The sequence below is a fragment of the Somniosus microcephalus genome, chromosome 3 (genome assembly GCF_052327205.1).
Source record: "Somniosus microcephalus isolate GS21.2 chromosome 3, FLI_Smic_1.0, whole genome shotgun sequence".
NCBI lineage: Eukaryota > Metazoa > Chordata > Chondrichthyes > Squaliformes > Somniosidae > Somniosus > Somniosus microcephalus.
Genome location: NC_140989.1, coordinates 357,283,514 through 357,427,692, shown reverse-complemented (window position 1 = coordinate 357,427,692; position 144,179 = coordinate 357,283,514). Strand labels below are relative to the sequence as shown.

The 144,179-nt window shown below is 48.9% G+C and overlaps 2 protein-coding genes across 7 annotated transcripts in view; both read right to left on the bottom strand.

The window, feature by feature from the left end:
- LOC147122378 (interferon-induced protein 44-like) overlaps window positions 1-18,535 on the bottom strand; it is a 48,446-nt gene extending 29,911 nt beyond the window's left edge. Inside the window, exons 1-5 of one of the 3 annotated variants that reach the window (XM_085983500.1) lie at window positions 18,085-18,535; window positions 15,783-16,270; window positions 15,648-15,687; window positions 11,053-11,248; window positions 6,218-6,370 (exon numbers count right to left, since the gene is read on the bottom strand). In XM_085983500.1, coding sequence (XP_085839626.1) covers window positions 6,218-6,370; window positions 11,053-11,248; window positions 15,648-15,687; window positions 15,783-16,269 — 876 coding nt within the window. In that variant the 5' untranslated portion in view covers window position 16,270; window positions 18,085-18,535. The remainder of the gene's footprint in view (window positions 1-6,217; window positions 6,371-11,052; window positions 11,249-15,647; window positions 15,688-15,782; window positions 16,271-18,084) is intronic. The other 2 variants (XM_085983499.1, XM_085983498.1) reach the window with 2 other exon arrangements.
- A 34,812-nt stretch (window positions 18,536-53,347) lies between these two features.
- LOC147122377 (interferon-induced protein 44-like) lies at window positions 53,348-126,961 on the bottom strand. Of its 4 annotated transcripts, none has more exons than XM_085983491.1 (8): window positions 126,643-126,961; window positions 114,750-115,234; window positions 114,613-114,652; window positions 99,360-99,555; window positions 80,224-80,376; window positions 74,458-74,629; window positions 60,177-60,277; window positions 53,348-54,417 (listed from the first exon to the last, which is right to left on the bottom strand). In XM_085983491.1, exons 2-8 carry the CDS (start codon window positions 115,231-115,233, stop codon window positions 54,235-54,237), a joined length of 1,329 nt encoding a protein of 442 aa, XP_085839617.1. In that variant the 5' UTR covers window position 115,234; window positions 126,643-126,961; the 3' UTR covers window positions 53,348-54,234. The 4 variants fall into 4 exon arrangements, with proteins under 4 accessions (XP_085839617.1, XP_085839616.1, XP_085839618.1 ...); XM_085983490.1 differs by having other exon boundaries at window positions 114,750-115,241; window positions 126,643-126,960; XM_085983492.1 differs by having other exon boundaries at window positions 114,750-115,241; window positions 126,816-126,960.
- Window positions 126,962-144,179: the final 17,218 nt, after the last annotated feature.

Genomic DNA, 144,179 nt, shown 5'->3' with positions numbered 1-144,179 from the left:
ATTCCTCCGCACCGCCCAACTCCTGAACCTGACATATAACAAGGAGAAGTGCATATTCCGCACAAACCGCCTCGCCATCCTTGGCTGTGTTGTGGAACACGGAGTCATCGGCCCCAACCCCGACCGGATGCGTCCCCTTATGGAACTCCCACTGCCCCACTGCCTCAAGGCCCTGAAGAGGTGCCTAGGGTTTTTCTCCTATTACGCCCAGTGGGTCCCCTACTATGCGGACAAGGCCCGTCCGCTGATCAAGTCCACCTCTTTTCCCTTGACGGCAGAGGCCCGCTTAGCCTTCCACCGTATCAAGGAGGACATTGCCAAAGCCACCATGCACGCAGTGGACGAATCCATCCCCTTCCAGGTGGAAAGCGACGCGTCCGACTTTGCCCTGGCCGCTACCCTCAATCAGGCGGGGAGACCCGTGGCCTTCTTCTCACGAACCCTCCAAGGCCCGGAGACCAGACACTCCGCTGTTGAGAAGGAGGCCCAGGCGATTGTGGAGGCTGTGCGTCATTGGAGGCACTACCTGGCCGGAAAACGATTTACCCTGCTCACTGACCAGCGTTCAGTTGCTTTCATGTTTAACAACAGGCAGAGGGGCAAAATCAAGAATGACAAGATCTTGAGGTGGAGAATCGAACTTTCCACCTACAATTACGAGATCTTGTACCGGCCCGGGAAGCTCAATGAACCCCCGGATGCGCTATCGCGTGGCACCTGCGCCAGCGCGCAGATCGATAGACTGCGGGCTCTCCACAATGACCTCTGCCACCCGGGGGTCACCAGGTTCTCCCACTTCATCAAGGCCCGCAACCTGCCTTACTCTATTGAGGAGGTCAGGACCATGACCAGGAACTGCCAAGTCTGCGCTGAGTGCAAACCGCACTTTTATAGACCAGACAGGGCCCACCTGATAAAAGCCACTCGCCCCTTCGAGCGCCTGAGCGTTGATTTTAAAGGGCCTCTCCTCTCCTCCGACCGCAATGTGTACTTCCTCAATATTATTGATGAGTACTCCCGTTTCCCGTTCGCCATCCCCTGCCCGGACATGACCAGTGCCACGGTCATTAAATGTCTGAACGACCTCTTCACCCTGTTCGGTTTTCCCAGCTATATCCATAGCGACCGGGGCTCATCGTTTATGCGCGACGAACTCCGTCAGTACCTGCTAACTGATGCGCTATCAATTACTCATAAAAGACTGAGAGTTAAGAGAGTAACTAAAGGCTTTTATTAACAAAAAAATTAAGGTCTGCCTCGAGTGGTCGACCGGTCCAGAAATAAAAAGGGCTGGGGAGCTGTCCTCCCGCCCGTCTGGGATTGCAATGTAAGCATACTGGCGGTTGGCGTGGAGGAGGTCGACCCTCTCGACCAGGGGGTCCGTTTTATGGGTCCTCACGTGCCTTCTCAGTAGGACCGGCCCTGGGGACGTCAGCCATGGCGGTAGCGATGTCCCCGATGTGGACTTCCTTGGGAAGACAAACATTTTCTCATGAGGGGTGGCGTTAGTGGCAGTGCAGAGCAGTGACCGAATAGAGTGGAGCGCATCGGGGAGCACATCCTGCCAGCGGGAGGTTGGAAGGCCCCTAGACTTTAAGGCTAGCAGGGCGGCCTTCCAAACTGTCGCATTTTCTCTTTCCACCTGTCCGTTCCCCCGGGGGTTGTAACTGGTGGTCCTGCTTGTGGCAATACCCCTACTTAGCAGGTACTGACGGAGTTCGTCGCTCATAAACGATGAGCCCCGGTCGCTATGGATATAGCTGGGGAAACCGAACAGGGTGAAGAGGTCGTTCAGACATTTAATGACCGTGGCACTGGTCATGTCCGGGCAGGGGATGGCGAACGGGAAACGGGAGTACTCATCAATAATATTGAGGAAGTACACATTGGGGTCGGAGGAGAGGAGAGGCCCTTTAAAATCAACGCTCAGGCGCTCGAAGGGGCGAGTGGCTTTTATCAGGTGGGCCCTGTCTGGTCTATAAAAGTGCGGTTTGCACTCAGCGCAGACTTGGCAGTTCCTGGTCATGGTCCTGACCTCCTCAATAGAGTAAGGCAGGTTGCGGGCCTTGATGAAGTGGAAGAACCTGGTGACCCCCGGGTGGCAGAGGTCATTGTGGAGGGCCCGCAGTCTATCGATCTGCGCGCTGGCGCAGGTGCCACGCGATAGCGCATCCAGGGGTTCATTGAGCTTCCCGGGCCGGTACAAGATCTCGTAATTGTAGGTGGAAAGTTCGATTCTCCACCTCAAGATCTTGTCATTTTTGATTTTGCCCCTCTGCTTGTTGTTAAACATGAAAGCAACTGAACGCTGGTCAGTGAGCAGGGTAAATCGTTTTCCGGCCAGGTAGTGCCTCCAATGACGCACAGCCTCCACAATCGCCTGGGCCTCCTTCTCAACAGCGGAGTGTCTGGTCTCCGGGCCTTGGAGGGTTCGTGAGAAGAAGGCCACGGGTCTCCCCGCCTGATTGAGGGTAGCGGCCAGGGCAAAGTCGGACGCGTCGCTTTCCACCTGGAAGGGGATGGATTCGTCCACTGCGTGCATGGTGGCTTTGGCAATGTCCTCCTTGATACGGTGGAAGGCTAAGCGGGCCTCTGCCGTCAAGGGAAAAGAGGTGGACTTGATCAGCGGACGGGCCTTGTCCGCATAGTAGGGGACCCACTGGGCGTAATAGGAGAAAAACCCTAGGCACCTCTTCAGGGCCTTGAGGCAGTGGGGCAGTGGGAGTTCCATAAGGGGACGCATCCGGTCGGGGTCGGGGCCGATGACTCCGTGTTCCACAACACAGCCAAGGATGGCGAGGCGGTTTGTGCGGAATATGCACTTCTCCTTGTTATATGTCAGGTTCAGGAGTTGGGCGGTGCGGAGGAATTTTGAGAGGTTTGCGTCATGGTCCTGCAAGTCACGGCCGCAGATGGTCACATTGTCCAGATATGGGAAAGTGGCCTGCAACGCATTTTGATCTACCATCCGGTCCATCTCCCTTTGGAAGACGGAGACCTCGTTGGTGACGCCAAAGGGAACCCTAAGGAAGTGATAGAGGCGGCCGTTTGCCTCAAAGGCAGTATACTGGCGGTCCTCAGGGCGGATAGGGAGCTGGTGGTACGCTGATTTCAGGTCAATGGTCGAGAAGACGCGGTACTGCGCGATCTGGTTGACCATATCAGCTATGCGGGGGAGTGGGTAGGCGTCCAGCAGGGTGTAGCGATTTATTGTCTGGCTGTAGTCGATGACCAGGCGCTGCTTCTCGCCGGTCTTAACGACCACAACCTGGGCTCGCCAGGGGCTGGTGCTGCCCTCAATAATCCCTTCCTTCAGGAGCCGCTCCACTTCGGTTTTAATGAAAACCCTGTCCCCGGCACTGTATCGCCTGCTCTTTGTGGCGATGGGCTTACAGTCGGGGGTGAGGTTAGCAAACAGTGGGGGGGGGGGTGACTCTGAGTGTGGAGAGGTTGCACCTGGTGCGCGGCAGGCAATTTGGAAGCTGCTGGCTGTGGACTGTGAGTGGGGGTAGGGGTCCACCGTACGCCATCGTAACACTTTTAAGGTGGCACTGAAAATCTAACCCCAGCAGGACGGCAGCGCAGAGGTCGGGCAGGACCAGAAGTTTAAAATGATCGTACACAGTCCCGTCTACTACGAGTGTCACCACGCAGTAGCCGCCGATGTCCGCCGACTGGGACTCGGAGGCCATAGAAATCCGCTGGTGCGCAGGCAGGACTGGGAGAGAGCAACGCCGCACAGTGTCGGGGTGGATGAAGCTCTCCGTGCTCCCAGAGTCAAAAAGGCAGATTGTATCGTGACCATTTACCTTAATGTCCATTGTGGAACTGGCCAGCTGGTGCGGTCTCGCTTGGTCCAGTGTAACGGATGCCAGCGTAGGGGTCGGTGTGTCGCTGCGGGTATCAGATGAGGCGGTGTTGGGGGCCTGCTGCGTTCCGGCTGTCGTCCAAGATGGCGGCGTCCATGATCCCCATGTGGCTGGAGGCGTCCAAAATGGCTGCTGTACCGGTGGTTCGCACGTGGCCGGGGAGGCCCAAGATGGCGGCCCGCATGGCCCACACGCGGCGCTGCTGGGGTTCGGGGTGGCTTTGGCCCTGCAGACGCTAGCGTAGTGTCCCTTCTTCCCGCAGCCCGAGCAGATCGCGTTTTTCGCCGGGCAGCGCGCTCTGGGGTGTTTTGCCTGGCCACAGAAGTAGCATTTCTGGCCTTGGGGCACTGCTGTCTGGCCTTGGGACACTGCTGCGGTAGTTGGGCCGTTGCTGGGGTGTGGCTGGGGTGGCACGGCGCTATGAGGCGGTCCTACCGTGTCCCAGGCTGTCATTCCCCGCGGCGTCCACGGTGCAGAGGAGTAGGCATCCATGCCCCGGTAGGCTGCATCCAATGATAGTGCGAGTTCAGAGGCCTTGTTGAGGTCGAGGTCACTCTGCTCCAACAGTCGCTGTCGGGTGTAATTGGATCTGTGGCCCGCTACAAAAGCGTCCCGGATAAGTTCCTCTGTGTACACGGCGGCCTTTACATCCTTACAACCACAGGCCCGGCCAAGCACAGACAGTGCCTGAAGGTATTCCACGGTCGATTCCCCAGGTTGTTGTTTACGACTCCCCAGAAGGTGCCTGGCGTACACTTCGTTCACTGGGCGCGTGTACTGGTCCTTGAGGAGCTTGATAGCGTCCGCGTACGAGGTCGCGTCTTGGATGACCGAGTACACTCGGTGGTTCGCTTTGGAGGTCAGGACATCCAGTTTGTCCTCGTCCGATTTGATTGCTGCGGAGGCGGTCAGGAATTTTTCGAAACACTTAAGCCAGTGAGTAAACTTGGTGGATGAGTCCGCCTCCCGATGATCTAAGTCCAGGCATGCTGGTGTGAGGATCTTCTCCATTATAAAAATTTTGTTAATAAAATTGATGCGCTATCAATTACTCATAAAAGACTGAGAGTTAAGAGAGTAACTAAAGGCTTTTATTAACAAAAGAATGAAGGTCTGCCTCGAGTGGTCGACCGGTCCAGAAATACAAAGGGCTGGGGAGCAGTCACCTTTATACTAGGACTTGTGGGAGGAGTCAGCCGAGGCATGTCCAGGCATGTACACAGTGGAATACAAACAGTGGTTTACCACACTAACTAGGGGTATTGCCACAAGCAGGACCACCAGTTACAACCCCCGGGGGAACGGACAGGTGGAAAGAGAAAATGCGACAGTTTGGAAGGCCGCCCTGCTAGCCTTAAAGTCTAGGGGCCTTCCAACCTCCCGCTGGCAGGATGTGCTCCCCGATGCGCTCCACTCTATTCGGTCACTGCTCTGCACTGCCACTAACGCCACCCCCCATGAGAAAATGTTTGTCTTCCCAAGGAAGTCCACATCGGGGACATCGCTACCGCCATGGCTGATGTCCCCAGGGCCGGTCCTACTGAGAAGACACGTGAGGACCCATAAAACGGACCCCCTGGTCGAGAGGGTCGACCTCCTCCACGCCAACCCCCAGTATGCTTACATTGCATACCCGGACGGGTGGGAGGGCACAGTCTCCATAAGAGACCTTGCACCCTCGGGGGCCGCAGTAACCCACTACTCACTACCACCCCCCCCCACGATCCGATATCCAGCCCCAGCAGACGGCAGGCCTGGGCCCCGCGACCCGCTCGACATCTACGAGGACGACACGCCTGTGCCACAGCCTACGCAGGACTCGACGCCGGAAGCTCCACTACCCCTGCCGTCGCCACGCCGATCACAGCGGCAGACAAGACCTCCGGAGAGACTCCAATACACTAACTTTTAATACACTTCACCCCACCGGACTCAATATTAAACAAGGGGTGAATGTGGTAAACCACAGTTTGTATTCCACTGTGTACATGCCTGGACATGCCTCAGCTGACTCCTCCCACAAGTCCTAGTATAAAGGTGACTGCTCCCCAGCCCTTTGTATTTCTGGACCGGTCGACCACTCGAGGCAGACCTTCATTCTTTTGTTAATAAAAGCCTTTAGTTACTCTCTTAACTCTCAGTCTTTTATGAGTAATTGATAGCGCATCAAACAGTAGGGGCAATACTGTACAGATACCAAGCCCAGCCTTCTCTCACACCTCTCGGGGCAACTAGTCATAGAGCAGCAATGCAGAATGCTGAGATCAGACTGTTTACTGGTTTAGCCAGGGACGGTGCATGGGAAAGAAAAGAGCAGAGGAAATATGATATTGTTAATAACAGATTACCTGATATTTGTTAGGAACATGTCCTTTGACGATGCTGATAATATCATCACTAGATATCCCCGATTCTGTGTCCTCTGCAAGTCCCATTGTATCACAAAGAATAAGAGGGGGAGGTGTGCCATCCTTTTCTCCTCTGAAGGAGTATGTTGAGTACTATAATTAACAAAGATACCAGGTTATTTAGGAGCACTGTCAAAATGAAATCATTTCCAATGATAAAATCACTTAAAAACATACGGGGAAAATATGCAAACGTGGAACATAGGAATTGCTTAGACAACAAATGACCACGGTCTATCTAGTTCACCTTCTACCACCCTGGTAGTCACATGATACAACGATAATGGAGTTGTTGACTAATCATAGCAATCAATCTCTATTAATGACACTACAACAGATCTAAACATACAAACAGATGAAAATGACAGGAAGGAAAAGACCAGCTGGTCCATCAAGCCTGCCCCACACTCATTACATTTCCTACATTACAACAGTGACTACACTTAAAAAGTACTTCATTGGCTGTAAAGCGCTTTGGAACGTCCAGTGGTTGTGAAAGGCGCTATAGAAATGGAAGTCTTTCTTTTTTCATGATGGCTGGTGCAACATGACCAGACACTTTCAACCACCCCACGTCCACCACCCTCCCCCCACCCACCCCCACCGCCCCCAGGAGCCATGTAATCTCCTGGGAGAGGCAAAACAACAGAAAAAAAAGTAAGGCCATTAATGGAAACAATACTCCCTTGTAAATTCCTCTCCAACCCCCTCAGGCACTCAAAACCAGTCCAGGAGATCACATGAACCACTTATTATCTATAAAAGCACTTACCTGCTGTATGATGTGATCTCTGCCCCAGTCAAGAACTGGTCCAGCTCCCTCTTGAGGGCGTGCAGAGAGTCAGCACCCACCGCACCAGCCGGCAACGCATTTCAGAGGCTCACTACTCTCTGGGAAAAGAAGAACCGCCCAACATCCAGTCTATTCCTACTCTTTTGTCGTGTAAACGCAAGAGGTGAGGAAAACCCCAGTGGTGGAGAGCTTTGGGAACAATGAGTCCAAAGTCACCTGTTCCTCTCAAGCATGCTATACTTACCACATGTCAAGTCTCAGATTACTCCTATACTGCATCCCAAAATATTATTTTCTTAAAGAAATCTATCTCATTTTCATTTGAACTGCTTCCACCATCTCACTGGGGAGCTTGTTCCATAGATTGACCACTCGCTCACTGAAATATTGTTTCCACAGATTAGTTTTAAATTTATCCCCTTCAAGCGTTTATGCTGCGTTTCTGTTGCCGCAGACGTGACTCCAGGATGGTATGTTGCCTCCCTGGTGCCAGGGTCAAGGATGTCACTGAATGGCTGCAGGACATTCTGAAGGGGGAGGGCAAACAGTCAGAGGTCGTGATTCACATTGGTACCAACAACATGGGTAGGAAGAGGGACGAGGTCCTGCAACAAGAATTTAGGGAGCTAGGTAGCAGATTAAAAAGCAGGACCTCAAAGGTTGTAATCTCTGGATTACTCCCAGTGCCACGTGCTAGTGAGTATAGGAATAGAAGGATAGAGCAGATGAATGCGTGGCTAAAGATTTGGTGCAGTAGGGAGGGCTTTCCTGGATCACTGGGTCTGCTTTTGGGGAAGGTGGGAGCTGTACAAGTCGGACGGGTTGCACATGAACCGGAACAGGATCAACATCCTTGCGGGGAGGTTTGCTAGTGCTGTTGCGGGGGGTTTAAACTAACTTGGCAGGGGGATGGGATACAGAGTGGAGCTATAGTAGGGGGTGATGCACAGCCAAATATAGAAAAAAACCAAGTCAGCCTGGAAGGCAGAGCAAATATGTAATGGCACAAGGGAGTATGGCAAGGCTGGATGGCATTTATTTTAATGCAAGGAGTCTTACGAGTAAGGCAGATGAATTGAAGGTGTTGATGAACACATAGGAGTATGATATTGTTGCTATCACAGAGACATGGTTGAGGGAGGGACAGGACTGGCAGCTCAATATTCCGGGGTATAGAATCTTCAGGCAAGACAGAGGGGGGTGTAAAAGAGGGGGTGTCGCAATATTAATCAAGGAGACAATTACTGCTGTAAGGAGTGATGATATCTTAGCAGGTTCCTCTAATGAGGCCATATGGGTGGAACTTAAAAACAAAAAGGGGGCAAGCACTTTGCTGGGAGTGTACTATAGGCCCACAAACAGTCAGGGGGAGATAGAGGAACAGATATGTAGGCAAATCTCAGAGAAGAGTAGAAATAATAGGGTAATAATAGTAGGGGATTTCAACTTCCCCAATATTAACTGGGATAGTCAGAGTGTGCAAGGCTTAGAGGGTGTGGAATTCTTAAAGTGAACCAGGAGAGTTTTTTGAGCCAGCATGTAGAAAGTCCTGCAAGAGAGGGGGCAGTACTGGACCTAATTCTAGGGAATGTAGCCGGGCAAGTGGTAGAAGTGTCAGTAGGAGAGCATTTTGGTGACAGGGACCATAATTTGGTGAGATTTAAGGTAGTCATGGAAAGGACAAAGATGGACCGGAAATAAAGGTTCTAAATTGGGGGAAGGACGATTTTAATATGATCAGGCAGGATCTGGCCAAAGTGGACTGGGATCAGCTACTTGTAGGAAAATCCACATCAGAGCAGTGGGAGTCATTCAGAAAGTAAATAGAGAGAGTACAGCGCCAACATGTTCCCGTAAAGGTCAAGGGTGGGACCAACAAGTCGAAGTAACCCTGGATGTCAAGGGATATACAAGAATGGATCAAGAAAAAAAGGGAGGCTTTTGGTAGATACAAAGGACTAAAAACAGTGGAAGCCCTAGAGGAGTATAGAAAGTGCAGGGAGGTACTTAAAAAAGAAATTAGGAGAGTAAAGAGGGGGCATGAAAAAACACTGGCGGGCAAAATAAAGGAAAATCCCAAGGTGTTTTATAAGTATATTAAAGGCAAGAGGCTAACCAGGGAAGGAGTAGGGCCCATTAGGGACCAAAGTGGCAATCTGTGTGTAGAGCCGGAAGATGTAGGTGAGGTTTTAAATGAATATTTTGCATCTGTGTTCACTATGGAGAAGGATGATTTAGGCATAGAAATCAGGCAGGGGGATTGTGATATACTTGAACAAATTAGCATTGAGAGGGAGGAGGTACTTGCGGTTTTAGCAGGCTTAAAAATGGATAAATCCCCAGGCCCAGACGATGGGCCGAAGGGCCTCTTTCTGTGCTGTATAACTCTATGGGGGAAAAATTCAGTTGTTTGTGCCTCCCGTTAGCGCCTTAAGAGGGCGCAAAGCAACTAGCGCCCAGGCGCGGCGATATTTGCGCCACTCGCAAAATTAACTAGACATTTTGTGGCGGCGCTAAACACTACCGCCACGATCTCCTGCGCCGGCAGATCGTGATGTCAGTCGAGTGCGCAACGTCCCGGTAGCGCCCCGGACTGGATATTGAGTGGCGCCCCCTGCCGTACCGCCTGCCGCTAGCAACGACAGGTTGAGGGGAGCATTTTGCAGTCATAAAGGGACTGGGGGAGCGCTAGTTAAAGGTGACCGCTTCCTGCCTTTTTTTGTTGGTGACATTTTTGCACCACGCATTCTGAGAGAGAGAGAGAGACTGACTTCTGGAGAGATTCAACGCTGTGTGAAGGGGTCTTGAGTACTGAGCAGCACTTTGCAGGTTCATTTTGATTTGCCCTTTCTTGCTTCGCCAGTGCTCTGAGGTAGCGCCTCGCTCCTCAGCCTTTGCGCCTTAAGACAGGTGTGAAGCGCCTGATTTAGCGCTCCAATCACCTCCAGGGGCGATAAAAACCAAGTTTGCTGTCGGAGGCGATAATAGCGCCAGGCACTAAACTTCGCGCACGGCCGATAATGGCGTCCCAAATGGATTTTTCCCCCTGTGACTCTAAGCATAGGCCATGTACTCTGGTTCTGCTGTTCTAGACAAGGTGAAATGCTTTATCATGTTCTAAACCTAAAAACAGCAATCACATCAGCTCTCAACCTTCTCTTTACCAGTGAGAACATGCACAACTTACATAATCACTCATCATAATGCAATCCCTCCATCCCCTCAATCATTCAAGGGAGAAGTTAGGAAACACCTCTTCACGCAAAGGGCGGTAGAAATGTGGAACACTCTCCCACAAAGAGCAGTAGATGCTCGCTCAATTAATCATTTCAAATCTGAGAGCGATAGATTTTTGCTAAACAAGGGTATAAAATGATATGGAGCCAAAGGATGTGGATGTAGTTATGATACAGATCAGCCATGATCTCATTGAATGTTGGAAAAGGCTCGAGGGGCTGCATGGCCTACTCCTGTTCCTGTGTTCCTACGTGGTTGCTCTCTTCCGCATCCTTTCAATAGCTGCAATATCTGTGATAACCAGAACTGCACACAATATTCTAAGTGTGGTCGCACCAATGCTCATTCTATAAAACAACTTAAACTCCCTTAGTGACTCAAGTGGGTTCATCTTATGAGCAGCTGAGCCATACAGACCAGGAACAGTCAGATTTGATCACCAGTCTGTGCAATAGGGAGACTATAATGGGCCACAATGTCCATCTGTTGGGCAGGGTAAAAACTCCAGGATTCCCACTCTTGACCACCATCCAGCAACCCCTCCTGGAAATGGATGTTGTGTGCGGGCATTGTTGGACTCAGCCTCCCAACACACACTGTCAATGCTGACACATAATGGACAGTGTATCAGAGGATGCACGTGCCCACAGAACCATATCTCAGCAAGGAGTCTACGCCTTCAGGGATGGAAATACATTGGCAAGAAAAAAAAACAAAGCCCTTCTGACTGCACTTGTAGGCTTACCTTTTTTGTGGCATTTGTTGCTCCACTTCCAGTCAAAGCTCGACTGGTGACATGACCACGGAAAATAGAATTTGATGAGTTGACAAAGTTAGACTTTCCTCCTCCGATTGGTCCAATTAGTAAAATCCGTGCCTTAGACACAGAGCTTACATATGGCTTATAGCTCTTGATGAAGTCAATCAGTTCTTGTCTTCTCCTGTTAACAAGAACATTTATATTAAAGAAGATCAGCATTTTTATAGTCCAACTAACAGACCTCCCTTAGTGTTGCTCACAGTGAGTTGAATGATACACTGGTTGATAATGACAGGAGCACTACACTATAGGGCAGTTTTTAATTACCGGCCGAGAACGGGCCAGCAGTGGGCATGAAGCCCCAGCTATTTTGAGCCTGGGCCTCATTTACATTCCGCCGACAGGCTGCAGGTGTCGAGCAGACATAATCAAAGGTAATGATCTCTGGATTGTTACCTGAGCCACGTGCAGGTTGGCATAGGGAAAAGCAGATCAGAGAGTTAAATGTGCGGCTCAGAGTGGTGTGGGAGGAAGGGGTTACAATTCATGGGGCACTGGCACCAGTACTGGGGAATGAGGGAGCTGTTCCGTTGGAATGGGCGCTACTTGAACCGGACTGGGACCAGTGTCCTGGCGAATTGAATAACTAGGGCTGTAGATAGGGCTTGAAACTAAAAACGGGGGCGGAGTCAGGTGAGGGGAAATTTAGAAGTCTAAAGAGAAAAGTCAAGGCAATGGAGCAGTGTAGCAATTTGAGTAAAGATAAGAAAAGTGTGACAGGAAGGGACACAGATTTTAACGGTAATAGAGCATCAGCGAAAAGGGTGGAAACAATAATGGTAAAAAGTTAAAATTACAGGCTTTTTATCTGAATGCACAAAGCATTCATAACAAGATAGATGAATTAGTAGAACAAATAGAGATAAATGGCTTTGATCTAATAGTCATTACAGAGACAGGTGACCAAGGTTGAGAACTAAATATTCCAGGGTGCTTGACATTTTGAAAAGACAGGCAGAATGGAAAAAGGGGAAGGGGGCGGTAGCCCTGATAATAAAGGATGACATAAGGACAGTAATGAGAAAGGATCTTGGCTCGGAAGATCAGGAAGTAGAATCAGTATGGTTGGAGATAAGAAATAACATGGGGCAGAAAACATTGGTGGGAGTAGTTTATAGGACCCTAACAGTAGCTATACCATTGGACAGAGTATTAATCAACAAATAATAGGAGCTTGTAACAAAGGTAATACAATAATCGTGGGGGTCTTTAATCTTCATATAGACTGGACAAGTCAAATTGGCAAAGGTAGTCTGGAGGATGAGTTCATGGAATGCATTCAAGACAGTTTCCTAGAACAATACATTGTGGAACCAACCAGGGAACAGGCTTTTTTGGATCTTGTATTGTGTAATGAGACAGGGTTAATTAGTAATCTCACAGTAAATGATCCTCTGGGGAAGAGTGATCATAATATATTTCACATTGTGTTTGAGAGTGAAATACTTAAGTCTGAAACTGGAGTTTTAAACTTAAATAAAGCCAATTACATAGGTATATGGGACAAGTTGGCTAAAATAGATTGGGAAATTAGATTAAAAGGTATGACGGTAGATAAGCAATGGCAAACAGTTAAAGAAATATTCCAAAATTCTCAACGAATATACATTCCATTGGGAAAAGTGACTCAGCCGTGGCTAACTAAAGAAGTTCAGGACAGTATTAGATTAAAAGAAGAGGGTTATAATGTTGTGAAGAATAGTAGCAAGCCTAAGGACTGGGAGAGCTTTAGAAACCAGTAAAGGATGACTAAACAATTGATAAAAAGTGAGAAAATAGAATGAGGGTAAACTAGCAAGAAATTTAAAAAAACAGATTGTAAGAGCTTCTACAAGTATGTAAAAAGGAAGAGGGTGGCAAAAGTAAGCGTTGGTCCCTTAGAGGCTGAGACAGGAGAAATTATAATGGGGAATAAGGAAATGACAGTAGAAGACACAAAAAGCGTACCAAAAATAGTGGGGAACCAAGGGGTTAATAAGAGTAAGGAACTTAACGTAATTAATATCAGTAGGGAAAAAGTACTTGAGAAACTAATGGGACTAAAAGACGACAAATCCCCTGGACCTGATGGCCTACACCCTAGGGTTCTAAAAGAGGTGGCTGCTGAGATAGTGGATGCATTGGTTGTGATCTTTCAAAATTCCCTAGATTCTGGAATGGTCCCAGCCAATTGGAAGGCAGCAAATGTAACCCCACTATTCAAGAAAGGAGGGCGAGAGAAAACAGGGAACTACAGGCCGGTTAGCCTGACATCAGTCATCAGGAAAATGCTGGAATCCATTGTTAAGGAAGTGGTAACAGGGCACTTAGAAAATCATAATATGATTAGGCAGCGTCAACATGGTTTTATGAAAAGCAAATCATGTTTAACAAATAGAGTTTTTTGAGGATGTAACTAGTCGGGCAGAAGAGCAGCGGAGTCCTCCCTGGTCAACATTTATCCCTCAAGCAACATCACTAAAAACAGATTATCTGGTTATTTATCTCACTGCTGTTTGTGGGAGCTTGCTGTGCGCAAATTGGCTGCCGTGCTTCCTACATTACAGCAGTGACTACACTTCAAAAGTTCTTCATTGGCTGTAAAGCACTTTGGGAGATCCTGAGAGCCGCTATATAAAGTGCAAGTTCTTTCTTTCTTACAGCTATGTTTTCTGAGCGGTGCTGCTGGCATTGATCCTTCCTGCCACTTCCTCCAATGCGCTCTTGCCCACAACATTTGAGACATTGCGAGGGGGAGCGAGCGGTAGCATGTCCCCCACCACCCACCCCCACCCCCACACTCTCCTGCCTTTCCAGCAGAAAGAGCATTATCAATGCAGGGCACCCTGCTCCTTCAATCAGGGTGTCAGAAATTAAACAAGATTTTTTTTCATGCAGATGGTTGTCAGCGCATTCAATACTCGACCAGAAACAGAATCCATAACAGCTCTTAAACAGGAAGTGGATGCGTATTTCAAAAATACATTTTTTTAAAGACAATGGGGAGATGGCAAGGGCCTGGGACTAAATTAACAGTTCTTTCAGAGAGCCAGCATAGCCTTGATTGCCTAATGGCCTCCTTCGTTGCTATAAAATCCTTATAATTCCACAGGAATAAAACAATCACTAAAAAAATTACAGGCAGTGAAAACAGGAAAAAATACAGGAGCAAATCCATCCAAAAGGAAAATAAAGAGAGAGAAACTAATGCAGCCAGTCAATAAAAGACATTTTAGCTTTAAGCTGCTACAGGCCTCTCAGGATTGGGCGCATGCTCACCCAAAGGAACTGTGTGGGCTGGATTTTCATTCAGGTGTCGGGTAGGAGGTGGGGCTACAACTTTCGGGGTTGTAGTCACGCCTCCATCGAGATGTGGCCAATCCACGTGATTTTAACTTGATTGACCTTGTTGAGCCTGCCCAGCGGGCTCAGCAGGCCAATTAAGGGCCACCCGGCAACAGGTGATGTCACAGACTGAAATTTCATCTGTCAAGAGGTTTTGACAGATGAAATATCAGCGTTTCCTGTTTGAAGCTGCCAAACACTGACAGTCTTACTTCTAACCTGAGTCCTTCTCCACAGACTCAGTTAGAAATCTCTCCTGCACAGAAAGCTGAAGGCTGTCACTTTTGACAGTTCGCAGCCATTCTGTTTTCTGTGCCGGTGAGCTGAGGGTCTCCCGAGACCTAAAGGAAGGAAGGCTGAAAAGGTAAGAAAAGGTCATTTAAACTTCTTTAATCACTTTAGACACACCAAACACACTTACCTTTGCACTCATGCACACATCACTCACCTGAACACCGACATCTCGACCGCTCCAAGTCCTTCAACCCGACGGCCCGCCTCCTCTAACTTGGCGTCGTTTGGAGCCGTCGGGAATCCCACACTTCAACCTTAAAAATAGGGATTAGGCTAAAATTGGCACTAATGCCTTCCCACCTCGGGTAGGCGGGTCCCAGTGCGGGGCGGGTACCCGCCTCCTTTGAAACTGGCATGGAGGCGGGTTTGGGTGCAGGATGGGGTCGGGACCCCTGATTTTGGGATTTTAACCCCCCCCACCCCACGCCTCCAATCCCACCTCCACGGCCCAATGAAAATCCTGCCCTGTGTACAGTTCACACCCACACCACATAAATTACTTGAAACCGAAAATATGGGAGGCACTTCTGGTTGGAATGCACTCCGAGTGTGCTGCGCATCACTTGCGGTCAGGCGGGGAGCAGTGGGGGGGGTGTGGGTTGGGGAAAGTTGGGCCTACTGTCTGTTCTCGCAGATAAAGGACGGGCACTTGGGCGAGGTGGCTGAACACCGCTGGCACACGTGGCATTGTACCTTCGTGAGAGAACGGGAGAAAGTGACATCTATCACATTTATCACAGCTGCATCGAAATGGGTTCTGAGCCCAAGCACAGCCACAGAAACAAAAGAATTAATAGTTAAGGTTGTAGAAAGAAAATTGAAAAGATTTCATTTTTTTATCTCACTTTTTAAAATTTACTTTTGCACATTATTTAAGCAGGAATGCCCATTAAGAAGCTTACGTTGTCGTCCACGTTAGATTTCTCCAGGGAGCTTTTAACTCTGGAAAACATGTGTAAATATAAATCAGATTTAGTATCAGTTGCGTAACTGCAGTCATTCCATAGCAATTCCTGGCAAAATGAAAGAGTTCTTACCTTCCACACGGTAAACTTCACATTCTACAAGATCTCCATCGTCGCCAAACAGTTCATCTTTATCGAAATTGTAGTACTGATTTGGCTTAGCTGTGATTTTTTGGTGAGTAATCTGAAACACAAGACTCTTTCCGAAATTGGGGCCGTCATTCAAACAATTAGAAACAGCTGCAGCATTTGGGTTCACAGCAAACTTTAGAGGCATTCTTCTTGCCTCATTGGTAGTTAATCGAAAGAGAAAAGCCTTTTTATCTGTTTTACGTCCAAAAGTTTCAAAATCTTTACTTATGTAACCTCCAAAAATAAAACCAGACTCATTGTACCCAACAGTTAAAGTTGGTCCTTGTACATCACATTTGTCATGGAAAGACTTGCCATCGAAACCATGGACACTCGCTTTGTAAAGTAAATGTAAGTTTACTTTTCCGAGAAGTTGGGACAGTTGTTTCTGATCTTCTGTTGAGAGCCGTGACGTTACCTCAGACATGCTGAAACCGAGAAAACATTTAATCAATACGATGGATTGATTTTAGTTTGCCAAAAAAACACTCAATGGAAGGAAAATCCGGTAGGTTCTGTAAGGGGCGTGTGACCCTACCCGCCAGATCTTCCTTTCTGCCCTCCACACAGTCCATCCTTAATGTCCAGACGGGTAGGATGAAAAACTATCCCAGTGACTCTTAATGGTGTCAACCTTGACTCAGTGGTAGCACTGTCACCAGGGTCAGAAGCTCGTGGGTTCAAGTTCCACTCCAGAGGCTTCAACACATAATCTAAGCTGACACTAAAGTGCAGTACTGAGGGAGTGCTGCACTGTCAGAGGTGCCTTTTTTCAGATAACACATTAAACCAAGGCCCCTTCTGCCCTCTCAGGTGGATGTAAAAGATCTCATGGCACTATTTTGAAGAAGAGCAGGGGAGTTCTCCTTGTTATTCTGGCCAACATTTATCCTTCAGCCAACATCAGTAAACAGATTATCCAGTCAGATTCTCATTCCTGGTCATGAGATCCTTCTGTGCATAGTTTTCTGCTGAGTTTCCTACATTACAACAGTGACTACACTTCAAAAAAAAGGTACTTCATTGGCTGTGAAGTGCTTTGGGCTGTTCTGAGGTCGTGAAAGGCGATAGATAAATGCAAGAAGTCCTTTCTTTAATTTGGTACCTCAGTGCTGCTGATACTGAAATTACCTTTAAATTCCCAAATGATAGGCTATTTAAGTGTAGATCACTTGAGAAAAATTCTTCAAATGAAGTCGGTTCATTATTGGCTATCTGCCACCACAGCCGTCATAGATAATCCTCAGTCCCACATGGAGGTTCCCAGTGTCTTGAAGTCACTGCTGAACCTTTTTTATTATTTCAAAACCACACCCCCTCCCTCCCAACCCCACCCCCTTCCCCAACTCCCCCTCCCTCCCAACTCCCCCTCCCTCCCAACTCCCCTGCCACATTCCCGGTCTCGCTTTAATAATCACTGTATCCTGATTTCCTCATCCTTCTGTAGTCTGTGCATCCTTGCTGGTGTCCAGCACTCTGGTCCGCAGGCCTGACTTGAACATAGATCCCGGTTCCTTCATCGTCCCTGGGTCAATGTCCTTGAATTCACTACCATGCTCGGTACAAGGACTGCACTGGTTCAAGAAGATGGCCCACCACCAGCACAACCTTAGGGCAACTAGCGTTGGGCAATCAATGCGACCTTGCCAGCGTCACCCACATCCCAAGAACAAAGACATAATTTAATTTAAATCACCCCCACCACTCGGTCAACCCCTAAGGTGTTTGGGTATCAGCAGCGACTGGTACATCGGTGGCGAAAACTATGCAAAATCACGTTAATGTCACGATAACTTAAGCTTCAATCTAATATAATAATGAAGTTTCAGATGGAAGGTTTCGGGGCCTCCCCAATGCCTGGCACAAAATTGGAGCAGGCACACAATGGGCAAAAATCAGGCAAAACCGGTTTCTGCCTCGCTGGACACCTTAGCACCCCATTTGTAGGGTGCAACAGAGAGAAAAATCAACCTTATTGCATATCTACCCTTTCAATTCATTTCAGTACTTTACACACCACAATCAGATCACCTCGAAACCTCCTTATCTCCAGGGACCACAGGAGTCGGCCATTCAACCCCTCCAGCCTCTTCCACCCTTCTATTAGATCAAGGCTGATCGGTACCTCAACTCCATTTACCTGCCTTTGCTCCACGCCCCTTGATAGCCTTACGGAGCAAAACTCTATCATAACCTGACTTTGTCCAGTCTCTTATCACAGAAAGGATCTCAGAATACTCACCCCTTAAACTGTCTGGCGAGATGTCTTTACAAGACTCACTCTGCTACTTGCTACAATGACGAAAGACACTGAGGCCCAAACTGCTCTCAACAACAGGAATATATCTGAGGCGGTCTCCCAGGAGCAGCCTGCAGTCGGAGGTCCACAACCCCAGAAAAATCTCCACTACTAACCAAAACCGCCAGACTGTGTAGGATGTGAAGAGACTCGGAGCCGGAACCCTCAGCTGCTTGTGATTTCAAAACCCTTGGTTCCGATTTTAGTGGAAATGAAAGTGAAACTGATTCTGAATCTCAGTCTGGCCGGACCTGGTTTTCAAAAAAAAGTTTAAAGGTTAAAAATCCGTGGTTAAAAAGTATTCGGTGTAGTGTTTCTGAGGTCGAGTTTTCATTAGTTACATTTAAGTCAAAGCTTCATGGATCGTAAATCTAACCCAGCCGATAGAGCTACCGATCCAGCCTCTTATTCAGCATTTTTTAAACAAATCTTCAATGAAAAAGAAAAACATTTTTTTTAATGCCCCTATCTATGATTGTTCTCCCGGGTTTTTACTCGGAGCAGTGTCCTGGAGGTTATCTTTCATTCCTGGAGACTCCAGGGCAATCCTGGGGGGTTGGCGACCCTGCTCAAAGGGGGCGAAATTTGCCTCCTCTGCGCCCACCCTTAGTGCCTCCGGGGGCGCTAATGGGGCACAAAGGGCTTAGCGCCTGGTCGGGGCACTAATAGCACCTGCTGAGAAATTCGGCGGGGCGCTACTGGGGCGCAAGCTGGTAGCATCGTGCCCTCGCCGGTAGCCGCCCCAGTCTGTTGCGCCGCCGGCAATGACATCATCGCCGAGCAACGCGAGCCCTTAGCGCCCCACAGCCAAAAAATCGTCTGTGCCCCGCGAGGCCGCCGTGGGCGATATCAACGACAGCCTCGCAGGTCGCGAGCTGGGCCGCACACCGCTGGTGGGCCGTTAATTAAAGGGGTGGTCCGGCTACGCACCGGGCCGACATTTTTTTATTTTGGCCAACCTCCAGGTCGGCCCCTCTTGGCGGCCCTTGGCGTGGTCCATGGCCGGCGTCAACCGTCCGGCACCGCATCTCGGTAATGCCGTTGAATTACTTGGTTTTCAAAAATATTTATAGGTTAAAAATCCGTGGTTAAAAAGTATTCGGTGTAAAATTGTGTTTCTGAGGTCGAGTTTTCATTAGTTACATTTAAGTCAAAGCTCCGTGGATCGTAAATCTAACCCAGCCGATAGAGCTACCGACCAGCCTCTTATTCAGCATTTGTTCAAGCAGGACTTTTTGAAAATAATGAATATGTTCACAGGCCCCCTGTAAATATTAACAAATTTCAAGAGTTGTCCAGCATATATCAACACACTCCTGCCCCTGTAAGTATTAACACATTCCACAGCACCCTGCAAATTCTTACACATTCCACATCCCCTGTAAATAGTAACACATTCCACACCCCCTGTAAATAGTAACACATTCCACACCCCCTGTAAATAGTAACACATTCCACACCCCCTGTAAATAGTGACACATTCCACACCCCCTGTAAATAGTGACACATTCCACACCCCCTGTAAATAGTGACACATTCCACACCCCCTGTAAATAGTGACACATTCCACACTCCCTGTAAATAGTGACACATTCCACACCCCCTGTAAATAGTAACACATTCCACCCCCCCCAAATAGTAACACATTCCACACACCCCCAAATAGTAACACATTCCACACCCCCTGTAAATAGTGACACATTCCACACCCCCTGTAAATAGTGACACATTCCACACCCCCTGTAAATAGTGACACACTCCACACCCCCTGCCAATAGTGACACACTCCACACCCCCTGTAAATAGTGACACATTCCACACCCCCTGTAAATAGTGACACATTCCACACCACCTGTAAATAGTGACACATTCCACACCCCCTGTAAATAGTGACACATTCCACACCACCTGTAAATAGTGACACATTCCACACCCCCTGTAAATAGTGACACACTCCACACCCCCTGTAAATAGTGACACATTCCACACCCCCTGTAAATAGTGACACATTCCACACCCCCTGTAAATAGTAACACATTCCACAGCACCCTGCAAATTCTAACACATTCCACACCCCCTGTAAACAGTAACACATTCCACACCCCCTGTAAATAGTGACACATTCCACAGCACCGCCTGTAAATAGTAACACATTCCACACCCCCTGTAAATAGTGACACACTCCACACCCCCTGTAAATAGTAACACATTCCACACTCCCTGTAAATAGTAACACATTCCACACCCCCTGTAAATAGTGACACACTCCACACCCCATGTAAATAGTAACACATTCCACAGCACCCTGTAAATTCTAACACACTCCTAGAACTCCCTGCAGACTTCCAAAACCTCCTTAAACGATTGACATTTTCGATTTCCTCTTTCACATCTCTACATTTCTCACAGAAAAAAACATCAGGGACTTTGGAATTTTGACACAGGAACAGGTGGATCCAGGTGTTGCACTGGTCATATCCAATCATTGGCCTGCCTGAATAGGGCTACTGGCAATGTAGCATGTCACAGGTCCCACCAGTCGCCATGTGATTCTATCGTCACATCTTCACCCATCACCCGCCTTTTGCCTTCACTAGTGCTGGTTTCGCCCCCATGACCATTCCCCATAGAATCACAGACATAGAAATTTACAGCATAGAAGGAGGCCATTCGGCCCATCTTGTCCGCGCCGGCTGAGCGGTGGCTAGTGAGCTGGGGAAGTGATAATACAGATAGAGAGGTATGGGTGGAGGTGCAAGGTAAGTTGTGAGTAAGGATGTGTTGTATCTATGCTTTAATGCGTTCAATCAAGCATGTAGATACGTCGAATTAAATCAGAGTCAGGCAGACAGGCTTATAACTGTGATCTTTACTTTATTCCTAAAATGGCCAACTGCTGCTTTCCCGGGTAATTCCCATAATGCAATGCACATTACATTACCGTATTAACTGGTGTTAAACTCGCACATTACATTACCGTATTGACTGGTGTCAAACTCGCAATCAATACACGACATCCCCCTTTTCCTTGGAAACAAACTTGCAGTTTACAAACAGTTGTTTACAATAACACTGCATAACTTATTTGGTTTACAAACTTTTTACAAACTTGTGCCTTACCACACAACTAAATAATTCCCAGGTTTAAACATTTAACATCACCCATGCAGTTCTCTCACAGTTTATGTTGTGACATAATCAGACAGTCTTTGGGGTTTTCTTTTAACCCTTTGAGGTCTGGCTGTATTGGGTATGTCTGACATGTTGGTGTCAGTGGGTATTGCCTGTGTCACAGTGGTATGTGTGTCAGGGTCTATTATACTGTCCTCAGTCCCTTGTGTTTCCTCCTGCTCATGGAGTGTCTCCTTTGGTCCATTGGTTCTGTATTTCTTCACAAACGTAGTGTTTCTCGAGTAGCGTGCTCCTTCTGGAGATTCTACTACTACTTGACTCCCTGTTTTACTCAAAACTTTGTGGGGTGTGGAATTAAAAGGAGTGGTGAACTTGTCCACTTTGTCCTGCCGTACCAGCACCGTGTCGCCAACTTCCACCTCTGAGTATTGTGTTCTCCGCTGTTCATCCGTGTACAGTTTGGACTTGCCTTTTTGTTCTGCGTCCCGGTCACGTACTTCCATGTCTGCGCACGACTCTGTGATGTCTGGCAGCTTTCTTCTCATTTTCCGTTTAAAGAGCAGCTCTGCCGGGCTCTTTCCTGTCGTGGCATGGTCAATGCTCCTGTACACAGTCACATATTTTCTAAGTTCACGTTTCCAATCTAGTCCTTCTGACTGAGCAATTCTGATTCTCTTCATCAGCGATGCATTCTGGCGCTCGACTTCTCCGTTAGCCTGAGCCCATTTTGCTGTCGTTTTCAGGTGTTTGATCCCGTTGTTTTCACAGTATTCTTTGAATAATTCAGATCTGAATTGGGGACCATTATCAGATTTGCAGGTGATTGGCAAACCATGACGGCTGAAGATTGACTCTAAACTATCAATAACCTTCTCTGTTGTTGTGGAGGTCATGATGTCGTATTCATAGTAGCGACTATAATAATCAATTACCACAAGAATGGAGTGGTTGGATGGCAAGGTTCCCAGTAAATCTATAGCTACATCCTGCCAGGGGCCCTCCGGTAATGGTGTTGGTCTCAACGGTTCAGGTGGGTCGGGTCTGGCTACTATCTGACAGCCGTGGCATGCTTTATAGTGTTTTTCAGCTGCCTTGTCCATGCCAGGCCACCAAACCTTGGTTCTGAGATGTTGCTTTGTTCCAACTATTCCCAAGTGTCCTTCATGTGCTAACACCAGGGCTCGTGCGTGTAACACTGTGGGTAGCACGATGTGTGTTCCCCGAAGAACTAGGTACCCCACTATGCACAGCTCGTTTACAATTGCTGCATAAGCTTTACAGTTCTCAAAATGTCCGTTTGTGATTGCCTTCCGTACCTCAATCAGCTCTGGGTCGGTAACAGAAGCTTCCTCCACCTCTCTAGTAGTGAGTGCTTTTGGTGTCGCACTCACAGCTACAAATCTCACGTATTCATCTGAGCCATGAGAATGTCTCTCCTGTTTTGCTGTCTCCCCCAGCAATCGTGACAGTGGGTCTGCAATGTTTTGCTTGCCTGGAATGTGTATCACCTTAAAATCGTACGGCTGTAATCTAAGTACCCATCTTTCTATACGGGCACAGGGTTTAGAGTGTGAGCCATATATCACTTGTAATGGCTTATGGTCAGTTACCAAGTTAAATTTTCGGCCATACACATATGGATGCAGCCTCTCACAAGCCCATACAAGAGCTAAGGCCTCTCTCTCTGTTTGAGAGTATTTCCTCTCACAGTCTGTTAAACTACGACTTACATAGCATATTGGCACCTCTTGTCCCTGTTGGTCCTGAACTAGTACTGCACCTAAACCTACAGGACTGGCATCTGCTATCACCTTGGTTGGTGCGTCCTTATCAAAATATGCTAAAGTGCCGGCTCTGGCCAACTCTTCCTTGAGTGCACTGAATGACTGTCTCTGTTGTGATCCAAATTTAAATGGTGTGTCTTTTCTTGTCAGGCATCGCAGTGGCTCTGATAGCGTTGCAAACTGCGGGATGAATCTGCTACTGTACCCAACGAGTCCCAAGAAACTCCTCACCTCTGTAGCATTCTCTGGTTCCCGAGTTTCTGCCACCGCTCGATGCCCTTTTCAGACAACAGGATTCCCATGAAAATCAATCGGTCCATGTTGAATTGGCACTTCTCTGAGTTTAGTGTCAGGCCACTTTCCATTAGTCATAGAGTCATAGAGTCATAGAGTTTTACAGCACAGAAAGAGGCCCTTCGGCCCATCGTGTCTGCGCCGCCCATCCATCCCTGTCCAGTCTAATCCCATTTTCCAGCATTTGGTCCATAGCCTTGTATGCAATGGCATTTCAAGTGCTCATCCAAATGCTTCTTGAATGTTGTGAGGGTTCCTGCCTCTACCACCCTTTTAGGCATTGAGTTCCACATTCCAACCACCCTCTGGGTGAAAAAGTTCCTCCTCAAATCCCCTCTAAATCTCCTGCCCCTTACCCTGAATCTATGCCCCCTTGTTATTGACCCCCCTACTAAGGGGAAAAGTTCCTCTTTGTCTACCCTATCTATGCCCCTCATCATTTTGTACACCTCAATCAGGTCCCCCCTCAGCCTTCTTTGCTCCAAGGAAAACAACCCCAGCCTGTTTAGTCTTTCTTCATAGCTGAGGCGCTCCATCCCAGGTAACATCCTGGTGAATCTTCTCTGCACCCTCTCCAAAGCAATCACATCCTTCCTATAGTGAGGTGACCAGAACTGCACACAGTACTCCAGCTGTGGCCTCACCAGCGTTTTGTACAGCTCCATCATAACCTCCCTGCTCTTATATTGTATGCCTCGGCTAATGAAGGCAAGTATCCCATATGCCTTTTTAACCACCTTATCTACCTGTTCCGCTGCCTTCAGGGATCTATGTACATGTACACCAAGGTCCCTCTGACCCTCTGTACTTCCTAGGGTCCTACCACTCATTGTGTATTCCCTTGCCTTATTTGCCCGTCCAAAATGCATCACCTCGCACTTTTCAGGGTTAAATTCCATTTGCCACTTTTCCGCCCATCTGACCAACCCGTTTATATCGTCCTGTAGCCTGAGGCTTTCCTCCTCGCAATTTACCACCCCACCAATTTTCGTGTCATCTGCGAACTTACTGATCATACCTTTTACATTCTCATCCAAATCATTTATGTAGATCACAAACAACAAGGGACCCAGCACCGATCCCTGAGGTACCCCACTGGACACAGGCTTCCAGTCACAAAAGCAACCTTCGACCATCACCCTCTGCCTCCTGCCACTCAGCCAGTTTAGGATCCAACGCGCCAAGGCACCCTGGATCCCATGGGCTCTTACCTTCTTGACCAGTCTCCTATGCGGGACTTTGTCAAAAGCTTTACTGAAGTCCATGTAAACCACATCCACAGCATTTCCCTCATCCACCTCCCTAGTCACCCCCTCGAAAAATTCAATCAGATTTGTCAGACATGATTTACCCTTGACAAAGCCATGCTGACTATCCCCAATTAATCCTTGCCTCTCCAAGTGGAGACTAATTTTGTCCCTCAGAATTTTTTCCAATAATTTCCCTACCACAGATGTTAGGCTCACTGGCCTGTAATTCCCTGGTTTATCCCTGCTACCCTTCTTGTATAATGGTACTACATTAGCTGTTCTCCAGTCCTCTGGTACATCCCCTGTGGCCAGAGAGGTTCTGAAAATTTGTGTCAGAGCCCCTGCAATCTCCTCCTTTGCCCCCCACAGCAGCCTGGGATACATCTCGTCCGGGCCTGGGGATTTATCCACTTTTTGGCCTGCTAAAACCACTAGCACCTCCTCCCTCTCGATGCTAATATGTTCAAGTATGTCACAGTCCCCTTGCCCGATTTCTATGTCCGCATCGTCTTTCTCCATAGTCTGGTCATGACAGCGTGCAGGCATCTGTCGTGCGTTTCCTGGTCGTGTGCATGCACGATAATGTCGTCTGAGATGTTTTCAACACCCTCTATTCCAGCCAAGGCATTAGCTATCTCGTGCTGATATTGCTCACTAGAAATTGGATAAACAGTTGAAAAGGAAAAATTTGTAAGGCTGTGGGGAATGAGTGGGAGGAGTGGGACCAATTGGATAGTTCTTTCAAAGAGCCGGCACATGCACAATGGGCCAAATGGCCTCCTTCTGTGCTGCAAGATTCCCTGAAAATTTCTTCTGTTCAGTATCCCCAGTGAAATCTTTTAGATTGTGTTTGCGATTTCACAGCAAGGGCCCTCCAATATTATGCCAAGCAGAGGAAATCTTCACCGATGCATTTGCAATTCCACTACGCATAGTGAACAGGGCAACCCTTACCCCAGGGAATAATGGTGACAGAAACAGAGCCACGATCAGTCAATCTGACTTACCCCTCTTCACTTCCAGCCACAATTCAAGTGCTTTCAATGGGAATTAGCTTACATTCTGAGCCTTTTGTAATTTCTTGCACCATAAATTAGTGACCGGTGCAGGTGCAGCAGTAATAGTGCTGTACCAGCAGCGTATGCTTATGTCACGCCCTTTAATGTAGCAACATGTTCCCAAAGCGCTTCACAAATGAAAGACTTGCATTTATATAAGCACCTTTCTCAGGACGTCCAAAAGCGCTTCAGCTGCCGAGGCCCTAAGCTCTAGAATTCCCTCCCTAAAGCTCTCCGCCTCTCTACCTCTTTCTCCTCCTTTAAGACGCTCCTTAAAACCTACCTCTTTGACCAAGCTTTCACTTAATCTAGATCAGGTAAGTAGTCAAGAAACTACACTGTAAACTAAGTTACCTAAAAACAAATTGAATTAAATTTAATTCAATAAAACAAGGTCATATATGGAAGGCAGTGCAGGTGGTGTGCCCCAACTGCAGCATGTGGGAGATTGTGGAGAGCATTGTGATCCTGGACAAACACGTTTCCAGTAAGTGCCTGCATTGTGAGGAACTTCAGATCAGAGTTTTTGAGCTGGAGTCTGAGGTGCAGACATTGCAGGGCATCAGGGATGGGGAGAGTTACCTGAACACTTAGATCCAGGAGGCAGTCACATCCTTTAGGTTAGGTGGTGGTACAGGGCTGGTTAGTGGTCAGGGACAGGAGGGTGTGACTGCAACTCAGGCAGGTTAGGGGATCCCAGATGCAGTGCTGGAGGAGCCTCAGCCTTTGCCCTTGTCCAACAGGCATGAGGTTCTTGCTGCCTGTGTGGATGAGGGAAAAGCCTGCAGGATGGATGAGCAAGCTGACCATGGCACCATGGTGCAGGAGGCCATTCAAGTGGGGGGAGTGAAAGGGAATGTAGTTGTGGTAGGGCACAAGAACTTGGAATGGGAGGGGGAGATCCAGTTGTCATGGTCCACATAGGAACCAACGACATAGGTAGAACTAGGAATGAGGTTCTGCTGAGGGAGTTTGAGAAGCTAGGATCCAAATTAAAAAGCAGCACCTCAAAGGTAATAATCTCTGGATTATTACCTGAGCCATGCATAAATTGGCATAGGGACAAACAGATTAAAGGATTAAATATGTGGCTCAAAGAGTAGTGTGGTAGGAAGGGGCTTAGTTCATGGGAGGGAGCTGTTCCGTTGGGACGGGCTCCACTTAAACTGGGCTGGGACCAGTGTCCTGGTGAACCAAATAACTAGGGCAGTAGACAGGGTTTTAAACTAATGAAGAGGGGTGGGAAGATTCAGGAAAGAGTTCATTTAAAAGCAGTAAGGGAAATGTCAAGGCTCTAGAGCAGAGTAGAGTTTTGAATTAAAGTAAGTAGAGTGGGTCAGGAAGGGACAGAGCGAGTAACAAAGGTAGTAAGGCATCAGTGACTAAGGTGACATCAGGGAAAAATAGAAAAAAGTCAAAGCTAAAGGTACTATATCTGAATGCGCGAAGCATTCGCAACAAATTAGATGAATTAATAGCGCAGATAGAAATGAACAGGTTTGATCTAATAGCCATAATGGAGATGTGGCTGCATAGTGGCCAAGGTTGGGAACTAAATATTCCAGGATACTTAACTTTTAGAAGAGATAGGTGAAATGGAAAAGGAGGAGGGGTAGCCCTGATAATAAAGGATGGGATAAAGACAGTAGAGAGAAAGGACTTTGAATTATGTATTAGACCGAATTGGAGACAGATCTAAATTCAGTGAGGCCTATAGTTAAAGCCATCAAACAGTCTGCATACATAATCGGAAACAGATTAAACACAGCCATCGAGGCTGGACAAGCCAATCAAAGAACTTTCAGGACAATACAAGTCAATTATCAGGCTGGTAGATGCGATTACCAGCCATCTAAAAACCGTCAGTATAGATTGCTACCATTGTTTAAACTAGCCCGCCAAGTTTAAGACAAAGAACTAACCTGATTTGACGCGAAGATAAGGGTTTTCAAAATGGTATAACTGAAAACTGAAATTGGCCCCTGCTGCGACTGCTGACTTGCTTGCTCCCTGTTTCCCCCCCCCCCCCCGTTCTCCTACGCTTGGCCCTCGCTCTTGGGAGGGGAACGAAACCCGAGTCAGTAGCCATCCAGGATGCCCAGGCCGCAGGAGGGGGCAAGGCGAGGTTGAGCAGGTAGTTCAGGACTTGTATAGTAGTCTTGTAAGACGAGGAAGACGACGATAATAATTCGATACGGGCAGAGCAGGGCAGTGAAAAACGTATCAATTAATTAAACCAAGCGCCTAGTTATAAGCTGATGCTTGGGGAAGAAAGTCCTTAAGGACGGTGAAGACAAGCATCTTGTTGAACACTGCAAATAAAGGCAGGTGTCCACGCCATGATGAATATGCTGGCGTTCAATGCCTGGCTAGTAAAATCTGAGCAGTAAAAACTGCTAATCCTACCTGCTGTCAATCTTTCCTATTTTGACAGCAGACCCTCCTCCAAACACACCCTCTGAGCACCGGCAAAATCCATCCTTTGTGTCTGTCTTCACGGAACAAGACGCAAAAAACCTCCCGGAAATAGTGGAGAACCAAGGGTCTAGCAAGAATGAGGACCTGAAAGAAATTAATAGTAGTAAAAAAAATAGTACTGGACAAATTAATGGGACGGAAAGCCAATAAATCCCCTGGACCTGATGGCCGACATTCTAGGGTTTTGAAAGAGGTGGCTATTGTAAGATTCGCGAAATTTTCATAAATAATCACGCAAGAAGTCAGGGTTAATAAGACAGCTTTATTGACCAAAGAAGCTTCTACAGAGAAAACCTTTGATAAAAGGGCACATAAAATGGCCACCAGACCTCGTGACTAGCTTCTGGGACCATTTGAATTTCTGTTACTGCAAGCCAGACAGGCTTGTGGATTGAGGACATTAAAGCCCGCGAAAACCAGTTTCGGGAAACCGAAACTCATGGAACTGAGTATACATATTGAGTAGATTATAAGCACAGGACAGATCTGGGTAGCAGGATGAGGCCCATCAAGAAATGGGCGGACAATTGAATGAACATTTTAACCCATTTACTGTACAAAGAAAAGCCGGTGGCATAGTGGTTAGCACTGTTGCCTCACAGCGCCAGGGACCCGGGTTCGAATCCGGCCTCGGGTGACTGTCTGTGTGGAGTTTGCACATTCTCCCCGTGTTTGCGTGGGTTTCCTCCGGGTGCTCCGGTTTCCTCCCACAGTCCAAAGATGTGCGGGTTAGGTTGATTGGCTATGATAAATTGACCCTTAGTGTTAGGGGGATTAAATACGTGGGGTTACGGGGATCGGGTGGGATATGTGTCGGTGCAGGCTCGATGGGCCGAAATGGCCTCTATCTGCATTGTGGGGTTTCTGTGATTCTGTGATCTGTGGAACAGCCATCAAAGGCCATCTCCAGATCGATCAATATACAAGCCGAGTTACGGTGACAAAGCAAAGACATTATCGGCCCAGGAAGGCCAGTTAAGCTATCACCGACTCCCGTTATGAAGACAAAACACCCCTGCAGAGAGTTCTGCCCGCCAAAATTATTACAAAGACAGGACTATGATTTGGCGGGAGATAAGAATGTTCCAAAAGGGTATAACTGTGGATTGAAAAGGTCCATCAGTACGCTTCGTAGTTCCACTTCGGATTCACTTCTTGGACGCTTCAGAAACGCTTCAGGACAGACTCTTCGTTCAGACAGCACTTCGATTGCGGAACGTGTTCGGTGTTCGGGCAGGCAAGGCCCGGCCACGACGGGAAGACGACGAGGGTGGCCCGGGTACTTTTGTCGGGAGATCATCGACGACCCAGGCCGAAGAAGAAGACACCCTGTACTCCAGCTCTGTTTCAAATCAGAAGGACAATTATGACTGTATAAAGAAAGCTTTTTGGGACCAGCGTCCCGCCCCGGGGAAGACCATCGGGAGATCAACGACTCAGGCCGGAGAAGAGGACACTCAGGGCCCGGCACTCCAGTGTCTCAACATCACATCGGTAATGGATTCACCCATGCGCATCCAGTTCTTAAAGTCACGTCGGTAACGGATTCATCCGTGGCGAGCGCTCACCAAGGCTGTATCGACTGCCTACATCGCAGGAGAACCAAGAGGAAAACAAGCTGCGCCAGAACTTTCCAAACCCACGTGACGACGGAAAGCTGTGTCGAAAGGCTGCAAACCCCTTTTCGCAATTCTTAAAGTGGTGAGCATGATCCCGAGTTCCTCAAATCAAAACTTAGTTAGGTCTAGGGGAGGGGGTTAAGGGTAGTTGTAATGTGTTACCCCTTTTTCGATGTGCCGTGTGTTCCCCATTTCCATAGAGTTAAGTTTATAGATGTGTGCATGCTTGTAGTTTCTTTAATCTATGCATATGACATGTATTTTATAATGTTGCAAACTGTTCAATAAAGGCATCCATTTCGTGCTATTCGACCTGGTCTATTGAGTTTTTCTGCACTACAGCTCCCTGCATCTAAGTCCAAGGTCGAGAACCGTAGGGGCGAGTGGGTCGAACCACTCACAGGTAATTATTGCAAGAAGCCTGGACGGGAACACAGCAAGCAAGAGAAACCCCCTACAGAGATGGCAACCGCGGCAGGACCTTGGCAGCAGGAATGTAGGCCTAGAAATTAGGTATAGCCCCGCCAGCTCGCTTGCGCCCAGAATTTACCGCTGGGCGCGCAGCCAGTTGCGCCCGTCAGATATTCAGTTTTTGCGTCCCAAGTCGGAACCGGGCGCTTTCCAGGGTGTGCCCGCCCCCGCTTGGGGCGCTGAAACTGAATTTCAGCGCTCTAGGCGCCGCTGCGCCACCCGCTGCGGAGCGGCAGGCTGTGGTACTGCAGGCCTCCTCCTTCTCTTAAGGGGGACGTGCCTGCAACGGGTAGATCGCCGCTGGATAGAGCCGGCAAATGAGCCCGGCACCACGGTGAAGTGCCGGGTTCGCGGAAAGCAGCTGGCAATGACGCGGGGGGGCGGTGGAGGAGGCCGGGGAAGGAGGTGCGGCCAGGCGGCTGCCGAAAAAGCGGCCGGCCGCACCTCCACTTTAAAGCACTCCACTAAGGCTGCAGTACCGACCCGGTCTCCGAATGTTATTAGTGACCGCCACGGAAGAGGCGGCCGCTACTGAAGATGGGGGTCGGGGCGGTAGCGGGGCAGAACCGGGGCACTGCGCACACCGATGACGTCATCGGTGCCGGCGCAGTGCTACCAGCTACCGCCGCCATTACCGCAGCGCTCAATATCAGCGCCACCACCCCTACTGGCGCAAAAGCCCTCTTTGGGCGAAAACTGGGCGCAAAGCCAACTGAATTTCCAGCCCGTAGTGTTTTAGATCAAGGTCTGAATAAACGAAATGTGATGGATGAGAGGATAGCGGATTATGTTTTTGGGAAGGTAAACCTTACAAAACAGTGGATATCTGACCTATTAAGAGATAGGCGCCCGCTAGACGCAGCCATCAAGTGGACAGAAAGCAAAGAGCACAAAAGATCTGTAGAAAAAGCAGTCTGGCTGATGTGCTACAAGAAGCAAGTCCAGCTTTTGGACCAAGTCGTTGTAGCACAGACGGCCCAGATCACAGGGTTACTAGCAGAAGTAGAGGAAAAGGTTGCGGGAGGAAAGAAACTGATTGAGTCGCTCAACGCGCTGAATCAGGAACGCCAATCCGTAACCCATCGCCATGAGACCAAGATAGATTACTTGGAGTGTCAGGTCATTGAGGCCAAGGCCAGTGAAGGTAGAATAAGGGACAGGTGTTTCCGCCTAGCTCAGCAGGTAGAGGCACAGGAGGAAAGTATTCTGGGAGCTAGGGCAGCATACAAGATGGCCATCGAGGATAGCTCTGAGAACGCCGACCATAGCGCTTGCCAAAGGGAGCTAGAGGGCCTGAGAATGGCCCTAGCGAAGGCAAACGGCTTAGTGTGTCTCATAAACCCACCAGCGAGCCAGCTACTGTTAGCCAAGGAATCCAAAAGACCGATTCCGCAAGAGGCAGTTGTGGTACCAACCACCATGCCGTCGGCACCTCCCAGCTATAGTGAGTCTTGGGATGAGGGGAAGAAAACGGTGAAGTTAGTCGAAGAGATTCCGGAGGTAGAGCAGCCCCAGGTAGTAGAGTCGAAGCCGGTACCGCTGTGTCCCGTTCGACACCGGAGGCTCGGTCCGAACGAAGACAATGGCGATGACGGACCCCTCGTGAATCAGATCGTAATGCCCCACAGCGCACAACAGCTAAGGGCAATGATAAGCCACATCCCAAAACTCTCCGAGTCAGGAGATCCCTTCGTCCATTTTAGGGACGTGGAGCAGACCGCAGCAGTTAATGACTGCGACGGGAGAGAACAGTGTAAAATGCTGCTGTTCTCCCTGGACAGCTCAGTACTCCAGTGTCTCTCTGATGAGAGCAAGAGAGGACACGGGGTGTATGAGGACTTACGGGACGAGGTCCTGCAGGTTATGGGGGAAGATGACGGAAATCCGTTCCTCCGATTGGGTAGGACGGTACAGCTAGAGGGAGAGCCCCCACGGGTTTTCGCCGGAAGGTTGTGGCCAGTGTATCGGCGCAGCTGCCCGGGCGGGCCGGCCCGGGACGGGCTGGACGCTGGTCAAAGGGCTCATTGGCTCCGGTGCCTGGTCACCAATTGCTTGCCACAGCTGAGGGAGCAGGCCAAAACATGGTTTGACCCCAATAACCCCCGCTCCACGGAGGAGATAGTACTTGATCAGCTCACGATAGGTTACAGGAACAGCAGGAGTAAGGAAGTGCCTCCCCCGAAGGGAAAGGTGCATGAGGTGAGGCCTGCAGCTCCTGTTAAAAAAGAGTGGCATCAGGAGGGGAATCGCCCTCCCCAAGCCAAGAATAGTTGTTACGGGTGTGGGAAGGAAGGTCACTGGCGCCGGGACTGTAAAAACCCCTGGAAGGATTTAAAGGGAAAAGCTCCCTCAGCCCCGGCCCAAACGCCCATCCTGGAGAAAGGAGCCGATGTGTCGATCCATCCCGCTGCGATCGAGTCAGTTTTAGAGGCAATGCGGTCTCTAATGACCCCGCAGGGGAAGGTGGCAGTCGTCAATGGCCCTGTTGCTCCCCCAGCCCCAACCACTGTGCCCAATTGACTAGAGCCAGCGCAGCCTGTCGACCTGTGTCCCCTAGAAAGACATGCACAGGAAGAGACCTCCTATAAAATGGAGGAATACCTGCGGTGCCAGGTTGCGGAGGCTAAGTTAGTTGAGCAGGTTTTAAGGGAGGAGAACGCCAGGTTAACAGCGAGGGCTGGCAGTTTAGAGGGTCAGCTAAGGGTTTTTAAAATGGTTCATGACCAGTGTAAACTGTTTAAGCCAGGTGCAAAAGAACCAGCAGGGAAAGCCAGGTCTGAGAGTAAAAGCAATAAGCCTGAGGCAAGTAAAGAGTCACAGACCACACAAGCTGGCGTTGCAGCCTGCTTGAGGGGAGGAGCCATCCCGCCCACCTGGGAGGCTTCCCCGATGGCCTGGGACTCGGACGAGGAGGGACCCGAACAGCAAGGTCCCGCCCTCGACACGATTCTGGAGGAGGAGGAGTCGGAGGTTCCGCCCTCGACTCGAGCGTGGGGGAGGTAGAAATTGGGGGCAGAGATCCTCCACCTGTAAGGACAGGTGGGGAGGAGCCGTCTGCCACAGACCCAATTCCCGAAGGGGCGGAGCCTGAGGGGAGGGAGCCGAAGCCCACAGTCGTGGAAGAGCCACGGGCTGTGAGAGCCAAAGTCCCACCCAAAGGTCCACTCGCCAAGGGAGCCTGCCCAAATCCCAAAGGGGCGGAGCCTGAGGGAAGGGAGCCGAAGCCTACTGTCGTGGAAGAGCCACGGGCTGCGAGAGCTGAGGTCCCACCCGAAGGCCCACTCGCTAAGGGAGCCACGCCCAAAGTACCTTCTCGCAGGTCAGCCCGAACGCCCCAGCCTGTGAAGTCTTGGCCCGAGTCACCCACTCCCAGTAGACGCCGACTTCAGAAAGCCCAGGAAAGACACGATTCCCGTTCAGCAGCGACAGGCTGCGGGGGATCAAAACAGAAGGTCAGTGCAGCCCCACCACAGGGAGCGGCACGCTGCAGCCCTCACAGGAATTAGGTAGGCCGCCCGAAGGAGGGCGGCGCTGTACATAAGTTTAGGTAATAATAAGTTAAGTTAAGTCATTTTAATGTTAGCTTAAGGCATGTAAAGTTAAAGATGATGGGGATGTTTTAAAAGGTAGTTCTCGAAGTCTGCCCAGTATGTGTGTGTGTTTGGAAGCAGGGTCAGGGGACCCGAGCATCCGTTTAATTAGGCCAGCACCTATTGGGAGCCTGGCTACATCATCTTATCGGTTACAGAAACCAGGGATACAATGGAGAGGATTCTCGTGGTGCTCGCGGCGATCGGGTGCGGGTTGGCACCCAGAGTCAGCGTTACCGTGGGAAAGAGGATCTGTTTGGTGTGTAATGGGAACGTACCGCTAAGTAGATGGTGGTGGCTCCGAAAGCTGGGAAAGAATATGAAGAACTCTACGATCGAGTGGGAGCGACTGGGTAACAATACCCATCGGACAATTACAGGGACTCACGGACAATTACGTGTGTGTTGGGACAAATGGTGGGAACCAGATGAAGGGATATATGTCTGCATGTGGGGTTCGAAGCGCGCTTGCCCCAAAGGCATATCCATCTTTTTCCAGAGGCAGTGGCAAGATGAAGGGAAAGGGATGAGGTGGGACATCAGCACCCAGGCGTGCGGAGCCCCATTCTCCCCGATTCCGGTAAACGCCACTGAACTCATCACCCGCCCACGCAAGCCCCTGCCCACGACTCCGGTAGCACTAGCCCAGAAGGAAGGGTGCCCCACCACCACAAAGGGACCCGGGAACGGTTTAGTATTGGTACCCACCGGTCAGATGCTGTACCAAGGGGTACACTACGCGGTGGCCTCAGTGATTTTAAACCTCACTGAGGTACGATTGCCGGAGTGGTGTCCCAAGGAAACGGAGCAATTGTACCAGGTTCTGTTAACCAGGATGTTCAGACAATTTTATGAATTTGACTTTGCCGACATCGACAAAGCCAAATTGTACACCACACCACAGGAAGTTTTGGATCGGGTAGGAAGGCAAAGAAGGGGTACTGTAAATGACATTTTCACTGCTTTTAGTACCGGGACATCTGTTGTCAACGCTCTAGACAACATGGAGCTGCAGACACAGGTTAATGGTCTAAAGGCACAGTTAAAGAACATACTGACAAACGAAAATAAGGTAGTGGGCTCTGAGCTACATGAGGACCAGGCCATGACACTACACTTAAAGGAGATAATCGCTGAGCTGGAGAAGCACGCTAGAACGGTAAATGCACTCATTAGAGAGGATCGGAATGCGTCCGATCAGGCAGCACAGAACGAGGCTTGTGTGCTATACGGGGCGTGGTTACTGGGCGAGGGTCGCAGTAATCTGGAGGATTTAAAACAAGGTTTGATCCCGTCCTGGATCAGCAATAAGCACTTGCAAGCGCTCCACCCTTTTGAGAACGCATTAAGTCCGTGCCAGCTCAGACTAGCTGCAGAGGCGTACCCAGTCCCAGTGGACTGTGGACGCTCGAATCACACTATCATGGGAATAGTAGTGAGGATGCCGGTGTTGGGTCCCACAGCAAAACTCGCTCCGGTATACAGGGTGGAGAACATTGGAGTAATTCAGGGGGGTGCGCACATTCGTTACGCAGTGGTCCCACCTTATGTCATCAGATGGGAGCATACGATGACAGGCACCGACCTCTCGGGGTGTTGAAGCTGGGGAGCACACATCATCCTGTGTCCCCAGCACTTGAATGCCTTTTTAAAACCACAGTGCGGGTTCAGAGCCGCTAGCGTGAAGCCGGTAAACTGCACCATGGAGGCAATGGCAAAAGACCATGTGCCCCTGCAGGTGGCATATATCGGAGGTGGGACATACTGTGTTACCACTGCAGCGCCTCACTACCAACACGGACAGCACGGGTGGTGTCCGGTCAGTGACAGCAGTTTCTGTTTCAAACCCAGGGCTGAAGTTCAAGTGGCACAACAGCGAATTGTCCCCATTCCTGTACCTTCCACCGTTCACCTCACTGTAAAAGAGAATTTCACGGATTTGTAGCGATTCGTTGCGCATTTTGGTTATGTCATTCCCCCTCTCCCCGAACACCTCACCAAGATTTTAAAAGCCGTAATAGTCTCACAGAAGCATTTTTACACACTAGAGCAGAAGACATTGGAGATAGGGGAAGACATATTGGACATAGTCACCCCACCATGGTGGGACCTGTTCACTAATATAGAGATCCCGCCCTGGATTAGAATAGCATCCCACATCCTAGTAGTGTGTCAGGTTTTGATTGTAATATATTTACTGTTCGTGCATTGCAAAAGAGGCAAACGCCTCCAGAGGCACGAGAACACAGGAGAATGGAGAGAACGCTATGTACGAGTGGGTGAAGAGACCCCCACTTAGGCTGCTATGTATTAAAGGATAAAGCGTCCCTCCACTCTTGGCTTGGGTTACTATATGATTTAAGTGTATGGATACTGTTGTGTTATAACCGTTGATTGGTTGTTCAATTTTGTTTAGCAAAATGTGTATGCAGGTGGTGTAAAGGGTATCGGCCCCTTTCACATCTGAAAGATGAATGTATTATAGTTTAAGGTAGTACTGCCTATGGTTGTCCAACTGTACACAATGTAATTTTCTGAAATGGGAACTGCATGTGTCGTGGGGGTTATAGGTAGTTAATTACCAGGAATGTTTGGATGTGAGGAATCAGGGAAAATTTGCTCACCAAGGGTTATTGATACTTTAAGCAAGCTATCAGTATCACAGGAGGGACTGTAAGATTCGCGAAATTTTCATAAATAATCACGCAAGAAGTCAGGGTTAATAAGACAGCTTTATTGACCAAAGAAGCTTGTACAGAGAAACCTTTGATAAGAGGGCACATAAAATGGCCGCCAGACCTCGTGACCAGCTTCTGGGACCATTTGAATTTCTGTTACTGCAAGCCAGACAGGCTTGTGGATTGAGGACATTAAAGCCCGCGAAAACCAGTTTCGGGAAACCGAAACTCATGGAACTGAGTATACATATTGATTAGATTATAAGTACAGGACAGATCTGGGCAGCAGGATGAGGCCCATCAAGAAATGGGCGGACAATTGAATGAACATTTTAACCCATTTACTGTACAAAGAAAAGCCGTTTAACAGCCATCAAGGGCCATCTCCAGATCGATCAATATACAAGCCGAGTTACGGTGACAAAGCAAAGACATTATCGGCCCAGGAAGGCCAGTTAAGCTATCACCGACTCCCGTTATGAAGACAAAACACCCCTGCAGAGAGTTCTGCCCGCCAAAATTATTACAAAGACAGGACTATGATTTGGCGGGAGATAAGAATGTTCCAAAAGGGTATAACTGTGGATTGAAAAGGTCCATCAGTACGCTTCGTAGTTCCACTTCGGATTCACTTCTTGGACGCTTCAGAAACGCTTCAGGACAGACTTTTCGTTCAGACAGCACTTCGATTGCGGAACGTGTTCGGTGTTCGGGCAGGCAAGGCCCGGCCACGACGGGAAGACAACGAGGGTGGCCCGGGTACTTTTGTCGGGAGATCATCGACGACCCAGGCCGAAGAAGAAGACACCCTGTACTCCAGCTCTGTTTCAAATCAGAAGGACAATTATGACTGTATAAAGAAAGCTTTTTGGGACCAGCGTCCCGCCCCGGGGAAGACCATCGGGAGATCAATGGCTCAGGCCGGAGAAGAGGACACTCAGGGCCCGGCACTCCAGTGTCTCAACATCACATCGGTAATGGATTCACCCATGTGCATCCAGTTCTTAAAGTCACGTCGGTAACGGATTCATCCGTGGCGAGCGCTCACCAAGGCTGTATCGACTGCCTACATCGCAGGAGAACCAAGAGGAAAACAAGCTGCGCCAGAACTTTCCAAACCCACGTGACGACGGAAAGCTGTGTCGAAAGGCTGCAAACCCCTTTTCGCAATTCTTAAAGTGGTGAGCATGATCCCGAGTTCCTCAAATCGAAACTTAGTTAGGTCTAGGGGAGGGGGTTAAGGGTAGTTGTAATGTGTTACCCCTTTTTCGATGTGCCGTGTGTTCCCCATTTCCATAGAGTTAAGTTTATAGATGTGTGCATGCTTGTAGTTTCTTTAATCTATGCATATGACATGTATTTTATAATGTTGCAAACTGTTCAATAAAGGCATCCATTTCGTGCTATTCGACCTGGTCTATTGAGTTTTTCTGCACTACAGCTCCCTGCATCTAAGTCCAAGGTCGAGAACCGTAGGGGTGAGTGGGTCGAACCACTCACGGGTAATTATTGCAAGAAGCCTGGCAGGAGACCAGAGCAAGCAAGAGAAACCCCCTACACTATAGAGATAATGGATGCATTGGTTGTCATCTTCCATAATTCCATAGATTCTAGAATGGTTCCTGCGGATTGGAAGGTAGCAAATGTAACCCCACTATTTAAAAAAGGAGGGAGAGAGAAAACGGGGAACTACAGACCAGTTAGTCTGACATCAGTAGTAGGGAAAATGCTAGAATCTATTATTAAGGACACGATAACAGGGCACTTAGAAAATAATAATACGATTGGGCAGAGTCAACACGGATTTATGAAAGGGAAATCGTGTTTGACAAATCTGTTAAGAGTTTTTTGAGGTTGTAACTTGCAGAATAGATAAGTGGGAACCAGTGGATGTGGTGTATTTGGATTTTCAGAAGGCATTCGATAAGGTGCCACACAAGAGGTTATTAAACAAAATTAGGGCTCATGGGAATGGGGGTAATATATTAGCATGGATTGAGGATTGGTTAACGGACAGAAAACAGAGAGTAGGAATAAACAGGTCATTTTTGGGTTGGCAGGCTGTAACTAGTGGGATACCGCAAGGATCAGTGCTTGGGCCTCAGCTAGTCACAATCAACATCAATGATTTGGATGAGGGGACCAAATGTAATATATCCAAGTTTGCTGATGATACAAAGCTAGGTGGGAATGTAAGTTGTGAGGAGGATGCAAGGAGGCTTCAAGGGGATATAGACAGGCTAAGTGAGTGGGCAAGAACATGGCAAATGGAATAAATGTGGAGAAATGTGAGGTTATCCACTTTGGTAGGAAAAATAGAAGAGCAGAGTTTTTTAAATGCTGAGAGATTGGGAAATGTTGGTGTTCAGAGGGACCTGGGTGTCCTTGAGCACGAATCACTGAAAGTTAACATGCAGGTACAGCAAGCAATTAGGAAAGCAAATGGTATGTTGGCCTTTATTACAAGGGGATTTGAGTATAAGAGTAAAGACATCTTACTGCAATTATATAGGGCCCTGGTGAGACCACACCTGGAGTATTGTGTACAGTTTTGATCTCCTTACCTAAGGAAGGATATACTTGCCATAGAGGGACTGCAATGAAGGTTCACCAACTGATTCCTGGGATGGGGGATTGTCCTATGAGGAGAGATTGAGTAGACTAGGCCTATATTCTCTAGAGTTTAGAAGAATGAGAGGTGATCTCATTGAAACATACAAAATTCTTACAGGGCTTGACAGGGTAGATGCAGGGAGGATGTTTCACCTGGCTGGGGAGTCTAGAACCAGGGGTCAGTCTCAGAATAAGGGATTGGCCATTTAGGACTGAGATGTGAAGTTTCTTCACTCAGAGGCTGGTGAATCTTTGGAATTCTCTACCCCAGAGGGCTGTGGAGGCTGAATCGTTGAGTATATTCAAGATAGAGATCGATAGATTTTTGGATATTAAGGAAATCAAGTGATATGGGGATAGTGCAGGAAAGTGCAGTTGAGGTAGAAGGTCAGCCATGATCTTATTGAATGGCAGAGAATGCTCGAGGGGCCAAATGGCCAACTCCTGCTCCTATTTCTTATGTTCTTATATCTTCACTGCTTTCCTCCCTCAGCCTCTGCACCGAACGACTTCTCATCCTTGGTAATTTCAACCTCCAACTCAATTCATCATGTTCTCTCTCCTCTGAGTGCACTAGCCTCCTATCCTCCCTTAATCTGTCCCTCCATGTAAACTCCCCAACCCATATTCACAGCCACCCCCTCGACCTTGTCATCTCTCGTTGCCTCGTTACTCCCATTGTGTCAATCGTAAATAAGGCCATCTCTGACCACTTCCTCGTATCGCTCTCCACCCACATCCCCCTGTGTCCGCCCCTGGAAAAAACTCTCTCCCATTTCTCTTATAACTGCACTTATGAAATCCCAACTGTCCAGTCTTTGGCCCTCCATTCACCACGACATTTCTACAGCTAGCGATCTGCTCAACCACACCCTCACCACCACCTTTGAAGCCCTAGTCCCTATTAAAACAATTACTCTCTCTCACCCTGGCCATTGCCCCTGGAACAGCCCTCATCTTCGCTGCCATAAGTCCAAGGGATTCAGACTTGAATGGACATGGCGGACAACTGATTCAGCCATTCACTGCCAGATCAAGCTGGACCACATAAAGCATTATTGGGCCCTGCTCTCGTCTGCCAAAATTGCTCACTATTCCAGAATCATTCTGGAATGCAAAGATAAACCCCGGCTTCTATTCTCCACTGCTAACTGTCTTCTTAAACCCCTCTCCCCTGTCTCCTCCACCCTCACCTCCGACAACAAGTGTGAGGAGCTCATGGACTTCCTTGCCTCTAAGATTGAGACCATCCATTCAGCTGCCTCTGCCACGTCCCTTCCTTCCCCATGCCCACCGGGCCAGACTTCCTCTAAGGTTCCCCCCTGCCCTAGCCCTGAACTCACACCTTTCTCCAGTTTCTCTCCGATCTCCTCTCATGACCTCTCCGCGCTCATCTTGTCCATGAGACCCACTTCCTGCTCCCTCGACCCTATTCCCACCAAACTGCCGACCATCCAACTTCCTTTTCTGGCTCCCATGTTAGCTGACATTGTTAATGGTTCTCTCTCCTCAGGTACTGTCCCCCTCTCCCTCAAATTTGTCGTCATCACCCCTCTCCTCAACAAATCAACCCGTGACCCCTCCATCCTTGCAAACTACCGCCCCATCTTCAACCTCCCTTTCCTTTCCAAAGTCCTTGAACGTGTTGTCACCTCCTAAATCCATGCCCATCTTTCCCACAACTCCATATTTGAATCCCTCCAATCAGGTTTCCGCCCCTGCCACAGTTCCGAAACGGCTTTCATCAAAGTGACAAATGACATCCGTTGTGACTGTGACAAAGGTAAACTATCCCTCCTCGTCCTTCTGACTTGTCTGCAGCCTTTGACATGGTTGACCACTCCAACCTTCTCCAACACACCTCCACCGTCGTCCAGCTGGGTGGGACTTCACTCGCCTGGTTCCATTCTTATCTATTTAATCGTAGCCAGAGAATCACCTGCAACGGCTTCTCCTCCCGCTCCCGCATCGTTACCTCTGGTGTCTCCCAACGATCTATCCTTGGCCCCCTCCTATTTCTCATCTACATGTTGCCCCTTGGTGACATCATCCGAAAACAAAGCATCAGTTTCCACATGTACGCTGACGACACCCAGCTCTACCTCACCACCTCTTCTCTCGACCCCTCCACTGTCTCTAAATTATCTGACTGCTTGTTGGACATCCAGTTCTGGATGAGCAGAAATTTTCTCCAATTAAATATTGGGAAGACCGAAGCCATTGTTTTCGGTCCCCGCCACAAACTCCGCTCCCTAGCCACTGACTCCATCCCTCTCCCTAACATCTGTCTGAGGCTGACCCACACTGTTCACAACCATGGTGTCATATTTGACCCTGAAATGAGCTTCCAACCACATATCCGCAGCATAACTAAGAGCGCCTATTTCCACCTCCATAACATTGCTCATATCCGCCCTTGCCTCAGCTCATCTGCTGCTGAAACCCTCATCCATGCCTTTATTACCTCTAGACTTGACTATTCCAATGAACTCCTGGCTGTCCTCCCACATTCTACCCTACGTAAACTTAAGGTCATTCAAATCTCGACTGCCCGTGTCCTAACTCGCACCAAGTACCGTTCACCCATCACCCCTGTGCTTGTTGACCTACATTGGCTCCCAGTTAAGCAATGCCTCGATTTCAAAATTCTCATCCTTGTTTTCAAATCCCTCCATGGCCTCGCCCCTCTCTATCTCTGTAATCTCCTTCAGCCCCACAACGCTCCCGAGATATCTGCGCTCCTCTAATTCTGCCCTCTTGAGCATCCCTGATTATAATTGCTCAACCATTGGTGGCCATGCCTCCTGTTGCCTAGGCTCTAAGCTCTGGAATTCCCTCCCTAAACCTCTCCACCTCGCTACCTCTCTTTCCTCCTTTAAGACACTCCTTAGAACCTACCTCTTTGACCAAGCTTTTGGTCACCTGCCCTAATTTCTCCTTATGTGGCTCGGTGTCAAATGTTTTGTCTTATAACACTCCTGTGAAGTGCCTTGGGATGTTTTACTACGTTAAAAGTGCTATATAAATACAAGTTGTTGATGTTGTTGTTAAGCAGATAACTGGGAATTTCTGTCTATTTGGTGCGAAGCCCCATGACTAAATACGTATATTACTGCTGCAATTAAAGAGAAAAAGACATGTAATGAAATAATGACACATTTAATTACTTAAAATTAGATGTGCTGAACTGTCGTTTTTTTTATTCGTTCATGGGATGTGGGTGTCGCTGGCAAAGCCAGCATTTATTGCCCATTCCTAATTGCCCTTGAGAAGGTGGTGGTTAGCCGCCTTCTTGAACCGCTGCAGTCCGTTTAGTGGTTTGGTACAACTGAGTGACTTGCTAGGCCATTTCAGAGGGCAGTTAAGAGTTATACAGGTAAAAATTGGGTAGCGCACCGCTACTTTAAGTGCCCCGAACATCTTAGGGCCCCTGCGGCCGATTTTCCCAGGGAGCGCCCCGAGAGGGTTGAGGGGCACTACTGGATGCACCCCGCGTTCCTCTTAGGGCGTTGCGAGCCAATATTGCGACGCTACCTGCTGCGGTACTGCAGGCCTTCTTCCGCTTATTAAAGGGGAGGGGCCTGGCGCAGCGCGCCCCGGCGCCCAGCTGGGCCACCAGCGATCGGGAGTGCCGGCAAATGAGCCCGGCACTGAAGAGGAGTGCCGGGATCATGGACAGCAGCCGGCACCCCACGGGGGGCTCCACGGGGGGCCGGGGACAACAACGGGGGCAGGTGCTGGCTGGCGGACAGCAATAAAAATGGCCGCCCACCTCCTCCCCTTTAACTAGCGCCGCCCTGCCCGTAGGTAGGCCCCGACGACCCTGGCAGACTTAGCTTCCGGCGGTAAGTCAGGGGGCGCCACCCAATATTACAGCCGGGGTGCGAACGGGACGCTGCGCACGGTGATGATGGTTAGCACCGCCACTAACCTCCTGCTGAATTTCGTGGGAAGCTTTTGCGGCGCCGCACCCAGGCGCTAGTTGATTTCCGCCCTGTTAAGGTGCTAACAAGAGGGGCAAATCAACCAAATGTAGCCCTCATAGAGTCATAACGGCACAGAAGGAGGCCATTCGGCCCATAGAGTCTGTTCCGGCTCTCTGCGGAACAATCCATTCAGTCCCATTATCCCGCTCTATCCCCATAGCCCGGCGAGTTTATTTCCCTCAAGTGCCTATCCAGTCTCCCCCTTAAAACATTGAGGGCTAAAAATTCGGTGGCGCCGTGTTTGGTGCGCCAAGCTCGCCTGGGCGCCGGAAGCCCCGCCCCTGAAGGAGCCGGGAGCGCCAGCCCGATATTCAGTTTGAGCACCCCAAGAGGGACGAGGGGTGCTGCTCCAGGCGCCCTGCATCCCTCTTGGGGCGCTCAAACTGAATATCGCAGCACAACGTGCTGCAGCGCCACACACTGTGGCACGGCGCGATGCGCTACTGCAGACCTTCCTCCCCTTCTTAAGGGGGAGGCGCCTGCACCAGCGTGATCACCGATCGCAAGTGCCGGCAAAAGAGCCCGGCACTGAGGAGAAGTGCCAGGCTCTCGGGACACAACCGGCACTGCCCGGGGGGGGTGATCAGGAGGCCGGGGAGGGCGTCGCAAGGAGCTGCTGGCAGGCGGCCACCGAAGAAAATGGCCGCCCCGCACCTCCACCTTAATTTGCGCCACTACCGCCACAGGTAGACCCCGTGAACCGGTCGTGATTTGCGACTGGCGCTACGGGGGGGGCGTGACCCAATATCGCGTTCGGGGCGGTAGCAGGGCGCTGCGCACACTGATGACATCATCGGTGGCGGCGCAGCGCTACAGGCTAACGCCGCCATTAGCGCCCTGCTAAATTTCGCGGGAGGCGTGGCCAGTGGCGCTAAAGCCACTGAGTGCTCTCTCTAGGTGCTAACTGATGGCGCAGCCCACCGAATTTCTAGGCCTGAGTGTCTCCGCTTCCACCACTTCCGTCGGCAGTGAATTCCAGGTCCTCACCACTTGCTGCGTAAAAAAGTTTTTCCTCACATCCCCCTGTATCTCTTGCCCATAACCTTAAATTTGTGTCCTCTAGTCCTTGTACCATCAACTAGTGGGAACAGCCTTTCCCCGTCTAGCCTATCCAAACCCATCATAACCTTGTACACCTCTATCAAATCACCCCTCAACCTCCTTTGCTCTAATGAAAACAAATCCAGCTTCTCCAACCTGTCCTTGTAGCTAAGATCCCCCATCCCCAGAACCATTCTGGTAAATCTCCTCTGCACCCTCTCAGGGGCCTTCACATCCTTCCTAAAGTGTGGTGACCAGAACTGGATGCAATACTCCAGTTGTGGCCTAACCAGCGCTTTATAAAGGTTCAGCATAACTTCTCTACTTTTGTACTCAGTACCTCTATTTATGAAGCCCAAGATCCCATATGCTTTGCTAACCACTCTCTCAATATGTCCAGTCACCTTCAGGGACCTGTGCACATTAACTCCCAGGTCCCTCTGTCCCTGCACACTCTTTAAAACTGTGCCATTAAGTGTAAATTGCCTCTCCCTCTTCCTTCTGCCAAAATGCATCACCTTGCACTTCTCTGTATTAAATTCCATCTGCCACTTGTCTGCCCATTCTTCGAGCCTTTCTATGTCCTATTGCCGTCGATTGGTATCATCCTCACTGTTTGCCGCACCCCCAAGTTTGGTGTCATCGGCAAATTTAGAAATTCTACTTTGTATTTCAATATCCAGGTCATTTATATTTATCAAAAAAAGCAGTGGCCCCAGCACAGACCCTTGGGGAACACCACTGTCTACTATACTCCAGTCTGAAAAACAGCCATTTACCACAACTCGCTGTTTTCTATCCTTAAGCCGATTTCTTATCCAAGCTGCCACTGACCCACCTATTCCATGAGCCTCAATTTTGTTAACCAGCCTTCTATGTGGTACTTTGTCAATCACCTTCCTAAAATCCATGCAGACAACATCCATTGCATTCCCTTCATGGATCCTCCCCATTACTTCATCAAAAAATTCAATTACATTAATCAAAAACATGATCTACCTTTTACAAATCCGTGTTGGCTCTCCTTAATTAGCATAAACCGCTCCAAGTGCCCAGTAATTTTTTCCTTGATTATTGTTTCTAAAACTTTACCCACCACTGATGTTAAACTGACCGGCCTGTAGTTACTAGGATTGTCATTACACCCTTTCTTGAACAATGGTGTCACATTTGCCACTTTCCAATCCTCAGGCACCTCCCCCGCATCTAGGGAAGATTGGAAAAATATGGCAAGCGCTTCTGCAATCTCCTCCCCCAATTCCCTTAGTAACCTGGGATACATAGAAGATTGGAGCAGGAGTAGGCCATTCGGCCCTTCGAGCCTGCTCCACCATTCAATGAGATCATGGCTGATCATTCAATTTCAGTACCCTGTCCCTGCCTTCTCCCCATATCCCTTGATCCCTTTAGCCTCAAGAAATATATCCAACTCTGTCTTGAATATATTTAATGAACTGGCCTCCACCGCCCTCTGTGGCAGAGAATTCCACAGGTTCACCACTCTCTGGGTGAAGAAATTCCTCCTCATTTCAGTCCTAAATGGCTTACCCCTTATCCTTAGATGATGACCCCTGGTTCTGGACTCCCCGGCCATCAGAAACATCCTTCCTGCATCTAGTCTGTCCAGACCTGACAGAATTTTATAGGTTTCGATGAGATCCCCTCTCAATCTTCTAAACTCCAGTGAGTATAAGCCCAATCGACACAATCTCTCCTCATACGTCATTCCTGCCATCCCAGGTATCAGCCTGGTGAATCTTCGCTGCACTCTCTCCATGGCAAGAACGTCCTTCCTCAGGTAAGGTGACCAAAACTGCACACAATACTCAAGGTGCGGTCTCACCAAGGCCTTGTACAACTGTAGCAAGACATCCTTGTTCCTGTACTCGAACCCTCTTGCTACGAAGGCCAACATACCATTTGCCTTCTTAACCGCCTGCTGCACCTGCATGCTTACCTTCAGCGACTGGTGCACAATAACACCCAGGTCTCTTTGCACTTCCCCTTCTTTCAATCTATTGCAATTCAAATAATAATCTGCCTTCCTGTTTTTGCCACCAAAGTGGATAACCTCACATTTATCCACATTATAGTGCATTTGCCATGTTTCTGCCCAATCACCCAACCTGTCCAAATCGTACTGGAGTTTCACGACATCCTCCTCACAGCTTACCCTCCCACCCAGCTTTGTGTCGTCTGCAAATTTGGAGCTATTACATCCAATTCCCTCGTCCAGATCATTAATATATATTGTGAACAGCTGGGGTCCTAGGACCGATCCTTGCGGTACCCCACTAGTCACTGCCTACCACTCGGAAAACGACCCGTTTATTCCAACTCTTTGCTTTCTGTCTGCCAACCAGTTCTTTATCCAAGTCAATACCTTGCCCCCAATCCCATGTGCCTTAATTTTGCATGCTAATCTCTTATGTGAGACCTTATCGAAAGCCTTCTGAAAGTCCAAATACACCACATCCACTGGTTCTCCCTTATCTATTTTACCAGTTACATCCTCAAAAAATTCCAGTAGATTAGTCAAGCATGATTTACCTTTTGTAAATCCATGTTGACTTTGTCCGATCCTGTCACTGCTTTCCAAGTGCTCTGCTATTACATCTTTTATAATAGACTCTAGCATTTTCCCCACTACCGATGTCAGGCTTACCGGTCTATAATTCCCCGCTTGTTGTCTACCACCTTTTTTGAATAGTGGGGTAACATTAGCTATCCTCCAATCCATGGGTACCGTTCCAGAGTCTATCGAGTTCTGGAAGATGACCAGCAATGCATCTACTATCTCTAGGGCCACTTCCTTAAGTACCCTGGGATGTAGACCATCAGGCCCTGAGGATTTATTGGCCTTCAGTCCCATCAATTTTCCTAACACCATTTCCCTACAAATACTAATTTCTTTCAGTTCCTCCCTTTCATCAGACCCTATGTTCCCCGGCATCTCTGGGAGGTTATTTGTGTCCTCCTTTGTGAAGACAGAACCAAAGTATGTATTTAGTTGGTCTGCCATTTCCTTGTTTCCCATTATAAATTCCCCTGATTCTGACTGTAAGGGACCTACGCTTGACTTCACCAATCTTTTTCTCTTCACATATCTATAAAAGCTTTTACAGTCAGTTTTTATGTTCCCTGCAAGCTTACTCTCATATTCTATTTTCCCTTTCTTAATTAATCCCTTTGTCCTCCTTTGTTGACTCCTAAACTGCTCCCAATCCTCAGGATTATTGCTTTTTCTAGCCAATTTATATGTCCTCTCCTTGGATCTTATGCTATCCCTAATTTCCCTTCTTAGCCACGGTTGAGTCACCTTTATTGTTTTATTTTTATGCCAAACTGGGATGAACAAATTCTGTAGCTCATCCATTCGGTCTTTGAATGTTTGCCATTGCCTATCCACCGTCAACCCTTTGAGTGCCATTCCCCAATCAATCCTACCCAACTCGCTCCTCAGACCATCGTAGTTTCCTTTATTTAAATTGAGGACCCTTGTCTCTGAGTCAACTACTTCATTCTCCATCTTAATGAAGAATTCGATCATATTATGATCGCTACGACCCAATTGCCTCGTACAACAAGATTGCTAATTAATCCTTTCTCGTTACATACTACCCAGTCTAAGATGGCCTGATCTCTGGTTGGTTCCTCGACATATTGGTCCAGGAAACCATCCCGTAAACACTCCAGGAATTCCTCCTCCACAGTATTGTTACTAATTTGGTTGGCCCAATCTATATGTAGATTAAACTCACCCATGATGACTGCTGTGCCCTTATTGCACGCTTCTTTAATTTCCCTTTTAATGCCATCCCCAACCTCCGCCTTACTGTTTGGAGATCTATATACCACTCCCACTAATGTTTTTTTCCCCTTAGTATTTCTCAATTCTACCCATACAGATTCCACATCATCAGAGCTAATATCCTTCATTACAATTGTATTAATCCCTTCTTTAACCAATAATGCTACCCCACCTCCCTTTCCTTTTTGCCTATCTTTCCTGAATATCGAATACCCCTGGATGTTGAGTTCCCAGTCTTGGCCATCCTTGAGCCATGTTTCCGTAATCCCAACCAAATCATATTTGTTTACCTCTATTTGTGCAGCCAATTCATCCACCTTATTACAAATGCTCCTCGCATTAAGACACAAAGCCTTCAGGCTTGTTTTTTTAACGCTCTTAGACCTATTAGAATTATTATTTACTGTGGCCACGTTTGATTTAAACCGTTGATTTCTCTGACTGCCACTTTTGTTTTTCTGCTTCCTATCTTTTGTTTTTATCCCTGTTTTCCTTTCCTCTGTCTCCTTACTCAGGTTCCCAACCCCCTGCCATTTTAGTTTAAACCCCCCCGAACAGTGCTAGCAAACCTCCCCGCAAGGATATTTGTCCCGCTCTGGTTCAGGTGCAACCCGTCTGACTTGTACAAGTCCCAACTTCCCCAGAAGCAGGCCCAGTGCTCCAGGAAACTAAAGCCCTCCCTCCTGCACCAACTCTTTAGCCATGCATTCATCTGCTCTATCCTCCTATTCCTATACTCACTAGCACGTGGCACCGGGAGTAATCCAGAGATTACAACCTTTGAGGTCCTACTCTTTAATCTGTTACCTAGCTCCCTAAATTCTTGCTGCAGGACCTCATTCCTCTTCCTACCTATGTCGTTGGTCCCAATGTGAAGCACGACCTCTGCCTGTTCACCCTCCCCCTTCAGAATGCCCTGCAGCTGTTCAGTGACATCCTTGACCCTGGCTCTCCTGGTCTGATCTGGTTGGGCCTCGCCTCGCTCCTCCTTTTATACCCGGCCTCGGTGCTCTCCTGGTCCGATCTGGTCGGGCCTCGCCTCGCTCCTCCTTTTATACCCGGCCTCGGTGCTCTCCTGGTCCGATCTGGTCGGGCCTCGCCTCGCTCCTCCTTTTATACCCGGCCCCGGTGCTCTCCTGGTCCGATCTGGTCGGGCCTCTCCTCGCTCCTCCTTTTATCCTCGGCCCCGGTGCTCTCCTGGTCCGATCAAGCCATCTGGACCAGGCGATGTATCCACTCTAAGCATACCCAGCCTTTCTAGTACATCCTATCTATCAATTTTCACCCTTTCCATTGCTTCTACCTTTTCCACTTCGACCGCTATTTTGTCAGCATCCACCTCCTTAGTAAACACCGATACAAAGTACTCATTGAGTATTCTAGCCTTGCCCTGCGACTCTAAGCATATACCACCTTCTTTGTCCCTAATAGACCCCACCCTTCCTCTTACTACATGCTGTTTACATGCCGGTAGAAGATTTTTGGGTTCCCTTTTATGTTAACCGCCATTCTACACTCATATTCTCTCTTCGCCAATATTATTTTCATCTTCACTTCCCCTCTCAACTTATTGTATTTGGTCTGGTTCTCCCTTGAAGAATTCACCTGACATACATCATACACCCCCTTTTTTTGTTTCTTCTTCTCAATCTCCTTCATTATCCAAGGAACCCTTGCTTTGGTTCCCTTACCCTTCCCTCTTGTTGGGAGGTACCTAGCCTGTACTTGGAACATCTCCTCCTTAAAGAGTCAACCATATTGCTGTGGGTCTGGAGTCACATATAGGCCAGACCAGGTATGGATGGCAGATTTCCTTCCCTAAAGGACATTGGTGAACCAGATAGGTTTCTAGCTTTTTATTCCAGATTTAATTAATTAACTGAATTTAAATTCCACAGCGACATGGTGGGATTTGAGCTCATGTCTCTGGATAATTAGTCCAGTAACATAACCACGATGCTACTGTACCCCAATGTACTCAACAAAGTAGCTTTTAGCAAGCAAATTAATTTAATTATTCAGCATACAATTTGTATGTTGCCCACAACCTGCCTTAATGTAAATCTTAATCTTTAAATAATAGCAAAATGCTGGAAATAAAAGCAGAAAATGCTGGAAATACTCAGCAGATCAGGCAGCATCTGTGGAGAGAGAAACAGAGTTAACGTTTCAAATCTTTGACCTTTCATCGATGAAAGGTCAACAACCCCAAAGCTTAAATGTTTCTCTCTCCACAGATGCTGCCTCACTTGCTGAGTATTTCCAACATTTTCTGTTTTTATTTCTTTAAATAATAGCTTTGTTTGAAAAATGAAGTGCTGGGTTAGTTAAACACAGTTACGCTTGTTTCTCCCAGCTCCCTTGGTAGCTCAGTTGAAAGAGACCACAAATGTACCTCAGTTATACACACCAGAAGGCCCCAGGTTCAGTAACTGGCCTGTGCTGTTGGCCACGGTATCAGTGCTGGGTGCTACAACTGACCTCGGTGCTCCTGGGCTGACCAGGGGAAAATCTAGCATTGGTCTGGCTCCTGAATGCTACTCAGTGACCCCTGCTAGTTGGTGCATGTGTGTGTATATTAAATGGCCTCTGTGTCAGACTCCTCTGTGAGTGCAAAACATCCTGCCAACTCTCACCGTCGAGGCTCACAATGGCCACTTGGGTGAGGATTCCAGAGGGCAGTAGGCAGTTGTGGGACTGTAACCCAGCCAGGCATTATTGACTTCAGGAGAGGGTAAAGGGAGAAAACTGACAAAGAAACAGCATTACTATCACACAATTTAAAAACAGCTCATTTCCTATTTTAGCTCACCTTTGGCACAGTGGAGCTACCTGTATTCTAAATTACACTGTCTTCATATCCCTGACATTTAAACCACACCTAAGGGGTTCTAAATGAAATTAGTTTTGTCAATCTCAATCCAGAAATTCAAAGCAATCTAAAGGATCCTACAGAAGCTTAACTGAACCATCCATGTCAACACGATGATGGAGCAGGGCAGGGACTGGGTACCCTGTGACAAGTGGCTCACTTGCTGGCCCTCAAAGCCTCTCCATCATCTGCAAAGCTCATGCAAGGAGTGTGATGCAATACTCACCACAATGGGTGTAGACACAACGCTGATGAAGTTTGACACCATCCCAAGACAGAGCAATTTGTTCAGTGCCCTTGCCACTGGACTCGATATCCGTCCCCTCCATGACTGGCGCACTGTGGCTGCAGTATGTACAATCTACGGCATGCACTGCAGCAACTCACCAAGGTTACTTCAACAGCACCTCCCTCCCCCGTGATCTCTATCACTGAGAAGAACAAGAGCAGCAGTAATCAGGGGAACACCATCACTTCCAAGTTCTCCTCCAACTCATGCACCATCCGGACTTGAAAATATACCGCTGTTCCTTCATCGTTTCTGGGTCAATATCCTGGAACTCCTTGCCTAACACCACCTGGGGAGCACCATCACTACAACGACTGCAGGGGTTCAAGGAGAAGGCCCACCAACACTTTTTCAGGCCAACTACTGATAGGCAATAAATGCGGCCTTGCCAATATTGCCCAGAACTTGGGAACAAATATATGTTATAAACATGAGTTTGGACAGTCTCAACCCAGTTTCTACTGACTCACAGCATACTATTTACTGGCGACAGGAGATAAAAAAATGTTATGCAGCGAGTTGTTATGATCTGGAATGCACGGCCTGAAAGGACGGTGGAAGCTGATTCAATAGTAACTTTCAAAAGTGAATGAGATAAATACTTGAAGGGAACCAATTTGCAGGGCTATAGGGAAAGAGTGGGACTAATTGGACGGCTCTTTCAATGAGCCGGTACTGGCATGATGGGCCGAGTGGCCTCCTTCTGTGCTGCATCATTCTATGATTCTATGATTGATAAAGGTAAATGGGTAAAGACGGCAGGTTTCCTAGGTTTGCTTCCCTAAAGAACATTTGTATTTGGCTACCAGGGTGACAATCTACAAATGAGCCACTAGATGGTCTGATATATACTGTGTAACACCTGTGCCACTCTTAAATTCTCTGAGTTATGATCGCTAACATCCAAAACATTCACACACAGTTCACCAGTGATAGGAGAGGAGTGAAGTCAACAAAAGACAAAATAACTCGACTCGAGCAGCAACCATGTTATTCAGGTTTAATATTGAATAAAGCTTATAACAATGAAATTGGATTGCATGCTGACCTCTCAGCTATGTGACAAGCTTAATCACAGAATCACAGAAACCCCACAGTGCAGATAGAGGCCATGTCGGCCCATCGAGCCTGCACCGACACATATCCCACCCGATCCCCGTAACCCCTACACCAACACATATCCCACTGTATCCCCGTAACCCCACGTATTTAATCCCCCTAACGCTAAGGGTCAATTTATCATAGCCAATCATCCTAACCCGCACATCTCTGGACTGTGGGAGGAAACCGGAGCACCCGGAGGAAACCCACGCAAACACGGGGAGAATGTGCAAACTCCACACAGACAGTCACCCGAGGCCGGATTCGAACCCGGGTCCCTGGCGCTGTGAGGCAACAGTGCTAACCACTATGCCACCGTGCTTAACTTGAGTTTGAATTTTTAAAAGACTGAGGTGGTGAATTTCCCTTGGGGGTCCTCCCACTCCGTGGCCATGACTTCAGCGGAGGTTTGGCAGAAACCCCATTTATACGTGAAAATGCTGTTTGCCCCGAGCTTCCCCTGAACTTACTGAGACCGCACCCTGCCCCCCACCCCCCACGCCCCGCTCCCCCCCACTAAGGGAATTCACCCCCATAAAGTTTCTGTTTGCGTTATTGGTGTGTGAATGCTTAACATGCTCCCACGGCATTCCTCTGTCTGATATTTCAATGGCTTTTGGTTTAAGATTTTTTGTTAAAAGGATAGAAAATTGAGGAAGGAAACAACAATGACTTGAATTGATATCGCGCCTTTAACATAGTAAAGTGTCTCAAAGTGCTTCAAGTAATGAGATAGACGAGGAAGGAGGAACATCCGTATGAGCACGTTAATCATTTGTACCCACAGATCAGCTATTGGCTTGTATTTCGCAGCTCAAAACACCCAAAGGGGTACATTATTGTCTTTACTGCCCCTGACGCACAGCGTCACGCACTGGAGAGAATTAACAACGGAAGTTCACTCCCAAGTGAACAAAGAATTTGTATCTACTTGTAGCAAGATTCTCATTTTTCACACTTTGAGGAGTTAACTTGAACTAAGTTACCCTTCATTATTTACTTTTTCCTTGATTTTGCTTTTAACCGGCTTAATTCTAAGATTCTGTCCAATTTTTCCGGACTCCTCTGGATTGTTAGAGAGGATAAGTGTGTGCTTACTTATATTTCAGTCCTCAAATCAATAGGGTTCGTAGACAAAATGTCAGATGTTACAGATTTATTATTAAGTATACAGTAATTAAACATACACTTAAAAAGCAGTACATACGAGAAAACCTTGCAGGTTTAGTCAGAGCATTCAAACATGTTTCCATTCTGAGCTCAGTATCTTAGGCTTTTACGAATCCTAACCACCACTTTTTAGACCTTTATCTTACCCCTTTGCACGTGACAATCCACACATTTCTGCATTACATAATACAGCTCCATATAAGGTGAATTTTAATGAGCTTGTCCCTTATCAATAACTTTAGTTTGACCAAGTTCTTCTTCCGTAGACAGGTACAACTCCCCAACATTGTTACCTCACCGATAGTTTCAGTCTTTTAATTGCTATTCCACCAAGTGAAACTTCTAATTATAAGTCTGGACCATTCCCTACTAATCACCTGCTTCTAAAATGGATGCTGTGTTTGCAGATGTTTCCTTCTTCAGAACTTCTTACCAACTAATTAACATTCTCTCAAATGTATGCATCAGTATGCATTGGAATCTCTCTTTTCTGGTACTAAACTGACCATTGCTTTAAGCTCAGTATTAATCCAACAGTTCAGTGGTCACTGCATCTAAATTGACTTATACTTCCTTACTTAACAGGCACATGCTAAATTGATTACAATAAAAAGAGAAAACAAGAGCCGTATAATATTGGTAGACTGCAGGGTGTCTGATCAACCCTTTCCTTACACTAGCAACACCAGTATCCCTTTAAGCTATATATTTTTTTAACTATTCTATCCAAGACAGTGAGATCACAGGCATGCAAGAGAGGAAATGATTGTTAACAGTTTTTAACTGAACTCAGACTCAAGGTGAAACTATTCAGTAACTATCACCCAAAAAAGGGACAGAGTCATTAGAAACCAAACTAACACACTGGCGATTGTTCATCCAGATTCTCAAAATAATCATCTGCATATCGCAGTATCTGTACCAGTGCAGACAGTATTAAAATGTCTGTAGCACAATCAAGCTCAATTTCTGAACAGTAATTTTTCACAGGAATTATGCATGAAACTGGAATACCGAGATGTTCACCAACTTCCAGCATCTAGAAAAGAAGAATATAACTTATTAGGGACATAAGAACACAAGTAGGACATTTGGCTCATTAAGTGCATCCTTATCCATGGCAGTTCAGTATCTGTTTAATCCCATTACCCACTGTTTCCCCACATCACTTAATAACCATACTTCTCAAACACGTATCTAGAATTACATAGAACATGCAGCACAGAAACGGGCCATTTGGCCCAACCAGTCCACGCCAGTGATTATGCTCCACACGACCCTCCTCCCATCCTTCCTCATCTAACTGTGTCTGCATATCCAACTCCCTTAGAGCCATAGAAGTTTACAGCATATTAGGAGGCCATTCAGTCCATCGTGGCCATGCTGGCTTTTTGCTAAAGCAATCCAAAACTGATTCTATTGTCCTGTTCTCTCCCCATAGTATCAATCCAAAACTATTCCCACTTCTCCACTGTCTCCTTGTAGACCTCTATCAATCCAAAACTAATCCCACTGTCCTGTTCTCTCTCCATAGCCCTGTATCTTCCTCTGCTACAAATACTTACCAATTTCCCATAAAAGTTGCAAAAGCCACTGCCTCAACTAGTCCCCGTGACAAAGGCTGCGATTTCCCCAACCTCGGTGGGTCCGTGGCGGGCGACATCAGTGGTGGGTCCCGGCCTCGGTGTCGGGTTCCAGCCTCACTGCTGGATCCAGCCCATCCAAAATGATTTTCCCCTGATTGGGCTTGTTAAATCCGCCCAGCGAGTTTGCCAGCCAATTGAAGGAAGTGGGTCTGATGACGTCATTTGATAACGCGTCATCAGCCGGTTTCCTTAAAGGGACCATGCGTAAATTGATCTTGACAGTGGTGCTGTCAGTGTTCTACAGCATTGAGGTGCTGCAAACACTGACGAGCACAGCACAGAGGCTGCACCCAGGCTCTCCCATGACTCCCTCCATATGCTTATGGAGGGAGTCACAGCATGCAGGGAGGTTCTCTTTCCTTCCAATGGGTGGAAGAGACCTCCCCAGGAGATCAACGCAGTCTGGTTGCACATTGCACAGGAGGGCAGAAGCAGGGATGTCGTCAGGAGGACCAGGCTGCAGTGGCGCAAACCTTTCAATGATCTCAGTAGATCACAAATCGCTAGTGCAAAGCCACACTCAACCTCATCCTGCTGTGCCACTCATCACATCCCTATCACTCTGCCTTCCCTACCATACTCCTGCAGATTCTTACTCACACCAACTTACGTTGCACCTCCGCACATCGCTCTCTATCTACATTATCACTTCCCCATCTCACTAGCCACCCCTCACACTGACCCTCATCTTAGTCCAATCGTACCAAATAACAACATACAAGTGTAGGCTGTTGGGTGTTTTATGCAATGTTCATGTATAGTTTCTGTTAATGTGCTGTCAAACATTGTAACCTTTATTTTCAACACTTTGCGTTCTTGAACAGATCTGTGTGCACCTTTGGAAGTGGCTTAGTGAGTTGCAGTGAATGGTGAGACATAACGGTACCCACTGTAATGGTCATGAGTGTGAAAGAAATGGCTTGGGCATTATGGTATTGGTGTGGGGTGGTGCCAACATGGCGCATCAAGTGGCAGCCAGGGTGTACAGTGTCAAGTGAAGTAAATCTGGCCATAGTGAGGCCATCTCTGGCCTCCTGGGCAGCACTGTGGTCGGGTGCTGATGCCCGCTGTCCTGTGCAGCATCAGTTGATTGCGGAGAAGGTTGGTGCTGTTGTTGGTGCTGCTGGTGTGCCTGGTGTTGGGGCTGATTGTGGTGGGACTCTGAGGACCAAGGTGAGATAGTTTCAAGGGCAAAGATGTTGATATAATAGATGGCAGGTGAAGTTGAGATGACAGAAGCGATCTGTCAATGGTGAGAGTGGTTGTTCCAATGAGGTGACACTGGATACAGAGTTTACTCCAAACACTTGCAACCTGCAAAAAGCTCAATCTGTCTTCCAAATGCAGTAAGCAACAGCTTCTGAGCTTGGAAAGTGAACAGCTGTGATAAGGGAGCTTATATTGCACATTTGCAGCTGTCAAGTAATGAGATGATTCCATGATCATACAACTCCCGACCTCCTTACCTGACGTGATCCCCGAGCAGCGTGGACCCCGTGGGCGACCTCGTGAAATGTAAAGGTGAGCTCAAAATACCGCTTATTGGGCTGCTAACAAGGTCATAATGACCTGAAGTGCCTCCCCCGCCAATGCGTGTCGGGTCTGCTCAGCGCTGACAGACCCGACATCTGGGAAACGCGCATGGCGGCGGGTTGACAGGGCAGAAAGGGGGAAGAATTTCTGAAGTGTGCTCAGGAGAACTTTCTTCATCAGGCCCAACAAGGAAGGAGGCATTGTTGGATCTGGTTCTGGTGAATGAGGTGGGTCAAGTAGAGCAAGTGTCATTCGTGGAACATTTAGGGAACACTGATCGTAGTATCATAAGGTTTAGACTAGCTATGGAAAAGGACAGGGAGCAATCTAGAATAATAATACTTAGTTGGAGAAAGGCCAATTTCAGTGGGCTGAGAACGGATCTGGCCCGGGTATACTGCAATCAAAGATTGGCAGGCAAAACTGTAATCAAACAATGGGCTGCCTTTAAAGAGATGGTTTGGTTACAGTCGAGGTACATTCCCATGAGGGGGAAAGGTAGGGCAACTAAAGTCAGAGCTCCCTGGATGACGAAAGAGATAGAGAGCAAGATGAAGCAGAAAAAGGGGGTGTATGACAGATGTCAGGTTGAGAATACAAGTGAGAACCAGGCTGAATAGAGAAAGTTCAGAACAGAAGTGAAAAAGGAAATAAGAGGGGCAAAGCGAGAGTATGAAAATAGATTGGCATCTAACATAAAAGGGAATCCAAAAGTCTTTTATAGGCATATAAATAGTAAACGGATAGTAAGAAGAGGGGTGGGGCCAATTAGGGACCAAAATGGTGACCTACGCATGGAGGCAGAGGGCATGGCTGAGGTACTAAATGAGTATGTTGCATCTGTCTTTAGCAAGGAAGAAGATGCTACCAAAGTCATAGTGAAAGAGGAAGTAGTGAAGATACTGGATGGAATAAAAATCAATAAAGAGGAGGTACTAGAAAGGCTGGCTGTACTTAAAGTAGATAAGTCACCAGGACCGAATGGGATGCATCCTAGGATGCTGAGGGAAGTAAAGGTGGAAATTGCGGAGGTACTGGCCATAATCTTCCAATCCTCCTTGGATACGGGGCTGATGCCAGAGGCCTGGAGAATTGCAAATGTTACAACCTTGTTCAAAAAAGAGTGTAAGGATAAAACCAGCAACTACAGGCCAGTCAGTTTAACCTCGGTACTGGGGAAGCTTTTAGAAACGATAATCTGGGAAAAATCCAGTTCACTTGGACAAGTGTGGATTAATTAAGGAAAGCCAGCATGGATTTATTAAAGGCAAATCGTGTTTAATTAACTTGATTGAGTTTTTTGATGAGGTAACAAAGAGGGGTGATGAGGGCAAAACGATTGATGTGGTGTACATGGATTTCCAAAAGGTGTTTGATAAAGTGCCACATAATCAGCTGGCAAGTAAAGTTGAAGCCCATGGAATAAAAGGGACAGTGACAGCATGGATACGAAATTGTCTAAGTGACAGGAAGCAGAGAGTAGTGGTGAACGGTTGTTTATCGGACTGGAGAAAGGTATACAGTGGTGTTCCTCAGGGGTCGGTACTAGGACCACTGTTTTTCTTGATATATATTAATGACTTAGACTTGGGTATACAGGGCACAATTTCAAAATTTGCAGATGACACAAAACTTGGAAGTATAGGGAACAGTGAGGAGGATAATGATAGACTTCAAGAGGACATAGACAGGCTGGTGGATGGGCAGACACATGGCAGATGAAATTTAATGCAGAAAAGTGCGAAGTGATACATTTTGGTAGGAAGAATGAAGAGAGGCAATATAAATTAAAGGGTACAATTCTAAAGGGGGTGCATGAACAGAGAGACCTGGGGGTATATGTGCACAAATCATTGAAGGTGGCAGGGCAGCTTGAGAAAGCAGTTAAAAAAGCTTATGGGATCCTGGGCTTCATAAATAGTACAAAAGCAAGGAAGTTACGATGAACCTTTATAAAACACTGGTTCGGCCTCAACTGGAGTAATGTGTCCAGTTCTGGGCACTGCACCTTAGGAATGATGTGAAGGCCTTAGAGAAGGTGCAGAAAAGATTTATAAGAATGGTTCCAGGGATAAGGGACTTCAGTTACCTGGATAAACTGGAGAAGCTGGGGTTGTTCTCCTTAGATCAGAGAAGGTTGAGAGGCGATTTGCTAGAGGTGTTCAAAATCATGAGGGGTCTGGACAGAGTAAATAGAGAGAAACTGTTCCCATTGGCGGAAGGGTCGAGAACCAGAGGACACAGATTCAAGGTGATTGGCAGAAGAACCAAAGGCGACAGGAGGAGAAACTTTTTTATGGAGCTAGTGTTTAGGATCTGGAATGCACTGCCTGAAAGGGTGGTGGAGGCAGATTCAATCGTGGCTTTCAAAAGGGAATTGGATAAGTACCTGAAGGAAAATAATTTGTAGGGCTACGGGGGAAGGGCGGGGGAGTGGGACTAGCTGAAGTGCTCTTGCAGAGAGCAGGCATGGGCTTGACGTACCGAATGGCCTCCTTCTGTGCTGTAACCATTCTATGATTCTATCCACCCTCTCAAATACCTTCATTATTTTAAACAGCTCTACCAGATCACACATTGACCTCGTCATCGCCAAGGAATGCAAAATTTGCCACTCTGTTATCATAGCTCAGATATTGTCCTGGGCAATCATCAATGGACTTTCTCCAGGACTAGTATGGTGCCAATTATTAAGAATAAAGAAAGCCCTAAATTCTATTTAAAGTGCCTTGAACACCAACAAGTGCACTTTGACCCGGTTTTTGTGGTCAGTGGCAAACGAAAGGCGCTCGCCGTTCATTACGCTTACAGCTGCCCACAGATTTCCGTGGGCTTTTGAGCAGCAACTTATGGTCATCAAGCATCTGAAACAGCGCAGCGCCCTCTACAGGAGATCAGTGACCTGTGTGAACAGGACAAGCAACAGCATGGCTCCTCAACCAATCAGATTGAAGAATCCTCACTGAGCCACGCAGAGTCTAAACCAGCAAATGTAAGTTAAAATATTTAATTCATAAAATCATAGAATGGTTACAGCATGGAAGAAGGCCATTCGGCCCATCGAGCCCGTGCCAGCAATTCAATGTAAAATCAGGTAGAGAAAGCAAAATAAAGAGAGGGAAAGAAAGATGGGATTAAGAGAGATAAAAGGGACAGAAAGAAAAAGTTTCAAAATTTTTTAATTTTATTTTTATAAATCTCCAATAATAATTAAATTCTGCTGGAATGAGACTCCACATTAGCAAATTTAAATTTTCTGTACCAGAGACGATGTTTGGCAGTAATTAAGAATTATCAGGCCGTTAAAAATTGACTTCCACTTGAATGGACAGGCCCTAACTTTTTCTGCCGTGTTTAGTGGGTAACTAGTGGGTAAGTACAGCAACATGTATTTCAATGCCGAGTATTTTAGCCATGTACCGGTGTAGCGCAGCCTGTGGAGGAGCAGGGTAACTCGGTTTCTGTGTTTTAGTGCACATGTACGAATGGCAGAAGTTGCTGTCAGATTTACACCTTAATAACGCTGATTACTGATAGCCTCACCATTATTCCTATCGCAAAATCCGGGCCAATGTGAATGATGATGCTACTGAAATTGGTAATATGGTAGAATTTGTACCTTTTTTTCAAAGTGTTCACTCCGATAGACATTTTCCACATCTTTCCAAACCAAAGGACACTCGTTATCCACTTTTGTTATTAAAACAATCTGTGGTATCTCTATATAATGAAAGAAATAATTTATTTATTTGTAGATCTTCCATGGCATTGCTCAGGATACATCAGAGAACCTAAGCACATAAGCAATAGGAGCAGGAGTCGGCCATTCAGCCCCTCGAACCTGCTTCACCATTCAATAAAATCATGGCTGATCTTCTACCTCAACTTCAATTTCCTCTACTATCCCCATACCTCTTGATTCTCTTAATATCCAAAAATCTATCGATCTCTGTCTTGAGTATACTCAACGACTGAGCCTCCACAGCCCTCTGGGGTAGAGAATTCCAAAGAGTCACAGCCTTTTGAGTGATGAAATTTCTCCTCATCTCAATATTAAATGGCCGACCCCTTATCCTGAGACTGTGACCCCTGGTTCTAGACTCCCCAGTCAGAGTAAACATCCTCCCAGCTTCTACCCTGTCAAGCCCTGTAATAATTGTATACCTTTCATTCTTCTAAATTTATGGGAATATAGACATAGGGGGAAAAATTTGGTGTGTTGCGCCAGCAGTTAGCGCCTAAAGAGGGCAGTTAGTGGCTGTAGCGCCACTGGCCGCGCCTCCCGCAATATTCATCGGGGGCGCTTATGCCGGCGTTAGCATGTAGCGCTGCGCCGCCACCGATGACGTCATCGGTGTGTGCAGCGCCCCACTACCGCCCCGATCGCAATATTTGTTTGCGACCGCCTCTGTTAATCTGGCCGCAAGTCGCGCCAGGTTCATGGGGCCTACCTGTGGCGGCAGTGGCGCAAATTAAGGTGGAGGTGCGGCCCGGCCGTTTTTTTTGGCGGCCGCCTGCCAGCAACTCCGTCCCCGGCCTCCCGAGCTACCACCCCGGGCAGTGCCGGCTGTTTTCCGAGAGCCCGGCACTTCTCCACGGTGCCGGGCTCTTTTGCCGGCACTCGCGATCGGAGATTGCGCTGGTGCAGGCCCCTCCCCCTTAAGAAGGGGAGAAAGGCCTGCAGTACCGCAGCGCGCCGTGCCGCAGCATGTGGCGCTGTGGCACGTTGCGCTGTGATATTCAGTTTCAGCGCCCTAAGAGGGACGCGGAGCGCCTCGAGCCTCGCCCCGTGTCCCTCTTGGGGCACTCAAGTTAAATTTCCGGCGATCGCAACTGCTCCGATTGCTGCGCTAAATCCGGCACCCAGGCGAGCTTGGCGCCCGAATTTTTAGCCCATAATCTCCTCAATCTCTCTTCATAGAACAATCCGCCCATCCCAGGAATCAGTCTGGTGAACCTTCGTTGAACTCCCTCTAAGACAAGTACACCCTTCCTTAGGTAAGGAGACCAAAACTGGACACAATACTCCAGGTGAGGTCTCAACAAGGCCCTATATAATTGCAGTAACACTTCTTTACTCTTATACTCCAACATTTTTGTAATAAAGACCAAAATACCATTTGCTTTCCTAATTGTTTGCTGTACCTGCATGTTAACTTTCTGTGATTTGTGTACAAGGACATTCAGGTCCCCCTGAGTACCAATATTTCCCAATCTCTCACCATTTAAAAAATATTCTACTTTTCTATTTTTCCTACCAAAGTGGATAACTTCACATTTCTCCACGTTATATTCCATCTGTCATGTTCTTGCCCACTCACTTAACCTGTCTATATCCCTTTGCAGCCTCTTTGCATCCTCCTCACAACTTACTTTCCCACCTAGCTTTGCATCATCAGCAAACTTGGATACATTACACTTGGTCCCGTCATCTAAGTCATTAATAGAGATTGTAAATAGCTGAGGCCCCAGCACTGATCCTTGCGGCACCCCACTAGTTACAGCCTGCCAACCCGAAAATGACCCGTTTATTCCTTCTCTCTGTTTTCTGTCTGTTAACCAATCCTCAATCGATGCTAATATATTACCCCCAATCCCATGAGCCCTAATTTTGTTTAATAACCTCTTGTGTGGCACCTTATCGAATGCCTTCTGAAAATCCAAATACACCACATCCACTGGTTCCCCCTTATCTACCCTGCTAGATACAACCTCAAAAAACTCTGACAGATTTGTCAAACACAGTTTCCCTTTTATAAATCTGTGTTGGCTCTGCCCACTCATATTATGATTTTCTAAGTGCCCTGTTATCACGTCCCTAATAATAGATTCTAGAATTTCCCCTGCTACAGAGGGTAAGGAGAGCAGTATTTCATGGAATACGCAGTGAATTATTCTGCTGTTAAGGTGGAGCTGTGTGTTATCAGACCTATCTCTTTAATACCACAAAGTCTAATTGCTGTTCATAAGCATGTCTTGATATCAAGTAGAGGCCAATTGCTATTGTTGGGAACTTGTCTTTGTAGGTTTGCAGCTGATTATCAATACCAACTCCTCCCCAAGGTCAGAAGAAACCAGATTTTCTTTCTGATTTTTAATATTTTTTAAATGTGACACAGAGATACGCATGTGTGACAAAGTGCTCCGCCTGAAATGTGACAGATGCTCACTAGATGCTCTGCGGTCCTCCTATTGCGGTATTCTTGTTTAAAATAGAAAGAAGAAAGAAGTTGCATTTATGTAACAGCTTCCATGTTCCCAGGAAGTCCCAAAGAGCTTATAGTCAATGAATTACAATGTGTCAGCCGTGGCTCAGTGGGCAGCACTCTCTAGGTGGGAGGGGCTAGGAGTGAGCCAGGTGTGACTGGTTGCCTAATTGCAGCTGGATGTTGGAGGGAGTTTTGTAAAAAGTTGGTGGAGGGTTTTGGGGTGTTGTTTTCAGGTTTTAGGGCCTTTTTGGCCCACAAAAAACAGCCAGATGGCTGCTGAGGGGTCCAGAGTGCCGGGCCCCTCAGAGGACAATATTCCTGCGAGGAATTTTATTAGGGAAGAAACTATGGTGGGAAGGGGAAAAAAAGGCCCAAAGATTTGGGCCGGGACCTCAGGAGGTTTGGTAAAGAAAATACGGTGGTGGTGCAATGTGAAGATAAGAAGATTCGAGCCTGGGATATAATCCAGGTGGTTCATGAGGACTGTGGTGAGGGAAGCTGTTTTGCCTGCCGACCAAAACCAAATGTGGGATTTGAGGTGACGGTCAGTGGCCGTGAGGAGGTGGAAAAACTGCTGCTCAGTCTGAAAGTTGGGGAGAAATTCTTGGAGGTGACTCTGCTATATTCAGAGGAGGTGATGGTTTCATTTTTGAACTTGCCTGTGTACATCGAGGACGAAGTGCTGAGTAAAAAGTTGGAGTCGTGGGACATTAAAATCTGTTCCGAAATAAAGAGGAGGTACTATCTGGGAACACGGGTAGCAGACGGAACCCGGTATGTAAAGGTGCGGTTCCCAGAGGGGGCGAGGTCTTTGCCTTACAGTATGAAGTTCGAGACACTGGAAGGAGTGCAGTACTTTCGTGTGCTGCACGATAACCAAGTAAAGGTGTGTTACTATTGTCTGGGACATGACCATCTCGTAAGAAACTGTCCTGATTTGTATTGTTACAATTGCGGTGAATCGGGACATATCACGCGGAGCTGCAAGGCGGAGAGCTGTGGGGTGTGTCGTAAAGGCCCCACCCGCTGTGAGTGTGTGGCAGAAGGAAGCGAAATGAGTGATGAGGAGATGGGAGAAGGAGCAGGAGAGGAGTGTGGAACGGCCGGAGGTGCGGTGCAGTTGGAGGACACAGCCGGTAAAATGAAGGAAAAAGGAGCACAGGAAGAGGCAGAGGATGGCGGAGCGGAGATCGAGATGGCGATGGCGGAAAACACGGAGAGTGCTGTGGAGGGGAACAAAGACGGCAGCGAGGGTCGAGTGCAGTCTTGAGCCTTAGTGCAGTTCGGCTCCCCCTGGGGAGTCTGTGTCTGCAGGGGGAGAGGAGGTGGGAGCGGGGTGTGTGGAGGATGTGGGTGCTCAGGGGAGAGGCGGGGAGTCGGATATCTTGGTGAGCGGGAGGGGGCAGGACGGGGAGAGGGTGCAAGAGGCAGGAGCTTTAAAGGGACAGCAGGATGGGATCGGCGAGATAGAGATGTCAGAAGGGAACAATTTAGGTGCGCCATTGTCCCATGGAGTGAGGGAACAAGGTGCAAGGGTCAGAGGTGGAGACGTGGTCGAAGGGGGCGGCACAGTGGGAGAAACTGCGATAGCAGGAAGACTCTTTATGGGAGATGAAGTATTTGACAGGGAGCAGGATTATGTATCTGACGGGGAGCAGGCACAGGGGGTTGCAGAAGAGCTTGAGTGTGAGGAATTAGAGGGGGACAGAGACATGGAAGTCGGGGATGGGGTGGCATCATGTGGAAAAGGAAAGGTTAGTGAGGGGCAGAAGGAGGGAGAAAGGGCAGCTCCTGGGTCCAAACTTAATGCAAGGAAGAGGCTGAAACAGCAGGGAGGGGTCAAACAGGAGGTGAAAAAGAGCCGGAGGCTGCATGAAAAAGCAACAGCTGCCTGAAAAGTTGAGAAGGAGCATGAGAGGAGGGAAGAGCCAGAGATTAAATGATGGGGAGATTATTGGGCATACTTCCCTTCTTTGGAGCCATGATTACATTGGTCTCGATTAATGTGAACGGACTGAGGGGTGAGAAGAAATTGCAGCAGTTGTTGCAGGGTTTTAAAGGCACGGACTTGTTGTGTCTGCAAGAAACCTTTTGGGATGAGGATATTCTAGAAAGAGTTCAGAAGGTTTGGAAGGGAGAGGTGTTTGCAAGTTGTGCAAACAATAACCGTAGAGGGGTGGCTGTTTTGGTGAGTCCGTCCATAGAAGAGAACGTTGCCTTGGTGGACAAGGACACTGAGGGGAGATTTTTATGGCTAAGGATAAAATTGGAGGGATTTAATTGTGATCTCTTTAATATCTATGCAACGAACGACCATTGCAAGCGTCGCAAGTTTTTTCGGGGGTTATTCACTGAAGTGGCAGAGGTGGAAAATCCTTGTATAGTGGGGGATTTTAATGTATTTTTATCTTGGATGGACATTTCAGCCCAGATGACCTTTAAAGATGATAACTCCAGAGGGATGATTGTAAAAATGATCGCAAATTTAAATTTGAGAGACTTATGGAGGGACCGGAACCCCATAAAAAGGGAGTTCTCCAGAGCAGGTTGGGTGGGTGATGTTTTAAAACAGAGCCGAATAGATTTTGTGTTAATGCGGGAAGGGTTAAGTTCGGAGGTGATGGAGATTTATTATAAAAAAGTATTTTTTAGTGATCACTCGGCTTTGGTTCTTAGAATTAGGAACAGCAGAGTTAAGATCGGTTCAGGGGTGTGGATTTTAAACAATCAATACCTGAAAGAAAGTGCTTATAAAGAAGGGATTATAAAGCAGTTGACGGAGGGGATAAGGGAGCAGAGACTAAGTTCCGGGTGCTAAAGGAAGAGTGGGAATTATTGCAAGCTGAAAAATGCAAGGGGGCCATTCTCCGTGCAAAGGCTAGAGATGCATTGGAGGGCGAAAGATGCACTAGATATTTTCTAGAGCAAGAGAAGCTGCGACAGAGATTATCATTAATTCAGGAGTTGAAGGTTGGGGAGAAGATCATTCATGAAAGTGAGGAGATTTTGGAGGTGGCTAGCAGCTTTTATCAAGAGCTATATACAAAAGAAGACATTTCCAATTTGGAGATGGAGAAGGTTACTGCTTTTATTGAAGAGGGTTTAAAGGAGGATGAGAGCATGTGTGATAAAGAAGTAGGATTAGCGGAAATAAAAATAGCAATAAGTGGAATGAAGTGGGGGAAAAGCCCAGGGTCTGATGGACTAAGTGCAGAATTTTATAAGGAATTTTTCGAGATTTAAGTCCATTGCTCTTAGAAGTTTTTAAGGAAATTAAAATTGAGGGAAGCTTGGCCCCATCGATGAGGAGATGTATCATAAGCTTAGCTTATAAAAGTAAAGGGGATAGACGGGATCTGAAGAATTGGAGGCCCATCACACTATTAAATATGGATTATAAGATCTTGGCGAGGGTTATGGCAAATCGTTTGAAGGAGGTGTTACCGGAGATAGTTTAGCCCTCTCAGTCCTATGGAGTCATAGGCCGGGACATCGCAGACTCTGTGGTCTCAATCCGAGATGCGATAGAGCTCATGGAAGAGAGTGGGAGGGAGGCTTATGTATTAAAGATAGATCAAGAGAAAGCCTTTGATAGGGTCTCTCATGAGTTTTTATTGAAGGTTTTGGAAGCATTTGGTTTCAAGGAAAATTTCATTCAGTGGATAAGGATATTTGATTCAAACATATTTAGCTGTGTTAAATGTAATGGTTTTTTATCTAAGTATTTTCCGATACAGAGATCAGTGAGACAGGGTTGTCCCCTGTCCCCATTGCTGTACACATTGGTAGCAGAACCATTAGGTTACATGATGCGAAAGAAACAAGGTGTAGTTGGGATTGTGGTACCCAGTTCTGGGCTGGTGTCGGTGATACACCAATATACAGATGACACAACCTTAACATTGAGAAATGGGGAGTCAGTGAGGAAAGCTATGGAGGTAGTGGAGGAATATTGTGGAGCTTCAGGTGCCAGAGTGAATTATAGTAAGTCCCAATGCCTGGTTGCAGGGAGGGGTAGGGGGGAATAGTTGGGGGTATGTCCCTTTAAGGTGGTGGCGGTTTTGGAAGTTCTGGGGGTGCACGAAAGGCAGGGAAGAAGTGGATCGATTAAATTGGGAACCGAAGGTTATGAAAATTAAAAAGATTTTGGGAAGATGGGAAAGGTGGTGGTTGAAAGTGCAAGGAAGAGCGACAGTGGTGTCTGCTCTCCTGCTATCTAAGCTATGGTACTTATTGACGGTGGAGGATATTCCTGAGTGGGCAGAAAAGTCCATCCGAGAGGCTTGTGTGAGGTTTTTATGGGAAGGGAAACCAGCCTTGGTGGCTTACAATACCATCATTGGACGGAGAAATCAGGGAGGACTCAATTTCCCAGATATTGATTTGAAGAAAAAATCCTTTAGAATCAAATGGGTGAAGAGATTTCTTCAGAAGTCAAATACAAGTTTTTGGAAGAGTTGTTTTGAGCATTTTTTTAAACGAAGTGGGATAGGAGGGCAGGGGATATTGTATATGGAATACAATAATATGTTTTTGAAATCGATTAAACTTCTCCCTAGGTTTTATAAGGGGGTTGTAGAGATTTGGGCTCAATTTTTAAAAAGTGTGCAGTTTATGCCCAAGGGGGCTGAGGAATTTTTAGAACAGCCCTTATTTTTGAATAGGTGGGTCAACATCGAAGGAGAGGTTTTATTTAATCAAGCTTTTATAAAAGCTGGGATTATATTTGTGAAAGATGTATTATACGAGGTGATTCCAGGTTGGTTGCCGGAAGCGATAGTGAGGGACATGGTGTGGGAGGAGGATCAGGAGGTAGAAGGAAAAGCAATAGGGATCATGTATGAGAAGATTGTGAGGGCAATGTCACAGGATTAGATGGAAGAAATAAATGCGGAAATCTCCAAAGGAAGTAAAATGCGTCCTGCTTTTCCAAGCTTTGTACTGGAGAAAGGGGGAGAGTTAGTCCAATTTGACAACTGTAATACTCGAGATTTCTATGAGGTATTCAGAGAATGGAGATTCAAGACACCTGCTGGTCAGGAGTTTTGGCAGAGTATATACCCACAGCTGGACTTCAACAGGATTTGGAAGGGAGTGTGGGCGAATTTTAAATGCCCAGAATGGATTGAACTGGATTTCAAATTGGCTCATAACCGGATTTTTACCATGACGGTCTTGTGCAAGATTGGACGAGTGGAGGCGGAAACTTGCCCAGTGTGTGGGACACGGGATGAGACTCTGTCCCATTTACTGGTGTTATGTCCGCAGTTAAATGACTTTAAGTACTATGTTCGACAGTTGTGTGAAGCTTTTTTGCTGGGTGGGGACCGAAGAGCGAGAATGGGAATCCCGTGGGACTCAATTTTGAGATGGGGATTGCAGGAGAGTCTGCCAGAGTCTAGCGGAGCGGCAATTAATTTAATGTTCAGTTTGGCTAGATTCGTGATTGTGCAAAGAAGGAATGCTCTGTTTTTTAAGGGGAGGAGAATCAATCTAAAAGAGTATTTTAAATATAAGCTAAAAGATCATTATAAGGCTCTGTGGATGTTTTATTCAGAAAGGAATTTAAGGACAGTATTTTACAACCAATTTTTAAAGTACAATCGATTAATATATGTTACAGGTGACAAATTAAACTTCAGGTTTTGATGTTAAAAGGTGGTGGCGGAATGGCTGTGCAGAGCGGTGGAATTGATTTGTATCATACAATGTAATGATCACGATCTTGTAAATGTTCTTATTGTTCAATAAAGGATAATTTAAAAAAAGTTGGTAGCACACTCGCCTCTAAGTCAGGAAGTTGTGGGTTCAAGTCCCACTCCAGGGACTAGCACACAAAGCTAGGCTGACACTCCAGTGCAGTGCTGAGGAAGTGCTGCACTGTGCAGTCTTTCAGATGAGACATTAAAACCAAGGCCCCGTCTGCCCTCTCAGCTGGACGTAAAAGATCCCATGGCACTATTTTGAAGAAGAGCAGGGAAGTTATCCTCAGTGCCCTGATATTTATCCCTCAACCAACATAACAAAAACAGATTATCTGGTCATTACCACATTGCTGTTTGTGGGAGCTTGCTGTGCGCAAATTGGCTGCTGTATTTCCCACATTACAAGTGACTACACTTCAAAAAAGTACTTCATTGGCTGTAAAGCGCTTTGAGAAGTCCAGTGGTCTTTTGACAGATGAAATATCAGCATTTGACAGTTCTTTGAAGCTGTCAAACACTGACAATCTGTACTCCAAGTTAATTCCTTCCTCTCAGGCTGATTTACAGATCTCTCCAGAACAGAAAGCAGAATGCTACAACTTTTGACAGCTCGCGGCCATTCTGCTTTCTGTGCCGGTGAGATGAGGGACTCCCGAGACCTGAAGGAAGAAAGGCTGTAAAGGAAAGTAAAGGTAATTAAACTTCTTTAAACACTTTACACACACCAAACACACTTACCTCTGCACTCATGCACCCATCACTCACCTGAACACAGGACATCTCGAACCCTCCAAGCCCTTCAGCCCGACGGTCCACCTCGCTAACTTGGCGTGGTTTGGAGCCGTCAGGAATCCCACAGTTCAGCAATAAAAATAGGTATTAGGCTAAAAACTGCCTGTTAACTACCTGTTAACAGGCAGTTAATTGGCACTAATCCCCTTCCCGCCTCGGGGAGGCGGCTCCCAGCACAGGTCAGGTATCCGCCTCCTTTGAAACTGGCATGGAGGCGGCTTGGGGGCGGGATGAGTTCGTGTCCCCCTGATATCGAGATTTTAACCCCCCACACACCTCCAATCCTGCCTCCATGGCCCAATGAAAATCCTGCCCTGCAAAGGGATATCGATGGGTTCATTGAGTGGGCAAAAATTTGGCAGATGTGGGAAAATGTGAGGTTATCCACTTTGGTAGGAAGAATAAAAAAGCAAAATATTATTTAAATGGAGAGAGACTACAGAACGCTGCATTACAGAGGGGTCTGGGTGTCCTTGTACATGAAACAAAAAAAGTTAGCAAGCAGGTACAGCAAGTAATTAGGAAGGCAAATGGAATATTGGCCTTTATTGCAAGGGGTATGGAGTATAAAAGTAGGTAAGTCTTGCTACAACTGTACAGAGCATTGGTGAGACCACACCTGGAGTACTGCGTGTAGTTTTGGTCTCCTTATTTAAGGAAGGATATACTTGCATTGGAGGCAGTTCAGAGAAGGTTCACGAGGTTGATTCCTGAGTTGAAGGGGTTGTCTTATGAGGAAAGGTTGAGCAGGTTGGGCCTATACTCATTGGAGTTTAGAAGAATGAGAGGTGATCTTAATGAAACATACAAGATTCTGAGGGGGATTGACAGGGTAGATGCTGAGAGGATGTTTCCCCTCGTGGGGGAATCTAGAACGAGGGGGCACAGTTTTAAAATAAGGGGTCGCCCATTTAAAACAGAGATGAGAAGGAATTTCTCTGTCAGAGGGTCGTGAATCTTTGGAATTCTCTACCCCGGAGAGCTGTGGAGGCTGGGTCATTGAACATATTCAAGGCGGAGATAGACAGATGTTTGAAAAACAGGGGAATCAAGTGTTATGGGGAGCAGGCAGGAAAGTGGAGTTGAAGCCAAGATCAGATCAGCCATTAATACAATAGCAAAATACTGCAGATGCTGGAAATCTGAAAAAGCTGGAAATGTAACAGCATGAGTGCAGAGGTAAGTGTGTTTGGTGTGTGTAAAGTGTTTAAAGAAGTTTAATTACCTTTACAGCCTTTCTTCCTTCAGGTCTCGGGAGTCCCTCATCTCACCGGCACAGAAAGCAGAATGGCCGCGAGCTGTCAAAAGTTGCAGCATTCAGCTTTCTGTTCCGGAGAGATCTCTAAATCAACCTGAGAGGAAGGAATTAACTTGGAGTACAGATTGTCAGTGTTTGACAGCTTCATCAGAACCGGAAAAAGCTGGAAATGTAACAGATATTAAGCAGGTGCAGACAGCTGGTGGGGGGGGCGGGGGTTAGGAGGGGAGGAAGGAATTGAAAGAACATACTGTGAAAATGTTGCAAATGGGAATGGCAAAATCATACAGCATGAAAAATGGGGGCAGGGATTATTATCTGAAATTGTTGAACTCGATATTGAGTCCGGAAGGCTGTAAAGTGCCTAATCGAAAGATGAGGTGCTGTTCCTCGAGCTTACGGTGAGCTTCATTGGAACAGTGTAAGAGCCCGAGGACAGAGAGATCAGAGTGGGAGTGAAGCGGAGAATTAAAGTGACAGGCGACCGGAAGCTCAGGGTCACCCGTACGGACTGAACGGAGGTGTTCCGCAAAGCGGTCGCCCAATCTGATGCGTTTGGTGGTGGGATCACGTTGGAGGTGGCGGAAGTGGTGGAGGATGATTCGTTGAATGTGGAGGCTGGTGGAGTGAAAGGTGAGGACAAGGGGAACCCTTTCGTGGTTCAGGGAGGGAGGGGAAGGGGTGATAGCAGAAGTGCAGGAAATGGAACGGACATGGTCAATGGCCGTTGTCAACCACAGTAGATCCAAAGTGATCCCACCACCAAACACATCTTCCCCTCACCTCCCCTTTCAGCATTCCGAAGGGACTGCTCCCTCCACGACACCCTGGTCCACTCCTCAATCACCCCTTCCCGTGCAAGCGCAGGAGATGCAACACCTGCCCTTTTACCTCCTCCCTTCCCACTGTCCAGGGCCCCAAACACCCCTTCCAGGTGAAACAGCGATTTACTTGTACTTCTTGCAATTTAATATACTGTATTCGCTGCTCACGATGCGGTCTCCTCTACACTGGGGAGACCAAACGCAGATTGGGCGACCGCTTTGCGGAACACCTCCGTTCAGTCTGTAAGGGTGACCTTGAGCTTCCGGTCGCCTGTCACGTTAATTCTCCGCTTCACTCCCACTCTGATCTCACTGTCCTCGGGCTATTACACTGTTCCAATGAAGCTCAACGTAAGCGCGAGGAACAGCACCTCATCTTTCGATTAGGCACTTTACAGTCTTCTGGACTCAATATCGAGTTCAATTATTTCAGATAATAATCCCTGCCCCCATTTTTCATGCTGTACGATTTTGCCACTTCCATTTGCAACATTTTCACAGTATGTTCTTTCAATTCCTTCCTCCCCTCCTAACCACCACCTCCCCCCCGCCCCCCGGTCTCTGCACCTGCTTAATATCTGTTACATTTCCAGCTTTTTCCAGTTCTGATGAAGGGTCCCAGACCTGAAACGTTAACTCTGTTTCTCTCTCCACGGATGCTGCCTGGCCTGCTGAGTATTTCCAGCATTTTATGTTGTTATTTCAGATCAACCATGATCTTATTGAATGGCGGAGCAGGCTCGAGGGGCCGAATAGCCTACTCCTGCTCCTATTTCTTATGTTCTTATGTAAGCCTCACACACTGCTCAGTGCACCACACCCCCATCACTCACCAACCAACAATCTCTGCCTGTCACCACTCACACCTCAGTCATAGCTTCACTTCACCTTCACAACCTTACCACCGCTGCAACACTCACACTCACATCTCACACCTTGCACACACTGACAGCTATTCAACTATGGCAGGCACATCACCCAAACACATTGCTCCACACTCACTGACACACTTCCCTTTCTCTTACAGGCCGAGGTGGCTCACAACCGCCGGGAACAACGGCAGACGGGAGGCGGCCATGACGCTGTACAGACCTTGAGCCAACTGGAGGAGTTGGTGCTCAACATCATTGGAGGGGAAATCACTGAGGCTGTGGCTGGGGTAGAAGTTGAAACCATTGCTGACAACAATGGTATGGTCATTCCTAATCCTTCTTCTCACATCCCACTTCCCCCTCATCCCACAATTTCTTCTCACTTATAGTGATGCTGTATGCATGGATATCTTGCTTTTCCCCCCGCTCACAACAACCGGACTCTTGTGCCTTTCTGCTGTCAGATACCCAAGAAATGCCAGCAGGCCAGCCTGTCCCTCATGCTGTGGAGGAGAGGAGAAGAAGAAGACACACCATCACTGCATCTGACACTCGCAGACACCAGCTCAGAAGCTGACACTGTGCAGAATGTAGAGGGTAGTATAGAGGCGGGATCTGCACATGGTGAGACACTGGGCACGAGTGGGCTTCAGCAAGGCCAGGGGGAAAGGGTAGCTCAGGGGCCAGATCCCCGGAGGGCGATTTCACGCAGGAGTTCTGCGGCACACGACCCAGATGATGACCTCGATGGGGTAACCTTCAGAAGAAGGGTAATGGCCATGCACACCAGATTGCTAGGTGTAATGGCAAGCCTGCCAGAGAGCCTCTTGTCAATGTCAAGGAGCATGGAGGAGTCCGCCTCCAACATTGCTAGGGGCTTTGCGCAGAGCCCGGGGCCCATGATGGACAACTCCAGGAGGGAACTTGTGGAGTCAGCCATGATGCTGCGTGTGATGAGTGATGTCACGGCTTCCATTGCCGCACAGGCAGAAGTGACGCAATATCTCAGTGCTGCAGTGGAAGCGCAGACTGCTCTCGTGCAGGCTCAGCTTGTTGCCACCCAAATTCAGACTGCTGCCAACGTAGCTGGGATTACCACCGGCAACCGGGGCTTTTCAGGCTGTCGCAGCAAGCCAGCCATCTGTCCTCCACCAGATGGCTAGGAATGCTGAGGCACGATTTATTTCAGCAAAACGGGCATTAACGGCCACGCTAAACCCTCCAACTTCGAGGCCAACGTCTTTTTAAAAAAAAATCTTCTTAGCATAGCATGCCTGGAAATAGCAATGATAATTTTACATGCATTATCTTTGATACGCTTATCAATTAATCCATAAAAAGCGATGAATTAGGATGGTAATGAAAAGGTTTTTATTAACTAAAGAACAGAGCATGCCTCTCGTGGACGACTGGTTCCAAGAAGGAAGTGGGTTGCCGAGCAGCCACCTTTATACCAGGTCATGTAGGCGGAGCCATGGGTGGAGCCAGCTGAGGCATGCATTGGTACACAGTGAGTAGCAAGAGGTAACAATGTGCAATAACGATAACAGTAGTGAACAACAGTGAACAACAATGAAAACGATAACAGTGGTTTACCACAATCTTTCATGTGAAAGGCACCATAAGAATGTAAGTTTTTTCTATGTCCAGTGCAACCTTTATGATGGGCCTAATGGAGGGACTCCCATCATATACAAAATGCAAATTGGTGGATATCAATAGTACCAACATTTTGGAGACAGGAGTGAAGACATCTCCAACACAAATAATATAAATTAAATTCAATCTTTCTTGGAGTGTAAGGTTAGTTTCCCATCGCACTATTTGAAGAAAAGCAGGGGAGTTCTCCCAGTGTCCTGGCTAATATTTAGCCCTCAACAACAACACCACTAAAGAAACAGCTCATTTGGTCTGTTTGCAGGATTTTGGTGTGGGAAAATTGGCTGCCATGTTTCCTACATTACAACAATGACTACACTTCAAAGGTACTTCATTGGCTGTGAAGCACTTAGGGATGTCCTGAGGTGGTGAAATGTGCTCTATAAATGGGAGCCTTTCTTTCTTTAGGTTATGTGAGACCGGAGAAGACTAGTGAGCAGTGCAATCAGGCAAAGCCTGGGAAAATTCTGGTGAATAATCAGAATAATAAACTGGAATCAGCACAACTTTGGTGGGCCAGATCACGGGCTGCATTTGGGATATGATCTACTTCTTGGACACTTCTGGACTACAACACTCACCCAGCTCACTAATCTGTAATCGAATGTCACAAATTTTCTTTTCCATTTCAGTGGAGAGGATGGTGGCTTTGCTTGCGTCAATCACATATACAACACAGTGTATCTTCTCACCAACAGTTACTGATTTAACGTAGTCCTTTGTATCAGCTGTAATTGGGGAAGTTGCATTGAACTGCAAGAAAAAGAACCTGATGTTAAAAGAATGCATCTTTTTTATTCATTCTCGCGATGCGGGCATCATTGGCAAGGCCAGCATTTACTGCCCATCCTAGTTGCCTTTGAGATGGTGGTGGTGGGCCTACAGCATGCCGGAAATGATCTATAGATACATAGATACATAGAAGATAGGAGCAGGAGTAGGCCATTCGGCCCCTCGAGCCTGCTCTGCCATTCAATGAGATCAAGGCTGATCATCCAAATTCAGTACCCTGTCCCTGCCTTCTCCCCATATCCCTTGATCCCTTTAGTTTTAAGAAATATATCCAACTCCTTCTTGAATATATTTAATGAATTGGCCTCCACTGCCTTGTGTGGTAGAGAATTCCACAGGTTCACCACTCTCTGGGTGAAGAAATTCCTCCTCATCTCTGTCCTAAATGGCTTACCCCTTTATCCTTAGACTGTGACCCCTGCTTCTGGACTCCCCGGCCATCGGGAATATCCTTCCTGCATCCAGTCTGTCTATTCCTGTTAGAATTTTATAAGTTTCAAAGAGATCCCCTCTCATTCTTCTAAACTCTAGCGAGTATAAGTCCAATCGACCCAATCTCTCCTCATACGTCATTCCTGCCATCCCAGGTATCAGTCTGGTGCATCTTCGCTGCACTCCCTTCATGGCAAGAACATCCTTCCTCAGATAAGGCGACCAAAACTGCACACAATACTCAAGGTGTGGTCTCACCAAGGCCCTGTACAACTGCAGCAAGACATCCTTGTTCTTGTACTCGAACCCTCTCGCTATGAAGGCCAACATACCATTTGCCTTCTTAACCGCCTGCTGCACCTGCATGCTTACCTTCAGCGACTGGTGCACAAGGACACCCAGGTCTCGTTGCACTTTCCCTTTTCCCAATCTATTGCCGTTCAGATAATAATCTGCCTTCCTGTTTTTGCCACCAAAGTGGATAACCTCGCATTTATCCACCATTTATCATCCATCTGCCATGCTTCTGCCCAATCACCCAACCTGTCCAAATCATACTGGAGTTTCTCGGCATCCTCCTCACAGCACACACGCCCACCCAGCTTTGTGTCGTCTGCAAACTTGGAGATATTACATCTAGTTCCCTCGTCTAGATCATTTACATATATATTGTGAATAGCTGGGGTCCTAGGACCGATCCCTGCGGTACCCCACCAGTCGCTGCCTGCCACTCGGAAAAAGAGCCGTTTATTCCACCTCTTTGCTTCCTGTCTGCCAACCAGTTCCCTATCCAAGTCAATACCTTGCCCCCAATCCCAAGTGCCTTAACTATACACGCTAATCTCTTATGCGGGACCTTATCTGAAAGTCCAAATACACCACATCCACTGGTTCTCCCTTATCTATTCTACCAGTTACATCCTCAAAAAATTCCAGATTAGTCAAGCACGATTTACCTTTTGTGAATCCATGTTGACTTTGTCCGATCCTGTCACTGTTTTCCAAGTGCTCTGCTATTACATCTTTTATAATGGACTCTAGCATTTTCCCCCCACTACCGATGTCAGGCTTACCGGTCTATAATTCCCCGTTTTCTCTCTACCACCTTTTCTGAATAGTGGGGTAACATTAGCTACCCTCCAATCCATGGGAACTGTTCCAGAGTCTATCGAATATTGGAAGACGACCAGCAATGCATCTACTATTTCTAGCGCCACTTCCTTAAGTACCCTAGGATGTAGATTATCAGGCCCTGGGGATTTATCGGCCTTCAATCCCATCAATTTCCCTAACACCATTTCCCTACAAATACTGATTTATTTCAGTTCCTCCCTCTCATTAGACCCTATGTTGCCTGACATCTCTGGGAGGTTATTTGTGTCCTCCTTTGTGAAAACAGAACCAAAGTATGTATTTAATTGGCCCAGTTGAAAATTGCCCCCAGTGAGTCCACTAAAATAGAGGAGGAAGGAATTTCCTACAAATACATTCATTGTTTGTATGCTACTGTTCCACATCATCATTTCAAGGGCCTAGAGACTGACTGAAGTTTGGGTTCGCCAATAGGTCAGCATGAGCAACTTGATTAGGTCTACTGGAATCAACTAAAAGAACGGCTAAATCGTCAATAATAAGGCAGACACACATGAATGCTACAAGTATTGGAAAGATGATACCCGAACATGGCATACCTGAACGCTGAACTCCCTCCAAAGCCTTGATATCCTTCCTACAGGGTAGCACCCAGAATTGGGCACAATACTCCAGTTGAGACTTAACCAGTATTTAATTTAACTTTCTTGATTTAGCTAGAAGATTAACAAAGTTGGTCCAGTGGAGGGAGAAAGATATAGACTAGACGGATAGTTTTAAGAAGAATTAGTCAAAGCTAGCACCATGAGTAAGCTGCTGTCCACCAGGTCAGAAATAAGAAGGAAATTATTTATCCCATGAAGAGATAAGAAGGATGTGTGAAAGGAGGAGGATTATTTTAATGGGGAATCGCAGTGGAAAATAATTGCCCAAGTGGTTCAGAGTATGAGTTAATAAATAGCAGTGTCCAGTGGGGTGCCGCAGGGATCGGTGCTGGGTCCTTGCTGTTTGTGTTCTACATTAATGATTTGGATGTGAATGTAAAAGTCATGATCAGTAAGTTCGCAGACGACACGAAAATTGGTGGGGTGGTAAATAGCGAGTAGGGTAGCCTCAGTCTGCAGGACGATATAGATGGGTTGGTCAGATGGGCGGAACGGTGGCAAATGGAATTTAACCCTGAGAAGGGTGAGGTTGTGGCGGTACCACTGGTTGTCCCTTACATTGAAACACATAATTCCCTTTAACTTACCTTACTGTATGTTTAACTTACCTTTTGGGGCCGTTGCCCCTTTAACTTACCTGTTGGGGCCATTGCCCCTTTAAGACGCGCCCTAGCGCGCTGACGTCACGTCACGTACGACGTGACATGCGTGCGGAGGCTGCCGGCCCAACTCGGCCTTCCAGGACGGCTGCCGGCACAGCCCGGCCAGCGTCTTCGGCCTCAACGGCCAGCAGACGGGAGCGACGCGATCTTCCGCTCCCGCGGCAAGCACTGGCACAGCCCGGCCTCCCGACTTCGGCCTCAACGGCCAGCGACGCAATGGCGCGCATCACGTGACGCCCTAAGCGTGGGAAACGCGAACAACGTGATGATGCCACAACACAAACGCGATGATGTCATCACGCTCCCCACAGGACTGCGAACTCAGTCCTTGTGGAGTCCCCGCTGGGACAAGACCTACACCACGGTGCTCCTACAGTCAGCCATCTTACCTGCCATCTTACCTGATGTAATTAGCCTGTTCCTGTAAATAAACAACTTACTTATAGTTCGTCGAAGTCAAACTCTCTTATTTAGTGGCGATCTACACGAACCGCTACAAGGTGATGCATTTTGGAGGGACTAACAAGGCAAGAGAATACACAATGAATGGTAGGATCCTGGGAAAGACAGAGAATCAGAGGGACCTTGGTGTGCATGTACATAGATCCCTGAAGGCAGCAGAACAGGTGGATAAGGTGGTTAAAAAGGCATATGGGATACTTGCCTTCATTAGCCGAGGCATAGAATATAAGAGCAGGGAGGTTATGATGGAGCTATACAAAACGCTGGTTAGGCCACAGCTGGAATACTGTGTGCAGTTCTGGTCACCACACTATAGGAAGGATGTGATTGCTTTGGAGAGGGTGCAGAGGAGATTCACCAGGATGTTACCTGGGCTGGAGCGCTTCAGCTATGAAGAAAGACTGGACAGGCTGGGGTTGTTTTCCTTGGAGCAGAGAAGGCTGAGGGGGGACCTGATTGAGGTGTACAAAATTATGAGGGGCATAGATAGGGTAGATAGAAAGGAACTTTTTCCCTTAGTAGAGGGGTCAATAACAAGGGGGCATAGATTCAAGGTAAGGGGCAGGAGGTTTAGAGGGGATTTGAGGAAGAATTTTTTCACCCAGAGGGTGGTTGGAATCTGGAACTCACTGCCTGAAAGGGTGGTAGAGGCAGGAACCCTCACAACATTCAAGAAGCATTTGGACGAGCACTTGAAATGCCATAGCATACAAGGCTACGGACCAAATGCTGGAAAATGGGATTAGATTAGACAAGGCTTGATGGCCGGCGCAGACGCGATGGGCCGAAGGGCCTCTTTCTGTGCTGTATAACTCTATGACTCTATGAGCACGTCTGACTGCTTCATGAGCCAATCTGTCAGAGAAGCCATTAGATTTTAAACTAATCGGCAGCAATCGAGCAGGCTCCCTTGGGTGACCATCCTCCCTGCCCAGGTGATCCAATAGATCCAGATGTAGGACTAGTTAAATCGACCTCAATATCTCACCCTGCAATCACCCTCCCAGATCTGGAGCTCACTGGTCGAACTTATAAAAACTGAACCCGTGGTATTATGCAGGGCAGGTACGCGGGGGAAAATGCTTAATGCGAACCACATATCAGGACCGGAATTTATTTTTATTTGTTCGTGGGATGTGGGCGTCGCTGGTACGGCCAGCATTTATTGCCCATCCCTAATTGCCCTTGAGAAGGTGGTGGTGAGCCGCCTTCTTGAACCGCTGCAGTCCGTGTGGTGAAGGTACACCCACAGTGCCGTTAGGGAGGGAGTTCCAGCATTTTGACCCAGCAACGATGAAGGATCAGTGATATACTTCCAAGTCAGGATGGTGTGTGACTTGGAGGGGAACTTGGAGGTGGTGGTGTTCCCATGCGCCTGCTGCCCTTGTCCTTCTAGGAGGAAGAGGTCGCGGATTTGGGAGGTGCTGCCGAAGAAGCCTTGGCGAGTTGCTGCAGTGCATCTTGTAGATGGTATACACATCAGCCATGGTACGCCGGTGGTGGAGGGAGTGAATGTTTAAGGTGGTGGATGGGATGCCAATCAAGCAGGCTGCTTTGTTCTGGATGGGGTCGAGCTTCTTGAGTGTTGTTGGAGCTGCACTCATCCAGGCAAGTGGAGAGTATTCCACCACACTCCTGACTTGTGCCTTGTAGATGGTTAAAAGACTTTGGGGAGTCAGGAGGTGAGACACTCACCACAGAATACCCAGCCTCTGGCCTGCTCTTGTTGCCACAGTATTTATGTGGCTGGTCCAGTTAAGTTTCTGGTCAATGGTGACCCCCAGGATGTTGATGGTGGGGGATTCGGTGATGGTAATGCCGTTGAATATCAAGGGGCGGTGGTTAGACTTTCGCTTGTTGGAGATAGTCATTGCCGGGCACTTGTGTGGCGCGAATGTTACCTGCCACTTATCAGACCAAGCCTGAAGGTCGTCCAGGTCTTGTTGCATGTGGGCATGGACTGCTTCGTTATCTGAGGAGTCTGAGGCTGATTTACCCCAATGTTCCTGTAAAACCAGCTTCAACAAGTGTGCTCCACATTCAGGATGTTAACAAGCCCTTAACAACAGTAGGGGCAATACTGTACAGATACCAAGCCCAGCCTTCTCTCACACCTCTTGGGGCAACTAGTCATAGAGCAGCAACGCAGAATGCTGAGATCAGACTGTTTACTGGTTTATCCAGGACGGTGCATGGGAAAGAAAAGAGCAGAGGAAATATGATATTATTAAAAACAGATTACCTGATATTTGTTAGGAACATGTCCTTTGACGATGCTGATAATATCATCACTAGATATCCCCGATTCTGTGTCTTCTGCAAGTCCCATTGTATCACAAAGAATAAGAGGGGGAGATGTGCCATCCTTTTCTCCTCTGAAGGAGTACGTTGAGTACTGCAGTTAAGCAAAGATACCAGGTTATTTTAGGAGCACTGTCAAAATCAAATCATTTCCAATGGTAAAATCACTTAAAAACATACGGGGAAAATCTGCAAACGTGGAACATAGGAATTGCTTAGACAACAAATGACCACGGTTTATCTAGTTCACCTTGTCCTATCCTGGTAGTCACATGATACAATGATAATGGAGTTGTTGACTAATCATAGCAATCAATCTCTCTTAATGACACTACTGTGGCGACACGCCACCACTGGACATAATCCGCTCACGGCGGCACAGACAGTCTAAGCAGAAGCCCCCAGCCGGGGGCCCTTTCCTCCAGCAACTTGTTTCCCGCAGGGACAGGCTGCCGGGAGCACTTCCTGCCTGGGAAGTATTTAAGTGGATGCGCGGGCTTTTCTAGTTCCTGTTTGCCATGTGGTCAGAATAAAGAAGCTGTGTTTTCAATAGCTCTGTCTCGACTCCCACGTTTGCCGCGGTATCTCAACACTGGTGACCCCGACGCTCAGGACGAATCCTAAGCTAGCATGGCGGATACAAACGTAGTCACGGTTAAATTACCTGACTTTTGGGAGAACCTCGCCGAAGCCTGGTTCGTTCAAGCTGAGTCCAGATTCCGGCTGAAAGGCATTACAGTCGACGCCACGAAGTACGACTACCTCGTCGCCTCGCTCACCTACGCTACAGTCCCCAAGGTTTGGGCAGCGCTGCAGGATCCATCAACAGAGGGCAAGTACGAACATCTGAAGGCTGCGCTACTTAAAAAATTTCAAACGTCCTCTTACCAGCGCCACTGCCAACTCCTGGACCTCCCCGGCCTTGGTGACGCTTCACCATCAGACCTGCTTTCCCACATGCTGTCCCTCTCAGACGACAAAAATCCCGGCGCCCTTTTTCGCACGCTTTTCATTCGGCAGCTTCCCGCCAGCATCCGCCCACTCCTTGTGGAGTCTGACTCCACGGACCTGAATGAGATAGCCGAAAAGGCCGACCGGCTGCTCTCTGCACAGGCCGCTCGCGACGTCGCGCCCGACCTCACGGCAACGACCACGCGGTCTTCCCGGGCCGCTAGGCCCGACCGCCCTACCACTCCGGGTCACTGCTACTACCACACCCGTTTTGGCGCTAGGGCTCAACGCTGCACGCCACCATGTTCCTTCAAACCCCACCCCGCACCGGCCCCCGCGATGGCCGCGGGGCAGAAGGAGCCCCTACTGTACGTCACTGACGACAGAACCAACCGCCGATTTCTGTGCGACACAGGGGCCCAGCACAGCATCACCCCCGCCTCCGCCCTCGAGATCCAACGCGGCACACGGGGTATCACACTGGCTGCAGCCAACGGCTCTGAAATCCGCACATATGGCACCTGCATGGTCACGCTCGACCTCGCGGGCCGCCGCTACCGCTGGGAGTTCCTGACAGCCAAGGTCCTCTGCCCACTCATCGGCGCCGACTTCCTACGCGCCCACGGCCTCCTTGTCGACATTCCGAGGCACCGCCTCGTCGACATCAACACTATGGCCCCCATCCCCGGTGCCTTTACCCCGGCCCGTTCGGCCGGCCCGACGACCTACTGCCTCGCCAGAGCCACGGACGACTACTCGGCACTCCTAGCTGAGTTTCCCGCCCTCACTAACCCGACCATTTCGGCCAAAGCCGCCAAGCACGGTGTGGAACACTATATCCCTACCACCGGCCCCCCAGTTTCTGCCCACGCCCGCAGACTCAACCCGGCCAAGCTGGAAATCGCGCGGGCCGAGTTTACCAACATGGAACAACTCGGCATCATCCGCCGCTCCAGCAGCCCTTGGGCCTCTCCCCTCCACATCGCCCCCAAGCCCGGCGGAGGCTGGCGCCCTTGCGGGGACTACTGCCGCCTCAACGACGCCACCACCCCCGATCGGTACCCGGTGCCACACATCCAGGACTTCTCGGCCCGACTGGCCGGACGAACCGTCTTTTCCAAAGTCGACCTGGTGCGCGGTTACCACCAAGTCCCCGTACACCCCGCGGACATCCCCAAAACGGCCGTCATCACCCCATTCGGCCTGTTCGAGTTCCTGAGGATGCCCTTCGGCCTCAAGAATGCAGCACAGGCTTTCCAGCGCCTTATGGACTCAGTCCTCCGGGACCTGAACTTCCTATTCGTCTATCTAGACGACATTCTCGTGGCCAGCTCCTCCAAACAGGAACACCTCGAACACCTTCGCATCCTGTTCGGGCGCCTAGCCCAACACGGGCTCATCCTCAGCCCGGCGAAGTGCCAATTCGGCCTAACCGAGATCGATTTTCTCGGTCACCACATCACCCCTGCCGGGGCCGTCCCCCTGCCCAACAAGGTGCAGGCCGTCCAGCAATTCCCCCACCCCACAACCATCAAGGGCCTCCAGGAGTTCCTCGGGATGGTGAACTTCTACAACAGGTTCATCCCCAGAGCCGCAGCCCTTATGAAGCCCCTATACGACTCCCTCCGAGGAAAATCCGGCAAGATGGACGTAGCCTGGACCACTGACACGGCAGCCGCCTTCGACGCCACCAAAAACGCGCTCGCCGACGCCACTCTGCTCGCGCACCCGAGGGCCGATGCCCGGGTCGCGCTCACCACCGACGCCTCCGACCACGCGGTCGGGGCCGTGTTCGAGCAGTGGGTCAATGGCGCGTGGCAGCCACTTGCCTTCTACAGCCGCCAACTGCGCCCCCCGGAGGTCAAATACTCCACTTTCGACCGCGAGCTTCTCGCACTCCACCTGTCGGTCCGCCATTTCAGGTTCCTCCTGGAAGGCCGCCCCTTCACCGCGTATGTGGACCACAAGCCACTCACATACGCGATGGCCAAGCACACCGAACCCTGGTCCGCTAGGCAGCAACGCCAGCTCGCGGCCGTCTCCGAGTTTACTACGGACATTCAGCACGTCTCCGGTAGAGACAACGTGGTCGCCGACTGCCTTTCCCGTCCCGCCGTCTGTGCGAATCACCTCGCGGTCGACTACGCACAACTAGCAGCGGCCCAGCTCACGGACCCAGACCTCCTCTCGGCGGCTACCAGCCTGCCAGGGCTACGCCTAGCCAAAGTCGTGCACGGGCCCGAAGCCACGGCAGTCACGTGCGACGTCTCACTCGGCCAACCCAGGCCGGTCGTCCCTGAGACCTGGCGCCGCCGCGTCTTCGACGCGCTCCACGGGCTCTCTCACCCGGGTTCCCGCGCATCCGTCAAACTCCTCTCCAAGCGCTTCGTCTGGCGCGGCCTTAGCAGAGATGTTCGGACTTGGGCCACCTCCTGCCTCGCCTGCCAACGGGCTAAGGTACAGCTGCACACCAAAGCACCCCTGGGAGACTTCGAGGTACCCAGCCGCCGCTTCGACCACGTACACGTCGACATCGTCGGTCCCCTGCCGCCATCGCAAGGCCAAACTTATCTCCTCACCATGGTCGACCGCTACACACGCTGGCCTGAGGCAGTGCCGCTGACCTCCACCACCACAGCCGACATCGCCAGGGCGTTCGTTAACACCTGGGTTGCGAGGTTCGGCGTACCGGCCGACATAACCTCCGACAGAGGCGCCCAGTTCACCTCCGAACTCTGGACGGCCACAGCACGCAACCTCGGGGTGACGCTCCACCGCACCACGGTGTACCACCCGCAGGCCAACGGACTTTGTGAACGCTTCCACAGGTCACTCAAGGCCTCACTCCGCGCCGGCCTGCAGGACAGTACCTGGACTGACTGCCTACCGTGGGTGCTACTCGGCCTACGCACCGCGGTCAAGGAAGACCTCCAGTCCTCGGCAGCGGAGTTAATCTACGGACAACCGCTGCGCGTCCCAGGCGAATTCCTTCCGGAGCCTACCAAGCCTTGGTCGGCCGAACAGCAGCGGCTCGACTCTTTCTCTTCCGCTCAGCAGTTCGCCCCACTTCCGGTCAACCGACACGGCGAACTCGCACCTCACGTCCCGCCAAATTTACAGCAGGCGCGCTTCGTCTTCGTGCGACACGACGCGCACCGCGGGCCCCTGCGACCCCCGTACGACGGTCCGTACGAGGTACTACAAACCGGGGACAAGGTATTCAAGCTGCGACTCGGCGACAGGGTCGAGACAGTCTCCATCGACCGGCTCAAACCAGCACACACAGAACCAGGGGAACAGGTCCCCGTGGCCCAGCCTCCAGCCAGAGGCCGTCCCCCCGGCAAGCCAGCACAGCCGGCGGCGAACCGCCCGACCCAACCAACCAGACCGGCGACCACTCAGAGCCGCTGCGGCAGAACCATTAGACCACCGTCACGACTCGTCCACTCCTCCTAAGCGGATTCTGGGGGGAGCTCTGTGGCGACACGCCACCACTGGACATAATCCGCTCACGGCGGCACAGACAGTCTAAGCAGAAGCCCCCAGCCGGGGGCCCTTTCCTCCAGCAACTTGTTTCCCGCAGGGACAGGCTGCCGGGAGCACTTCCTGTCTGGGAAGTATTTAAGTGGATGCGCGGGCTTTTCTAGTTCCTGTTTGCCATGTGGTCAGAATAAAGAAGCTGTGTTTTCAATAGCTCTGTCTCGACTCCCACGTTTGCCGCGGTATCTCAACACTACAACAGATCTAAACATACAAACAGACGAAAATGACAGGAAGGAAAATACCAGCTGGTCCATCAAGCCTGCCCCACACTCATTACATTTCCTACATTACAACAGTGACTACACTTCAAAAGTACTTCATTGGCTGTAAATGCTTTGGGACATCCAGCGCTATATAAACGGAAGTCTTTCTTTTGTTTTCATGATGGCTGGTGCATCATGACCAGACACTTTCTACCACCCCACGTCCACCATCCTCCCCCCACCACCCCCAGGAGCCATGTAATCTCCTGGGAGAGGCAAAATAACAGAAAAAAATCTAATGCCATTAATGGAAACAATACTCCCTTGTAAATTCCTCTCCAACCCCCTCAGGCACTCGAAACTAATTAAGAAAGGGAAAATAGAATATGAGAGTAAGCTTTCAGGGAACATAAAAACTGACTGTAAAAGCTTTTATAGATATGTGAAGAGAAAAAGATAGGTGAAGTCAAGCATAGGTCCCTTGCAGTCAGAATCAGGGGAATTTATAATGGGGAACAAAGAAATGGCCGACCAACTAAATACATATTTTGGTCTGTCTTCACAAAGGAGGACACAAATAACCTCCCAGAGATGTCGGGGAACATAGGGTCTGATAAAAGGGTGGAACTGAAAGAAATCAGTATTTGTAGGGAAATGGTGTTGGGAAAATTTATGGGACTGAAGGCCGATAAATCCCCAGGGCCTGATAATCTACATCCCAGGGTACTTAAGGAAGTGGCCCTAGAAATAGTAGATGCATTGCTGGTCATCTTCCAGAACTCGATGGACTCTGGAACAGTACCCATGGATTGGAGGGTAGCTAATGTTACCCCACTATTCAAAAAAGGTGGTAGAGAAAAAGCGGGGAATTATAGACCGGTAAACCTGACATCGGTAGTGGGGAAAATGCTAGAGTCCATTATAAAAGATGTAATAACAGAGCACTTGGAAAGCAGTGACAGGATCGGACAAAGTCAACATGGATTTACAAAAGGTAAGTCATGCTTGACTAATCTACTGGAATTTTTTGAGGATGTAACTGGTAAAATAGATAAGGGAGAACCAGTGGATATGGTGTATTTGGACTTTCAGAAGGATTTCGATAAGGTCCCACATAAGAGATTAGCGTGCAAAATTAAGGCACATGGGATTGGGGGCAAGGTATTGACTTGGATAGAGAACTGGTTGGCGGACAGAAAGCAAAGAGTTGGAATAAACGGGTCGTTTTCCGAGTGGCAGGCAGTGACTAGTGGGGTACCGCAAGGATCGGTCCTAGGACCCTAGCTGTTCACAATATATATTAATGATCTGGATGAGGGAATTGGATGTAATATCTCCAAATTTGCAGACGACACAAAGCTGGGTGGGAGGGTATGCTGTGAGGAGGATGTTGAGAAACTCCAGTACGATTTGGACAGGTTGGGTGATTGGGCAGAAACATGGCAAATGCACTATAATGTGGATAAATGTGAGGTTATCCACTTTGGTGGCAAAAACAGGAAGGCAGATTATTATTTGAATGGCAATAGATTGGGAGAAGGGGAAGTGCAAAGAGACCTGGGTGTCCTTGTGCACCAGTCGCTGAAGGTAAGCATGCAGGTGCAGCAGGCGGTTAAGAAGGCAAATGGTATGTTGGCCTTCGTAGCAAGAGGGTTCGAGTACAGGAACAAGGATGTCTTGCTACAGTTGTACAGGGCCTTGGTGAGACCGCACCTTGAGTATTGTGTGCAGTTTTGGTCGCCTTATCTGAGGAAGGACGTACTTGCCATGGAAGGAGTGCAGCGAAGATTCACCAGGCTGATACCTGGGATGGCAGGAATGACGTATGAGGAGAGATTGTGTCAATTGGGCTTATACTCACTGGAGTTTAGAAGATTGAGAGGGGATCTCATTGAAACTTATAAAATTCTGTCAGGCCTGGACAGACTAGATGCAGGAAGGATGTTTCTGATGGCCGGGGAGTCCAGAACCAGGGGTCATAGTCTAAGGATAAGGGGTAAGCCATTTAGGACTGAAATGAGGAGGAATTTCTTCACCCAGAGAGTGGTGAACCTGTGGAATTCTCTGCCACAGAGGGCGGTGGAGGCCAGTTCATCAAATATATTCAAGAAAACGTTGGATATATTTCTTAAGGCTAAAGGGATCAAGGGATATGGGGAGAAGGCAGGGACAGGGTACTGAATTTGGATGATCAGCCATGATCTCATTGAATGGCGGAGCAGGCTCGAAGGGCCGAATGGCCTACTCCTGCTCCTATCTTCTATGTTTCTATGAAACCAGTCCAGGAGATCACATGGATCACTTATTATCTATAAAACCACTTACCTGCTGTACGATGTGATCTCTGCCCCAGTCAAGAACCGGTCCGGCTCCCTCTTGAAGGCGTGCGGAGAGTCAGCACCCACCGTAACAGCCGGCAACACATTCTAGAGGCTCACTACTCTCTGGGAAAAGAAGAACCGCCCAACATCCAGTCTATTCCTACTCTTTTGTTGTGTAAACGCAAGAGGTGAGGAAAACCCCAGTGGTGGAGAGCTTTGGGAACAATGGGTCCAAATTCACCTGTTCCTCTCAAGCATGCTATACTTACCACATGTCAAGTCTCAGATTACTCCTATACTGCATCGCAAAATATTATTTTCTTAAAGAAATCTATCTCATTTTCATTTGAACTGCTTCCACCATCTCCCTTGGGAGCTTGTTCCATAGATTGACCACTCGCTCACTGAAATATTGTTTCCACAGATTAGTTTTAAATTTATCCCCTTCAAGCGTTTATGCTGTGTTTCTGTGGCTGCAGACGTGACTCCAGGATGGCATGTTGCCTCCCTGGTGCCAGGGTCAAGGATGTCACTGAACGGCTGCAGGACATTCTGAAGGGGGGGTGGCAAACAGTCAGAGGTCGTGATTCACATTGGTACCAACGACATAGGTAGAAAGAGGGATGAGGTCCTGCAACAAGAATTTCGGGAGCTAGGTAGCAGATTAAAAAGCAGGACCTCAAAGGTTGTAATCTCTGGATTACTCCCAGTGCCACGTGCTAGTGAGTATAGGAATAGGAGGATAGAGCAGATGAATGCGTGGCTAAAGATTTGGTGCAGGAGGGAGGCCTTTCCTGGATCAATGGGTCTGCTTCTGGGGAAGGTGGGACCTGTACAAGTCAGACGGGTTGCACATGAACCGGAACAGGATCAACATCCTTGCGGGGAGGTTTGCTGGTGCTGTTGGGGGGGGTTTAAACTAACTTGGCAGGGGGATGGGATATGGAGTGGAGCTATAGTAGGGGGTGATGCACAGCCAAATATAGAAAAAAACCAAGTCAGCCTGGAAGGCAGAGCAAATATGTAATGGCACAAGGGAGTAGGGCAAGGCTGGATGGCATTTATTTTAATGCAAGGAGTCTTACGAGTAAGGCAGATGAATTGAAGGTGTTGATGAACACATGGGAGTATGATATTATTGCTATCACAGAGACATGGTTGAGGGAGGGGCAGGACTGGCAGCTCAATATTCCGGGATATAGAATCTTCAGGCGAGACAGAGGGGGGTGTAAAAGAGGGGGTGTCGCAATATTAATCAAGGAGACAATTACTGCTGTAAGGAGTGATGATATCTTAGCAGGTTCCTCTAATGAGGCCATATGGGTATAACTTAAAAACAAAAAGGGGGCAAGCACTTTGCTGGGAGTGTACTATAGGCCCCCAAACAGTCAGGGGGAGATAGAGGAACAGATATGTAGGCAAATCTCAGAGAAGTGTAGAAATAATAGGGTAATAATAGGAGGGGATTTCAACTTCCCCAATATTAACTGGGTTAGTCAGAGTGTGAAAGGCTTAGAGGGTGCGGAATTCTTAAAGTGCATCCAGGAAAGCTTTTTGAGCCAGCATGTAGAAAGTCCTCCAAGAGAGGGGGCGGTACTGGACCTAATTCTAGGGAATGTAGCCGGGCAAGTGGTAGAAGTGTCAGTAGGAGAGCATTTTGGTGACCGTGACCATAATTTGGTGAGATTTAATGTAGTCATGGAAAAGGACAAAGATGGACCAGAAATAAAGTTTCTAAATTGGGGGAAGGCCAATTTGAATATGATAAGGCAGGATCTGGCCAAAGTGGACTGGGATCAGCTACTTGTAGGAAAATCCACATCAGAGCAGTGGGAGTCATTCAGAAAGGAAATAGAGCACAGCGCCAACATGTTCCCGTAAAGGTCAAGGGTGGGGCCAACAAGTCGAAGTAACCCTGGATGTCAAGGGATTAAGAAAAAAAGGGAGGCTTTTGGCAGATACAAGGGACTAAAAACAGTGGAAGCCCTAGAGGAGTATAGAAAGTGCAGGGAGGTACTTAAAAAAGAAATTAGGAGAGCGAAGAGGGGGCATGAAAAAACACTGGCGGGCAAAAGAAAGGAAACTCCCAAGGTGTTTTATAAGTATATTAAGGGCAAGAGGATAACCAGGGAAGGAGTAGGGCCCATTAGGGACCAAAGTGGCAATTTGTGTGTAGAGCCGGAAGATGTAGGTGAGGTTTTAAATGAATATTTTGCATCTGTGTTCACTATGGAGAAGGACGATGTAGGCATAGAAATCAGGCAGGGGGATTGTGATATACTTGAACAAATTAGCATTGAGAGGGAGGAGGTACTTGTTGTTTTAGCAGGCTTAAAAGTGGATAAATCCCCAGGCCCAGACAATGGGCCGAAGGGTCTCTTTCTGTGCTGTATAACTCTATGGGGGTAAAATTCAGTTGTTTGCGCCTCCCGTTAGTGCCTTAAGAGGGCGCTAATGGGGCGCAAAGCAACTAGCGCCCGGGCACGGCAATATTTGCGCCGCTCGCAAAATGAACGAGACATTTTGCGGGGGTGCTAAACACTACCGCCACGATCTCCTGCGCCAGCAGATCGTGACATCAGTCGAGTGCGCAACGCCCCGGTAGCTCCCCGGACTGGATATTGAGTGGCGTCCCCTGCCTTACCGCCTGCCGCTAGCAACGACAGGTTGAGGGGAGCGTTTTGCAGTCAGAAAGGGACTGGGGGAGCGCTATTTAAAGGTGACCGCTTTTTTTGTTGGTGACATTTTTGCACCACACATTCTGAGAGAGAGAGAGAGAGAGAGACTTCTGGAGAGATTCAACGCTGTGTGAAGGAGTTTTGGATACTGAGCAGCACTTTGCAGGTTCATTTTGATTTGCCCTTCCTTGCTTCGCCAGCGCTCTGAGGTAGCACCTCGCTGCTCGGCCTTTGCGCCTTAAGACAGGTGTGAAGAGCCTGATTTAGCGCTCCAATCACCTCCAGGGGAGATAAAAACCAAGTTTACCGTCGGAGGCGATAATTAGCGCCAGGCGCTAAACTTTGCGCACGGCCGATAATGGCGCCCCAAATGGGGCAATGCTGAATTTTTCCCCCTATGACTCTAAGCATAGGCCATGTACTCCGGTTCTGCTGTTCTAGACAAGGTGCAATGCTTTATCATGTTCTAAACCTAAAAACAGCAATCACATCAGCTCTCAACCTTCTCTTTACCAGTGAGAACATGCACGACTTACATAATCACTCATCATAATCCAATCCCTCCATCCCCTCAATCATTCAAGAGAGGTTAGGAAACACCTCTTCACGCAAAGGGTGGTAGAAATGTGGAACACTCTCCCACAAAGAGCAGTAGATGCTCGCTCAACTAATCATTTCAAATCTGAGAGTGATAGATTTTTGCTAAACAAGGGTATAAAATGATGTGGAGCCAAAGCATGTGGATACAGTTATGATACAGATCAGCCATGATCTCATTGAATGGTGGAAAAGGCTCGAGGAACTGCATGGCCTACTCCTGTTCCTGTGTTCCTACGTGGTTGCTCTCTTCTGCATCCTTTCAATAGCTGCAGTATCTGTGAAAACCAGAACTGCACACAATATTCTAAGTGTGGTCACATAAGAATATAAGAACATAAAAAACAGGATCAGCCCCTCGAGCCTGCTCCACCATTGAATAAGACCATGGCTGATCCAATCTTGTCTTCAACACCACTTTCCCGCTCTCTCCCCATACCCCTTGATTCCCTTGTAGTTCAAATGTCTGTCTATCTCCGCCTTGAATATATTCAATAACTCCGCCTCCACAGCGCTCCCGGGTAGAGAATTCCAAAGATTCACGACCCTCTGAGAGAAGAAATTCCTCCTCATCTCCGTCTTAAATGGGCGACCCCTTATTCTGAAACTATACCCCTAGTTCTAGATTCCCCCACGAGGGGAAACATCCTCTCAGCATCCACCCTGTCAATCCCCCTCAGAATCTTATATGTTTCAATAAGATCACCTCTCATTCTTCTAAACTCCAATGAGTATAGGCCCAGCCTGCTCAACCTTTCGTCATACATCAACCCCTTCATCCCAGGAATCAACCTCGTGAACCTTCTCTGAACTGCCTCCAATGCAAGTATATACTTCCTTAAATATGGAGACCAAAACTGTACGCAGTACTCCAGGTGCGGTCTCACCAGTGCCCTGTAAAGTTGCATCAAAACTTCCTGGCCTAGAAATTCAGTTTGGGCCCGCCAGCTCGCTTGCGCCCAGAAGTTACCGCTGCGCGCGGAGCCACTTGTGCCCGCCGGAAATTCAGTTTCAGCTCCCCACGTCGAAGCCGGCCGCTATTCAAGGGTTTCGGCGCCCCCGCTTGGGGCGTTGAGACTGAATATCGGCGCGCTAGGTGCCGCAGCGCCACCCGCTGCGGAGCGGCAGGCTGCGGTACTGCAGGCCTTCCTCCCTCTCTTAAGGGGGAGGTGCCTGCAACAGCGAGATCGCCGCTCGCTAGTGCCGGCAAATGAGCCCGGCACCACGGAGAAGTGTCGGGCTCCCGGAAAACAGCCGGCAATGCCGCGGGGGGGGGGCGTGGTGGAGGAGGCCGGGGAAGGAGGTGCGGGCAGGCGGCCGCCGAAAAAGCGGCCGGCCGCACATCCGCCTTAACTCGCCCCACTAACGCTACAGTACGGCCCCGTTTTCTGATCGCTGTTTGCGGCCGCTGCGGAAGAGGCGGCCGCAACTCAATATGGCGGTCGGGCCGGTAGCGGGGCACTGCGCACACCGATGACGTCATCAGTGGCGGCGCAGCGCTACTGGCTAACGCCGCCATTACCGCAGTGCTGAATATCGGCGAATGCTCAGCAAGTGGTGCAAAAGCCCTCTTTGGGCGAAAACTGGGCGCAAAGCCTACTGAATTTCTAGCCCCCTGACTTTTATACTCCATACCCCTTGCAATAAAGGCCAACATTCCATTAGCCTTCCTAATTATTTGCTGTACCTGCATGCTAACTTTTTGTGTTTCATGTACTAGGACCCCCCAAATCCCTTTGTACCACAGCATTTTGTAGTCTAACTCCATTTAAATAATCATTTGCTTTTTCATTCTTCCTTCCAAAGTGGATAACTTCACATTTTCCCACATTATACTCCATCTGCCAAATTTTTGCCCACTCACTTAACCTAACCATATCCCTTTGCAGACTCTTTGGCCTATAAATTCGGTGACGCCCCGCCAGCACGTTTGCGCCGGAAATTTAGCGCCCGCCGCCGAGCCAGTTGTGCCCGCCCCAAATTCACTTTCAGCGCCCCAAAGCGGAAGCGGGCGCTGGTACAAGGTGTGCCCGCCCCGCTTGGGGCGCTGAAAGTGAATTTCAGCGCTGCCGGTCCCGCTGCGCCACCCGATGCGGAGCGGCAGGCTGCTGTACTGCAGGCCTCCCCCTTCTCTTAAGGGGGAGGTGCCTGCAACGGCTGGAGCCCCGTTGAAAGTGCTGGCAAAAGAGCCCGGCACAACGGCGAAGTGCCGGGCTCCACGGAAACCAGCCGGCAATGCCGCGGGGGGGGGGGGGGGGGCGGGTGGAGGAGGCCGGGGAAGGAGGTGCGGGCAGGCGGCCGCCGAAAAAGCGGCCGGCCGCACCTCCGCTTTAAATAGCGCCTCTAAGGCTGCAGCACGGCCAGGTTTTCAAAACGTTGTTAGCGGCCGCCAGGGAAGAGGCGGCCGCTACTGAAGATGGGGATCGGCGTGTTTCGGGCGGTACCGGGGCGCTGCGCACACCGATGACGTCATCGGTGCCGGCGCAGCGCTACCGGCTTACGCCGATTTAAAGGCCCACCTAATTTCAGCGGCGACGCAACTTCCGGCGCAACCCACTCTTGCGCCCCTAAATGGGCGCAAACCCAAGGGAATTTCTAGGCCTTTGTGTCCTCACAACTTGCTAACACACCTATCTTTGTATCATCAGCAAATTTGGCAACAGTACACTCGGTCCCTTCATCCAAGTCATTAATATAGATTGTAAATAGTTGAGGCCCCAGCACTGACCCCTGCGGCACCCCACTAGTTACTGGTTGCCAACTGGAAAATGACCCATTTATCCCGACTCTCTGTTTTCTGTTAGTTAGCCAATCCCCTATCTATGCCAATATATTACCCCCAACCCCATGCACTCTTATCTTGTGCAGTAGCCTTTTATGTGACACCTTATCGAACGCCTTCTGGAAATACAAATACACTACATCTACTGGTTCGGCTTCATCCACCCTGTTTGTTACATCCTCACACCAATGCTCAAAACAACTTAAACTCCCTCAGTGGCTCAAGTGAGTTTATCTCATGAGCGGCTGAGCCATTCAGACCAGGAACAGTCAAATTTAGAAACATAGAAACATAGAACAATAGGAGCAGGAGTCGGCCATTCGGCCCTTCGAGCCTGCTCCGCCATTCAATATGACCATGGCTGATCCTCTATCTCAATACCATATTCCCGCTCTCTCCCCATACCCCTTGATGCCTTTTGTGTCTAGAAATCTATCTATCTCCTTCTTAAATATATTCAGTGACTTGGCCTCCACAGCCTTCTGTGGTAGAGAATCCCACAGGTTCACCACCCTCTGAGTGAAGAAATTTCTCCTCATCTCAGTCCTAAATGTCCTACCCCGTATCCTGAGACTGTGACCCTTCGTTCTAGACCCCCCAGCCAGGGGAAACATCCTCCCTGCGTCCAGTCTGTCTCGCCCTGTCAGAATTTTATACGTTTCAATGAGATCCCCTCTCATTCTTCTAAACTCTAGTGAATACAGGCCTAGTCGACCTAATCTCTCCTCATACAACAGTCCTGCCATCCCAGAAATCAGTCTCCTGAACCTTCGCTGCACTCCCTCTATGAAAAGTATATCCTTTCTTAGGTAAGGAGACCAAAACTGTACACAGTACTCCAGGTGTGGTCTCACCAAGGCCCTGTACAACTGTAGTAAAACATCCTTGCTCCTGTACTCAAATCTTCTTGCAATGACGATCAACATACCATGTGCCTTCCTAACTGCTTGCTGCACCTGCCTGTTTGCTTTCAGCGACTGGTGTACAAGGACACCCAGGTCCCTTTGTACATTAGCATTTCCCAATCTATCACCGTTTAACTAATACTCTTCTTTTCTGTTTTTCCTACTGAAGTGGATAACTTCACATTTATCCACGTTATACTGCATCTGCCATGTATTTTCCCACTCACTCAACTTGTCTAAATCGCCTTGAAGCCTCTTTGCATCCTCCTCACAACTCACAATCCCACCTAGTTTTGTGTCGTCAGCAAACTTGAAAATATTACATTTGGTTCCCTCATCCAAATCATTGATATATATTGTGACTAGCTGGGGCCCAAGCACTGATCCCTGCAGTACCCCACTAGTCACCGCCTGCCACCCCGAAAAAGACCCATTTATTCCTACTCTCTGTTTCCTGTCTGTTAACCAATTTTCAATCCATGCCAGTATATTACCCCCAATCCCATGTGTGTTAATTTTGCACACTAACCTCTTATGTGGGACTTTATCAAAGGCCTTCTGAAAATCCAAATACACATCCACTGGTTCTCCCTTATCTATTCTACCAGTTACATCCTTTAAAAACTCCAGTAGGTTTGTCAAACACGATTTCCCTTTCATAAATCCATGTTGGCTTTGTCTAATCCCATTGATATTTTCTAAGTGTCCTGTTATCACATCCTTTATTTTAGACTCTAACATTTTCCCTATTACTGATGTTAGACTGTAGTTCCCGGTTTTCTCTCTCCCTCCTTTTTTAAATAGTGGGGTTACATTTGCCACCCTCCAATCTGCCGGAACTGCTCCATAATCTATAGAATTTTGGAAGATGACAACCAATGCATCCACTATTTCCACAGCTACCTCTTTTAGTACTCTGGGATGCAGATTATCAGGCCCTGGGGATTTATCAGCTTTCAGTCCCATTAATTTCTCCAACACTATTTTTTTGCTAATACTAATTTTTCTAAATTCCTCCTTCTCATTAGACCCTTGGTTTCCTCGCATTTCTGGGAAGTTATTTGTGTCCTCTTCCGTGAAGTCAGAACCAAAGTATTTTATTAATTGCTCAGCCATTTCCTTGTTCCCCATTATAAATTCTCCCGTTTCTGACCATAAGGGACCTACATTTGTCTTCACTAATCCTTTTCTGTTTACATACTTGTAGAAGCTTTTACAGTCAACTTTTACGTTCCTTGCAAGATTTTTCCCCTCTTAATCAATCTCTTGGTCCTTTTTTGCTGAACTCTAAACTGCTCCCAACCCTCAGGCTTGCTACTTTTTCTGGCAACTTTATATGACTCCTCTTTGGATCTATTACTATCCTTAATTTCTTTTGTTAGCCATGGTTGGGCTGCTTTTCCTTTTCTGTTTTTGCGCCAGAAAGGAATGTATAACTGTTGCAATTCATGCATTTGTTCCTTAAATGTTTGCCATTGCCTATCCACCGTCATGCCTTTTAATGAAGCTCCCCAATCTATCATAGCCAACTCACTCCTCATACCATCGTAGTTTCCTTTGTTTAGATTTAGGACCCTAGTTTCGGATTGGACTTCTTTACTTTCCATCTTAATGAAGAATTCTATCATGTTATGGTCACTCTTCCCTAAAGGACACCGCACAACAAGATTATTAATTAACCCCTTCTCATTGCACAATACCCAATCTAGGATAGCCTCTTCCCTAGTTGGATCCTCAACATACTGGTCTAAAAAACCATCTCATACACACTCCAGGAATTCATTCTCCACAGTATTATTTCTAATTTGGTTTGGCCAGTCTATATGTAGATTAAAGTCTCCCATGATTACTGTAGTACCCTTGTTACATGCGTCTCTAATTTCCTGTTTGATGCCGTCCCCTACATTACCACTACTGTTTGCAGGCCTATAGACAACTCCCACCAATGTTTTCTGCCCCTTGGTGCTTCTTAGCTCCACCCAGACTGATTCTACGTCTTGATTTTCTGAGCCAATATCCTTTCTCACTATTGCTCTGATTTCATCTTTTACTAACAACACCACCCCGCCTCCTTTTCCTTTTTGCCTGTCCTTCCTAAATATGAAATATCGTTGGATATTCAGCTCCCAGCCTTGGTCACCCTGAAGCCATGTCTCCGTAGTTGCAATTATATCGTATCCGTTTATATCTATTTGCGCTGTTAATTCGTCTACCTTATTACGAATGCTTCGTGCATTCAGATACAGTGCCTTTAGATTTGTCTTTTTAACATTTTTAGACATCTTGGCCTAGAAATTGAGTGGGCTTTGCGCCCATTTTGCGGCGCTAGAGGTCATTGCGTTGGACTTACAGCCGGTTCAGAAATTCCCTGGGGCCCTACCATCGGCGGTAGACCGGTTGCGCTGCGCCGGCACCGATGACGTCATCGGTGTGCGCAGCGTCCCGGTTGCCGTGGTGACGGGCCCCAGCGCCGAAATTGAGTTGCGGCCGCCTCGCCCGTGGCAGCCGCAACTAAGACTCTGGCAACCGAGTCTTACAGGAGTTTGCGCCGGCGCATTAAGGTCGCGCGGCGGCCGGCCGCTTTCCCGCCGGCCGCCTGCCCGCACCTCCCTCCCCGGACTCCTCCACCCCCCCCCCGCGGAACAGATGCTTCTGGGCTGCGAGCCCGGCACTTCCCCGAGGTGCCGGGCTCATTTTTGTGAAGATTTTACCGGCCAGCGGGCGGGTGCAGGCAGCTCCTCCTTAACTGAAGGAGGAGGCCTGCACTTCCCGAGCCTGCCGCACCGCATCGGGCGCCGCAGCGCCGGAATAGCGCCGCAATGCGGCAGGTAGCGCCCATTTTCAGGCGCAAACACCCTTCAGTAGCGCCGGCAGCCGTTTGGGTGCGGCGCTACTGAATTTTTGGCACGCGCAGGGGGACTTAGCGCCGGCGCTAACTTTCCGGCGCTAAAGCCCTGGCGCGGCGCCAACTGAATTTCTAGGCCCTTAACATTTTTTGTACTATGGCCCTATTTGTCTTAATACCAGTTTTTCTTACCCGGACCCTATTTGTTAGTGCACTCTTTTGTTTGTACGCTCTGCCCCTTCCTGACACAATCTGGTTATCCTTACCCCAATCACTTTCCTGCACTGCTTCCTTGTCTTTTCTCTTTAGCATTCTAGATTTCTCTCCACCAGGACCCCCCCCCCCCCACCTTATTTAGTTTAAAGCCCTACCTCCCTAGTTATTCGATTCTCTAGAACTCTGGTCCCAGCATGGTTCAGGTGTAGTCCGTCCCAACGGAACAGCTCTCTCTTTCCCCCGTACTGGTGCCAGTGCCCCACAAATCGAAACCCACTTCTCCCACACCAATCTTTGAGCCACGCATTCATCTCCCTGATCCTATTGACCCTATGCCAATTTGCCCATGGCTCAGGTAATAATTCAAAGATTATGACTTTTGTGGTTCTGCTTTTTAATTTAGTCCCTAGCTGCTCAAACTCTTTCAGCAGAACCTCTTTCTTTGTCCTACCTATGTCGTTGGTACCTACGTGGACCACGACAACTGGATCCTCCCCTTCCCACTCCAAGTTCTTCTCCAGCCCAGAGGAGATGTCCTTTACCCTGGCACCAGGTAGGCAACACAGCCTTCGGGACTCACGCTCTTGGCTGCAGAGAACAGTGTCTATCCCCCTAACTATGCTGTCCCCTACCACTACCACTACCACATTGCTTTGGTCAGTTTGCTCATCCTCCCAGCAGTCCCTGCTGTCGTCCACACAGAGAGTAAGAACTTCGTACCTATTGGACAAGAGCAAGGGCTGAGTCTCCTCCATCATTACCCCCTGGTTCCCCATACCCGCCTCGCTTGTAGTCACACCCACCTGTCCCTGACCATGGACCAAATTTGAATGAATTAATCTAAGGGGTGTGACTGCCTCCTGGAACATAGCATCCAGGTAACTCTCCCCCTCCCTGATGTGACGCAGTGTTTGAAGCTCGTACTCCAGCTCATCAACACGGAGCCAAAGTTCCTCGAGCAACCAACACTTACTGCAAATGTGGTCGCCCTGGGCCTCAATGGTGTCCACCAGCTCCCACATGTTGCAGCAGTAACACGTCGCCTGCCCTGCCATCTCTAATGTATTTAATTAATTAAGTGTTTAAGTTTTGAACGTTTAGTTTTTAATCCCAGCTCTTAATTTAAACCAATGCTCAAGAAAACAGAAAAATACTTTCCAACCAATCACGACCCTGCTTTCATGTGACGTCACTCCTTGTGTTTTTGTTGTTCTTTAAATTGCCTGTTCCCTCACAGGTCAGTCCGCTCCCACTGCTGCTCCCAATAGCTCGGTCTGGGCCTCGAGCCTCGGGCTTTATTTCCTCGCTCCTCCTCCGCCTGCACCCTCACAGGTCGGTCCGCTCCCACTGCTGCTCCCAATAGCTCGGTCTGGGCCTCGAGCCTTGGGCTTTATTTCCTCGCTCCTCCTTCGCCTGCACCCTCACAGGTCGGTCCGCTCCCACTGCTGCTCCCAATAGCTCGGTCTGGGCCTCGAGCCTCGGGCTTTATTTCCTCGCTCCTCCTTCGCCTGCTCCCTCACAGGTCGGTCCGCTCCTGATGCTGCTCCCAGTATCAAATTGAAAACAAAGGCATACAATGTTGCCAAGTTTGGTGGGAGGCCAGAGGATTGGGAAATTTTTAAAAGCCAGCAAAGGATAACCACTGCAGAATCGCGCTCCCGGCTTTTTTCCTCTCAGCGTCCGTCCGTCCGTCTCCAGTACCGCACTGAGCACTGATCGCCAGTCTGTGCAATAGGGAGACTATAATGGGCCACAATATCCATCTGTTGGGGAGGGCAAAACTCCAGGATTCCCACTCTTGACCACCATCCAGCAACCCCTCCTGGAAATGGATGTTGTGTGTGGATATTGTTGGACTCAGCCTCCCAACAACACTGTCAATGCTGACACATAATGGACAGTGTATCAGAGGATGCACATGCCCACAGAACCATATCTCAGCAAGTGGTCTACACCTTCAGGAGAGATGGAAATGGAAAAATATTCGCCAGAAAATAAAAACAACAAAGCCCTTTTGACTGCACTTGTAAGCTTACCTTTTTTGTGGCATTTGTTGCTTTACTTCCAGCCAAAGCTCGACTGGTGACATGACCACGGAAAGTAGAATTTGAAGAGTTGATGAAGCTAGTCTTTCCTCCTCCACTTGGTCCAATTAGTAAAATCCGTGCCTTAGACACAGAACTTACATATGGCTTATAGCTCTTGATGAAGCCAATCAGTTGTTGTCTTCTCCTGTTAACAAGAACATTTATATTAATAAAGATCAGAATTTTTATAGTCCAACCAACAGACCTCCCTTAGTGTTGCTCACGGCGAGTTGGATGATACACGGGTTGATAATGACAGGAGCATTATACTAGAGGGCCAGTTTTAACTACCGGCAGAGAACGGAGTGGCAGTGGGTGGATCGAACCCACAGCTCGCCTGTTCTTGCCGCGTGAGATCTGAGCCATTTTGAGGCCTGGTCCTCACTTACATTTGTAGGGTTCTCAAAATTCCCACATTCCCCGAAAGTTATGGATAAAGGGACCCTGTATGGACCAGTTATTAAAAAGGGTACCCAAAATGGCTTCTGAAACCTCGTGACCAAGGCCTGCAGGATTTTGAAAGCAAGACCCTGCAGAAGGCAGGCCCATTCAAATCCTGAAACAAAACCTAACATGCATGGATCTGTGAAAGACTTTGTCCTTTTCTAAAGCCAGACAGCTAGGTAAACACAGAATATGCATTCTTCACCTTGGGACAGATCAAGTCAGGATGGACCTAATCTTGAGGCCATTGACCTTTTGCATAAATAATTCGTAACAGCTCACAGGTAGCTATCAAGCCAGGAATGATGATTACATTTCATAAATAACAATCAGCCAGGATATTGAAGCCATTAAACAAGGAGACAACCACCCCAAAAACAGTTAAAGTGGATGACTGTAATCACTTTAGACGAGCCCGCCAAAATTAAACAAAGAACTGACCTGATTTGGCGCACAGATAAGGGGTGAAGAACCGGGTATAATTGTAGGCCCACCGGTAGCTCTCGCTCTCTTGCCTCTAGCTCTTGCCTCTCCCGACACCGAGGATGCCCATTACAACACTGGGGGCCAAACGCGGGAGGAGAACGGAACCCGATTTGAACACGCACAAGACACACGGGCCGCAAAAGGGCAGACGAGATGAGACGAATGGCAAAACCGATAGGCAGAGAAGGGCAGCGAAAAAGAAGCGTTGGGGACGAGCGGGCACACACCCCGGCCTAGTTATAAGCTGGCGTTTGAAGCATGGGTAGGAAAATCAAACTGACAATATAAACCGCCAACCGAGCCCCAACCGCAACAAAACCGTCGGCGACCAAACTACCACCAGAAGAACAACCACTCCTGCAAGGTGAAGTACCCAACAAAAGACTTTACTCCCTATTTTTCTAACAAAGGAAAAGGAGGGTACTTCACACAGACAACTCCACCGCCGCGCCCTGGGACCACGTGACGACGGCAGGCCCCAAGGACAACAAGAGCGAACCCCAAAACCCACAACCAGCTTGATCGACAGGTTTCGAACCATCAAAAAGGAACCCCATTGGTGAGCATGAATCCCTGGCCCCTCGTAGCTTAATCTAGTTAGGTATTGGGGGTGGGATAAGGGTAAGGGGATTTTTAATGTGTTTGTTCCCTGGAGGTGCCGTGTGTTCCCCATTCCCAAATAAGTGTAATTTCATATGCCTGTAATTATTCTAGTAATTCTCAGTGTTGTGATTTTCTTGTGCCTTTAATAAAAATTACTGTTTCTTGTACCAAACCAGTTGTCTACTCTATTTTCTGTATCGCCGCCTGTACCTAAGTCCGGTGTCTAGAACCCAGGGGTGTGGGAGTGATTCGAACCGCTCAGAGACAGTCAGGGGCAGAGCTGACTGGGCACACGCCACCCCGTACAGAAATGGCGACCGCGGCAGGACTCCGGCAACAGGGGTGCGATACAGTAGACAATGGTTCGGAAGAGCAAACCATGATGGAGGAAAGGATTTCTGATTATGCGTTCAGCAAGGTGAATATCATGAAGAAGTGGATCACCAATCTGTTAAAGGCTGGGCGTCCGGTAGATGCCGCAGCTAAGTGGACAGAAGGGAAGGAGCACAAGAAATCCCTAGAGAAGGCAGTCTGGCTGATGTGCTTCAAGAAGCAGGTCCAGCTTTTGGACAGGCTCGTTGCAGCACAGGCAGCCGAGTTAAAAGAGTCAGCCCTGGAGGTCCAGGACAAGGCTCTAGCAGGGGAGAAGTCACTGGTAGCATTGCAGGCCCTGAATCAGGAAAGGGTACAATTAATGGGAGAACATAAGGCCAGGTTGGAATACCTACAGTGCCAGGTCACCGAAGCCAAGGGTAATGAGTTGAGGTTGCGGGAAAAGAACGCCCACCTAGCGAGACAAGTAAGAGAGCAGGAGGAGAAAGTAAAAGAAGTAAAAGCAGCCTATAAGTTGGCAAGCGAACAGGGGTTTGAAGATGCAGATCATGGCCCCTGTAAGGAACAGATAGAGAATCTGAGCCTTGCCCTAAAAAAGGCAAAGGGCAAGGTGTGCCTCATAAGCCCGAAGGCAGGCCAGGCGGATTTTACAGGGAACGAGGGGAGAACGGTTCAGACACCACAGGTAGTGCCAAGGGATGACCCGGTTGAGGAACAGGAGGTCCCACGACCACCACCCGTAGCGCCAGGTTTTAGCGAGGTCTGGCAGCAAGGGGGGGTGAGGTTAGGGGTAGAAGCGGAGGTGGAACAACCCCCGCAAGAGAGGCTGGAACCGGGGCCGATGTGCCCACCCCGGCATCGGAGGTTCGGCCCACCCGTTAATGGCGAGGGCGAGGGACCCCTCCAAAACCAGTTCGTATTACCCTACGGCACCCAACAGCTTAGGGCTATGGTGAGCCAAAGCTCACTGAAAAAGGGGACCCCTCGGTCCACTTCAGGGAAGTGGAACAGGCAGCCAGCGTCAACGAGTGCGATGATGCTGAGCGGGCCAAAATGCTGCTGTTCTCTTTAGAGAGTAAGCTCCTCCAATCCCTCTCTGACGAGTGTAAGAGGGGGCAGAGCGGGTATGAGGAGCTCAGGGATGAAGTTCTAGAGGCCATGGGGATGAATGAGGGAAGTCCTTTCTCCCGTGTGGAGAAGACAGTGCAGCTCACGGGGGAAACCCCGCAGGCTTTCGCGGACAGGTTATGGCCGGTATATAAGAGTGTCTGTCCTGGGGCACCTAACTGGGCATTCCTGAACCGGGATCAGCTGGCCCACTGGCTCCGTTGCCTGGTGGCAAACAGCTTGCCACAGGTCCGGGCCAAGGCGGAAGTCTGCTTCGACCCTAGGAATCCCCTGACCACCGAACTTACGGTGATCAGTTGACCCTAGCCTGTAAGAACGGTAGGGGAACTGATGCACACCCACCCAAGGGGAAGGTGCATGAGGTAAAACCCCGACAGGGTAGGAAGGAGTGGCATCAGGAAGGGAATAACCCTTCTAGCACAAAGCTCAATTGTTATGGGTGTGGGAAGGATGGTCACTGGGGGAAGGAGTGCAAAAACCCTTGGAAAGATAACAAGGGAAAGAATTCCACAGCCCCAGCCCAAAAAGCAGAGGCAGGAATCCCTCCCGCCGCGGTTGAGTCATTTTTGGACACCATGAGGTCCTTATTGACTGGCCAAGGGAGAGTAGCAGCCGCTACCGGTGCTCTGACCCCGTCAGCCCCATCCAACCCACAGCCCTGACTAGAGCCAGCGCAGCCTGTTTACCTGTGTTCCCTTCGGTACGATGTATGGAAGAGACCCCTCGTGGAGATGGAGGTAGAAAAGGTAAAGGGGACCTATCTGTTGGACACGGGGGCATCATGCACCGTGGTCCATTCAGCTAACCCCACCACCTCGCCTCTATCTAGCGGGGTCCCATACAGTCTGGCAGGATTCACAGGCAGAGAACAGGCCGGCTCATTTTCCATCCCGCTCTCCATTCGTTTAGGAACACTCCACTCTAAGTGGACCTGTATCCTAATGAAGTGGGAACAGGAGGGTGGAAAAGGGATCCTGGGAGCCGACTTTATTGTAGGCCACGGGATCCTGGTCGATTTAAGAAATCATTGCCTATGGGGGGCAAGTACAGGAAAGGAAGGCAGAGTAGTAGTCATCCCCGGGAAAGAAGGGAAGGGGACCCTGTGCACCATGAAGCCTAAAGAGGGTTATAACCTCGAGCTCATGGTCAGAAATACCCCAAAGGAGTTCCAGGCATTTGTGCAAGCCCACCTAGCCACATTTGCCACACACAAACACGACTGCGAGAGGGTCAACGGGTTTGAGGTCAGCGTAGACGGGGACCCCATGGCCCGACCACAAAAACAGTACAACTTCCCCAGGGAAGCGGAGCCAGACATGGAAGCAGCCATGTCCTCCTTAGTACAGCAGGGAGTCCTGAGACCGATAGCCACCCACGTAAACTCTCCGCTGTGGCCGGTTAGAAAGCCGGACAACTCCTGGAGGGCCACGGTGGACTATCGGGTGCTCAACAGCAACATCCCAGCCTGTGCACCCATGGTAGCAGCAGTTGCCGACCTGATAGGAAGTATCCCAGCATCCGCAACCACTTTCACGGTGCTGGTTATTTCCAACGGGTTTTGGTCCATCCCTTTAAGGAGGAAGGATCAGTACAAGTTTGCCTTTACGTTTAAAGGGCAACAGTACACCTGGAACTGTTTGCCTCAGGGCTTCCACAACAGCCCCAGCATTTCCCATCAGTGCATGGCAAACAGTTTAAAGGATTTCAGCCAGCCCAGACAGTTGGTTCAATATGTGGATGACCTGCTCCTATTCACTGATTCGAGAGAGGAGCATGGCCCACTATTGGCCGAACTGCTGGAGCTGCTCAGGCAAAAGGATTTTAAAGTAAACCCAAAGAAAGCGCAGATCGGCCAGCAGGAGGTGAAATTCCTGGGCCTGACTGTACGCGCTGGGGAAAGGGCCATAAAGCTAGGAGGGAAGCGGTACAGGAGTTACCAGTCCCCAACACAGTCACGGGTGTGAGGTCGTTTCTAGGGCTAACTGGGTACTGCAGAGACTTTACTGAGGACTATGCAGCCACAGCAGCCCCTCTGCTCCGACTCCTATATAAGGGAGTGGAGTGGGCTTGGGATGAGGGTTGCCAGGCAGCATTTGTCAGGCTCCAGAAAGACCTGCAGACTGCACCAGCTCTAGGGGCCATAGATGGGGGGATAGAGTTCTTCCTGGAGGTAGCAGCCAGCGGGGACAGCCTGAGTGCTGTGCTGCTCCAAGAGTGGCATGGCAGGCTGAGGCCGGTGGTCTACTCCTCCAGGATACTCACGGATGTGGAGAAGAGTGATGCGCTATCAATTACCCAAAAGACTGAGGTTAAGCGAGTAACTAACAGGTTTTTATTAACAAGAGAATGAAGGTGTGCCTCGAGTGGTCGACCAGTCCAGAGTACAGAGGGACTGTGGAGCAGTCACCTTTATACCTGGACTTGTGGGAGGAGTCAGCCGAGGCATGTACAGACATGTACACAGTGGAATACAAACACCCATACAGGCAGGTATAACAGTGGTTTACCACATTCACCCCTTGTTTAAAAATGAGTCCGGCGGGGTGAAGTGTATTAAAAGTTTGTGTATTGGAGTCTCTCCGGAGGTCTTGTCTGCCGCTGTGATCGACGTGGCGACGGCAGGGGTAGTGAAGCTTCCGGCGTCGAGTCCCGCGTAGGCTGGGGCACTGGTGTATAGTCCTCGTGGGTGTCGAGCGGGTCGCGGGGCCCAGGCATGCCGTCTGCTGGGGTTGGATATTGGATCATGGGGGGGGGGGTGGTAGTGGGTAGTGGGTTACTGGGGCCCCCGAGGGTGCGAGGTCTCGTATGGAGACTGTGTCCTCCCGCCCATCCGGGTACGCAATGTAAGCATACTGGGGGTTGGCGTGGAGGAGGTCGACCCTCTCGACCAGGGGGTCCGTTTTATGGGTCCTCACGTGTCTTCTCAGTAGGACCGGCCCTGGGGACGTCAGCCATGGCGGTAGCGATGTCCCCGATGTGGACTTCCTTGGGAAGACAAACATTTTCTCATGAGGGGTGGCGTTAGTGGCAGTGCAGAGCAGTGACCGAATAGAGTGGAGCGTATCGGGGAGCACATCCTGCCAGCAGGAGGTCGGAAGGCCCCTAGACTTTAAGGCTAGCAGGGCGGCCTTCCAAACTGTCGCATTCTCTCTTTCCACCTGTCCGTTCCCCGGGGGTTGTAACTGGTGGTCCTGCTTGTGGCAATACCCCTAGCGAGCAGGTACTGGCGGAGTTCGTCCCTCATAAACGATGAGCCCCGGTCGCTATGGATATAGCTGGGGAAACCGAACAGGGTGAAGAGGTCGTTCAGACATTTAATGACCGTGGCACTGGTCATGTCCGGGCAGGGGATGGCGAACGGGAAACAGGAGTACTCATCAATAATGTTGAGGAAGTACACATTGCGGTCGGAGGAGGGGAGAGGCCCTTTAAAATCAACGCTCAGGCGCTCGAAGGGGCGAGTGGCTTTTATCAGGTGAGCCCTGTCTGGTCTATAAAAGTGTGGTTTGCACTCAGCGCAGACTTGGCAGTTCCTGGTCATGGTCCTGACCTCCTCAATGGAGTAAGGCAGGTTGCGGGCCTTGATGAAGTGGAAGAACCTGGTGACCCCCGGGTGGCAGAGGTCATTGTGGAGGGCCCGCAGTCTATCGATCTGCGCGCTGGCGCAGGTGCCACGCGATAGAGCATCCAGGGGTTCATTGAGCTTCCTGGGCCGGTACAAGATCTCGTAATTGTAGGTGGAAAGTTCGATTCTCCACCTCAAGATCTTGTCGTTTTTGATTTTGCCCCTCTGCTTGTTGTTAAACATAAAAGCAACTGAACGCTGGTCAGTGAGCAGGGTAAATCGTTTTCCGGCCAGGTAGTGCCTCCAATGACGCACAGCCTCCACAATAGCCTGGGCCTCCTTCTCAACAGCGGAGTGTCTGGTCTCCGGGCCCTGGAGGTTTCGTGAAAAGAAGGCCACGGGTCTCCCCGCCTGATTAAGGGTAGCGGCCAGGGCAAAGTCGGACACGTCGCTTTCCACCTGGAAGGGGATGGATTCGTCCACTGCGTGCATGGTGGCTTTGGCAATGTCTTCCTTGATACGGTGGAAGGCTAAGCGGGCCTCTGCCGTCAAGGGAAAAGAGGTGGACTTGATCAGCGGACGGGCCTTGTCCGCATAGTAGGGGACCCACTGGGCGTAATAGGAGAAAAACCCTAGGCACCTCTTCAGGGCCTTGAGGCAGTGGGGCAGTGGGAGTTCCATAAGGGGACGCATCCGGTCGGGGTCGGGACCGATGACTCCGTGTTCCACAACACAGCCAAGGATGGTGAGGCGGGTTGTGTGGAATATGCACTTCTCCTTGTTATACGTCAGGTTCAGGAGTTGGGCGGTGCAGAGGAATTTTTCAAGGTTTGCGTCATGGTCCTGCAAGTCATGGCCGCAGATGGTCACATTGTCCAGATATGGGAAAGTGGCCTGCAACACATTTTGATCAACCATCCGGTCCATCTCCCTTTGGAAGACGGAGACCCCGTTGGTGACGCCAAAGGGAACCCTAAGGAAGTGATAGAGGCGGCCGTTTGCCTCAAAGGCAGTATACTGGCGGTCCTCAGGGCGGATAGGGAGCTGGTGGTACGCTGATTTCAGGTCAATGGTCGAGAAGACGCGGTACTGCGCGATCTGGTTGACCATATCAGCTATGCGGGGGCGTGGGTAAGCGTCCAGCAGGGTGTAGCGATTTATTGTCTGGCTGTAGTCGATGACCAGGCGCTGCTTCTCGCCGGTCTTAACGACCACAACCTGGGCTCACCAGGGACTGGTGCTGCCCTCAATAATCCCCTCCTTCAGGAGCCGCTCCACTTCGGTTTTAATGAAAACCCTGTCCCCGGCACTGTATCGCCTGCTCTTTGTGGCGATGGGCTTACAGTCGGGGGTGAGGTTAGCAAACAGTCGGGGGGGGGGGTGACTCTGAGTGTGGAGAGGTTGCACCTGGTGCGCGGCGGGCAGTTTGGAAGCTGCTGGCTGCGGACTGTGAGTGGGGGGAGGGGTCCACCGTACGCCATCGTAACACTTTTAAGGTGGCACTGAAAATCTAACCCCAGTAGAACGGTAGCGCAGAGGTGGGGCAGGACCAGAAGTTTAAAATTATCGTACACAGTCCCGTCTACTAAGAGTGTCACCACGCAGTAGCCGCCAATGTCCGCCGACTGGGACTCGGAGGCCATAGAAATCCGCTGGTGCGCAGGCAGGACTGGGAGAGAGCAACGCCGCACTGTGTCGGGGTGGATGAAGCTCTCCATGGTCCCAGAGTCAAAAAGGCAGGTTGTTTCGTGACCATTTACCTTAATGTCCATTGTGGACCGGGCCAGTTGGTGCGGTCTCGCTTGGTCCAGCGTAACGGAGGCCAGCGTAGGGGTCGGTGTGTCGCTGCGGGTATCAGATGAGGCGGTGTTGGGGGCCTGCTGCGTCCCGGCTGGCGTCCAAGATGGCGGCGTCCATGATCCCCATGTGGCTGGAGGCGTCCAAAATGGCTGCTGTTCCGGTGGTTCGCACATGGCTGGGGAGGCCCAAGATGGCGGCCCGCACGGCCCACATGCGGCGCTGCTGGGGTTCGGGGTGGCTTTGGCCCTGCAGACGCTGGCGTAGTGTCCCTTCTTCCCGCAGCCCGAGCAGATCGCATTTTTCGCCGGGCAGCGCGCTCTGGGGTGTTTGGCCTGGCCACAGAAGTAGCATTTCTGGCCTTGGGACACTGCTGCAGTAGTTGGGCCGTTGCTGGGATGCGGCTGGGGTGGCACGGCGCTATGAGACGGTCCTACCGTGTCCCAGGCTGTCGTTCCCCGCGGCGTCCACGGTGCAGAGGAGTAGGCATCCATGCCCCGGTAGGCTGCGTCCAATGATAGTGCGAGTTCAGAGGCCTTGTTGAGGTCGAGGTCACTCTGCTCCAACAGTCGCTGTTGAGTGTAATTCGACCTGTGGCCCGCTACAAAAGCGTCCCGGATAAGTTCCTCTGTGTACACGGCGGCCTTTACATCCTTACAACCACAGGCCCGGCCAAGCACAGACAGTGCCTGAAGGTATTCCTCGGTCGATTCCCCAGGTTGTTGTTTACGGCTCCCCAGGAGGTGCCTGGCGTACACCTCATTCACTGGGCGCGTGTGCTGGTCCTTGAGGAGCTTGAGAGCAGCCGTGTACGAGGTCGCGTCCTGGATGACCGAGTACGCTCGGTGGTTCACTTTGGAGGTCAGGACATCCAGTTTGTCCTCATCCGATTTGACCGTTGCAGCGGAGGCGATCAGGAATTTTTCAAAGCACCTAAGCCAGTGAGCAAACTTGGTGGATGCGTCCGCCTCCCGATGGTCTAAGTCCAGGCATGCTGGTGTGAGGATCTTCTCCATTATAAAAAAATCTTGTTAATAAAATTGATGCGCTATCAATTACCCAAAAGACTGAGGTTAAGCGAGTAACTAACAGGCTTTTATTAACAAGAGAATGAAGGTGTGCCTCGAGTGGTCGACCAGTCAAGAATACAGAGGGACTGTGGAGCAGTCACCTTTTTACCTGGACTTGTGGGAGGAGTCAGCCGAGGCATGTACAGACATGTACACAGTGGAATACAAACACCCATACAGGCAGGTATAACAGTGGTTTACCACAAAGAGCTACTCCAATTGTGAGAGGCACCTCTTGGCCACACATTGGGCTGTGAAAAGATCGCTGATCTTCACAGGCACCTCTCCCACCACCCCCCTCACCCATCACACACCCACCCAGATGATCCTGGATGGGAGGATCAAGGATGAGACGGTGAGCAGTGCCCGCATTGCTCGCTGGACCCTGCTCCTCTCACAGATGGACCTAGAGGTGAAGGGTCTCTGCAAGCCAAAGCTCGCAGCCAACCTGGTATATCCTGAACAGCCCACCGGTGTTCCATAGAAGGGGTTTGGGAAGTGGACATAGGTTTACGGGCTGGGATACACCCCACAGGCCGCGAAATCTATGTGGACGGCTCCAGCACGGTATCTGCTGGCGAGCGACTCACAGGGTGTGGAGTTTATGACCCAGCGGCAAACACTGCCCTGGCAATTAAGCTCCCCAGCACCATAAGCACCCAGTAGGCTGAACTGTCCGCGGTAGTGTACGTTGTTACACACCCCAAAATCTTCCCCACCCCCTACACGATTTGCTCTGACAGCATGTTCACATGCAAGTTGTGTACGAAGTACCTGGCCATCTGGTCCCGCCGCGGATACACCTCCGCCGACGGGAGACCCCTCACAGTAAAACCCCTGCTGGAGAAAATCTTAGCAGCAGTGGGGGAACAGGGGAGGTTTTCATCCATAAGGTGAAGGCCCATTCCTCCACAGAACCCCGTAGTCAAGGCAACCAGCAGGCTGACATGCTAGCTAAGGAGGGTGAACGCACAGGTACTTTCTGGGACCCATATGGGTCCAGACCCATAGCAGCAGTCAGGGGTAGGGATGGGACACAAGGGAGTGCAGGGGTAGCTTTAGCCCCGGTCCAAGCCCAAGACCCCGTCCTCAAGGCAGTCCTCAGTGCAGTGTCTGAGGGAAAAAGGGTAGAGGGTCCTTACGGCACAGCAGCCCTGTCTGTGAAAGAAGGCATGCTGTTTAGGGGAGAACAATGGGTGGTACCACAGTAGCACCGGAGGGAATTCCTTCAACTGGCCCATGAGGGTCCAGGAGCAGAGCATTCCAGGCCTGAGACCACCTGGCAGTGGGTGGAACAGGCGGGATGGAGGCCAGGACTCAGGGAAGATGTCCGCGAGTTCTGCGCCAGCTGTCTGGTGTGTGCTGCTAACAACCCTGACCCCCACAAAAGGAAGGTACCTATGGGACACATCAGGAGGGTAGAGGGACCATGGCAGTCGATACAGGTCGACTACATCGGGCCCCTGCCCACCGCCCAGGGAGGCTATAAGTACTGCCTAGTCCTGGTAGATGTGTTCACGAAATGGGTAGAAGCCTTCCCCTGCAGAACAGCCACAGCTCTGGGTACTGCCAGGATCCTGGTCCGGGAAGTGTTCTCGCAATGGGGGCTACCACAGTATGTGGAGTCCGACCAAGGGAGTCACTTTACCGGGCAGGTAATGCAGAATACCCTTATGCTGCTCGGCATCGAGGGGAAGTGGCACGTTGCACAGAACCCACAGTCCTCAGGGATTGTGGAGAGAATGAACAGGACCTTGAAGGAAAGGCTGAGGAAAGAGGCGGTGGACTCGCCTAGAAAATGGGCCGAGGTCCTACCGTTGGTCCTGATGGGGATCCGGGCCAGCCAGTCAAAAAGCACGGGGTACTCCCCACACGAGCTGATGACTGGCAGGGTTATGCGGACCCCCACCCATGTACTAGCCCCGGTGCTCACAGTGGGTCGCTCAGGGAGGTAAACCGGGACAGGTTCGCCAGGAACTTCTTTGAGCACCTTAAGCAGGTCCATGGGCAGGCGGCTGGGAACATGGGAAAGCAGCATCGGAGTAACCGATTGCTGTTAGAACCCCGAAAACACCACGAGTGGGAAATAGGGGATTAGGTCATGGTGAGGAATTTTGCTCGGGTAGGAAGTCTAGAACCGTTATACATGGGGCCCTAGAGCGTTGTAGACAAGGCAAGCCCCATGGTATACGCCATTAAGATGCCTCGGCACACCAGATGGTTCCATATTAACCAGTGTAAACTGTTTAAGCCCGAGAAGAGAGAACAGCCAGTTGGGGCAAGATCTGAGGATAGAAATCCTCAGCCTGCAGCGGGAGCAAGTTCACAGACTGCACAGGCAGGCGCTGTGGCTTGTTTAAGGGGAGGGGCCATCCCGCCCACCACTTGGGACACTCCCCCACTCTTCTGGGATATAGATGAGGAGGGACCCAAGGGCGAAGACCCTGCCCCAGACCCAGATTTGGGACCTGAGGGCGAGGACCCCCAGCCTGCAGCACCAGGCTGCGAAGAGTTACCTGCCCCTAGCCCAGGTTCAGGAGAGGTAAAGTCTGAGGATGAAGATCCCCAGCCAGCGGCAGTGGTAAGCCCACAGACCGCACCGGAGGGGGCAGTGGTTCGGGTCAAAGGCCCGCCAGCCAGTAAAACCCCACCCGCCAAAGTCCCTAGAAGGTCCCCACGGACGCCCCAGCCAAGGAAACCGTGCTCACCAACTCCCCCGTTTGAAAGGGCAGCCTCTCGGGTCAGGGATCGGTCTGAGGGCAGAGGTTCCCAGCCAGCAGCCACAGGCTGCGAGGGACCGAAAGTACAGGACAGTGCGGCCACACCAAAGGGAGCGGTGTGCCGCAGCCCGAACAGGGATTAGCCTGGCCACCAGGAGACGGGCGGCGGATGTACATAGTTATGTAATTTAAGTGTGATATTGTTAAGTTTGGGTGTTTAGTTTAAGTTTAAACGAGGTGATTGGTAGTTTAAATAGTAGTAGTATTGTTAAGAGTGTTTGTATTGAGTCGAGGTCGCAAGACTCGACTATGCTTCACCCAAGTCAGGGAATCTCCTCGGGACCTGGCTATATGTTCTTGTGTCTCTTTGCAGAAAGGATTTCAGGATGAAGGGGGGCGTACTCCTACTCGCCCTGATAGGAATGAGCATTGGAAAGCGAGGGGGCGTGGAGGACTCCCACATCTATGGATGCTCAGGAGAGAAAGCACCAGTTGTGACTGCTGGGAGCAGCGAACAAGGCGCGGAGGAGCCCGCCATCTATTCCCATGAGGGAAGATGGCCCGGGTGGTTGGGATCCAACTCCACCCGGTACTCCAGCCAGACCGGGTTCACCTACGGCGAGGCCTCCCTCCCCTGCCCCAGCGTACAGGTTGTGGCCACACGGGTCGGGGTCACTGAGGGGAAATGCGTGTGCCTGACTTACAGAGGGCAGATTCCCCTGGGAAGGTGGTGGTGGCTCAGGAAGCTGAGCACAGACATGGGGGACCGTACAGCTGACTGGGAACGAATGGGGAACGACACCCACCGGACGGTCACAGGGACCCAAGGAGGGACTAGCGTATGCTGGGATAAGTGGTGGGAGTCGGAACAGGGAATTTATGTCTGTATGTGGCGGTCACAAAGGGCCTGCCCCAGAGGCATATCTATCATCTTCTCCGCATCATGGCAGGATAAGGGGAAGGGGGTGGAATGGGATTCCCACCTACACACTTGCATAGTCCCACGTTACCCAGCCCCAGTTAAAGCCACTGAGCGAGTGGCACGCGCCCGGAAGCCCCTGCCCACGACTCAGGCCTTAAGCTGCTGCAGTCCTCTCAAGATTGGGCGTATGCTCAACCAGAGATGCTACGTGCTTCCGGTTCACACCCACGCTACATAAATTACTTGAACTCGGAAAACAAAGAGGTACTTCTTGTTAGAATGCACTCCGAGTGTGCTTCGCATCACGTGCGGTCAGGCGGGGGGCGTGGTCGGGGAAAGTTGGGCCTACTGTCTGGTTTCGCAGATAAAGGACGGGCAATTGGGCGAGGTGGCTGAACACCGCTGGCACCCACGGAATTGTACCTTCGTGCGAGAGGAAGGGAGAAAAGTAGCAAAAATAAAAGGAAAATGACAAAATTCAACCTAAATGTCTATCATATTTATCACAGTTACATCAAAATGGGTTATGTGTTCAAACACGGACGCAGAAACAAAAGTATGAATGATTAGACTTTTTTTTAAGTTAATTATTCTATTACAAAATAACTTCGTCTCAACGCCGCTGAATAAAGATGAAAGATCAGACAGTGGTTCTGAAAGACTCTCCAGGCTGGATAGGTGTTCAATTAGAAGCAGTAGCAGAGTGGTTATGTTGCTGGACCAGTAATTCAGAGGCCTGAACTAATAAGAACATAAGAAATAGGAGCAGGAGCAGGCCACACGGCCCCTCGGGCCTGCTCCGCCATTCAATAGGATCATGGCTGATCCGAACCTAGACTCACGTCCACTTCCCTGCCCTCTCCCCGTAACCCCTAATTCCCTTATCTGCTAGGAAACTGTCTATCTCCATTTTGAATTTATTTAATGTTGCAGCTTCCACAGCTCTGAGGTAGCAAATTCCATAGATTTACTACCCTCTGAGTGAAGAAGTTTCTCCTCATCTCAGTTTTGAAAGGGCAGCCCCTTATTCTTAGATTATGCCCCCTAGTTCTAGTCTCACCCATCAGTGGAAACATCCCCCCCGCATCCACCCGATCAAGCCCCCTCACAATCTTTTATGTTTCGATAAGATCGCCTCTCATTCTTCTGAACTCCAATGAGTAGAGGCCCAACCTACTCAACCTTTCCTCATACGTCAACCCCCTCATCTCCAGAATCAACCGAGTGAACCTTCTCTGAACCACCTCGAGAGCAAGTATATCTTTTCTTAAATATGGAAACCAAAACTGCACGCAGTATTCCAGGTGTGGCCTCACCAATACCCTGTATAACTGCAGCAAGACTTCCCTGCTTTTATACTCCATCCCCCTTGCAATAAAAGCCAAGATTCCATTGGCCTTCCTGATCACCTGCTGTACCTGCATACTAACCTTCTGTGTTTCATGCACCAGGACCCCCAGATCCCTTTGTACTGTAGCACTTTGCAGTTTCTCTCCATTTAGATAATAACTTGCTCTTTGATTTTTTCTGCCAAAGTGCATAACCTCACACTTTCCAACATTATATTGCATGAGACATGAGTTCAAATCCCACGAAAGCAGCTGGGGAATTTAAATTCAGTTAATTAAATAACTCTGGACTAAAAAGCTAGTATCAGTAATAGTGACCATCAAACTACGGGATTGTCATAAAAACCTATCTGATTCACTAATGTCCTTTAAGGAAGGAAATCTGCCGGTCTGGCCTCTATGTGACTCCAGACCCACAGCAATGTGGTTGACTCTTAACTGCCCTCTGAAATGGTTGAGCAAGTCACTCAGTTGTATCAAAATCCACTACAAAGAAGTTATGGACTGCAGCAGTTCAAGAAGGTGCTCACCACCACCTTCTTGAGGGCAATAAATGTTGCCCTTGCCAACAATGCCCACATCCTGTGGATAAATAAAAAAGAGTGCTCGTCTTATCTTCGAGACCGCAAGGACTCGACCTAGTACAAGGCTAGATGGTTTAGCGTGAGACATGTTGACCCAGGTGCATTAGGTTCAGTAAAGGATTTCATTTTTTTTAATCTCACTTTTTAAAAATTTACTTTTGCGCACATTATTTAAGCAGGAATGCCCATTAAGAAACTTACGCTGTCGTCCACGTTAGATTTCTCCAGGGAGGTTTTAACTCTGGAAAACATGTGTAAATATAAATCAGATTTAGTATCAGTTGTGTAACTGCACTCATTCCATAGCCATTCCTGGCAAAATGAAAAAGAGCCCTTACCTTCCACACGGTAAACTTCACATTCTACAAGGTCTACATCATTGCCAAACAGGTCATATTTATTGAAACTGTAGGACTGACCAGGTTCGCCTTCGATTCTTTGGCCATTAGCCAGAAACACAAGATTTCCTCCGAAACTGGGACCGCTATTCACAGTATTAAGAACAGCCACAGCATCTGGGTACACAGCACGCGTAAGTGGCGTTCCTCCTCCATAATATGATAGTCGAAAGAGAAAAGCTTTGTTATCCACTGTACTTCCACTTTCAACAAAATCTTTACTTGTGTAACCTCCAAAAGTGACACCCTGCTTGTTGTACCCGACAGTTAATGTTGGTCCTTGTTGATCACATTTGGCATGGAAAATTTGGCCATTGAAACCATGGACACTCGCTTTGTAAAGTAAATGTAAGTTTACTTTTCCGAGAAGTTGGGACAGTTGTTTCCACTCTTCTGTTGAGAGCCGTGACGTTACCTCAGACATGCTGAAACCTGGAAAACATTTAATCAATACGATGGGACAGTTCCTTCTGATTTTCTGTTGTGAGCTGAGACGTTATCACAGACATGCTAAAACTTAGAAAACATTTGATTAAAATAGATTTTAATGAATATCAATATCAAACTAGATTTTAATCAGTACAATGGATTGATTTTAGTTTGCCCAGAAAACAACAGTACCCAATGGAAGGAAAATCCGACAGGTTCTATAAGGGACTTGCGGTCCTTCCCACCAGATAATGTCCAAGTGGGTAAGATGAAAATGTAACCCTGTGATTCTTAATGGTGTCAGCCTTGACTCAGTGGTACAGTGGTATTAAGGAGAGAAGTTCGGAAACGCTTCTTCACACAAAGAGTGGTAGAAGTGTGGAACTCCCACCCACAAAAAGCAATAGACATTAGCTGAATTAAAAATTTTAAATCTGAGATATTAAGGGGTATGGAGCCAAGGCAGGTGGGTGGAGTTAAAATACAGATCAGCCATGATCTCACTGAATGACAGAACAGGCTCGAGGGGCTGAATGGCCTATTCATGTCACTATGGGGGAACATTGGGTTGGTTTGCGCCTCTCATTAGCACCCCCGGACCTCCCACGAAATTCAGCGGTAGCTGCGCCGCTGGCGATTAGGTCATCGCCGAGCGGCGCGACCCCTTATCACCCCGCTGTAATGTATGTACCTTTAAGGGGGGAACTACTTTTTACAGCTCATGTATACTGTAGTACCGGCAGTGACCACACCTGTATATAGCACTGAGTAGTAATCTGTACAGGCAGTTCCAGAGTGAGCCACGTTGAGTAAACACCTGTTGTACCGTTCTCCTGCAGTCTGTGTCTTACTACTGACGGACACAACATTGGCGATGAGGCAAATTCGATCCTACCTGCAACTCTGCATCACCTCCCAGGGATTCGTTCCTGGAGACCAGTAGATTGGAGGTCAAGGCCAGAGACACGGGCGTCGACCACAGGCAACCGCCCAGTCATCCAGCAGAGACTCGAGAATTGCGGGGGAGGCTGTTGAGAGGCAGGCTTGGCTTTCCAGTTGCGGTGGTCCAGCGAAATGGGCTGGCAACAGGTAGTGCGCAGACCCTTCCCGGACAGCGGCGGGCTAGAGCCCGACCGAGCGGCACAGCAAAGGACCGAGCAACGTCGATGGGAGAGAGAGAGGGCAGAGCGCACAGGGCGCAGCCGGTGTTCAGGGGCCAAGCAGCGTCGAGGAGAGGGAGAGAGATGCACAGAAACCCGCGAGGCGCCGCCATTGCCACGAGGACCGCCGAGAGCGGCATTGGCAGCAGCGCAGGAGAAGCGCGCGAAACCTATAGGGCGCCGCCATTGCCACGAGGACCGCCGAGAGCGGCGTTGGCAGCAGCGGGGGAGGAAGGAAAGCGCGGGAGACGCCATTTTAAGCCATTGTAAACCACACCCAAAATGCCGAAGAGTGGCAGTATCACCGCATTTGACAATGAAGTCGAAGATTGGACTACATATGTCGAACGAATAGAGGTATACTGCAAGGCAAATGAGGTGTCAGATGACAAGAAAGCGCCGGTATTGTTAAATTAAATGGGTGCAAAGACGTATGGCTTATTACGAAATCTAGTAGCCCCAGCGAAGCCAGTGGAAAAGAGTTTTGGAGACATAGTGACGATACTACAGGAACATTTAAACCCCACACCGCTGCTGATAGCAGAAAGATTCAAGTTTCACAAACGGAACCAGCATAAGGATGAAAGCAATGCTGAATATTTAACGGAACTGCACAAACTATCGAAACACTGCCAGTTTGGAACGGGACTGGCAGATACCTTAAGGGACAAGTTTGTGTGTGGGCTTCAAAGTGAAGGAACCCAGAAACGGCTTTTATCTGAGAAGGACCTTACGCTGGACAAGGCTTTTAGCAATTCGGTATCATATGAAGCAGCAGCACGGGGCGCTGCAGAGATACAACAGAGACCGCAAGAATATGGCACAAACTAAATGTCATACAGAACAGAGAAGTGCTATCGTTGTGGCAGAACAACATACGACCACAATGATTGCTGGTTCAAAGACAAAGTGTGCAGACAGCGTGGAAAAGTAGGACACATAGCACCAGTCTGCAGGTCGGGAAAGAAAACCAGCAATAAGAAATCTCCAAAAGAAAAGTACAAGAAGTTACATAAGGTGACGGAGAATAGTTCAGACGAACAAAAGAGTGATACCGACTCCGAAAACAGGGAGCTAAGTTGTCTGAAACTACATAATGTGATCAAAATGGAGGATCACCGAACCATTTGGGTCACTCTCAAGATAGCAGGAGTCCAGGTAAAAATGGAATTGGACACAGGATCAGCCCTAACAGTCATAAACCGACGGGACTACGAGCGGCTATTCTCACACATACCCTTGAGAGACATAAAAATTATTTTGAAGACGTACATGGGGCAAAAAGTCTACCCCAAAGGAAAAATAAGGGTGACCGTTATATATAACGGTAAGGAAACACCAAAACTAGACCTGTATGTATTGCAAGATGGAGGACCACCATTACTGGGACGTGAATGGATCCGGAAAATACAGCTGGATTGGCATTCCATACAAGCACTGACTGTGGCTGCCAAAAAGGATGACGACGTCACACCTGGGCGACTGTCAAAGATCCTAACCGACGCGCAAGAAGTGTTCCAGCAAGGACTCGGAACACTAAAGGGCATGACAGCAACAATTAAAATTGAAGAAAACGCGAGCCCAAAATTTTTTAAGGCCAGACCGGTACCTTATGCGATCCGCCCAGCCGTCGAAGCAGAGCTGGAGAGTTTGGAACGTTCAGGAATACTGTCCAAGGTAGAATGGAGCGAGTGGGCTACACCCATCGTCCCTGTGATGAAAAAGTCGTTGAGCAGCATGCCTGGGGAACCAAGGAAGGTTCGCATCTGTGGGGACTATAAGGTAACAGTGAACCCAGTCCTTCACACCGTGCAATATCTACTTCCGCGGATTGAAGATATTTTCGCCTCGCTATCTGGAGGGAAACGCTTCACTAAGATTGATCTGGCCCAGGCGTATCTGCAAATGGAGGTAGAAGAAGCATCAAAAAAATACCTCACAATCAACACCCATAAAGGTCTCTACCAATACAACCGGCTGGTATTCGGGGTAGCATCAGCTCCGGCTATTTGGCAAAGGGCAATGGAACAAGTCCTGCAAGGGATCCCAGGGACCCAGCGTTATTTGGACGACATCCTGGTCACAGGCGAAAATGACAGTGATCACCTCGCCAACCTGGAGCAGGTGCTCACTAGATTGAAGGAATATGGGCTCCAAGCTAACCGCCCCAAATGCGAGTTTTTTAAAAAACAGATCTCGTATTGTGGCCATGTTATCGATAAAGAGGGGTTGCATAAGTCCCCAGAAAAGATTGAGGCAGTAGTCAAGGCTCCAGCACCGGAAAACGTGTCACAACTGAGGTTGTTCCTCGGGCTGGTAAACTACTACCGTAACTTCTTGCCAAATTTGTCTACAATACTACACCCAATGAACACCCTACTGCAAACTGGAGTGCCATGGAAGTGGAGTGACGAATGTAAACGAGCTTTCCAGAAGAGCAAAACACTAATCACATCGAAAGAGGTATTGGCCCATTTCAACCCAGCACTACCAATTCGGTTGGCGTGTGATGCGTCACCCTACGGCATTGGAGCGGTGCTGTCGCACAAATTCTCGGACGGCTCAGAGAGGCCAATAGCCTTTGCATCACGATCACTAACCTCAGCCGAGCGTAACTACGCCCAGATTGACAGGGAGGCCCTCAGCCTAGTGTGGGGAGTGAAAAAGTTAAATCACTATCTGCACGGGCAGAAATTCACCTTGCTGACTGACCACCAGCCTCTTGTCTCCATTTTTAATCCGAAGAAGGGCGTTCCGGTGATGACTGCGCAACGACTACAAAGATGGTCACTCTTTCTAGGGGCGCACCACTATGAGATTGAATATAAGGGCATGAAACAGCATGGAAATGCTGATGGGCTATCACGCCTGCCACTGCCTACTGTGGAGGAAGCACCAGCAGTGGATCCTGTCGAAATATTTCATTCGACTATAGTTGAATACCTACCGGTAACTAACGCTCGTATAGAAAAGGAGACCCGAAATGACCCGACAATGTCTCGCGTATATGATTTGACGGTGAAGGGATGGCCAGCATTCTCGACAAGAAGAGAACAGCTGTCAGTGTGCCGGGGGACCTTGATGTGTGGATCCCGAGTGGTAATTCCACCCAAGTTAAGGGATAGAGTGCTCAATAAGCTTCATGAGGGCCATCTGGGAGGGGTAAAAATGAAAAGCCTTGCCAGGGCTTAGGTGTGCTGGCCGGGAATCGATAAACAAATCGAGTTCCTGACCAAGAGCTGCTCTGGATGCCAGAAAGTCCAAAATGTACCACCACATGCCTCTCTACACCCATGGGAGTGGCCCTCATCTCCATGGCAACAGGTGCATATTGATTTTGCTGGTCCATTCATGGACTCAATGTTTTTAATAGCCGTGGATGCGCACTCGAAATGGCCTGAGGTCATCAAAATGTCCTCCACCACCATGGAGAAAACTATTGCAGTCCTACGGACCATTTTTGCCAGGAACGGCTTGCCAGAACAGATTTGCTCCAATAACGGACCACAGTTTGTGTCCGAAGAGTTCCGGAGGTTTATGCAGAAGAATGGGGTAAGGCATTACACATCCGCCCCGTATCATCCAGCCACAAATGGATTGGCTGAGAGGTTCGTACAAACCCTTAAGAAGGCAATAAAGGCTATGTACAATGACAACATTCCGCTGCAGCATAAGGTGGACGATTTCCTGTTCGCCTACCGGAATGCGACACATGCAGTCACCAACCAGGCCCCGGCCATGATGTTCTTTAACCGAAGGTTAAGATCTCACCTGGATTTGCTCAGACCAAACGTACGAAGAGATGTTGAGAGTAAGCAATTCCAGCACATCCATGAGAAGCCAACAAGGAGCTTCAATGTAGGGCAACCAGTCTTGGCCCGCGACTACCGAACAGAAAAATGGCAGCCAGGAACGATATGCACACAGCAGGGGCCACTAATGTACACAGCGGACGTTGGGGAGAACATCGTGAGACGCCATGCTGACCAGATCCTAGAGTCACAGGAACAAGTCAACCCCATGCCTCGCCCATACGTACCTGGTGATGAACCTGACGTACAGGTAGCATCTACCCCAGAAACAGTAGCATCGGAAGCTGATGACACAACCGACGACAGGGTGCCAGAATCGCCTCCGCACCAAGAGCGAGACACTCGGGAAAGGCGCTATCCAGAAAGGATCAGGAAGCCTCCCCAAAGACTGAATATATAAATGGACTATTTTCAGCTAACATTGTATGTTAAAAGTGTTAATTGTAATTAGTTTGATATTTAATTGTTAAATGAGTGTTATGGTACTGTTAATCTAAAAGGGAATTGTAATGTATATACCTTTAAGGGGGGGAACTACTTTTTACAGCTCATGTATACTGTAGTACCGGCAGTGACCATACCTGTATATAGCACTGAGTAGTAATCTGTACAGGCAGTTCCAGAGTGAGCCACGTTAAGTAAACACCTGTTGTGCCGTTCTCCTGTAGTCTGTGTCTTACTACTGATGGACACAACACCCGCGAGGCGGCCCCTTACCGCCCCGCGGCAGAAATTCGGCTGCGCCCCGCGAAGCTGCCGCGGGTGATCTCAGCGACAGTCTCACGGGTCGTGAACCGGGCCGACCTCTGCACGTGAGGTGGCAATTAAAGGGGAAGCCCGGCTGTGCCTCACACCGTCATTTCATTGTTTTGGACGAGCTCCAGGTCGGCCCCTCGTGGTGGCCCTTGGCGTGGGCCGTGGCTGTCATTGCGCAGCTCGGCACTGCGTCTTGGTGCCGGCTGCGGTCTTGGCACCACACCGCCCTGGTGGGCTAGTGGAGGCCGTCAAACGGCCTGCAGAGTGCGCAGCATCCCTCCCCTTTAACGGAAGGGGAGGGGCGATGAAGCACGTCAGCGCTACGCGGAGCAGCCACGTATTGCTCCGGCGCTATCGTGCTTTGCGCCCCAGAAACCGCCCCGAGAAGAAGTGGAGCACCCAAGATAGCGCTCCGCTCCCGTGCCGGGGCAGTAAGCCGGGTGCTAAATGGCTGGCGCTAATTCAGTTACCACCCCCAAGCGGGGCATAACCGAATTTCTCCCATGTTCCTATGGTGCACACTCACCTCTGAGTCAGAAGGTTGTGGGTTCAAGTCCCACTCCAGAGACGTCAGCAGATAATGCAGGCTGGCACTCCAGTGCAGTGCTGAGGACGTGCCGCACTGTCAGAGGTGCCGTACTTGGGATGAGACGTTAATACCGAGGTCCTGCCATCCCGCTCAAGTGGCACTATTCGAAGAGCAGGGGAGTCCTGGCCAATATTTATCCCTCAACCAACATCACTAAAACAGATTATGTTGTCATTATCTCATTGCTGAGGTAGAGAGCAGTGTTCCTGTTAAGCTGTGCAGCCGCGAGGCTGCCTAGAGCTCCCACGCAGGCTGCATGCCGGCTTCCCAATGGAAAAACCGCGCATGCGCGGAAATTTGAATGGGCTGCGCAGTCCCTTAAAGGCCATGGAGGGATTTGAATACAAGGCATTGCTGGACCAGGGGCCAATGTAGGTCTGTGACTACACCTTAAACAAAAAGTACTTTGTGAAGCATTATGCAACGTTGTGCTGTTGTGAAAGGCACTATATAAATACACGTCCTTTCTTTTCTTTCTTTAATTAGGCATCTCAGTGCTTTTGAAACAGGAATTAGCTTTAAACACACAAATGAATTGCTGTTTAAGTATAGATCATTTGAGAAATTTACCCAAATGCAGTCATTTATAGGTTGTCCACATCCTCGATTGCCAACCCTTCCCTCATAAACAATCCTCAGTGCAACATAGAGGTGGCCAGTGTCTTCAAGTCACTGCCGAACCTTTTTTTAATATCTATATACCATCCCCCATCCCTCCACATCCCGGTCTCGCATTAATAATCAATACTTCCTGATTTCCTCATCCTTTTTTAGTCTGTGCATCCTTAGTCTAGCACTCTGGTCCTCAGGCACTCACCAGCCTGACTTGAACATAGATCACTGTTCCTTTAGCGTCGCTGGGTCAACGTCCTTGAATTCCCTACCTAACAGCACTGTGGGAGCACATTCAGCACAGGGACTGCTCTGGTTCAAGAAGAAGACCCACCACCAGCACAATCTTAGGGCAACTAGCGTTGGGCAATCAATGTGACCTTGCCAGTGTCGCCCATATCCCGAGAACAAAGAAGTAATTTAATTTAAATCACCCCCACTTGTAAGTATTATCACATGGTTTGCTGGCGGAGTGGTGGTAAAAACTGACAAAAGTGAATGGGCTACCCTGATTGTGGTAGTGCCCAAAGCCAACAAAACTGTACGCTTGTGCGGTGACTACAAATTTACCAGCAACCAAGCAGTTGACAATGAGCAGTACCCGTTACCTACATCGCAAGATTTGTATGCAGCACTCTCAGGGTCAAAGGCTTTCTCTAAGCTTGACCTGTCGCACGCTTACACTCAGCTGAATGTTGACAAAGAGAGTCAACAGTATCTCACCATCAACACACACAAGGGACTGTACTCACACACCAAGCTGCTGTATGGTGTAAAGTCCTCCCCCAAAATCTTCCAGGCTACGATGGATAAGATTTTGCAAGAAATTCCAATTTGCTTATGCAATCAAGATGATGTGCTGATTGCAACAAGCAGCGAGGAAGAAAATCTAGAAGTTTTAGATATAGTGCTTCAAAGGTTGAATGCCCACAATGTCAAGTTGAAAAGGAGCAAATGTGCTTTTGTGCAGCCCGAGGTTGTGTACCTTGGTCTGAAAGTTGATGCAAATGGCTTGCAACCAGTGAAGGAAAAGATTGATGCTGTCACCAATGCTCCAAAGCCACAGAATGTGTCTGAGTTAAGATCTTTCCTTGGACTGGTCCAGTACTACACACGTTTCTTACCTGCGTTAGCGATCATGTTAGCTCCATTACACAAACTCCTCAAGAAGGATGTCCAGTGGAAGTGGACAAAAGCGCAACAGGAAGCTTACGGCACTTGTAAGAGAAGTCTCTCTAGCGATGCTCTACTTGTGCACTACGACACAGAGCTTGAGCCTAAGTTAGTGTGTGATGCTTCTAGCTATGATGTGGGAGCTGTCATAAGCCACGTAATGGATGACGGCCAAGAGAAACCAATGTCGTTCGCATTGCGAACCCTCACAAAGAGCGAAAGAAACTACGTGCAAATTGTAAAGGAAGCATTCGCCCAGTGTTTGGAATCAAGAAATTCCAACAGTTCCTGATCATCAGAAAGTTTACCCTGATAACCGATCACAAACCACTCCGAGCAATATGGGGCCCAAATCTGCCATCCCTGCAATTGCTGCATCAAGAATGCAAAGTTGGGCAGTGTTGTTGTCACAATATGACTACACGATTGAACATCGCACTTCAAACCAAAACACAATCGCAGATGCCTTGTCCAGGTTGCCACATGAAGACTCATCTGTTGGGAGTGAAGGTGAGATTTTCATGCTAGGTGCAGTTGATAATGACTTTCCTGTGAATGCAACTGAGATTGCAGATGAGACTCAAAAGGACTCAGTACTGAAAAGAGTGTATGAAAACACCTTGAATGGATGGATTGATCAGTGTATGGACACAGAGTTGAAACCATTCCATAACCGTCATACTGAATTGTCTTGTGAGCAAGGTTGTATCAAGTGGGGAAACAGAGTGGTGGTACCAGGAGTCATAGAGTCATAGGCCTAGAAATTCAGTGGCCTGCGCCACCAGTTTGCGCCCAAAGAGGGCTTTTGCGCCACTGTGCAAACCTACCGCGATATTTAGCGGGGCGCTAATGGCGGCGTTAGCCATTAGCGCTGCGCCGCCACCGATGACGTCATCGGTGTGCGCAACGCCCCGCTATCGCCCCGCTGGCCATATTTGGTTGCTGCCGCCTCCCGCGCGCCGGCCGCAAACAGCGACCGGTACACGGGGCCTGCCTGTGCCGGTAGTGGGGCGAGTTAAGGTGGAGGTGCGGCCGGCCGCTTTTTCGGCAGCCGCCTGCCCGCACCTCCTTCCCCGGCCTGCTACAGCCCCCCCCGCGGCATTGCCGGCTGTTTCCAGAGAGCCCGGCACTTCTCCTTGGTGCCGGGCTCATTTGCCGGCACTCGCGAGCGGGGATCGCGCTGTTGCAGGCACCTCCCCCTTAAGAATGAGAGGAAGGCCTGCAGTACCGCAGGCTGCCGTGCCGCAGCGGGTGGCGCTGCGGCACTTTACACGCCGATATTCAGTTTCAGCGCCTCAAGCGGGGCGCCGAAACCCTTGTTTAGCGACCGGCTTCCACTTGGGGCACTGAAACTGAATTTCCCGCTGGCGCAAGTGGCTCCGCGCGCAGCGGTAATTCCGGCGCCCAGGCGAGCTGGGCGCCCCTAACTGAATTTCTAGCCCTCAGAGTTATACAGCACAGAAAGAGTCCCTTCGGCCCATCATGTCCGCGCCGGCCATCAAGCCCTGTCTATTCTAATCCCATTTTCCAGCACTTGGTCCGTAGCCTTGTATGCTATGGCGTTTCAAGTGCTCATCTAAATGCTTCTTGAATGTTGTGAGGGTTCCTGCCTCGACCACCCTTTCAGGCAGTGAGTTCCAGATTCCAACCACCCTCTGGGTGAAAAAGTTTTCCCTCAAATCCCCTCTAAACCTCCTGCCCCTTACCTTGAAACTATACCCCCTGGTTATTGACCCCTCTACTAAGGGGAAAAGTTCCTTTCTATCTACCCTATCTATGCCCCTCATAATTTTGTACACCTCAATCAGGTCCCCCTCAGCCTTCTCTGCTCGAAGGAAAACAACCCCAGCCTGTCCAGTCTCTCTTCATAACTGAAGCGCTCCCGTCCAGGTAACATCCTGGTGAATCTCCTCTGCACCCTCTCCAATGCTATCACATCCTTCCTATAGTGTGGTGACCAGAACTGCACACAGTATTCCAGCTGTGGCCTAACTAGCAGTTTGTACAGCTCCATCATAACCTCCCTGCTCTTATATTCTATGCCTTGGCTAATGAAGGCAAGTATCCCATATGCCTTTTTAACCACCTTATCTACCTGTCCTGCTGCCTTCAGGGATCTATATACATGCACACCAAGGTCCCTCTGATCCTCTGTCCTTCCTAGGGTCCTACCATTCATTGTGTATTCCCTTGCCTTATTAGTCCTCCCAAAATGCATCACCTCACACTTTTCAGGGTTAAATTCCATTTGCCACTGTTCTGCCCACCTAACCAACCCGTCTATATCGTCCTGTAGCCTGAGGCTTCCCTCCTCACTATTTACCACTCCACCAATTTTCATATCATCTGCTAACTTACTGATCATACCTCTTATATTCGTATCTAAATCATTAATTTACACTACAAACAGCAAAGGACCCAGCACTGATCCTTGCAGTATCAGGAGATCAGGAAGATTCTGCAAGCCTGCTATTAAACTGGATTTGTAGCATTTGTGGTTCAGTTAAAAGAAAAAAGCTAGGAGTTTCTGTTGTGGTACATGTAATGCTGGGAAAGGTGGGACCATAGTTTTGTTGTATTTGAGAGGGGAATACATACTTTTCTTTATAAGGGGAAATCAGAGTAATGTATTCTCACATGGTTTGTTACATAGTTTAGTATGAGCATGCTCAGTTTACTCTGGCCTAGGAAACAAGCACATGAACTAGCAACTCATCATGTCTCAGTCCTTCATTTGTTCTACCCAAGTATATCACCCCCACCACTCGGTCAACCCCTAAGGTGTTTGGGTATCAGCAGCGACTGGTACATCGGTGGCGAAAACTAGGCAAAATCGCGTCAATGTCACGATAACTTAAGCTTCAATCTAATATAATCATGAAGTTTCAGATGGAAGGTTTCGGGGCCTCCCCAATGCCTGGCACAAAATTGGAGCGGGCACACAATGGGCAAAAATCAGGCAAAACCGGTTTCTGCCTCGCTGGACACCTTAGCACCCCATTTGTAGGGCGCAACAGAGAGAAAAATCAACCTTATTACATATCTACCCTTTCAATTCATTTCAGTACTTTACACACCACAATCAGATCACCTCGAAACCTCCTTATCTCCAGGGACCACAGAAGTCGGCCATTTAACCCCTCCAGCCTCTTCCACCCTTCTATTAGATCAAGGCTGATCGGTACCTCAACTCCGTTTACCTGCCTTTGCTCCACGCCCCTTGATAGCCTTACGGAGCAAAACTCCATCATAACCTGACTTTGTCCAGTCTCTTATCACAGAAAGGATCTCAGAATACTCACCCCTTAAACTGTCTGGCGAGATGTCTTTACAAGACTCACTCTGCTACTTGCTACAATGACGAAAGACACTGAGGCCCAAACTGCTCTCAACAACAGGAATATATCTGAGGCGGTCTCCCAGGAGCAGCCTGCAGTCGGAGGTCCACAACCCCAGAAAAATCTCCACTACTAACCAAAACCGCCAGACTGTGTAGGATGTGAAGAGACTCGGAGCCGGAACCCTCAGCTGCTTGTGATTTCAAAACCCTTGGTTCCGATTTTAGTGGAAATGAAAGTGAAACTGATTCTGAATCTCAGTCTGGCCGGACCTGGTTTTCAAAAAAAAGTTTAAAGGTTAAAAATCCGTGGTTAAAAAGTATTCGGTCTAAAATTGTGTTTCTGAGGTCGAGTTTTCATTAGTTACATTTAAGTCAAAGCTCCATGGATCGTAAATCTGACCCAGCCGATAGAAGTAGCGATCCAGCCTCTTATTCAGCATTTTTTAAACAAATCTTCACAAAGAAAAAGAATTATTTTTTTTAATGCCCCTATCTATGATTGTTCTCCCGGGTTTTTACTCGGAGCAGTGTCCTGGAGGTTATCTTTCATTCCTGGAGACTCCAGGGCAATCCTGGGGGTTTGACGACCCTGCTCAAAGGGGGCGAAATTCGCCTCCTCTGCGCCCACCGTTAGTGCCTCCGGGGGCGCTAATGGGGCACAAAGAGCTTATCGCCTGGTTGGGGCACTAATAGCACCTGCTGAGAAATTCGGCGGGGCGCTACTGGGGCGCTAGCTGGTAGCATCGCGCCCTCGCCGGTAGCCGCCCCAGTCTGTTGCGCCGCCGGCAATGACATCATCGCCGAGCAACGCGAGCCCTTAGCGCCCCACAGACAAAAAATCGGCTGCGCCCCGCGAGGCCGCCGCGGGCGATATCAACGACAGCCTCGCAGGTCACGAGCTGGGCCGCACACCGCTGACGGGGCGCTAATTACAGGGGTGGTCCGGCTACGCACCGGGCCGACATTTTTAAATTTTGGCCAACCTCCAGGTCGGCCCCTCTTGGCAGCCCTTGGCGTGGTCCATGGCCGGCGTCAACCGTCCGGCACCGCATCTCGGTAATGCCGTTGAATTATTTGGTTTTCAAAAATATTTATAGGTTAAAAATCCGTGGTTAAAAAGTATTCGGTGTAAAATTGTGATTCTCAGGTCAAGTTTTCATTAGTTACATTTAAGTCAAAGCTCCGTGGATCGTAAATCTAACCCAGCCGATAGAGCTACCGACCAGCCTCTTATTCAACATTTGTTCAAGCAGGACTTTTTGAAAATAATGAATATGTTCACAGGCCCCCTGTAAATATTAACAAATTTCAAGAGATGTCCAGCAAATATCAACACACTCCTGCCCCTGTAAGTAGAAACATAGAAACATAGAAGATAGGAGCAGGCCCCTCGAGCCTGCTCCGCCATTCAATGAGATCATGGCTGATCATCCAAACTCCGTACCCTGTCCCTGCTTTCTCCCCATATCCCTTGATCCCCTGAGCCTTAAGAAATATATCTAACTCCTTCTTGAATACATTTAATGAATTGGCCTCAACTGTCTTCTGTGGTAGAGAATTCCACAGGTTCACCACTCTCTGGGTGAAGAAATTCCTCCTTATCTCTGTCCTAAATGGCTTACCCCTTATCCTTAAACTGTGACCCCTGGTTCTGGACTCCCCCGCCATTGGGACCATCCTTCCTGCATCCAGTCCTGTCAGAATTTTATAAGTTTCAATGAGATCCCCTCTCATTCTTCTAAACTCTAGCAAATATAAGCCTAATCGACCCAATCTCTCTTCATACGTCATTCCTGCCATCCCAGGTATCAGCCTGGTGAATCTTCGCTGCACTCTCTCCATGACAAGAACATCCTTCCTCAGATAAGGCAAACAAAACTGTACACAATACTCAAGTTGTGGTCTCACCAAGGCCCTGTACAACTGCAGCAAGACATCCTTGCTCCTGTACTCGAATCCTCTCACTATGAAGGCCAGCATACCATTTGCCTTCCTAACCGCCTGCTGCACCTACATGCTTACCTTCAGCGAACTGGTGCACAAGGACACCCAGGTCTCGTTGCTCTTCCCCTTTCCCAATCTATTGCCATTCAGATAATAATCTGCCTTCCTGTTTTTGCCACCAAAGTGGATAACTTCGCATTTATCCACATTATACTGCATCTGCCATGCATCTGCCCAGTTGCCCAACCTGTCCAAATCATACTGGAGTTTCTCTGCATTCTCCTCACAGCACACACGCCCACCCAGCTTTGTGTTGTCTGCAAACTTGGAGATATTACATCTAGTTCCCTTGTCTAGATCATTAATATATATTGTGAATAGCTGGGGTCCTAGCACCGAAACCTGCGGTACCCCACCAGTCACTGCCTGCCACTTGGAAAAAGACCCATTTATTCCAACTCTTTGCTTCCTGTCTGCCAACCAGTTCTCTATCCAAGTCAGTACCTTACCCCCAATCCCATGTGCTTTAACTTTGCATGCTAATCTCTTATGCGGGACCTTATCGAAAGCCTTCTGAAAATAGGAACACATTCCTCACCCCCTGTAAATAGTGACACATTCCACACCCCCTGTAAATAGTAACACATTCCACACCCCCTGTAAATAGTAACACATTCCACACCCCCTGTAAATAGTAAAACATTCCACACCCCCTGTAAATAGTGACATATTCCACACCCCCTGTAAATAGTAAAACATTCCACACCCCCTGTAAATAGTGACATATTCCACACCCCCTATAAATAGTGACACATTCCACACCCCCTGTAAATAGTAACACATTCCACACCCCCTGTAAATAGTGACACATTCCACACCCCCTGTAAATAGTGACACATTCCACACCCCCTGTAAATAGTGACACATTCCACACCCCCTGTAAATAGTGACACATTCCACACCCCCTGTAAATAGTGACACATTCCACACCCCCTGTAAATAGTAACACATTCCACACACCCTGTAAATAGTGACACATTCCACACCCCCTGTAAATAGTGACACATTCCACACCCCCTGTAAATAGTGACACATTCCACACCCCCTGTAAATAGTGACACATTCCACACCCCTGTAAATAGTGACACATTCCACACCCCCTGTAAATAGTGACACATTCCACACCCCCTGTAAATAGTGACACATTCCACACACCCTGTAAATAGTGACACATTCCACACACCCTGTAAATAGTGACACATTCCACACCCCCTGTAAATAGTGACACATTCCACACCCACTGTAAATAGTGACACATTCCACAGCCCCTGTAAATAGTGACACATTCCACACCCCCTGTAAATAGTGACACATTCCACAGCCCCTGTAAATAGTGACACATTCCACACCCCCTGTAAATAGTGACACATTCCACAGCCCCTGTAAATAGTGACACATTCCACACCCCCTGTAAATAGTGACACATTCCACAGCCCCTGTAAATAGTGACACATTCCACAGCCCCTGTAAATAGTGACACATTCCACACCCCCTGTAAATAGTAACACATTCCACACCCCCTGTAAATAGCGACACATTCCACACCCCCTGTAAATAGCGACACATTCCACACCCCCTGTAAATAGCGACACATTCCACACCCCCTGTAAATAGTAACACATTCCACACCCCCTGTAAATAGTAACACATTCCACAGCACCCCCCTAAATAGTAACACATTCCACACCCCCTGTAAATAGTGACACATTCCACACCCCCTGTAAATAGTAACACATTCCACACCCCCTGTAAATAGTAACACATTCCACAGCACCCCCCTAAATAGTAACACATTCCACACCCCCTGTAAATAGTGACACATTCCACACCCCCTGTAAATAGTAACACATTCCACACCCCCTGTAAATAGTAACACATTCCACACCCCCTGTAAATAGTAACACATTCCACACCCCCTGTAAATAGTGACACATTCCACACACCCTGTAAATAGTAACACATTCCACACCCCCTGTAAATAGTGACACATTCCACACCCCCTGTAAATAGTGACACATTCCACACCCCCTGTAAATAGTGACACATTCCACACCCCCTGTAAATAGTGACACATTCCACACCCCCTGTAAATAGTGACACATTCCACAGCCCCTGTAAATAGTGACACATTCCACAGCCCCTGTAAATAGTGACACATTCCACACCCCCTGTAAATAGTGACACACTCCGCACCCCCTGTAAATAGTGACACACTCCGCACCCCCTGTAAATAGTGACACACTCCGCACCCCCTGTAAATAGTGACACACTCCGCACCCCCTGTAAATAGTGACACACTCCGCACACCCTGTAAATAGTGACACATTCCGCACCCCCTGTAAATAGTGACACATTCCGCACCCCCTGTAAATAGTGACACATTCCACACCCCCTGTAAATAGCGACACATTCCACACCCCCTGTAAATAGTGACACATTCCACAACCCCTGTAAATAGTGACACATTCCACACCCCCTGTAAATAGTGACACATTCCACACCCCCTGTAAATAGTGACACATACACACCCCCTGCAGACTTCCAAAACCTCCTTAAACGATTGACATTTTCGATTTCCTTTCACATCTCTACATTTCTCACAGAAAAAAACATCAGGGACTTTGGAATTTTGACACAGGAACAGGTGGATCCAGGTGTTGCACTGGTCATATCCAATCATTGGCCTGCCTGAATAGGGCTACTGGCAATGTAGCATGTCACAGGTCCCACCAGTCGCCATGTGATTCTATCGTCACATCTTCACCCATCACCCGCCTTTTGCCAACACTAGTGCTGGTTTCGCCACCATGACCATTCCCCATAGAATCACAGACACAGAAATTTACAGCATAGAAGGAGGCCATTCGGCCCATCTTGTCCGCGCCGGCTGAGCGGTGGCTAGTGAGCTGGGGAAGTGATAATACAGATAGAGAGGTATGGGTGGAGGTGCAAGGTGTTGTGAGTAAGGATGTGCAGGAGTAGGGCAGGGAAGGCAGAGTGATGGGGATGTGATGAGTGGCACAGGAGGATGAGGTTGAGTGTGGCTTTGCAGTAACGTTTCCTGATCTACTGAGATAATTGAAAGGTTTGCGCCACTGCAGCCAGGTCCTCCTGATGACATCCCTGCTTGTGTCCTCCTGTGCAAAGTGCAACCAGGCTGCGTTGGTCTCCTGGGGAGGTCTCTTCCGCCCATTGGAAGGGAAGAGAATCTCCCTGCATGCTGTGAGTGTATGGAGGGAGTAATGGGAGAGCCTGGGTGCAGCCGTGCACCTTTGCGCAGTGCTTGTCAGTGTTTGCAGCACCTCAATGCTGTAGAACACTGACAGCACAAATGTCAAAATGAATGTGGACATGGCCCCTTTAAGGAAACCAGCTGATGACGCATCATCAGATGATGTCACCAGACCCGCTTCCTTTTAATTGGCTGGGAACCTCGCAGGGCGGGCTGAACAAGCCCAATCAGGGGAAAAATCACTTGGAGGAGGCGGGATGAAGACGGGTGCGGAGTTTGCGGCAGCAGCCTGCTCCGGCCACACCGGACCCGCCACGGCGGGCGAAATGGCGGTCCGAGGCACTGTTTGATGTTCCATAGTCTCAGTGTAAGTGGTCCCTGGGTTTGGTCTCAGAGAGGGAGCTCGCTGTCACCACCTACTCATCCCAGTCCACTTCACTTCACCAGCTTCTTATCCTTTTTTCTCAGCTCTTTCTTTCTTCAGCCTTCGTGTTTTCCTCCGTTTAATGTGGGGCAGAGCTGAACCTCTCTGCTTCAGTCCAATACTGAGGGAGTGCTGCACTGTCGGAGGTCCCATCTGTCGGATGAGACGTTCAAACCGAGGCCCCGTCTGCCCTCGCAGGTGGACATTAAACATCCAACGGCACTATTTCGAAGGAGAGCAGGGGAGTTCGCCCCGGTGTCCTGGCCAATATTTATTCTCAATATTAATACTCAACCAACACCTAAAAGCAGGTTATCTGGTCATTATCACATTGCTATTTGTGGGACCTTGCTGTGCGCCAATTGGTTGCCGTGTTTCCTACATTGGGCAATAATATTGGGCAGGATAACGGGGAGATCTCCCCTGCTATTCTTTGAAATACCGCCGTGGGGTCTTTTACACCCATCCTGAGAGGGCAGACGGGGCCTTTGGTTTAACGTCTCATCCAGAAGACAGCACTTCCAACAGTGCAGCACTCCCTCAGTACTGCACTGAGGAATTAGCCCGGATTATGTGTTCAAATCTCTGGAGTGGGACTTGACTCCAGAACCTACTGACTCAGAAACACGAGGGCTGCCAACTGAGGGCAGCAAGGTGGCATACTGGATAGCACTGTTGTCTCACAGCGCCAGGGACCCGGGTTCAAATCCGGCCTCGGGTGACAGTGTGGAGTTTGCACATTCTCCCTGTGTTTGCGTGGGTTTCCTCCGGGTGCTCCGGTTTCCTCCCACAGTCCAAAGATGTGCGGGTTAGGTTGATTGGCCATGATAAAAAATTGACCCTTAGTGTTAGGGGGGATTAAATACGTGGGGTTACGGGGTTACGGGGATAGGGCTTGTGTGGGATGGCTGTCGGTGTAGGAACCGGGTGTTAGGGTTTGGATGATCAGCCATGATCTCGTTGAATGGCGGAGCAGGCTCGAAGGGCCGAATGGCCTACTCCTGCTCCTATCTTCTATGTTTCTATATTTCTATGAGCCACAGCTGACACCAGGGGCTGATTGGGCACCAAGCAGGAATAGGGCGAAGGTTAGGGGAGGCGGTAAAAGATTAGGTTAAAGAGAAAGCTGGAACAAGATGCAGCAAGACCGAACAGCCCAGGACGAGAGTTCCAGAGCGCAGTGTGACGGCGGCTGAAGGATCAACTCCTGATGGGTGGAGCGTTACAGAAAAATTACAAGCAGGGAACTGTCGCAGTTGTGACCGCTCACAAGATGTAACAACGCTCTTTGGGTGTGTGCTGATCTTCCTTTTATCTAGCTTCAACGTGGCTTGTGCTGTTCCCTAGTTTTATCTGAAATATCACTATTTTCCGGCTATCATGTTAATTCCACCCAGTAGCCAGTAGATGGAGCGCTCTGCTTCAATAGTGTAGTTTTTCCGGTTGGAGAATGACGCAGAATCTATGGCCATTCGGACCAACTGATCTACGTCGGTGTTTAGGCTGCATGCGAGTCTCCTCGCACCCTAATGACCTCTTCCCTTCCTGCCCCCCTTCATTCCCTTCTCCCTCAACTATGCATCAAGCCTCCCTTAAACTCCTTGGGGCCTTTTACTACGTTGAAGGCGCGATATAAATGCAAGTTGTTGTTGTTAAATGTGTCAGCCGCCCCTTCAATGTATCTCAGACAGATAAGCTCAGAGCGAAGTCGGAGACTCCACCAAAGCTCTCTTGATTGCTGACAGTAAATAATTAAAGTATTGCCCAGTGTAGCACCAAGCTACATAAAACAGGATATCGCAGGTTCAGATCCCAGTCCTTGCTGAGTTAGCTTGTTCCTATGCTGAGTTGATGAAAGTTAGCGTAAACCAACAGTGAAGGTCGTGGAGGAGTCGTTATATAATATAATGGCCTTATAAGCGGAGGATAAAAAGCGAGACCTTGTAAAGAAAAAAGAAAGACTTGCATTTATATAGCGCCTTTCATGACCACCGCACGTCTCAAAGCGCTTTACAGCCAATTTACTTTTGAAGTGTAGTCACTGTTGTAATGTAGGAAATGCGGCAGCCAATTTGCTCACAGCAAGGTCCCACCAACAGCAATGTGATAATGACCAGATAATCTGTTTTTAGTGATGTTGTGGTGTGGAGATGCCGGTGTTGGACTGGGGTGGACAAATGTAAGAAATCACACAACACCAGGTTATAGTCCAACAGCTTTATTTGAAATCACAAGCTTTCGGAGCGCTGCTCCTTCGTCAGGTGAAGTGGAGAGATGCATAAAAACACAGCTTATATAGTCAGAGGACAATGTCAGATGTTTACAGGTAATCTTTCTAACTGCCATTTATCACACCTTGGCAGAGAGATAATCACAGCAATCAAAAGTGTAAATGGTGTCCAAAGAGGTCAGTCAGGAAAACATTACATCAAAGAACAATGAGGTGGGGTCACAAGGGGTCAAATGTTGCAGATGCTGGGGTCTGTATGAAAAACAAAAAAACAGACAAAAAACATTTTTTTTGCTGGAAATCACAGCAGGTCCGGCCGCATCTGTGTGGAGAGAACAAGCCAACAATGACTCGAGTCTGGATGACCCTACGTCAGGTGGGGTTACATGTAGCGTGACAGGAACCCAAGATTTCAGTTGAGGCCGTCCTCATGGGTGCGGAACTTGGCTATCCGTTTCTGCTCGACGATTTTGCGTTGTCGTGTGTCTCGAAGGCCGCCTTGGAGAATGCTTACCCGAAGATCAGAGGCTGAATGTCCTTGACTGCTGAAGTGTTCCCTGACTGGGAGGGAACACTCCTGCCTGGCGATTGTTGCGCGGTGTCTGTTCATCCGTTGTCGCAGTGTCTGCATGGTCTTGCCGATGTACCATGCTCCGGGGCATCCTTTCCTGCAACGTATGAGGTAGACAACGTTGGCCGAGTCACATGAGTATGTACCATGTACCTGGTGGGTGGTGTCCTCATGCGTGATGATGGTATCTGTGTTGATGATCTGGCATGTCTTGCAGAGGTTGCTGTGGCAGGGTTGTGTGGTGTCGTGGTCGCTGTTCTCCTGAAAGCTGGGTAATTTGCTGCAAACGATGGCCTGTTTGAGGTTAGGCGGCTGTTTGAAGGCGAGTAGTGGAGGCGTGGGGATGGCCTTAGCGAGGTGTTCATCGTCATCGATGACATGTTGAAGGCTGCGAAGAACATAGCATAGTTTCTCCGCTCCGGGGAAGTACTGGACGACGATGGGTACTCTGTTGGTTGTGTCCCGTGTTTGTCTTCTGAGGAGGTCTATGCGATTTTTTGCTGTGGCCCGTCGGAACTGTCGATCGACGAGTCGAGCATCATATCCCGTTCTTACGAGGGCGTCTTTCAGCGTCTGTAGGTGTCCATCGCGTTCCTCCTCGTCTGAGCAGATCCTGTGTATTTGCAGGGCTTGTCCATAGGGGATGGCTTCTTTAACGTGGTTAGGGTGGAAGCTGGAGAAGTGGAGCATCCTGAGGTTGTCCGTGGGCTTGCGGTAGAGTGTCCGACTTTGATGGAGATTCGTGTGTCCAAGAATGAAACCGATTCTGAGGAGTAGTCCATGGTGAGTTTGATGGTGGGATGGAACTTGTTGATGTTATCGTGTAATCTTTTCAGTGATTCTTCACTGTGGGTCCATAGGAAGAAAATGTCGTCGATGTATCTGGTGTATAGCATTGGTTGGAGGTCCTGTGCAGCGAAGAAGTCTTGCTCGAACTTGTGCATGAAGATGTTGGCGTATTGGGGTGCAAATTTGGTCAAGCTGTCAGGAGATGCATCAACGCCAGATTCATCAGCCGCACTCACAAGACAGTCCAGAATGTCACCCGAGCACAACGCAACGCCATCCACGCTCTCAAGACCAACTGCAACATCGTCATCAAACCAGCAGACAAAGGAGGAGCCATCATCATACAGAACAGAACGGATTATTGCAAAGAAGCATACCGACAACTAGACAACCAGGAACACTACAGACAGTTACCCGCAGATCCGACCAAAGAACACACCCGCCAACTCAACAGACTGATCAAGACCTTCGATCCAGACCTTCAAAGCATCCTACGCGCTCTCATCCCACGTACTCCCCACGTGGGAGACTTCTACTGCCTCCCAAAGATACACAAAGCCAACACACCCAGACGTCCTATTGTATCAGGCAACGGAACCCTGTGTGAGAACCTCTCTGGATACGTCGAGGGCATCCTGAAACCCATCGTACAGGGAACCCCCAGCTTCTGCCATGACACTACAGACTTCCTACAGAAACTCAGCACCCACGGACCAGTTGAACCAGGAACACTCCTCGCCACGATGGACGTCTCGGCACTCTACACCAGTATCCCCCACGATGACGGCATCGCTGCAACAGCCTCAGTACTCAACACCAACAACAGCCAATCTCCAGACGCCATCCTACAACTCATCCGCTTCATCCTTGACCACAATGTCTTCACCTTCGACAACCAGTTCTTTACCCAAACACACGGAACAGCCATGGGGACCAAATTTGCACCCCAGTACGCCAACATCTTCATGCACAAGTTCGAGCAAGACTTCTTCGCTGCACAGGACCTCCAACCAACGCTATACACCAGATACATCGACGACATTTTCTTCCTATGGACCCACGGCGAAGAATCACTGAAAAGACTACACGATAACATCAACAAGTTCCATCCCACCATCAAACTCACCATGGACTACTCCTCAGAATCGGTTTCATTCTTGGACACACGAATCTCCATCAAAGACGGACACCTCAGCACTTCACTCTACCGCAAGCCCACGGACAACCTCAGGATGCTCCACTTCTCCAGCTTCCACCCTAACTACGTTAAAGAAGCCATCCCCTATGGACAAGCCCTGCGAATACACAGGATCTGCTCAGACGAGGAGGAACGTGATGGACACCTACAGACGCTGAAAGACGCCCTCGTAAGAATGGGATATGACGCTCGACTCGTCGATCGACAGTTCCGACGGGCCACAGCGAAAAATCGCATAGACCTCCTCAGAAGACAAACACGGGACACAACCAACAGAGTACCCTTCGTCATCCAGTACTTCCCCGGAGCAGAGAAACTACGCCATGTTCTTCGCAGCCTTCAACATGTCATCGATGACGATGAACACCTCGCTAAGGCCATCCCCACGCCTCCACTCGCCTTCAAACAGCCGCCTAACCTCAAACAGACCATCGTTCGCAGCAAATTACCCAGCTTTCAGGAGAACAGCGACCACGACACCACACAACCCTGCCACAGCAACCTCTGCAAGACATGCCAGATCATCAACACAGATACCATCATCACACGTGAGGATACCACCCACCAGGTACATGGTACATACTCATGTGACTTGGCCAACGTTGTCTACCTCATACGTTGCAGGAAAGGATGCCCCGGAGCATGGTACATCGGCGAGACCATGCAGACACTGCGACAACGGATGAACGGACACCGCGTAACAATCGCCAGGCAGGAGTGTTCCCTCCCAGTCAGGGAACACTTCAGCAGTCAAGGACATTCAGCCTCCGATCTTCGGGTAAGCATTCTCCAAAGCGGCCTTCGAGACACACGACAATGCAAAATCGTCGAGCAGAAACTGATAGCCAAGTTCCGCACCCATGAGGACGGCCTCAACCGAGATCTTGGGTTCATGTCACACTACATGTAACCCCACCTGATGTAGGGTCATCCAGACTCGTGTCGTCATTGGCTTGTTCTCTCCACACAGATGCGGCCGGACCTGCTGTGATTTCCAGCAAAAAAAATGTTTTTTGTCTGTTTTTTTGTTTTTCATACAGACCCCAGCATCTGCAACATTTGACCCCTTGTGACCCCACCTCATTGTTCTTTGATGTAATGTTTTCCTGACTGACCTATTTGGACACCATTTACACCTTTGATTGCTGTGATTATCTCTCTGCCGAGGTGTGATAAATGGCAGTTAGAAAGATTACCTGTAAACATCTGACATTATTCTCTGACTATATAAGCTGTGTTTTTATGCATCTCTCCACTTCACCTGACGAAGGAGCAGTGCGCCGAAAGCTTGTGATTTCAAATAAAGCTGTTGGACTATAACCTGGTGTTGTGTGATTTCTTACATTTAGTGATGTTGGTTGAGGGATAAATATTGGCCCAGGACACCGGGGATAACTCCCCTGCTCTTCTTCGAAATAGTGCCATGGGATCTTTTACGTCCACCTGAGAGGGCAGACGGGGCCCCGGTTTAACATCTCATCTGAAAGACGGCACCTCCGACAGTGCAGCACTCCCTCAGCACTGCACTGGAGTGTCAGCCTAGATTTATGTGCCATCACAGAAGCCAGTCTTCAGCCAATTCGATTCCCTCCACGTGATATCAAGAAACAGCTGAGCGCACTGGATACAGCAAAGACTATGGGCCCCGAGAACATCCCAGCTATCGTGCTGAAGACTTGTGCTCCAGAACTAGCTGCGCCTCTAGCCAAGCTGTTCCAGTACAGCTACAACACTGGCATCTATCCGACAATGTGGAAAACTGCCCAGGTATGTCCTATCCACAAAAAGCAGGACAAATCCAATCCGGCCAATTACCGCCCCATCAGTCTACTCTCAATCATCAGCAAAGTGATGGAAGGTGTCATCAGCAGTGCTATCAAGTGGCACTTACTCACCAATAACCTGCTCACTGATGCCCAGTTTGGGCTCCGCCAAGACCACTCGGCTCCTGACCTCATTACAGCCTTGGTCCAAACATGGACAAAGGAGCTGAATTCCAGAGGTGAGGTGAAAGTGACTGCCCTTGACATCAAGACAGCATTTGACCGACTCTGGCATCAAGGAGCCCGAGTAAAACTGACGTCAATGGGAAACAGGGGGAAAACACTTCACTGGCTGGAGTCATACCTAGCACAAAGGAAGATGGTTGTGGTGGTTGAAGGTCAATCATTACAGCCCCAGGACATCGCTGCAGGAGTTCCTCAGGGCAGTGTCCTAGGCCCAACCATCTTCAGCTGCTTCATCAATGACCTTCCCTCCAAGATAAGGTCAGAAATGGGGATGTTCGCTGATGACTGCACAGTGTTCAGCGCCATTTGCAACTCTACAGATAATGAAGCAGTCCATGCCCGCATGCAACAAGACCTGGACGACATTCAGACTTGGGCTGATAAGTGGCAGGTAACATTTGCGCCACAGAAGTGCCAGGCAATGACTATCTCCAACAAGCGAGAGTCTAACCACCTCCCCTTGACATTCAATGGCATTACCATCGCCGAATCCCCCACTATCAACATCCTGGGGGTCACCATTGACCAGAAACTTAACTGGACCAGCCACATAAATAATGTGGCAACAAGAGTAGGTCAGAGGCTAGGTATTCTGTGGCAAGTGTCTCACCTCCTGACTCCCCAAAGCCTTTCCACCATCTACAAGGCACAAGTCAGGAGTATGATGGAATACTCTCCACTTGCCTGGATGAGTGCAGCTCCAACAACACTCAAGAAACTCGACACCATCCAGGGCAAAGCAGCCCGATTGATTGGCACCCCAACCACCACCTTAAACATTCACTCCCTCCACCACTGGCGTACCATGGCTGCAGTGTGTACCATCTACAAGACGCATTGCAGCAACTCGCCAAGGCTTCTTCAGCAGCACCTCCCAAACCCGCGACCTCTTCCACCTAGAAGGACAAGGGCAGCAGACGCATGGGAACACCACCACCTCCATGTTCCCCTTCAAGTCACACACCATCCTGCCTTAGAAGTATATCGCCGTTCCTCCATCGTCGCTGTGTCAAAATCCTGGAACTCCCTACCTAACAGCACTGTGGGAGTACCATCACCACACGGACTGCAGCGGTTCAAGAAGGTGGCTCACCACCACCTTCTCAAGGGCAACTAGGGATGGGCAATAAATGCTGGCCTTGCCAGCGACGCCCTGATCTCTTAAACAAATAAAAAACTAAATCCCTGGAGTGAGACTTGAACCCACAACCTTCTGACTCAGAGTGTGCTACTCACTTTTTTTTAATATACTTTATTGAACATTAAGAGCATTTACAACATCGTGATCATTCCATTGTATCATACAAATCAATTCCGCCGCTCTGCACAGCCATTTTGCCACCACATTTTAACATCAAAACCTGAAGTTTAATTTGTCTCCTGTAACATATATTAATCGATTGTACTTTAGAAATTGATTGTAAAATACTATCTTTAAATTCCTTTCTGAATAAAACATCCACAGAGTCTTATAATGATCTTTTAGCTTATATTTAAAATACTCTTTTAGATTGATTCTCCTCCCTTAAAAAGCAGAGCATTCCTTCTTTGCACAATCACGAATCTAGCCAAACTGAACATTAAATTAATTGCCGCTCCGCTGGACTCGGGCAGACTCTCCTGCAATCCCCATCTCAAAATTGAGTCCCATGGGATTCCCATTCTCGCTGTTCGGTCCCCACCCAGCAAAAAAGCTTCACACAACTGTTGAACATAGTACTTAAAGTCATTTAACTGCGGACATAATACCCGTAAATGGGACAGAGTCTCATCCCGTGTCCCACACACTGGGTAAGTTGCCCCCTCCACTCGTCCAATCTTGCACAAGACCGTCATGGTAAAAATCCGGTTATGGGCCAATTTGAAATCCAGTTCAATCCATTCTGGGCATTTAAAATTCGCCCACACTCCCTTCCAAATCCTGTTGAAGTCCAGCTGTGGGTATATACTCTGCCAAAACTCCTGACCAGCAGGCGTCTTGAATCTCCATTCTCAAAATACCTCATAGAAATCTCGAGTATTACAGTTGTCCAATTGGACTAATTCCACCCTTTCTCCAGTACAAAGCTTGGAAAAGCAGGACGCATTTTACTTCCTTTGGAGATTTCCGTATTTATTTCTTCCATCCAATCCTGTGGCATTGCCCTCACAATCTTCTCATACATGATCCCTATTGCTTTTCCTTCTACCTCCTGATCCTCCTCCCAAACCATGTCCCTCACTATCGCTTCCGGCAACCAACCTGGAATTACCTCGTATAATACATCTTTCACACATATAATACCAGCTTTTATAAAAGCTTGATTAAATAAAGCCTCTCCTTCGATGTTGACCCACCTGTTCAAAAATAAGGGCTGTTCTAAAAATTCCTCAGCCCCCTTGGGCATAAACTACACACTTTTTAAAAATTGGGCCCAAGTCTCTACAACCCCCTTATAAAACCTAGGGAAAGGTTTAATCGATTTCAAAAACATATTATTGTATTCCATATACAATATCCCCTGCCCTCCTATCCCACTTCGTTTTAAAAAATGCTCAAAACAACTCTTCCATAAACTTGTATTTGACTTCTGAAGACATCTCTTCACCCATTTGATTCTAAAGGATTTTTTCTTCAAATCAATATCTGGGAAATTGAGTCCTCCCTGATTTCTCCATCCAATGATGGTATTGTAAGCAACCAAGGCTGGTTTCCCTTCCCATAAAAACCTCACACAAGCCTCTCAGATGGACTTTTCCGCCCACTCAGGAATATCCTCCACCGTCAATAAGTACCATAGCTTAGATAGCAGGAGAGCAGACACCACTGTCACTCTTCCTTGCACTTTCAACCACCTTCTTTCCCATCTTCCCAAAATCTTTTTAATTTTCATAACCTTCAGTTCCCAATTTAATCGATCCACTTCATCCCTGTCTTTCTTGCACCCCATATGCACCCCCAGAACTTCCAAAACCTCCACCACCTTGAAGGGACTTTCCCCTAACCATTCCCCCTACCCCTTCCTGCAGCCAGGCATTGGGACTTACTATAATTCACTCTGGCTCCTGAAGATCTACAATATTCCTCCACTACATCCATAGCTTTCCTCACTGACTCCCTATTTCTCAATGTTAAGGTTGTGTCATCTGCATATTGGTGTATCACCGACACCAGCCCAGAACTGGGAACCACAATCCCAACTACACCTTGTTTCTTTCGCATCATGTAACCTAATGGTTCTGCTACCAATGTGTACAACAATGGGGACAGGGGGCAACCCTGTCTCACTGATCTCTGTATTGGAAAATACTTGGATAAAAAACCATTACATTTAACACAGCTAAATATATTTGAATAAAAAATCCTTATCCACTCAATGAAATTTTCCCCAAAACCAAATGCTTCCAAAACCTTCAATAAAAACTCATGAGAGACCCTATCAAAGGCTTTCTCTTGATCTATCTTTAATACATAAGCCTCCATCCCACTCTCTTCCATGAGCTCTATCGCATCTCGGATTGAGACCACAGAGTCTGCGATGTCCTGGCCTATGACTCCATAGGACTAAGAGGACAAAACTATCTGCGTCAACACCTCCTTCATACGATTTGCCATAACCCTTGCCAAGATCTTATAATCCACATTTAATAATGTGATGGGCCTCCAATTCTTCAGATCCCTTCTATCCCCTTTATTTTTATAAGCTAAGCTTATGACACCTCGCCTCATAGATAGGGCCAGGCTTCCCTCAATTTTAATTTCCTTAAAAACTTCTAAGAGCAATGGACTTAAAGTCTCAAAAAATTCTTTATAAAATTCTGCACTTAGTCCATCGGACCCTAGGCTTTAACCCCCCCTTCATTCCACTTATTGCTACTTTTATTTCTGCTAATCCTACTTCTTTGTCACACATGCTTCTCTCATCCTCCTTTAAGCCCTCTTCAATAAAAGCAATAACCTTCTCCATCGCCAAATTGGAAATGTCTTCTTTTGTATACAGGAAAAGTTCTGATATCCGGCACCGACAGGACCGGCGTGTTGCCGATATATCAAAACTGCCGGACATGCAAAGTTAACGTTGAAGCATACGGAGATGAAAATCTCCGTATTTGACAACAAACACTGTTGCTCAGCAACAGCTTGTAAACACTCGGCCCGTACCTTGGAAGCGTCTCTGAAGCTGTTGATAAGCTACAAAGACGCTTTCCAGAGCCTGCCTGTTAAAAGAATGCTAGGAGAAGAAAAAAAACCTAACCAAAACGGCTGCTGATTTCTGCCGATAGAGTGAGGTTTCCGGCCATACAACCTCCGGATAAACCAAAGTTTCCTGTATAACTTTTGATAAAAGCTGCTAGCCGCCTCTAAAATCTTCCCACTTTCATGAATGATCTTCTCCCCAACCTTCAACTCTCCAATTAATGATAATCTCTGTCACAGCTTCTCTTGCTCTAGAAAATATCTAGTGCATCTTTCGCCCTCCAATGCATCTCTAGCCTTTGCATGGAGAATGGCCCCCTTGCATTTTTCAGCTTGCAATAATTCCCACTCTTCCTTTAGCACCCGGAACTTAGTCTCAGCTCCCTCATCCCCTCCGTCAACTGCTTTACAGACATCCGTAAACCTTTTGTTTATATTCTCTTCTCGATGCCGGTTAGCTGCCGCTCTCTTTTTCCCATAACGTACCGAAAAAACTTTTACCTCATATTTGAAATTGTCCCACCAAACTCTTCTTTCTTTCAAGAACAAAGGTTCCTTCCGAGCATTCTTTATTATATTTAAAATCCCTTCTTTATAAGCAATTTCTTTCAGGTATTGATTGTTTAAAATCCACAGACCTGAACCGATCTTAACTCTGCTGTTCCTAATTCTAAGAACCAAAGCCGAGTGGTCACTAAAAAATACGTTTTTATAATAAATCTCCATCACCTCAGAACTTAACCCTTCCCGCATTAACATAAAATGCATTTGGCTCTGTTTTAAAACATCACCCACCCAACCTGTTCTGGAGAACTCCCTTTTTATGGGGTTCCGGTCCCTCCATAAGTCTCTCAAATTTAAATTT

Bases quoted from the DNA above. Each gene is read 5' to 3' on its own strand.
- LOC147122377 (XM_085983491.1), bottom strand. From the start codon at position 115,233: ATGTCTGAGGTAACGTCACGGCTCTCAACAGAAGAGTGGAAACAACTG. The intron at 114,653-114,749 runs GTAAGGGCTCTT...CATGTTTTCCAG, and splicing joins TGAAGTTTACCGTGTGGAAG to AGTTAAAACCTCCCTGGAGA. The intron at 99,556-114,612 runs GTAAGTTTCTTA...TCTTGTTAACAG, and splicing joins AATCTAACGTGGACGACAGC to GAGAAGACAACAACTGATTG.